Source organism: Salmo trutta, chromosome 27 (genome assembly GCF_901001165.1).
Source record: "Salmo trutta chromosome 27, fSalTru1.1, whole genome shotgun sequence".
In the NCBI taxonomy this organism is placed as follows: Eukaryota; Metazoa; Chordata; class Actinopteri; order Salmoniformes; family Salmonidae; genus Salmo; species Salmo trutta.
Window position 1 is genome coordinate 34,660,764 of NC_042983.1, and position 110,704 is coordinate 34,771,467.

The window sequence follows — 110,704 nt, forward strand, 5'->3', positions numbered from 1 at the left end:
AATATACAAACAAACAAGAAGAACATATGTTACAGATGTAGGATCTTAATGTCACGGTTGTCGTAAGGAGAGGACCAAAACGCAGCGGGATATGTACACTCATCTTCTTTATTAAGGACAAAGAAGGAAAAACCCAAAATGAACACGTATACAAAACACAACGACGACTAACAGGCCGGTAAGGCACAAAGCTATACACAGCACAATCTCCCACAAAAAACCCATGAAAACAAACTCCTAATTATAGGACCTTCAATCAGAAGCAACGATAACCAGCTGCTTACAATTGAAGGTCCAACCCCAATAAACTAAACATAGAAATAGACTAGACAGAACATAGAAATACACTAACATAGAACAGTACCCAAAACCCGGAATAATAAATCAAACACCCAACTACTAACACAACCAGCCCGAACCACATAAAACAAATACCCCCTGCCACGTCCTGACCAAACTACAATAACAAATAACCCCTTTTACTGGTCAGGACGTGACAGTACCCCCCCCCAAAGGTGCAGACCCCGGGTGCACCTCACACAAAAAAAACAAAAATCACCCCAAAACAAGAATAAAAATAAATCCCCTAAACTAAAGGGAGGGAAGGGAGGGTGGCTGCCGTCACCGACGGCTCCTGTGCTACACCCCCCCCCCTCCCCAAACCTCCTACAGTGGAGGTGGCTTAGGCTCAGGCCTTAATCCCCTCCCGGACCAAACCACCCCCACTGCATACCTCTGCCTGAGGCCAATCACTGAAGACCCTGGACTGGACTCTAGGAGCTCTGGACTGTAGGCCGACTCTAGGAGCTCTGGACTGTAGGCCAACTCTAGGAGCTCTGGACTGTAGGCCGACTCTAGGAGCTCTGGACTGTAGGCCGACTCACTCGGTTCCTGACTGTAGGCCGACTCACTCGGTTCCTGACTGTAGCCCGACTCACTCGGTTCCTGACTGTAGGCCGACTCACTCGGTTCCGGACTGTAGGCCGACTCACTCAGTTCCGGACTGTAGGCCGACTCACTCGGTTCCTGACTGTAGGCCGACTCACTCGGTTCCTGACTGTAGGCCGACTCACTCGGTTCCGGACTGTAGGCCGACTCACTCGGTTCCGGACTATACACTGTCGCCGGACACTCTGGACGGGGCACTGTCGCCGGACACTCTGGACGGGGCACTGTCGCCGGACACTCTGGACGGGGCACTGTCGCCGGACACTCTGGACAGGGCACTGTCGTCGGACACTCTGGACGGGGCACTGTCGTCGGACACTCTGGACGGAGTACTGTCGTCGGAAGCTCGGGACTGAGCTGACGCACTGGAAGCCTAGTGCGTGGGGCTGGTAGTGGAGGTACCAGACTGGAGACACGCACTTTAAGGCTAGTGCGAGGAGTGGGAACAGGCTGAATTGGACTGGGCTGACACACTGGAAGCCTAATGCGTGGCGCTGGTAGTGGAGCTACCAGACTGGAGACACGCAATTTAAGGCTAGTGCGAGGAGTGGGAACAGGCTGAATTGGACTGGGCTGACGCACTGGAGGCCTGGTGCGTGGTGCTGGTACTGGATATACCGGGCCGTGGAGGCGCACTGGCGGTCTCGATCGCACCTCCTGCACAACCCGTCCTGGCTGGATGGAACTAGTAGCCCTGCACGAGCGAAGTGCTGGCACAGGGCGAACTGGGCTGTGCAGGGGCCTGATGGTTGCCGTGCGTAGAGCAGGCGTAGGGTAGCCTGGGCCTAGGAGGCGCACTGGTGGCCAGATGCGCTGCGCAGGCATCCTCCTTCCAGGCTGGATGCCCACTCTAGCACGGCACTTGTGAGGGGCTGGGATCACTCGCACCGGACTGTGTGCGCATGGGCGAGATCGTGCGCACTTCCGCATACCTCGGCGCTCTCCACTCCATACGTTCCCCATAATAAGCACGGGGAGCTGGCTTAGGTCTACTGCCTGGCCCAGCCAAACTACCCGTGTGCCCCCCCAAATTTTTTTATTGGGGGTGCCTCTCCGGCTTTCTAGCCAGCCGTGTTCCCCAGTAGCATTCCCGGTCCTCACCAGACTTCCTCCATGGACCCTCTCAGGCCAGAATTTCCTCCCAAGTCCAAAACCCGACAGTCCACCTGTTGCTCCTTTCTCCGCTGCTTGGTCCGTGTTTGGTGGGAGATTCTGTCACGGTTGTCGTAGGGTAGAGTGGACCAAAACGCAGCGGGAATATGTACACTCATCTTCTTTATTAAGGACAAAGAAGGAAAAAACGAACACGTATACAAAACACAACGACGACTAACAGGTCGGTAAGGCACAAAGCTATACACAGCACAATCTCCCACAAAAAACCCATGAAAACAAATTCCTAATTACAGGACCTTCAATCAGAAGCAACAATAACCAGCTGCTTACAATTGAAGGTCCAACCCCAATAAACTAAACATAGAAATAGACTAGACAGAACATAGAAATACACTAACATAGAACAGTGCCCAAAACCCGGAATAATAAATCAAACAGCCAACTACTAACACAACCAGCCCGAACCACATAAAACAAATACCCCCTGCCACGTCCTGGCCAAACTACAATAACAAATAACCCCTTTCACTGGTCAGGACGTGACACTTAATTTGAGCTTTTTTAAACCTGAAAATTCTCAGCAACAGAGTGATCAAATTACGATCCTTCAAATTACGATACTACATCTGTATATGCTAGGGGGTACAACAAATTACAGATTATACAAATGCCTTAAAAGACACACACGTTTTGGCTGTTTTTACAGCTATCTTATTTGGAGAATGTGGAATGATCTTAAAATTCTGCTCGAACTCCTTATAGAAAACAACGAAGATGTTTTTTTTATTGGTGAATTTACATTTCTGAATAAGAAATTTGCCTCTCACATTCTCCTCCTGTGTAGCCAAAATGGAAAAAACTTCATGATGTTCCTGTCTCTGAATTTGTTCTAGTCCTACTTCTGGCAAATGGCGTTATTATTCCTTACGTGATTACCTTGCGGTAGGAGGCCGATCAGTTGCCATACCAGGCAACTCGTCAGGATGCTCTCGATGGTGCAGCTGTGAAAACTTTTGAGGATCTAATAACCCATGCCATATCTTTTCAGTCTCCTGAGGGGGATTAGGTTTTGTTGTGCCCTCTTCATGACTGTCTTGGCGTGCTTGGACCATGTTAGTTTGTTGGTGATGTGGACGCCAAGGAACTTGAAGCTCTCAACCTGCTCCACTTCAGCCCCGTTGATGAGAATGGGGGCTGACCCCTCCCTGCGCGCGCATCACGTCTAGAACGACCCCTCCCTGCGTGCATGACACGCCTTGTGCTCGGCCCTCCTTTTCCTGTGGTCCACAATCATCATTGCATTCTAAGCGATTAGAGGGCAGATAAGAGTGTGAACAACAGGCACAACTAATGTTTACAGACATCCAAATCAGATTTTATTTGTCACATGCGCCAAATACAATAGGGGTAGACCTTACCGTGAAATGCTTACTTACAACCCCTTAATCAACAATGCAGTTCAAGAAATAGAGTTAAGAAAATATTTCTCAGTAAACTAAAGTAAAAATCAAATACAAAGTAAATCAAATCAAATCCATCTTTGTTAGTCACGTGCGCCGAATACAACCTTACAGTGAAGTGCTTACTTACAAGCCTCTAACCAAAAGAGCGTTACAGGGAAGACATCCTCCTCCCTCATGTGGTACCCTTCCTGCAGGCTCATCCTAACATGACCCTCCAGCATGACAATGTCACCAGTCATACTGCTCGTTCTGTGCGGGATTTTCTGCAAGACAGGAATGTTAGGGTTCTGCCATTGCCAACGAAGAGCCCGGATCTCAATCCCATTCAGCACGTCTGGGACCTGTTGGATCTGTGAGGGCCATTCCTCCCAGAAATGTCCGGGAACTTGCAAGTGACTTGGTGGAAGAGTGGGGTAACATCTCACAGCAAGAACTAGCAAATCTGGTGCAGTCCATGAGGAGGAGATGCACTGTAGTACTTAATGCAGCTGGTGGCCACACCAGATACAGATTTTTACTTTTGTACCTGATTTTCGCCAGGAATAATGGGACACATGTCATCCAAAAAGTTAGACTTCTGACTCATCTGTCCACATAACATTCTTCAAAGATTCTTGATGATCATCCAGGTGTTTCCAGGTGCTTCCAGGTGCTTCCAGGTGCTTCCAGGTGCTTCCAGGTGCTTTTTGGAAAACTTGAATGAACGTTTTGTTTCAGTGATTAAACCAATGTTCTCATTATATTTCACAATAAACGTACCTTTTGAAACAATGGTTGTGTGGTGAGGGATGTTTACAATCCAAATTAATGCACAATGACAGGTTTTGAATGAAAGACTGGCTGTGTTACAAGTATGACCAGTTTGGAGTTTTGTACTAAGAGTTGTGAAAATGTACCACATACTTAGGAAAATAGTACCAACGCGATAAAAAACTGTAATTGAAGTTTAAATGATTGCATGTTGATGGAATAGTGTTTTACTCTTTAGACACTGAAACACGACAGGATCTTAGGTGAGTTTAGACAAAAAACAATTTTATCTTGATCTTACAGGCAGCAGACAGTCATGAGAGTAGCATACATGGGAAGGAGTGTGTGTGTGTGTGTGTGTGTGTGTGTGTGTGTGTGTGTGTGTGTGTGTGTGTGTGTGTGTGTGTGTGTGTGTGTGTGTGTGTGTGTGTGTGTGTGTGTGTGTGTGTGTGTGTGTGTGTGTGTGTGTGTGTATATAGAATGAAAACAAGATACAGGACAAGACAAGACATGAAACTTCATCCCTCACATCATGTGAATTTGATATTTTAAGAGCAACACTTAGTCATGTGGTATTGTTATTGTATTTTAAGTAGAAGGGAGACTTTTCCAACCACACCTACACACTAGCTCACTCACACGCACAGACTGACCTTTTCATACCTGCTTCTGCTCAGACATGTGGCATTTTATGATTCATACCACTACTCTGACCTGTTGGCAGGCCAAAACCTCAACCCCTAATGCAGGGGGATTATGCTTAAGTTTTCCCAGTACTTTTCCTTATCCAACAAATTCCTCTATCAATTCAATAGAAAAGTGTGTACTAACTACACAATATCAGATCTTCTACAGATGTAGGATCTTAATAATAATTTCCACTCTAAAATGTCAGACTTCATTTGCTGAAACAAAACATTTATCAACCCCTACAAAAACCTCAGAACACGCCCCCGTTCACATCGACAGGGCTGTAGTGGAGCGGGTCGAGCCTTTCACGTTCCTTGGTGTCCACATCACCAACAAACTATCATGGTCCAAACACACCAATACAGTTGTGAAGAGGGCACGACAACATATTTTCCCCCTCAGGAGACTGAAAAGATTTGGCAATCAGAACAGGTGCACCATTGAGAGCATCCTGACCGGTTGCATCACCGCCTGGTATGGCAACTGCTCGGCATCCAACCGTAAGGCACTACAGAGGGTAGTGCGTACGGCCCAGTACAGTACTGGGGCCAAGCTTCCTGCCATTTCAGGACCTATATACTAGGCGGTGTCAGAGGATGTCCCAAAGAATTGTCAAAGACTCCAGTCACCCAAGTCATAGCTCTCTCTGCTACCGCACGGCAAGCGGTACCGGAGTACCAAGTATAGGTCCAAAAGGCTCCTTAACAGTTTCTACCCCCAAGCCATAAGACTGCTGAACAATTAATCAAATTGCCACCCGGTCTATTTATATAGACTGCTGCTAGTCACTTTACCCCTATGTACAAATTACGTCGACTAACCAGTACCAACGCACATTGACTCGGTACCAGTACTCTATGTATATAGCCTCATTATTGTTATTTTATTGCGTTACTTTTTATTTTATTTTTACTTTCGTTTATTCAGAAAATATTTTCTCAACAATTTTTTGAACTGCATTGTTGCTTTAGGGCTTGTAAGTAAGCATTTCACGGTAATGACACTGAAACATGATCGGATGTCAGGTATAGTTTAGACAAAAAACAACAATCTTATCTTGATCCGAAAGGCAACAGACAGTCGTGTGTGACAGTCCGACGTGGGAAAGGAGTGTGTGATGGGTGTGTGAGAGTGAGTGATTGCACAGTTGCCAGGACAATGGCTTTGACATGAAATGTTACAGTAAATAATTGAGACATTGGGTAGGATGAGTTATTTTGACTACATGGCCATAACCATGAATTACACCTTTATAAGCATTTCGTAAACGTGTTATAACAGGTCCAAACTTTAAAAGGCTGATATAAAGCCTGAACTAGCTCCATTTCCCCCATTGGCCGGTATAGGCAGGTGACGTACCTTTTTCTTCTTCTTCTTCTTCTCTCTGAGGTCAATGGAACATGAAGATCAACACAGGGTTGAATCCTAAAGGTAAATTTGAGGACTCTTTTTTAACTCATTAAACAGCCCTCTTCCACATCACAATTAGGGTTAAGTTGGTCATACCGGTCGATAATGCACTCATAAAGGGTCTAATTATGAATTCTATGCTGTCAAATTTAAGTCCAACCTCAGCAGAAAAAGAAACATCCCTTTTTCAGGACCCTGTCTTTCAAAGATAATTCGTAAAAATTCAAATACCTTCACAGATCTTCATTGTAAAGGGTTTAAACACTGTTTCCCATGCTTGTTCAATGAACAATAAACAATTAATGAACATGTGGAAAGGTCGTTAAGACGAAAACAGCTTACAGACTGTAGGCAATTAAGGTCACAGCTTTGAAAACTTAGGACACTGAAGAGGATTTCTACTGACTCTGAGAAACACCAAAAGAAAGATGCCCAGGGTCCCTGCTCATCTGTGTGAACGTGCCTTAGGCATGCTGCAAGGAGGCATGAGGACTGCAGATGTGGTCCGGGCAATAAACTGCAATGTCCGTACTGTGAGACACCTAAGACAGCGCTAAAGGGAGACAGGACGGACAGTTGATCGTCCTTGTAGTGGCAGACCATGTGTAACAACACCTGCACAGGATTGGTACATCCGAACATCACACCTGCGGGACAGGCACAGGATGGCAACAACAACTGTCCGAGTTACACCAGGAACGCACAATCCCTCCATCAGTGCTCAGACTGTTCGCAATAGGCTGAGAGAGGCTGGACTGAGCACTTGTAAGCCAGTTGTAAGGCAGGTCCTCACCAGACATTATTGGCAACAAACCCACCAGACACTATGGGCACAAACCCATCGTCGCTGGACCAGACAGGACTGGCAAAAAGTGTTCTTCACAGACGAGTCGCAGTTTTGTCTCACCAGGGGTGATGGTCGGATTCGCATTTATCGTCGAAGGATTGAGGGTTACACCAAGGCCTGTACTCTGGAGCGGGATCGATTTGAAGGTGGAGGGTCCGTCATGGTCTGGGGCGGTGTGTCACAGCATCATCGGACTGAGCTTGTTGTCATTACAGGCAATCTCAACACTGTGCGTTACAGGGAAGACATCCTCCTCCCTCATGTGGTACCCTTCCTGCAAGCTCATCCTGACATGACCCTCCAGCATGACAATGCCACCAGCCATACTGCTCGTTCTGTGCGTGATTTTCTGCAAGACAGGAATGTCAGTGTTCTGCCATTGCCAATGAAGGGCCCGGATCTCAATCCCATTGAGCACGTCAGGGACCTGTTGGATCGGAGGGTAAGGGAACTTGCAAGTGACTTGGTGGAAGAGTGGGGTAACATCTCACAGCAAGAACTGGCAAATCTGGTGCAGACCATGAGGAGGAGATGCACTGCAATACTTAATGCAGCTGGTGGCCACACCAGATACTGATTTTTACTATTCATTTTGACCCCCCTTTGTTCAGGGACACATTATTCCTTGTCTGTTTGTCACATTTCTGTGCAACTTGTTCAGTTTATGTCTCAGTTTTTGAATCTTGTTATGTTCATACAAATATTTACACATGTTAAGTTGCTGAACATAAACGCAGTTGACAGTGAGAGGACATTTCTTTTTTTGCTGAGTTCATAATCATCATTTTAAAAACGTGGTTTGGCCTTTAGGTATTTTCAATGTCACTGGTATGGCAGAAGCACACTTTGGAGAACAACCATAATGATGACACCAGGATTTCATTGTAATGATGTATCCATTAAGATACCTAAATATGAGCTCTTGCATAGCATGACATGAATGCACTATAGACATGCTATGGATATAGTTAATCAACCTTTAAAAATAATGTGGTTAGGATCTGTTATAAAATGTTTATGAAATGCTTATAGATGTGAAATGAATGCGATATGTAGTTAAAGTAAATCATTACCGGACAGGGTATAGGAGAGGTTTTAGAACAATGTATTCTCAGGTGAGTGAGCTTTTGTCTTGTATTTTTTCTGCTATAATATCATGTCAATGAAGCCAGATTCAAGAACATTTAAAAATAAAGGCTTTTCCCACACTCTTTGGCTTTTTTCCTGTTTCAATTTTTATTAGTTGTATGTACGCGAGCGATACGCATGGTATACATTGTCCAACGAAAGACTTATTTGCAGGTTCCTTCCCGACAATGCAACAACAATAACATAAAGTAAACGTCAGTAGAATCAAATAAACATTTTAGCATAAGTTCAATACAGGAAGGCTCAATTTATAGTCCAATATTTACACGTGTATTGGGGAAAGGGGGGTTGGGTGCAGGTGTATATGTGTAGCTGTATAATACGAGTCTGGTAGCAGCAGTTGTGATGTGTGCTAAAGTTAAGACAATCAGAGCGGGTGATCAGTCCAGTTCAGGTGTTCAACAGTCTGATGGCCTGTAGATAGAAATTGTCTCTGAGCCTGTTGGTATCATACCTCATTCTCCGATACTCTCTGCCAACGGTAAGAGAGAGGCAGCTCGTGGCTGGGGTGTGTGGGGACCTTGATGATGCTGTGTGATGCACTGGACCACTGGAGGTCATTGCGGTCACTGGAGGTCTTTGCGGTCACTGGAGGGCCTTGTGGTCACTGGAGGTCTTTGCGGTCACTGGAGGGCCTTGTGGTCACTGGAGGTCTTTGCGGTCACTGGAGGTCTTTGCGGTCACTGGAGGTCCTTGCGGTCACTGAAAGGGACTTGTGGTCACTGGAGGGCCTTGCGGCTTGTGTACTCAGTAAAAGTGTTATACAATTCTGACATCTGGCCAGGTGGAAATTGATCAGACTACCTCCTTTGCTGGCACAACCTGGCTTAAGGGAAATACTTGGCTGTTCTGTCCCAGCATGTACAGTGAACCTACTTCCTGTTCAATTAAACCTCTGACTTTAACAACAAACCTTAAACAAGAAGGCACAAGTTGGTCTCCTCCCTATAATTTATATTTTCTAGATGACCAAAACAGGTTTCATGTGATGGACGAGTTTCCATTATAACCAAGTGAATCCTGCTGAATCCAGAGGAACCACAGTAGACTGAAAACAACTTTGAATTATCATGTAGACTTGATTATGTTTTTTGGATCATTGTCTTGCTGCATGACCCAGCTGTGCTTTAGCTTCAGCTCACTGACGGATGGCCTGACATTCTCCTATAGAATTCTCTGACACTGAGCAGAAATTATGGTTCCTTCTATTACAGAGCAGAAATCATGGTTCCTTCTATTAAGGCAAGTCGTACAGGTCCTGAAGCAGCAAAGCATCCCCAAATCATCACACTATCACCACCATGCTTGACCTTTGGTATAAGGTTATCACTGTGGAATAGAGTGTTTGGTTTTCGCCAGGCATAATGAGACACATGTCATCCAAAAAGTTAGACTTCTGACTCATCTGTCCACATAACATTCTTCAAAGATTCTTGATGATCACCCAGGTGCTTCCAGGTGCTTCCAGGTGTTTCCAGGTGCTTTTTGGAAAACTTGAGTGAACTTTTTGTTTCAGTGATTAAACCAATGTTCTCATTATATTGCACAATAAACATACATTTTTAATCAATGGTTGTGTGGTGAGGGATGTTTACAATCCAAATTAATGCACAATGACAGGTTTTGAATGAAAGACTGACTGTGTTACAAGTATGACCAGTTTGGAGTTTTGTACTAAGAGTTGTGAAAATGTACCACATACTTAGGAAAATAGTACCAACGCGATAAAAAAAACTGTAATTGAAGTTTAAATGATTGCATGTTGATAGAATAGTGTTTTACTCTTTAGACACTGAAACACGACAGGATCTTAGGTGAGTTTAGACAAAAAACAATTTTATCTTGATCTTACAGGCAGCAGACAGTCGTGAGAGTAGCATACATGGGAAGGAGTGTGTGTGTGTGTGTGTGTGTGTGTGTGTGTGTGTGTGTGTGTGTGTGTGTGTGTGTGTGTGTGTGTGTGTGTGTGTGTGTGTGTGTGTGTGTGTGTGTGTGTGTGTGTGTGTGTGTGTGTGTGTGTGTGTATGTGTGTATAGAATGAAAACAAGATACAGGACAAGACAAGACATGAAACTTCATCCCTCACATCATGTGAATTTGATATTTTAAGAGCAACACTTCATACCACTACTCTGACCTGTTGGCAGGTCAAAACCTCAACCCCTAATGCAGGGGGATTATGCTTAAGTTTTCCCAGTACTTTTCCTTATCCAACAAATTCCTCTATCAATTCAATAGAAAAGTGTATACTAACTACACAATATCAGTTCTTCTACAGATGTAGGATCTTAATAATAATTTCCACTCTAAAATGTCAGACTTCATTTGCTGAAACAAAACATTTATCAACCCCTACAAAAATCTCAGAACACGCCCCCGTTCACATCGACAGGGCTGTAGTGGAGCGGGTCGAGCCTTTCACGTACCTTGGTGTCCACATCACCAACAAACTATTATTGTCCAAACACACCAATACAGTTGTGAAGAGGGCACGACAACATCTTTTCCCCCTCAGGAGACTGAAAAGATTTGGCAATCAGAGCGGGTGCACCATTGAGAGCACCATGGAGAGCATCCTGACCGGTTGCATCACAGCCTGTTATGGCAACTGCTCGGCATCCGACCACTCTCAACCTGTTCCACTACAGTCCAGTCAATGACAATGGAGGCGTGCTCGGTCCTCCTTTTCCTGTGGTCCACAATCATCTTCTTTGTCTTGATCACGTTGAGGGAGATGTTGTTGTACTGGCACCGCACTGCCAGGTCTCTGAGCTCCTCCTTATAGGCTCTCATCATTGTCAGTGATCAGGCCTACTACTGTTGTGTCATCTGCAAACTTAATGATGGTGTTGGAGTTGTGCCTAGCCATGCAGTCATGAGTGAACAGGGAGTACAGGAAGGGACTGAGCACGCACCCCTGAGGGGCCCCGTGTTGAGGATCAGTGTGGTGGATGTGTTGTTCCCTACCCTTACCACCTGGGGGCGGTCCGTCAGGAAGTCCAGGATTCAGTTGCAGAGGGAGGTGTTTAGGCCCAGGGTCCTTAGCTTAGTGATGAGTTTTGAGGGCACTATGGTGTTGAATGCTGAGCTGTAGACAATGAATAGCATTTTCACGTAGGTGTTCCTTTTGTCCAGGTGGGAAAGGGCAGTGTGGAATGCAATAGAGATTGCATCATCTGTGGATCTGCTTGCTCTTGAGGTAGGTATCAATGAATAGCTTATTGATCGTGCAGCCCTACGTACAGCCGCACGTACAGTACGTCATGTCATCACACGTCATCAGAGTGCGCTGCTGAACATTGTATGCTGAAAAACACTCGCTTTATTATTTTTGATTGAAACAAAACTGATATTCATTAAATGTGAATACAGAACTTGTTTTTCTGTAGATTACGCAACGCGGTTAGCTTTTAACAGCAAGCACCGCTATTTCTTGTCCTGGACTCCTGCTTAACAAACAGGTCTAAGCCTGCTTGTCAGAGATGCTAAGCTGCTAGCCACTCTGCTAACGAAGTTGGTACCAGATGAGTTTTGCAACGGAGCACTCTTTTTCTGGAGAAGTAAATGAACGGTTCCAGCGCTGTAGGAGCGGTATCTATTACGCACTGTTTCGGGACAACTTGGAGTTACAATGAGGCTATTGTTTACTTGCCGGAGATTATAGGCTTGAGGTGGCTTCATTGATCATGCAGGAGTGGAATGCTTACATTTTGGACGGCGTTCGCGCTTGTTGAATGCATCTCCACCTTGTTCTTTGTCGTTATCCGACTGGCCGGTGTTGCCCGGAGCTCCCCCATCTGATAGCAGAGTTGAAGGAGCACAGCAAGAGGAGAAAGACAGTCAACAATGATCGCATGTTACGAGCCGTGGAAGCCGATGACTTCCCGCAAAGCAGTCTACACTCCCAACGAGGGGCCCGGAGAGGATACAAACAATGAATAGTTTTGCAATCCTGGAGCCTGATCTTCCTGCACCTTCGTCGCTGGGGGTGCCTGTGTCTGCGGCCGCAGTGCCTACAACTACGAATTCGAAGTTGACGTCGACAACCTTCCGTCTCTGTTCTGGATCGAGCGGGGCTTCTCAAATCAAATCAAATCAAATGTATTTATATAGCCCTTCTTACATCAGCTGATATCTCAAAGTGCTGTACAGAAACCCAGCCTAAAACCCCAAACAGCAAGCAATGCAGGTGTAGAAGCACAGTGGCTAGGAAAAACTCCCTAGAAAGGCCAAAACCTAGGAAGAAACCTAGAGAGGAACCAGGCTATGAGGGGTGGCCAGTCCTCTTCTGGCTGTGCCGGGTGGAGATTATAACAGAACATGGCCTAGATGTTCAAATGTTCATAAATGACCAGCATTGTCAAATAATAATAATCATAGTAGTTGTCGAGGGTGCAACAAGTCAGTAACACAAGAACACACTTCTCCATCTGTCGGAGGCCTGCCACAGGTGCCGGAGCAACGGCTCAAGTTATCCTGCCTCTCGCCCGTCCATAAAGGGTTCTTCTAATCCTGAGAAGCGTGGGAGTGGGCGAATGTCCTCGGCCTTCTCGCCAGCCTTGATTCTGGGCAGCTCCATGGTAAGAACTGTGACCATTCCTGATGCAAAAACAATGTCTTATCCCGGAGCTCGAGTAAATGACATTACTAAGCTGCTCCTGAGTGTACTACGCTTGGACATGGAAATTGATTCTATCGTAGTCCATGTGGGTTTTAATGACATTATGAAGGGCAGTTCTGAAAAGTTACAACCAGATTTTAAAGAGTTGATTGACTCTCTGCTGAACACTAACAAAATACCCATCATATCTGGCCCTCTGCCATCTCTGAATCGCGACACTGAATGCTTTAGCAGGATTATTTCTCTTCACAACTGGTTACGTGATTATTGCAGCTCAATGGGTGTAACTTTAGTTGACAATTTCGATACCTTTTGGAAACAAAACAAGGAGGTTGGGATCCACCCAAATCATTTAAGATCCTGGATCCTTTCACAGCATTATAAGGCTTCGTTGAGACAATGACTTATCAATGACTCAAGCCCAGGTCAGCTAATTCCTACCATTGTGTGACAGAGTTGTCATGATGCTTCAGAAATTGTACATTACACCAGGGGCGTCAGTAGACACATTATAAGTTACCTAATTTATGTCCCTTTAACTGCCCTGAATGCCTCTACTGATCCTACAGCTATTGTATGCAGTAAACATGTGCCTATGAACCAGATTTATACTGTTAGCACTAAACCGGTGTGCCCTAGGAGGAAGTACACTGTGAGCAGCTCATCGTGCACTAACATAAATAACATGAGCACATCTACTGCTGCTAAGCTTCCCAGTAAAGCAATGAAAGCAAGTAAGCATCCCAGAAGAAAAGTGCTCAAAATAGCCCACATTAATATATGTAGCTTAAGAAACAAGGTTATGGAACCAATAATTTGCTAGTAAGAGATGACATTCATATTCTGACTATCTCTGAAACTCACTTAGATAATACCTTTGATGATACAGTGGTAGCAATACAAGGTCATAACATTTATAGAAAATATAGAAATGCCAATGGTGGAGGTGTTGCTGTTTATATTCAGAAGTACATTCCTGTAAAGATTAGAGAGGAACTCATGTGTCACAATCTTCACCTTCATCTGAAGATATCTCGAAATCACTGTCAGACCAATACGCAGCGGGTTTCGTGCTCCACATCATTTTATTTAGACATGATGTACACGGAAAAACACGACAGATGACAGTTTCACAGGCTGAACAGACAGCAATGCAAAAGATAACTACCCACAAATGACAAACCAAACACACACCTACTTATAGGACTCCCAATCAGAGGCAACTAGAAACACCTGCCTCCAATTGAGAGTCCAGCACCCAAACCTACACATAGAAAAACTAACCTAGAACATACTAATTCAGAAACATACACCCAAAACCCAGGAACACATAAATAACACACACCTCTAAACCAAACACAAAACAAACATACCTCTGCCACGCCCTGACCAAATATAATACAAATAATACCTAAATACTGGTCAGGATGTGACATCATGTCAAATACTGTTGAAGTAATATGACTACAGGTTCATCTGCCTCACCTAAAGCCCATTCTGGTGGGAAGCTGCTGTAGACCACCAAGCGCTAACAGTCAGTACCTGGATAATATGTGTGAAATGCTTGATAATGTATGTGATATCAATAGAGAGGTATATTTTATGGTTGATTTAAATATTGACTGGCTTTCATCAAGCTGCCCACTCAAGAAAAAAAAGCTGTTTTGTTAGATTTCAGTGCGGCCTTTGACATTATCAATCATAGTCTGCTGCTGGCAAAACTTATGTGTTATGGCTTTACACGGCCTGCTACAGTATATTGTGGATAAAGAGTTACCTGTCTAACAGAACACTGAGGGTGTTCTTTAATGGAAGCCTCTCCAACATAATCCAGGTAGAATCAGGAATTCCCCAAGGCAGCTGTCTAGGCCCATGACTTTTTTCAATCTTTATTATTATTACTTTTATAAATTTTTTCCCCCTTTTTTCTCCCCAATTTCATGGTATCCAATCCACAACCCAACCAAGCCGGACTGCTTTTTGACACAATGCCCACTTAACCCGGATGCCAGTCGCACCAATGTGTCGGAGGAAACACCGTACACCTGGCGACCGTGTCAGCGTGCACTGCGCCAGTTAGTTTCAGAGTGGCTGGCAAGGAATATATTAGTCCTAAATATTTCGAGGATTAAAAGCATTGTATTTGGGACAAATCATTCACTAAACCCTAAACCTCAACTAAATATTGTAATAAATAATGTGGAAATTGAGCAAGTTGAGGTGACTAAACTTCTTGGAGTTACCCTGGATCGTAATCTGTCATAGTCAAAACATATTGATACAACAGTAGCGAAGATGGGGAGAAGTATGTCCATGATAAATTCTGCTCTACCTTCTTGACAGCACTGTTTTGTCGCACCTGGACTACTGTTCAGTCGTGTGGTCAAGTGCCACAAAAAAGGACTTAGGAAAATTGCAATTGGTTCAGAACAGAATGTAACAAAAGGTGGGAAAAGTCAAGGGGTCTGAATATTTTCCGAAGGCACTGTATAACTACGATAGCACATGTACGCGGCATATCACAAGGTGGTAAAGCTAGCAAGCATTTTCCTCTCATAGAGACCGGTAGTAATGGCGTCTTTTTGTAGGCACTAAATCCACCATGGGTCATTGGCCAAAGCCTATGGGTAAATTAATGGGACTGTGTTAAACATTAATGGGGAAATCATGGGGTTTTGAGAGAAACTGTGAAAGTAAGGTCTGAGGTTAACACAGGCTTAGGAGATCTTATACATTTTGTTCTATGAGATAATCTTCATCAGATAACATCACTTTGGGAATTTTGAAGCATTTATGTAATCAAAAGAAGCACAAAAAGTCTTAATAATTTATAAAGGTCATGTTAACTGACTGATATTATCTCATAGAATAAAATGTATAACATCTCCTCAGCCTATGTTAACCTCAGACCTTATTTTCGCAGTTTATCTCAAAACCCCATTCTTTCCCCATTAATTTCCACCATAGGAATGGCTCATTTCCGTTTGGCTCAAAGGTAACTAATTTCCGTTTTTTAGGACTACGAGCTGGTGACATCACTTCTGGGTGACAGCCCAGCATTTTTCTTGCTTATTATTAGCTATTTTTTACCTCTCACCTCTTATTTTATTTTGGTTTTATTGCACAAAACACCAACATACATACAGGAAGTACACAAACTAACAAACAAATAAGAAGAACATATAGTACAGATGTAGGATCTTAATTTGAGCCAGTTTGCTAAAGCAGGAAAATAATCTTGCAACAACAGGAAATGTGAGTTAACTTTATCGGGGTAGGGGGCAGTATTTTGACGTCCTTATGAAGAAGGTGCCCAGAGTAAACTGCCTGCTACTCAGTCCCAGAAGCTAAGATATGCATATTATTAGTAGATTTGGATAGAAAACACTCTGAAGTTTCTAAAACTGTTTGAATGATGTCTGTGAGTATAACAGAACTCATATGGCAGGCAAAAACCTGAGAAAAAATCCAACCAGGAAGTGTGGAAATCTGAGGTTTGTAGTTTTTCAAGTGATTCCCTATCCAATATACAGTGTCTGTGGGGTCATTTTGCACTTCCTTAGGCTTCCACTAGATGTCAACAGTCTTTAGAACGTTGTTACATGCTTCTACTGTGAATGGGGAGAGAATAAGAGCCATTGGAATCAGATGACTGAGAAAATGACATGAGCTCAGTGGCGTGCGCTCACATGAGAGTTAGCAGTGTTCCTTTTCTTTTTTGAAGACAAAGGAATCATCCGGTTGGAATATTATGGAAGATTTATAATAAAAAACATCCTAAGATTGATTCTATACATCGTTTGACATGTTTCTACGAACTGTAATATAACTTTTTTGACTTTTCATCTGAACTCACTGCGCGAGCACAGTGGATTTGGATTACTCGACTGAACGTGTGAACAAAATGGAGGTATTTGGACATAAAGGATGGACTTTATCGAAACAAATGAACATTTATTGTGGAACTGGGATTCCTGGGAGTGCATTCTGATGAAGATCATCAAAGGTAAGTGAATATTTATAATGCTATTACTGAGTTTTGTTGACTCCACAAAATGGCGGGTTTGGTTTTGTGACTGAGCGCCGTACTCAGATCATTGCAAAATGTGCTTTCGCTGTAAAGCTTTTTTGAAATCTGACACAGCGGTTGCATTAAGGAGAAGTGTATCTATAATTCTTTGAATAACAGTTGAATATTTTATCAACGTTTATGATGAGTATTTCTGTAAATTGATGTGCTCATTCACCGGAAGTTTTGGGAGGCAAAACATTTCTGAACATTACACGCTAATTTAAAATGCGGTTTTTGGATATAAATATGAACTTTATCGAGCAAAACATACATGTATTGTGTAACATGAAGTCCTATGAGTGCCATCTGATGAAGATCATCAAAGGTTAGTGATTCATTTTAGCTGTATTTCTGGTTTTTGTGACGCCTCTCCTTGCTTGGAAAATGGCTGTGTGGTTTTTCTTGTCTAGGCGCTGTCCTAACATAATCTAATGTTATGCTTTCACCGTAAAGCCTTTTTGAAATCGGACAATGTGGTTGGATTAACGAGAAGTGAATCTTTAAAATGGGATATAATAGTTGTATGTTTGAGAAATTTGAATTATGAGATTCTTGTTGTTTTGAATTTGGCGCCCTGCTATTTCACTGGCTGTTGAATAGTGTGTCCTAGAGGTTTTAAGGGGATTATAATTAATCAACATTTTTGTAGGGGTTGGTAACATTTTTGGTTCTTGCAATCAAGTATGACATTTTAAAGTGGAAATTACACAAACTTTAGAAGCCTTTTTTAAAACTGAAAACTCTCAGAAACAGAGTGACCAAATTAAGATCCTACATCTGTATATACCTAGGGGGTACAACAAATGTCAAAATAATCAAATGCCTTAAAAGACACACAAGTCTTGACTGTTTTTCAGCTTTCTTATTTGAATAATGTACAATGATCTTAATATACTGCTCGAACTTCTTATATAAAACATGGAAGAGTGTTTCTTTTTGTGAATTTACAGTTCTGAATATGCATTATGCCTCTCACATTCTCCTCCTGTGTAACCAAAATGGAAAAAATGTCATGATGTTTCTGTCTCTTAATTTGTCCTAGTCCTACTTCCGGCAGATGGGGCTAATATTCCTTACGTGATTTACCATTGGTGTCCTGCATTTATCTGCACAGCCGAAAACACACTTGTGTCCCATGGCGACCGGTTCGTACATAAAACATCCTCAATTCAGGCTGCAAAGGCATCAATTTCCTCCTTAACTAGCTTTAATGGTGTCCCTCCAGGGAAAAAAACAGGAAAAATATGCATGCTGTCTTAATAAAACACAATTTTCCACTATAGGAGTGTATAGCCAGTTGGGCTGACTGTGATTTGATTTGATTTGATTTATAGCCAGTTGGGCTGACTGTGTCAACACCTACAACATCAGGAAGAACAATGCCCAACAATCCTGTTGGTAAAGGTTTGTAGTGTGCAAATGTACAATGTACATTTTTAAATAGTGGCATAGCTACCATTGTTAATATATGTTTTAAGAATTTAATGACGATTTTGAAACATTTATTGTCCGACATTGCCAGGGACTTAGCTAGCTGCTAGCCTATGTCAGCTACTGTTTTTTTAGCTAGGTTTTTAAGCCCATATATTTTGTTGTAATGTTTGAGTCACTGAAATATCACATTAATACACATTAGACGTGGGAAAATGTATAGAATTGCAAGAAAATTTGCTTTAAAACTGCACAATTTTCTCTGCACCACATGACAAAACGTGTAGAATTGCAGGAAATAAGCTTTAAACCTGCAAAATAGTATGTCCTCCAACAAGAGGGGTGAGAACAGTTTGTGTCATGAACACTGCTTGTACCCATAGAAATAGACGTGACGCATGCGCAGGGAGGGGTCGTTCTAGACAAGTATGCTCATACTATCTATTGGCTTATTTGGCAATCTGGAGTGCAGGTAATTGTTTTAGAAGCGTTATGAAATGGGCTAGTTTGTTATCCCCTATCTCCAGGGACGAGAACCTTATAATGATGACATAGCACGTCATGTTTCATTTCTAGGAAGGATTATCCCTTTAAACAAATATGATCTATTATATTTACATTTTGGACAAGATTGCAGAGTAACCGCTCTAACAATGGAATTACATGTCCTCAATGATTGAAGGCAGGCGAGATCATGTGGGACCACTCTAGCCAATGAGAGGGCAGATAAGCGTGTGAACAACATGCACAACTAATGTTACCCGACATGTCTTTAGTATTAACCGGCCTTAAGTCATTTTTCTCAAAGTTGCCGGAATGCCACGTGCATCCACTTACATCAGTACATTTGTAACAGCCTAAACATTACGAAACTTCTATTAAATCAAATAAGCCATATTTAAATTGACACTCTCTCATAGACCTCCATTCAAAAAGTGCTTATCTAATGCAGACAAATTTTGGGGCGGAGTAAATCCTCTCATTTCGCCGCGTCCTCTCTGCTTTAAATAGATATTGCTATGTTTCGGAAATGGGGAATTGAATTTGAATGCTTTGAATATGAATCTTTGTTAAATCTGTTGAAGACAGTCAACTAAAAAATGTCAATAGTATTATTCTTCAGTGATGTCCTCAGCAATTGTGTGTCACATTGTAACGCCCTGGCCATAGAGAGGGGTTTTTGTTCTTAATTTTGGTTAGGCCAGGGTGTTACATTGGGTGGGCGTTCTATGTTCTTTTTTCTAGGTTGGTTTGTTTCGTTGATTTTGGCCGTGTGGCTTCCAATCAGGCACAGCTGTAGTTTGTTGTTGCTGATTGGGAGTCACACATAAGTAGCCTGTTTTTCCTTTGGGTTTTTGTGTGTGATTGTTTCTGTCTAGTGTTTTCTGTTTAGAGTTTTTCCTGACAGGACTGTTTGGCTGTCGTTTTTGTTTATTTTTGTAAAGTGTTCTCTTTTCATTAAATACCAAAGATGAATACACATCCTCCGCTGCACCTTGGTCTCATTACGACGACAGCCGTTACACACATCTAGAACATGTAAATAAAATGTTAATATTTCCTTTAACATTCCATGTTGTGTCCATATTTTTCTGATAAGTGAGGCATGTCCATGGATGGATAAATAGAAATGACAGAACATTGACTGCATACATTTTAATCATTTAGCAGACGCTCTTATACAGAGCAGTTAGAGTTAAGTGCCTTGCTCAAGGGCACATCAACAGATTTTTCAACTAGTCGGTTCAGGGATTCAAACCAGCAACCTTTCAGTTACTGGCCCAACACTCTTAACCAATAGGCTTCCTGCTAGTGTTATAGCTCAGAGTGGCAAACTGCAGTTGATTACCATGAAGTGCTTAGCTATTAATGCTTTGTGAAAGGGAAAATAGATTAGACTTTACTTTGACTGCATAGAACTCATGAATAGACCTTTCATGTGTGCGTTATAGACCAGTATGACAAACGTAATTGAGATGTGCAGTAGAACTGTTAGAGTTACAAAAGAGTTAAGATATGACCCTCAACTACACGATTCCATCCATAAAATGTACCCTGACGATCCAACCCTGTGGGTATCTTGATGCACCATTGACCTCAGAGAGACGAAGAAGGTAAGTCAAGGGCTTATATCAACATTTAAAAAATGTGGTTTGGCCTTTAGGTACACTACCGTTCAAAAGTTTGGGGTCACTTAGAAATGTCCTTGTTTTTGAAAGAAAAGCACACTCTTTTGTCCATTAAATAACATAAAGTTGATCAGAAATACAGTGTAGACATTGTTAATGTTGTAAATAACTTTTGTAGCTGGAAACGGCCAATTTTTTATGGAATATCTATATAGGCGAACAGAGGCCCATTATCAGCCAAAAATCACTCCTGTGTTCCAATGGCACGTTGTGTTAGCTAATCCAAGTTTATAATTTTAAAAGGCTAATTGATCTTTAGAAAACCCTTTTGCAATTATGTTAGCACAGCTGAAAACGTTTGTTCTGCTTAAAGAAGCAATAACACTGGCCTTCTTTAGAAAGGTTGAGTGTCTGGAGCATCAGTATTTGTGGGTTCGATTACAGCGCCTTGCAAAGATATTCACCCCCTTGGCGTTTTTCCTATTTTGTTGCATTACAACCTGAAAAATGTGGATTTCATGTAATGGACATACACAAAATAGTCCAAATTGGTGAAGTGAAATAAAAAAAATACTTGTTTCAAAAAATTCACAAAAATAAAAAACGGAAAAGTGGTGTGTGCATATGTATTCATATGTATACACACATTGAGCTTGCAAGACAATAATACAGCTAGATAGCTATGCTGGCTAGTAACATTGGCATATCAAACATGAACGTTTAGCTACCCCTCTCATTCGAATATACAAGTAGAGTTTCAGTGTTTTAAAGTTACTTTAGAACAAACTAGGCTTCATTTTATCAATATCATGAAGTCATTATAATGGGGTAAACGCTAAATTGCAACTGAAAACATTGATTGATACTCTGGTGAGTGGTTTCCACTAACTTCTATACCCACAAAGTCAGATTCTACACCTACAAAGTCAGATTCTACAGCCACAAAGTGAAAATTGGAAGAATTTCTATTTTTTTAGCTTTTTTGTCTTCATTTAAGGTTAGGGTTAGGCATAAGTAATTAGTATAGTAATTAATGTAGTGTTTTTTTGTGTGTGTTTTTGTGGATTGTAGTATACTGTATTATTAACTGTAGTGTTTTGGCAGACATTAGTAAACTGTGCTATTTACTGTAGTGTTTTGGCGGACATTACTGTAGTATTTACTATAGTGTTTGAGATCGGGGGTCCTAAGCTACTGCTTATGTCGCTTATGCCTGGAGCTGGCACTGCCTTTAAATAGGTAAGGAGACTTGGGGCTTGTAGAGATAGCTCAGGGCTTCCAGACCTTTTCTACACCTCTTCTCAGTGTCTGTCTAGTCTAGGGTGAGGTTTGTGGCAAGGGATAAGGAGGGGGTTCGGGGGGGGGGGGTGTTGGAGTTCTCTTTTTGTCTTCTGCAACTTGATTTTAATCAAACTTTATTGGATAATTAAATGTAAAGAAGAAAAATAAAGAAGAAAACATGTAAAAGAGAAGGGAGGGGTTCGGGAGGGGGTACAAACCCGGTTTAGGGTAAGGTTTAGGGGGTAGGGTTAGGAATAGGATACAGACCCGGTTTAGGGTAACGGTTTGGGTTGGGGGAGGGATTTAATATCTTTATTAGAAATCGAAAATATGGCCTCCCGAGTGACGCAGCGGTCTAAGGCACTGCTGCGGTCTAAGGCAATGCTAGAGGCATTGCTATAGATCCGGGTTCAATCGTGGGCTGTATCACATCTGGCTGTGAGTCCCATACCGAGGTGCACAATTGGCCCAGCGTCGTCCGGGTTAGTGGAGGGTTTGGCCGGGGGTGCTTTATTTGGCTCAACGCGCTCTAGTGATTCCTTGTGGCAGGCCGGGCGCCTGCAGGCTGACCTCGGTCGTCAGGTGAACGGTGTTTCCTCCGACACATTGGTCCGGCTGGCGTCCGGATTAAGCGGGCGGGTGTTAAGAAGCGCCATTTGGTGGGTCATGTTTCGGAGGACACATGACTCAACCATCGCCTCCCGAGCCCGTTGGGGAGTTGCAACGATGAGACAAGACTGAAAATGGGGAGAAAAAGAGGGTAAAATACCAAAAAATAAATAAAATAAATAAATAGGAGATGCTCTTCAGGATGCTGGGAGGGTGTGGTGCTCTGTGATTGTGAGTAGTTGGTTGAGTGGTTGTGGATGTTGTTGATCTTGATTGTGTTTGTGTTTCCATTGTTCAACAGGATTACACACAGGTCTTCTCCAGAGCAGCAACACAACGGGTACACTGCGGTTCGGATCTCAGGTCAGTATTCGGGTAAGTATTGGTGTAGGTATTCCTGTTTAAGGCTTTTCTGACTAAGTATGCATGTTTTAATATATATATATATATATATATATATATATATATATATATATATATTTATATACGTATATATTTTTATAATAATAGATCACTGCAGGTAGGTATGCATGTTTTAATATATATATATATATGTATATATTTTTATAATAATAGATCACTGCAGGTAGGTATGCATGTTTTAATATATATATATATATGTATATATTTTTATAATAATATATCACTGCAGGTAGCTATGCATGTTTTAATATATATATATATGTATATATTTGTATATTAATAGATCACTGCAGGTAGGTATGCATGTTTTAAATGAATATGATTGAGAATCCACTCTGGGTCGGTATGCACGTATTAGAAGTTCCCTCCAGGTACGAACACTCTTAGAAAAAGAAGAGATTCGAAAGGGTTCTTCAGCTGTCCCCATAGGATAACCCTTTTTGGTTCTTGGTAGAACCCTCTCTATGGAAAGGGTTCTACATGGAAACCAAAAGGGTTCTACCTGGAATCAAAAGGGTTCTACTTGGAACCAAAATGGGTCCTTCAAAGGGATCTCCTATGGGGACAACCAAAGAACCCTTTTAGGTTTTAGCACCTTTTTTTGTGTATGCATTTTCAGTGTAGAGCGTTCTTTAAAGCTGGCAGCCTCTGTGCTCCTCCATAAGGGGGTTCAAATAAAATACCAGTGGGAGTAAAAGCAGCTGTTTAAAAGTGGTTAAAAGTTATGACATGTAATAACACAGTAATAACATGATAACGTGTTAGAAGTCATGAAACTTGTTAGATCCACTTAAAATGTTATGGATAAAATACCAGTTGTAGCAACAGCATTTTAAAAATGGATACAAGTTATGACACAATAATAGCGTGATATTACTGCACTGTTGGAGCTAGGAACACAAGCATTTTGCTACACCCGAGATAACATCTGCTAAATGTGTATGTGACCAATTAGATTTACAAATTAGATTTTAAAAAAATGGATCTGATGTTTTGATGATTAATGATTTGATGATTAAAACTCACGAAAAGATACCTTAATATTTTAAAAGGGCGGCGAGGGTGGTGCTTGCTAAAACTCTGGGAGGGTTTTGTTGTTCCTCTTGAATCATCAATTTCAAAGTTTTAGCCAACCCAAGGACAAACTTCCACCCTAGAACAGCCATACTCTCCTCTGTGGTTATTAGCCATGACAGCCAATGTGAGTATCTTATTTGTGTCTTTAGGGAGCCTAGGTTTCTCTCTCATGGGTGGCACAAATTGGGATATGGGGAGGGAAATGGGAAGGGTATATGCAAATTACTACGTAGTGTACTGAAATAGGCAGGGAGAGTGAGCTCATCCATGGTGGTCGGCGAACCCGCAACCTTCTGGCCCTTAGCCCTGCTTGGCATGGACTGTACCACAAAACCATGCTGAAGGGGCAAAGTTGATATCCACATTTATAAACACAGTATCGCTACAGTTATAGTTATTTGTGGTGGTTAATTTTTGTTGTTGAGTTAATTCAATGAGGGGGGAGGGCGTGGCCATTTTTTTTACAGTACAAGGGTGGGTGTGCATGAGTGTGTGTGTGCGTTCACGTGCATGTGTGGAGAAGGAGAAGAGAACAGGACAAGACATGAAACCTCATAACATGAACCATATTTAAACCATAACATAACTTTATTATAATGATAGTACAAAAAATATTCCTGACCCAACTAACAATATACCAAAGGCCTTTAGGGCACAGGCATTAGAACCCTAGCAAAGTGTTACTGACACAAGGCACATATGGCAGTGGTTTATTGACAGGTTTAAATACTGCAAATATTTACAAGCAAAAAGTGTTGGCAATCAAACCCAATGAACTCAATGAATCAAATCAATGAATCTCAAATGTTTTCATATGGTGAGAAACCCAAGAGGTTTGGCTGATTAAGGAAAGGAGAACAGTGATTTTCATCACTCCAATGAGAGGTCAGAAGGCTGTGTTGCCATGAAACAATCAAAGTATACTGCTTGAACGCTTCACAGCTAGCTAGTTGTTAACTCTCTGAACAATAAGATATACAGAACGGATTGTTTTCTGGTTGTAGTCTTGTTACCTTGCCAGATAGACAGTATACAGTCTGTATTACATGTAATGACATAACAAGCATTCATCAAAAGTTGTTACCACACTACTTATCCCATAGAGAGGTGTTCTCTTTCGTCTGACCAGGATAACATCTGGTTAAATTCAACCTACGTTCACTGTTTGAAGGTATTCGTTCAATTTCCGTAACAAGAAAAAGCAGGCATTTCCTTGTGAGAGGAATGTTGACATTGACATTTTAGAAATTCCAATACTCTGGTCGTGGCACATCAGAGGAGGCTGGTGGGAGGAGCTATAGACGAACGGGCTGATTGTAATGGCTGGAATGGAATTAATGGAAGGGAGTCAACTACATGTAGTTTTCATATGCTTGATGTCTTAGATATCGTTCCATGAATTCCATTCCAGACATTACAATGAGCCCGTCCTCCTATAGGTCCTCCCACCAGCCTCCTCTGAGACACATACAATCAGTATAAAACATAGAAAACATTTCAAACAGTAGCCCTAAAGATATTAGGATATAAACTTCCATTGCTTCTAAACGTTTAGAATTAATATAATTCTGTTTGAGTCATGACATTCACCCTTTTTACTTAAGGACACGATTAAACTGCAATGTAAGACAAAGGAAGCCTAGAGCTAGATATACCGTAATTTCCTAACTTTTTTCCCACGCTTTGAACCTCGCGGCTTAAACAATGATGCGGCTAATATATGGATTTTTTCCGCTTCCAAAAAAACACATTCTGTGACGTGCTCAGTTTTTTGGAGGCATGAAGCTTTCATTAGACCAATGAAATTGCCGAATGGGTTAAGGTCAAACAACTTTTTTGTTTACTGTTTAGATTAAATCGAGCGCTCTCAAACTTCCCATCATTCTGATTACGGTAGTCATTTTGTCACCCTCATCATGGCAAAGACACAGAGAAATGCATATGATGCAGCTTTCAAGTTGAAGGCGATTGATCTGGCTGTTGGAAAAGGAAATAGAGCTGCTGCACGGGAGCTTGGTCTTAATGAGTCGATGATAAGACGTTGGAAACAGCAGCGTCTTATAAAGCTTACTGATAATTTTTAATTTTTTGTTACAAGCCGTGTTTCGTTAAAGCCTATTTATTTTTGTTACAAGCCGTGTTTCGTTAAAGCCTGTGTAAAGTTCATTTGTTTCAATGTACCAGTAGGCACCTGCGGCTTATAGACATGTACGGCTTATTTATGGTCAAAATAAAAACAATTTTAAAGTTCAGTGGGTGCGGCTTATATTCAGGTGCGCTCAATAGTCCGGAAATTACGGTACTGTAGCGATGCTAATGCTATGGAAAAGACTGCGGTCCATTGTGCATGTGTGTGCTGTATTTGTCTCCTTACAGACACACAGCTGTCAGAGTCAAGGATCATGAGGGACCCACCGGCCCTCCAGGAGACCATACCCCCCACTGGGACTGGCTTTAGGGGTACAGGATGCTTGTAGTGGTGGTGGTGGTAGTAGTAGTGGTGGTGGTGGTGGTGGTGGTGATGGTGGTAGTAGTAGTAGTAGTGGTGGTAGTAGTAGTGGTGGTGGTGGTGATGGTGGTAGTAGTAGTAGTGGTGGTGGTGATGGTGGTAGTGGTGGTGGTGGTGATGGTGGTAGTAGTAGTAGTGGTGGTGGTGGTGGTGGTGGTGGTGATGGTGATGGTAGTAGTGGTGGTGGTGGTGGTGGTGATGGTGGTAGTAGTGGTGGTGATGGTAGTAGTGGTGGTGATGGTAGTAGTGGTGATGATGGTAGTAGAGGTGATGGTGGTGGTTATGGTGTTGGTGGTGGTTGTGGTGATGGTGGTAGTAGTGGTGGTGGTAGTGGTGGTAGTGGTGGGGAGTGAAGGCTGCTGGAGAGTGGTAGGTTAAGAGACTCATACCATCTCTTCCTTTAGGGCATCCTTTTTGGTGATATTAGTGAGTCTAACTCTGACTTCCTCTTTCTCCTCTTCCTCCCTCCTCTTCCTGTCCCGAGCCTCTCCCTCTTGATGGTAGCCCACCATCAGCTGGTAGACTATCACCCCGAAGGTGGAGCCTATAAACGGGGCAAAGATGGGCACCAGGAACCAGCACTTACCGGCACTGTGAGGACCAGAGAGAGAGAGAGAGAGAGAGAGAGAGAGAGAGAGAGAAGCAAAGACATGGAGTACACAAGAGAGCGGAAAAAGATATATTCTTAATCTTGGCATCCTCTGCTTTTATCTGTTTGATCCATCATTAACATCTCCCATTTTGTCTCATCTGCATATCAATAACGCACAAATCCCGAACCAGGACATTCAACAGAGGGGTAGACGTATAGTGCTAGGATACATAAGAAGAGGTGTGAAGACAAGCAGAGAGATGAGGAGGCAACTAGAATAATGCAGAAATGTGTAGAGGATTGTGGGAGGACTCACGTGAAGACCTCGGTGCCCCAGCCTGCCAGGGAGGTGAAGAGACGAGGCCCCAGGTCCCTGGCAGGATTGACGGCGTAGCCAGAGTTGAAGCCCATGGACAGGCCAATGACCAGCACCACGAAGCCCACCGTGAAGGCCTCCAGGCCCTGGGGGATGGGGTTGTTATAGGGGTCCACGATGGCCAGGATACACACGACCAACGCTGCCGTGCCAATCACCTGAGATAGAGACACTTCCATTAACATGAAGAATTCCCAATATACTGGTAGTTCTATTCCCTGACCTAATTAGTTTCGGGGTTGTATGCAGAAGGAAGATGCTAACCTGGTCAAAGAAGCCATTGAGCAGGTTGAGATGTTCTCCAGGGTAGGTGGCGAAGATGCCAGCGGTGGCGTTGGGCCCGGTAACAATGAGCTTTCCAGCATAGCCCCACAGAGCGTCTGAGAGGAGATTGCACACAGACAAACATCATGAGATAACATCAACTGTAACAAGGTGTTACACTATACACATGTCCGAGGACTCACCAAAGTACAGACCAAAGATGATCCCAGAGCCCAGGAAAGCGCCCAGTGTCTGGAAGGCAAAGTACACTGGGAACTTTCTCCAGCGTTCTCTCCCAAGCAGGCAGAGGGCGAAGGTCACCGCCGGGTTTAGATGGCCTCCTGGGAATAACACACGTTGAGAGATTGTTAACATTAAAGCAGGACGGCTTCTTTCCAAAAGGACGTACCTTTCCAACACTGCAACACAGTCATTTATCAGGCAGAAGAACACATGACTATTATAGTTTGAGCCTTAGGACAACTCATGGGAACAAATCTGCTCAAGGAGAACCTTTACACCTAATCACATGATGTGCGTACCTGATACCTGGCCACAGACCAGGATCCCTAGGGTGGCAGCGAAGCCAAAAGCAAAGTTCACGGTGAGGAACATGCCATGAGATCCTCCACTAAGCACCAGCTGAGCCACCGCACCACAACCAAACATCTGTCAAGAGAGGGGAGAGACAAAAAGTATAACATGAGTACCAACAAAAATTGAGCGCCAACATCGTCTGCAAAAAGAGGACTGTAATGAGTGCATATGAGGAGCACTAGGTGTGTAATTCCAGAGCACAGCCAAACATACACCTTGCAATGTTAACACACTGCAATAGTCACTCAAGCTTTGTGCATCAAAAGGCTTTGTAAGTACAAATTATATATACTGAACAAAAATATAAACTCAACATGTAAAGTGTTTTTTCTGAAATAAAGGATCCTATGCGCAAAAAGATAATTTCTCTCAAATTTGGAGAACAAATTTGTTTACATCCCTGTTAGTGAGCATTTCTCCTTTGCCAAGATAATCCATCCACCTGTCAGGTATGGCATATCAAGAAGCTGATTAAACAGCATGATCATTACACAGGTGCACCTTGTGCTGGAGACAATAAAAGGCCACTCTAAAATGTGCAATTTTGTGACACAACACAACGCCATAGATATCTCAAGTTTTGAGAGAGTGTGGAATTGGCATGCTGACTGCAGGAATGTCCAACAGAGCTGTTGCAAGGGAATTGAATGTTAATTTCTCTACCATAAGCCACCACCAAAGTTATTGTAGGGAATTTGGCAGTAGGTCCAACCGGCCTCACAACCGCAGACCACATGTAACCACGCCAACCAAGGACCTCCACATCCAGCTTCTTCACCTGTGGGATCGTCTGAGGAGGGGGAGGGGGGTGTGGAGGAGTATTTTTGTCGGTAATAAAGTCCTTTTGGGGAGAAAAACTCATTCTGATTGGCTGGGCATGGCTCCCCACTGGGTGGACCTAGCTCCCAAATGGGTGGGTCTATCCCCTTCCAGGCCAATCCATGGCTGCGTCCCTGCCCAGTCATGTGAAATCCATAGATTAGGGACTAATGAATTTATTTAAATTTACTGATTTCCTTCTATGAACTGTAACTCAGTAAAAATGTAGCATTTATATATTTTTCAGTGTACAAACGGATATCCTAGATTTGTCATCCCTGAAGGTCAGCAGGGGTGTGCAAGTGAAACTGGACACCTTAAAGATTGAAATGGGATCCAGTCGCAAGGCCCCCTGGAGTGGATGCATCCCACTCAGACCACAGGGCACATAAGTTAAGGTTAGTTGCGAGGAACCATAGTTCTCGATAAAGGTCTTGGCGCCTAGCATAGGTTCAACATCACTGAGCCCAGTCTAAACTCCTGATGAGACCAGAGGGCCTCATGCTTCCAACTCGTTGGAAAAATACTTCAGGGGTACCATCTTTGGACATGTAGTCAAATGTCAGCGGCATCTGATAACATGTCAGTACGGCGCCAAAGAGTCGACTGAATTAGCCGAATCAAATTACTCCGAAAGGTTATTCTCGGAATCATTTGAAGTTTCATGACACAGTGAGCAATGACTTAAAAGACATCATCTAACAGAATGAATCACCTAAATCACAGCTGTCTAAATGGCTTGTTGGTGATAGCGACAGCATGTCATGACAGCATTACGCCATGACATTACATGACTACATTACGCAATCACTCACCAGAATGTCAGGCAGTTTATGCTGTGTCCTCATACAGCAACATTATGTTTAGCGATAGACCTGGTCACCCAGATATCCCTTTTAGCCAATAGCACTGGAGGGAGGGAGGTAGGGTGGTAGAGTCACATAGACAGGAAACCTCAGATAGCTTTAGATGCCGTCAGTCTTTTCAAACATCACTATAGATGAAAAATGTTTATTGGACAAAAGGACAGGTGAAGTGTGAAGAAGTCACCATACTCTTTCCATCACAGAGCCACTCCTACATAGCCACAGGAAATAGGGGTGCTGCAGGACAACCTGAAAAATCCCCCCCCCCCAAAAAAAAAATATTTTTTTAAGTGGGCCTTTACTGGTATTAGGGGACTAATATAGACCTCTGTAGCGCAGGCAACAAAAAAAATCTGCATCACTGACTTGCCAAAAAAGGTAGTTGTAAAATTAGGAACAGTATCTAGCAGGATTCAGTAATTGAAATTGTGAGAGTTGTTGCCGTCCCTTTCTCTGAGATTGTCATTCTAATGGAATCCAGCAAGAGCAAAACCCTGTCCTAAACAATTACATCCAAAGGTGCAAAGTCATGGACAAAGACACTAAACATCTGCATCAAATTAAATATTTTTCTTGATAAAATAACATGGAAAACAACCACTTTTCGTGCAGTATTAATTGACCATCCTTACAAACCACTTAATGTAAATTTACATTAAAGTATTTTACATAGGCTGGTCATCTAGGTTTGTACCTGTAGACTTTCCATCACCATGAAGAAAAACAATGCACAATACAGTAATTGAGTACATTGAGACATCAAGTGGTTTGTGATGATGTGGCTCGGTTGGTAGAGCATGGTGCTTGCAATGCTAGGGTTGTGGGTTTGATTCCCAAGGGGCGAGCCGTATGAAAATGCATGCGATCACTACTGTAAGTTGCTGTGGATAAGAGTGTCTGCTAAAACGGAAAAAGAATGAATAGACCATTTCAGTTTTCACATAGAAATAAGTTGCATTTGCAAAGTATTTCAAGAAACTGGAAAACATATATCAAGCAAGTATTTTTATATTCCACAAATATTATCAGATTAACTGTTTTGTACAGATAATTGTCAGATTCAAGTTACAAATGTTTTATTTTATTTTTTAAATCACAAATGTAGTGCACTGGGCCTTTACTAGTCCTGCATTAGAGGACTGACAGAGGACCGTAACACTGAGCCTTTACTAGTCCTGTATTAGAGGACTGACAGAGGACCGTAACACTGAGCCTTTACTAGTCCTGTATTAGAGGACTGACAGAGGACCGTAACACTGGGCTTTACTAGTCCTGTATTAGAGGACTGACATAGAGGACTGCAACACTGGGCTTTACTAGTCCTGTATTAGAGGACCAATATAGTCGTCCTCAGCACATTTATTATGCACATTTCTTCCCCAAACTACTTCCCGCGGTTATGCACTCCTATGAACATTGTTTGAAGATAGTGATTTGGGGGTGGTCAGTCGTGGTTTTGTGTGGCAGTATGTGGTCTCCCGCCTCTTGGATTTAAGCAAAGCAGAGCACACAGACTGTTTCATAAATGGAGCTGAAATATAATGAGAACAACTATTGCTGTTTTCCCCCCTAATTCCTGGGTTTATGTAAGGACTGTATTGTTTCCTGGGTGGTGCACATGCACACCACTGCTGGGGCCTGAAGGACGTGTTCTGTATGTCCAACCACCTGTCACACACAGGGGATCCTGTAAGAGCTCAGGAAAGACCTGTCTGCTGATAGAGTTACTGTCACCCGCTGACCTTCAGAGACAAAGAGTGCCTGTTGGCTCCCCACTGACCCCCTGGAAATGGAACTGGTCCCCTTCACTCCAGAGACATCATATTCATTCAGAGGCTTCTAATTGACGACTTCAGTTTAGTTTCACTATATTCCTATTCCTTCAGTGTAAACTGGAGTCAGGTATATAATTGTAAAGAATGCAGAGATCTGTTCTCCATATATAGGGGTGAAGCTGTGCGCATGCCAAATCTAATGCGCACACATGCACACACACACACAGAAAACCACACATACACTGAAAAACACATACACACACACACACACCACACACACACACACACACACACACACACACACACACACACACTGAAAACCACATATACACACACACACACACACACACACACACACACACACACACACACACACACACACACACACACACACACATACACACACACATACATACACACTGAAACACACACACACACACTGAAAACCACATTTACACACACACACACACACACACACACACACACACACACACACACACACACATATACACACACTGAAACACACACACATACACACTGAAACACACACACACACTGAAACACACACACACACTGAAACACACACACACACACACACACATACATACACACTGAAACACACACACACACACACACATACACTGAAAATCACACTGAGAATCAGTCATTAGAACGCCTACCTGTTCACTCATTACATTACTTAGTCATTAGCACAACTTGAAGACAGACGACGTCTACCTGTGTCCTGGAGAGCATTTGGCGTGTTCACGTTTCACCCATTGTGTTGTCGCTGTCACTCCCAATACTTCCTCCCATAACATACATTAACATTAAGCATTGAAGAAAAACTTTGTTTAAAACATTTGTGAAAGAGTCTGCAGCCGGGAGTAAGACTGAATGATCCCTCCATCAACTCTCTGAGCCAAATAGTGGAAGTTAACTGCCTAGAGACCCGCAGGTTGTATACTCGCTAAACTGTCCAGTAGGTGCTTAGTGGCCATTGACTGCTAGAGCCAGATAACAATACAAATAGCAGGTGTTGTTTCATTTGTCTTGTTTCTTTATTTAACATGGTCAATGGCCAAGGGTCTGGGTTCCTTTATATGAATGACTGAGGGAAGATTCATCTGTCAGTTTTATTAAAGCCGAGTGATGTGGAGGGATGAGTCCTTCTAGGAAAAGGCCACTCTAAGAGGGCAACAATCAACAGCGGTCAAAAGTGCAAGCAAGAAGCAATCATCCCTAATATTCTTTTTAAAAACAAGTTGTTACAATATCATAGTTTTGTGCTAAATTGAAGCTCTCAAATGTTCTACTGCTTGAGATCCTGCACCTCCTATAAAATATTAGCTCAACAGTATTGTGGAGTTCATGCATCGGAATATAAACAGTACCGGCACCAAAAAATTACTACCGACACATATTTCAGTCCAAGTCAAGCACTGCTTAGTCTCCTCAGGGACATACATCTTACACACAACGTACACTATGTTGAATTCTAGACTACCAATATCTCTGTGTTCAATATCAACAAGTCTTGTGCCATGTCACCATGATGAAGAATGGAACAAAGGAACAAATATGGCAGACACAACATGTGTCAAGTACACAGAGATTTACAAACACACATTTACAAACACACGTGTGTGTGAATGTGTGTTTATGGATATGATTCAAAAACACACACACACACACACACACACACACACACACACACACACCAAACTGAAATATGACAGCAGAAGGGCATGAGGTTGCCGGGGGAGCTTAGGATCCTGGATCGTTATGCTGGGTAAGTATCATGTGTCCATGTTCTTGCCAACAAGAGCAAGCATATTTTTGTACAGACTCAAGGAGTGTGATTTACAGCTGCCTATATGAGTCTCACATTCCCGACCCCTGTCACTTTGAAGTCAAGTGCAAAGGCTAGCACAACCTGTAAACCCATGCTGAACTTATCCACCAGTATCCATCGCTCTCACATCTTGGCACTACAACAATGATCCATACTCAAGTTATTGTTCATTCAGAATTAATACAGACAAGAGGAGCCAAGAAAATGTAACCTGCAATGTCATATTTCAAGGAGATACAGGTATGAATATGCTCAAACTAATATTTATTGTTGCAAAGAATCATGAAAGTAAAACATGCAGTCTACTCTTCCAAAGAAAGCTTGAGTGAGGATAACCTGACTATAGATGTGGAAAATGACTGAGGATAACCTGACTATAGATGTGGAAAATGAGTGAGGATAGCCTGACTATAGATGTGGAAAATGAGTGAGGATAGCCTGACTATAGATGTGGAAAATGATTGAGAATAACCTGACTATAGATGTGGAAAATGTTTGAGGATAGCCTGACTATAGATGTGGAAAATGAGTGAGGATAGGCTGACTATAGATGTGGAAAATGATTGAGAATAACCTGACTATAGATGTGGAAAATGAGTGAGGATAGCCTGACTATAGATGTGGAAAATGAGTGAGGATAGCCTGACTATAGATGTGGAAAATGATTGAGAATAACCTGACTATAGATGTGGAAAATGTTTGAGAATAACCTGACTATAGATGTGGAAAATGATTGAGAATAACCTGACTATAGATGTGGAAAATGATTGAGAATAACCTGACTATAGATGTGGAAAATGTTTGAGAATAACCTGACTATAGATGTGGAAAATGATTGAGAATAACCTGACTATAGATGTGGAAAATGAGTGAGGATAGCCTGACTATAGATGTGGAAAATGAGTGAGGATAGCCTGACTATAGATGTGGAAAATGATTGAGGATAACCTGACTATAGATGTGGAAAATGATTGAGGATAACCTGACTATAGATGTGGAAAATGAGTGAGGATAGCCTGACTATAGATGTGGAAAATGTTTGAGAATAACCTGACCATACATATCATGAATGAGAATGTGAGTAAGGTGGGGACAGATAGAGGGTCTCTTACCACCAGGATGAGGGTACCCAGACACTCTGCCAGAGCCTGGCGCAGCAGCAGGTTACGGATCTGGAAGTTCCGTGCCAGCTTGTCCAACCATATCTTCTGTTTTCCCATGGTTCAGTGATGCTCGGCAAGATAGGTCCTCCTGAGTGTGTGTGATGGCTGATGCCCTGGCCTCCTGTACTGTGTCTGGTGACAGTAGGTAGGTAGGGCCTCTTGAGTGTGTGTGATGGATGAGGCCCTGGCCTCCTTCTCTTATAGGACCTGGACTTCCTGTGGCTCCTGCCAAAGACAGCCTCCTCGAACACTCCCTTCTCTCTCCCTCCCACAATCTCTCTCCCTCCCTCCCTCCCTCCCTCAGTCTCTCTCCCTTGTAACTCCCAAACACTCTCTCTCTCCGTCTGCCTCTTCTGATTCGCACTCTCTCTCTTCTCCTTTCCGCCTGTCCATTTTCTCTGTTGTTCCTGCTTTGTCTGGTCTGAATAGAGGTGCGATTCACTCAAAACCAGTTATAGGGATAGACCTTACACATGCTTTATGAGCTTGCCATACTATCATCTGGTAATACATCAACAGATCTCAGAACTGTCTGACAGCCCTTTGCTTGACATGTGTCAGCCTGCCTCAGGGCCCTGCATGGTGTCTGTAATGAAACTGGCAGTTTGTTGAGTGCACTCAGATCTACCTGACAGAACGTGAAAACCACTATACTGAAAATGTTTAAAGTATTTTAGTTATTTGTGGGAAGAAAGGGACGGCCATAGTTTACTGTATGTGAGTGTTAGGTTGAGTATCTCTACTCATGCTAGTGTGATATATGTTTTGAATTGACGTAGGCTACTTGTACTCTGTGATTTGTGCTTTGCTACTTCACAATGTACTGTGTACGGCTTCCTATTGTGTTGGAATATCAAATGCAATGTTGGATACAGCAGATAACAGAAAAATATCAAGGTACATCATATTTGTTCAAGAACTGATTGCATCTATAATATACTGTATAATCTATACTTTCACAGTTAAGTTGAATGCAATGTACTCTAGTACCTCAACGGGGGGGTCACACTGCTTCTTGGTGTGAGAAGCATACATTTTGAGCAGTTATAGAGATATAATGACAGGCACCTCTATTCAGAGCAGACAAAGCAGGAACAGTACATGGTGATGACGTTTCAGGCAGAACAAAGAAACAGGATGAACTAAAAGGAGAAGAGAGAGTGTGAGAATCAGAAGACATCACTTCAGAAGAGGAAGAGCTAATTTCCTGCAATTCTAAACATATTTCCAGGTGGCAGAAAGAAAATTGTGGTTTTATAGCTAATCTTATGCAATTCTACACATTTTGTAATGAGGCTGAGACAGTTTTTTTCAACCATTCATTTATTTCCCATAGGGGATTGTAGAAACACTTAAAGGGCTGTGTTTTGTGTAGGCTTTCCCTGGCGTGATGTTTTGATAACCATGTAAATCTCTCTCGGAAAAGGTGATTTTTATCAATATATTCGGCTCTATTTACTCTCAGATTCAAAAATGCTTATTAGCAACAAAGTAGACATCATGGAAATCTACAAATCCCTGCAAGCTCCTGCACGTCATCTCTGACACCTTTGCTAACAGGTACTGTGTCAATTTAAAACTTGCACAAGACCGCTCAGAGAATTGTCAATTTAAAGAAATGTAGCCAAATTATTCATTACGACATTTAGCTAACATTAGATCGTTAATCCAGAGATTACTGTTCTTAACTGACTTGCCTAGCTAAATAAAGGTTAAACATGTTTTTTTTTAATTGTTCAAGTTTATTTGCCACTAGTCTGTGAATCTGTGCAGGACATATTGAAAATGAGGGTTTAAGTCACAGAAATCTGTATCAATGTAATTCATGAAGGCACACTTAAATATCAATTATTTAAAAATCTACATATTCATATTGAGTTATATAACTTGATTTGAAGTAGCTCACTTTATCTCTGAATCATTGAATAAAGTAATACATTTTTTTTTTAAGCATTTGGTTGTAATGGTGCAAGATTTTATATCAAGGGTGGCAACCATCCTCCAGGAGAGCTACTGGGTGTGCAGGCTTTTGTTCCAGCCCTGGTCTAACCACATTGTAGCCTAAACATCAGCTGCTCAACAGGTCCTTGATAAGCAGACTTGGGTGTTTCAGGGTTGGATCAAAAGCCAAGCCTGAATACCCAGGAGGTCTCCAGATGGAGGGTTGACCACATGTTGATAACATGTGACTAACAGTGCAGTTCTACTTTGTGGGGTTAGGTTTCGATACACCCACTTGTGTTGATCCTCCCACTTGTTTCGCAACGTCCACTATCAGACACACTCCATACATGCAGTTACCTCTAACTCAAGAGAAAAGCATTGCGGTGGTGGTGGACATAATGGTCTCCATTGTGTTTATGTAGTTTGTGTTTATCTTGTTGTGACACGTCAAGTGTCATTCAGACTTTTTGAAAGACAAATATTACTTAACACTAAAACCAGAGAGGAAGAGGCCAAGCGAAATAATTTACTCCTCCTAAAATCTGTCAGCGTGAGATAAGCCCATTTTGAGTATTGGTGTCTATGACATTGTTGAATTACGTGAGGCTTATTTGATTTAATAGAAGTCTCATCATGTTTAGGCTGTTACAAATGTACTGATATAAGTGGATACACGTGGCATTCTGGCAACTTTGAGAAAATCAACTTTGTGCTGTTGCGCACACGCGTATCTGCCCTCTCATTGGCTAGAATGGTCCCACCTGATCTCACCTGCCAGAAAATCCCGTCCAATAATTAGATAGCTAACAACATTGGACAAACAGCTGTTTGTCCATAGACTGGTTAGCAGACATCACAAAAACAATGTACACTTCCATGGGGTAGAAGTCAGCATGTTGTTGTGATTCTGGATGGCCAGATTGCTAACAAGACTGACAAAAAACTGCCATGTGGGGAATCTTAAGTGGCTCGTTTGTTCTTCATACCATGTCTTGTTTTAGGTGATTTAATGTTAATACTAATATAGATAAAATTTGATAGCTAGCTAACCAACAACTGTATCGATGTACAGTATTTGAGAGACAACAAGTGCTCATTGTGCAAATTTATTTATGCTTTCAATAAACATTGGAGACTAAATAGTTTACATGTTGTCACCAATCTAAGCCAACCCTGTCTGTTTTTCCCCATAGTTGCACACGTGTCCGTTTTGTTGCTAAAAAAACAACCCATCTATTGTGTCATGATTATATGGGAGATGGACACAATGGGGCTTGATTAGGGATAACATATTGCCTCTCCTTGGAATTTCCTCAGTATGTAAACATCTTTTGTGTACATTCATGTTGTGTATATATATTTTTTTTACCCCTTTTTTCTCCCCAATTTCATGGTATCCAATTGGTAGTAGTTACAGTCTTGTCTCATCGCTGCAACTACCATACGGACTCGGGAGAATCTCGAACCCAGAATCTCTGGTGGCATAGCTATCACTGCGATGCAGTGCCTTAGACCACAGCGCCACCCGGGAGGCCCATGTTGTGTATATTCATGTTGATTGTTGCTTTTTAATGTCTTTGTGTACAGTGTGATGACCAAATTAATTTCCCCCTGTGGGATAATAAAGTTGACAGCTGAATTTAGCAGGAATCCCAATCACAGGGAAGTCTGCCGCCATAGAAAGTATGAGGGTGGGATGGATTTCAGAGATATGGCCGCCAACACCAATTGCACAAAATTGAGTGGTATTCCTGAGCATGACAGACTACCCAGCAAACCTAAAATTGGTTCTGTGAAGTTCCCAGAACATTCGTTAGGTCGCGGCATATGTTCTCAAACCACAATGTAGAGTTTGGGTTTCGTCAGGCATAATGGGACCCATGTCATTCAAAAAGATGACTGAAGTTTGCCAAAAAGCACCTGGATGATCATCAAGAGTCTTGGAAGAATGTTCTATGGACAGATTATTCAAAATGATAACTTTTTGGACAACATGGGTCCCATTATGCCTGGTGAAAACCAAACACTGCCTTCCACAGTATGAACCTCATACCAACGGACCTGGACGACTTGCCTTAATAGAAGGAACCATGAATTCAGCTCTGTATCAGATAACTCTACAGGAGAATGTCAGGCCATCCATCTGTGAGCTAAAGCTGATGCACAGCTGGGTCATGAAGCAAGACAATGATCCAAAACGCACAATCAAGTCAACGTGAAAATGGCTAATAAGCAACAAATGTGAAGTTTTGGAATGGAGTGATTGCAGCTAAAAGGTGGCACAACCAGTTATTGAGAGTGGGGGCAATTACGTTTTCACACAAGGGCATTGAATGTTGCATTACTTTGTTTATGTAATAAGTACAGTATGTAATTGTTGTGCTATTTGTTCACTCCGGCTCCCTTTATCTAATATCAGGTTTTGGTGGAACATTCAGTATCAAAAATGTGCGAAAGTAGAGAACATTTTAAAAGGGGCAAATACTTTTTCACGGCACTGTAGGTTACATAGATAATTTCCACAATTTCCAAATATGTCAGTTTTTCTGACGTTCATAGCGTATTTGTTTTGTGTCCCGTATCTGTGTCCCTAAACTGGGAAGGTTGTTGCTAGCGTGCGCTATTGTGACTAGAATGACGTATTATACAACAGCCAACTTTACGGGACATAGACATAGTCTTATATGGGCAGAAAGCTTACATTCTTGTTCAGCTAACTGTCATGTCCAATTAACAGTTGCAATTACATTGAAAAAATACCATGTTTGAAGAGAGTGCACAACAACAAAAACATTTTATCACGGCAACTGGTTTGAATGTACTTACATTCAGTAATCTTGCTCTGATATGTCATCCTGAGTGTCCCAGAGATAAAATGTAGCATAGTTTTGTTTGATAAAATCAATTCCTATGTTCAAATGTAGGAACTGGGGTCTACACTTTGACCCCACTGCTGTCTTTGGCTCCACACCCACCCCGCCATCTAGATGTATGAAAGTTAGTGTATAAGCTAATGATCCATCATGTATGAAATTCCTGGGAGTGTGTAAACTTAAATTTTATTACCATAGCATTTTAAATGAAATAAAATTGTATTTGTCAAATTGTATTTGACCTTAGAGTGAAATGCTACTTACAAGAAAAATAAGTTTTGAGTAAAAAATAAGTAAAAATAAAAAATTATTAAAGAGATGCAGTAAAATAACAGTAGCGGTAGCGGTACAGAGTCAATGTGTGGGGGCACCGGTTAGTCAAGGTAATTGAGGTAATATGTACATGTAGGTAGAGTTAAAGTGACTGTGCATAGATAACAAACTTGAGTCAATTGACCAATTCAGCACATTTTGGGCAAACTCCTGGCAGACTTGATACAAAAGGTTGCAAGATTGAATCCCTGAGCTGACAAGATCAAAATCTGTTGTTCTGCCCCTGAACAAGGCAGTTAACCCACTGCTCCCAGGCCATCATTGAAAATAAGTATTTGTTCTTAACTACCTTGCCTAGTAAAATAAAGCAAAAAAATGTAATATCAGCTTGCAAACAATGTAAAAAAAAAATATATATATATATCACTGAGTTAATAAAGCTGCATACAAACACGGTATCTTTGTTTTTTCTTAAGGAACCTCCAAAATGCAGGTGCTTCAGCCTAGGTAGATGCTTTCTGTGGTGGTGGGGCAAGCCGGACGAAAATACGGAGCATTTCGCCGTGACTGGCTCAGTGTTCTGTCACTCATGGGGATGCCACATCACCGCCAAGTGTAAAGGTAGACATCGAAAATTCAAGCCCTTTGAGTGCTGCCATAGAGTTACATTAGAAGTGCCCTTCCAAGAAGGCTCAAGGTCATTGGCAACAGATAAAATTGCATCAAATCACAGTATATGTAAAGTAGCTTTGATTGGACTGATCATGTCAACATCATACTTTCAAAATCTTAGCTAGCAGTTATCATCATGAATCAGGTCGACAATCTACTGGCAAATCCTTTTTAATCCTTGTCATATGAAGAGAAATTATAGGTAAAACGAGAATACTGTGCTCATCGGCCATTGCACATAAACATTACACAACAAGTTGGAAATTGCAAATTCCACAATGAGTCGTTTGGAAGGAATCAGTGACTGTGGCTAACTGCAAGCATTGCACCTGGGAAGTCGGGAATAAATGAGTTCCGACAGGTTTGATGCTGCCACCCCCCGTGCTTCACGGTTGGGATGGTGTTCTTCGGCTTGCAAGCCTCAACCTTTTTCCTCCCAACATAACAATGGTCATTATGGCCGAACAGTTCTATTTTTGTTTCATCAGACCAGAGGACATTTCTCCAAAAAGTATGATCTTTGTCCCCATGTGCAGTTGCAAACCGTAGTATGGCTGTTTCATGGCGGTTTTTGAGCAGTGGCTTCTTCCTTGCTGAGTGGCCTTTCAGGTTATGTCGATATAGGACTCGTTTTACTGTGGATATAGATACTTTTGTACCCGTTTCCTCCAGTATCTTGACAAGGTCCTTTGCTGTTGTTCTGGGATTGATTTGCACTTTTCACACCAAAGTACGTTCATCTCTAGGAGACAGAACGAGCCTCCTTCCTGAGTGGTAAGACAGCTGCGTGGTGGTGGTGTTCATACTTGCGTACTATTGTTTTTACAGATGAACGTGTTACATTCAGGCATTTGGAAATTGCTCCCAAGGATGAACCAGACTTTTTTTTTTTTTCCTGAGCTCTTGGCTGATTTCTTATGATTTTCCCATGATGTCATCAATGAGGCACTGAGTTTGAAGGTAGGCCTTGAAATAGGTACAGGTACACCTCCAATTGACTCAAATGATGTCAATTAGCCTATTAGAAGCTTCTAAAGCCATGACATCATTTTCTGGAATTTTCCAAGCTGTTTAAAGGCAGTCAACTTAGTGTATGTAAACTTCTGACCAACTGGAATTGTGATACAGTGAAATATAAGTGAAATCATTTGTCTGTAAACAATTGTTGGAAAAAATACTTGTCATGCACAAAGTAGATGTCCTAACCGACTTGCCAAAACTATAGTTTGTTAACAAGACATTTGTGGAGAGGTTGAAAAACTAGTTTTAATGACTTCAACTTCCGACTCCGACTTCAACTGTAGGTCCAGAAAGATACATCTGTTGTTTTGCTATTGTTTTACTCTGCCTGCAAACACACTGGATGTTTCAGAATCCATGGAAGAGCTTGAATGATTCATTGACGAAAGGTACTGAAGAGCTCAAAGAAATGTGTCACTCGTTTCAAGCACTGTTAAGGACAACAAACCCATTCAACTAAACAAACCAAATCCAAGTTGGCCAAGCCGTATCAACAATGGCATCAAACCATCCCCAAACAAGCTGGTGCGCGTGGAGAGTGGTTTACGGATATTGACTTGTTGAAATCTATCAATGAAAGGCTTGCCAACCTTGATATCTTGGATATAATATAAGAGGACATCAGTTGATTATGTGCCAATCTAGAATTAAGCCAATGTCAGATTGATGATCTAAGGAAAGAGAACACAGTGTTGAAAGGTACTGCAGACTCTATTCCTGGCAAGGTGGAGTTGATGCAAATGGAGAACAAACAACTTAAACAAACCATGGTTGATGTACAGTGTCAATCAATGCGGGACAAACTCATCTTTCGCTCTTGCTGCTGGCGAGTCTTTGATCCACCTCTACGCAGACGACACCATTCTGTATATTTCTGGCCCTTCTTTGGACACTGTGTTAACAACCCTCCAGACGAGCTTCAATGCCATACAACTCTCCTTCCGTGGCCTCCAACTGCTCTTAAATACAAGTAAAACTAAATGCATGCTCTTCAACCGATCGCTGCCTGCACCTGCCCGCCCGTCCAGCATCACTACTCTGGACGGTTCAGACACCTAGGTATTTGACAACTACAAATACCTAGGTGTCTGGTTAGACTGTAAGCTCTCCTTCCAGACTCACATCAAACAATCTCCAATCCAAAGTTAAATCTAGAATTGGCTTCCTATTTCGCAACAAAGCATCCTTCACTCATGCTGACAAACATACCCTCGTAAAACTGACCATCCTCCCGATCCTCGACTTCGGCGACTTCGGTCATTTACAAAATAGCCTCCAATACCCTACTCAATAAACTGGATGCAGTCTATCATAGTGCCATTAGTTTTGACACCAAAGCCCCATATACTACCCACCACTGCGACCTGTACGCTCTCGTTGGCTGACCCTCGCTTCATACTCGTCGCCAAACCCACTGGCTCCAGGTCATCTACAAGACCCTGCTAGGTAAAGTCCTCCCTTATCGTCGCTCACTTGTCACCATAGCAGCACCCACCTGTAGCACGCGCTCCAGCAGGTATATCTCTCTGGTCACCCCCAAAGCCAATTCCTCCTTCGGCCTCCTCTCCTTCCAGTTCTCTGCTGCCAATTACTGGAACGAACTACAAAAATCTCTGAAACTGGAAACACTTATCTCCCTCACTAGCTTTAAGCACCAGCTGTCAGAGCAGCTCAGAGATCCCTGCACCTGTACATAGCCCATCTATAATTTAGCCCAAACAACTACCTCGTCCCTTACTGTATTTATTTATTTTGCTCCTTCGCACCCCATTATCTCCATTTCTACTTTACACTTTCTTCCACTACAAATCTACCATTCCAGTGTTTACTTGCTATATTGTATTTACTTTGCCACCATGGCCTTTATCTCCCTTATCTCACCTCATTTGCTTACATTGTATATAGACTTATTTTTCTACTGTATTATTGACTGTATGTTTGTTTTACTCCATGTGTAACTCTGTGCTGTTGTATGTGTCGAACTGCTTTGCTTTATCTTGGCCAGGTCGCAATTGTAAATGAGAACTTGTTCTCAACTTGCCTACCTGGTTAAATAAAGGTGAAATAATTTTTTTTTTTAAATACATATTTTCAGGGATACCGGAGAATGACAACAGCAGAAGCCGTGAGGACACTTTCCGTGACTTTATGTCAACTGAAACTGCCCACAGATGTGCGTAAATGTCACTTTGTCCAGTCCATAGAATGGGTAAGGCCTCTGGGAATAGTCCATGGGCTATTATTGCATGTTTGGCGAAGAGCAGGGGCAGAGAACTCAAACATTGATTTTGGAATGAATGATCACTTCCCCACAGAGATCAACGAAAGGAGAAAAAAAACTATCCCATTATGAAAGAAAAGCGTTGCCTGAACCAATGTGTCTCCTTGGTGATGGATAAACTTTACATCAACGGGCAACTGTATCGGGACTCTAGAGTAACTCCCTGGCTATTTTAGTCCAATGTTCAAATCGGAATTTGTGTTGTTATAGTTGAAGTTGTCATGATACACTACGAATACATGCTCTATTGATCTCCACTTGACAAGGAAAGGGTTGCATATAGCTCAGGTTCATGTATGTAGCCTTCCTAACAAAATACATGGTTTTTAACTTGGTCAACATAAATATTCATATTTTAGCTTTGACCAAAACGCATTTGGATGCATCTGTAAATTACGGGAAAATTAACATTCATGGATAGTCTACATCGAAGGGACAGGAATAGGAATGGTTGGGGTGTAGCTCTGTACATTCAGAATCATATACCTTTTTAAGAGGAGGAATGACAATGTATGTCAAGTAGAGGCACAATGGGCTCGAGTACATCTGCCTCACCAGGCAGCCATATTGGTGGGATGTGTGTACAGACCTCCTAGCTCTAAGGTGTCCTATCTGGATGACTTAACCACTGGGTTTGACAAGGCCACAGATAGTAACAGATGTATTAAACTTGGGTGATTTTAATATAAATTGGAATTCAAATATAACTAAATTAATGAGATATGCCGAGAGCTGTGGTTAGAAAAAAAATGGTTAATGATAGAACTAGATCATCAACTAAGTTAGGTCACCGTTCAGACACGTGCATTGAACTGAACTGATCTCCTGCAGTGTACCATTGCAATACTTAAAAACCAGATCAATGCCAGTGGGCTGGACAGACCATAATCACGAACACCAAGGTTCCAAAGAAACCCCCAAGGATTGTGGTCAAGAGAAATGTTTACACATTTAAACATGAGCTATTTCAAAATGATTTGGCTGCTGTACCCTGGGAGCTGATTTATCTAGAGGTTGATTTAAATCACACTATAGAATGTTTTAAAATGATTAAAAAAAAGAGAAAAAAGCTATGGAACACAGTTCAGGGCTTACTTGGTACATCTATTTCATCCTACCCATCTAGTGTGGAGGTTGAAGGGAGATCAATAAAACCAGCTGATATTGCCAATCATTTTGCAGATTTTTTTACAAAGAAAATTGATTTACTGCGTGATAATGTAATCACCCATTCTTCCAAACAAGCTATTGTCCAATGGATTGATGATCATATTATGAGCAACAACAAAATAAATGCTCTTTTAGTCTACAAATAGTGTCAGTTGAGGTGTTAAACCTGTTGAAGTCACTACCCAATGGTAAATCTACAGGTTATGATCTTATGGACAATTTTTCACTTCGCTATGCTGCCCCCCAGATTGCGACTCCACTGAAATACATATTTATTTGGTCACTGGAAAAGGGGACAATCCCAAATGTATGGAAGCTAAACTGTGTCCAATCCCAAAAGACAGCAAAGAACCCATTACTCCTGCCAGTAGTGGACCAATTAGTCTACCCCCTTCACTCAGTAAGATATTGGAGGGTATTGTGAGTAGACAAATATGGGAGTACATGGAAAAGAATGATCTGATCACAGCCAATCAGCCTTCTTACAGCAAAAACCATTCCACTACCACTGCATTGGTTGACATGACTGACCACAGGCTCAATGCTATGGATAATGGCAGATTGTGGTGGTACTCTTTTTAGATTTTAGTTTGGTATTTGATTCAGTGGATCATGAAATAATTGACAAAATTATTGCATTATGGGTTTGAGGCGGCAGCATTGCATTGGGTACAGTTATATCTAACTGACAGGAAACAGTCCACCTATTTCAATTGGTAGTTTTCTACCCCTCATGCTTTAACCAGTGGAATACCGCAGGTATGGCAGCTGCCTTGGGCCACTTCTTTACTTAATATATACTGTAATGGGAATTAATGTTTGTGCTTTTCTTATAACTAATTTCTGTCTTCAATTATTGTGCTGTTCTAATAAACAATCTGTGTTCATGCAAGTGGCTGACTGTACAAATCCTCACTCACTATCAGTAGCTGCAATTTGGCAGTACGCCCAGACCGCGTTTTGAGAACGAACGAACGATCCGTTTCAAGGTCTCAGCTTAGAAAGAAAGAAGCCTGGTGAGATATTGGTCTGGAACCTCTCCAGCGTGCTGACAATAAACAAGGATTCATGTAAGATTCACTTTGAGTGTCCCTGTGTAAGAATTTCCACGACAAAACCAACGGCCTTCTTTTTGCCTTATCTGAAACTCAAGCTACTATATCTACAGATGAAACAAGTTATACAGCAAGACAATCGGTTCAACAGGTACAGCAAGCTCTACAAATAGATGTAGTGGGTTTGCCGGAACAACCTTGTTTTGAACACTTAGAAAACCAAAGTTACGTTGGTCTGTTCCACCAGGAAAAGGCCAACACAACATGGGATACAATTAAGTATGGGGGGAGTACAAATTGAGGAAGTGGCAGAAACCAAACTACTAGGAGTGCAGCTAGACAACTGCTTATCATAGTCGTCTCAAATAACTCATCTATGTAAAAAAAAAAAATATTAAAACAGCATGCATGATCAGGATAGCTAAATATTTACAAGGAAAGATTAAGCAAACAACTCATGCATTAAATTGGGAGTCAGGTGAACTACTGTTCTGTGGTCTGAGGAAATGCGTCTGCAGGCTGCAGATTGAACAGAACAAAGCAGCAAGGAATGGTTTAAGGTGGAGATATGGTTCTTCTGTTGTAGTCATGCACAATGCTCTTGTTTGGTCATCAATCAACAAGATAATAATAAAAAAAAAACATGCTTATTTTATTTCACAATGTACACCATTTAAAGAGGCCTAACTCCATTCACAACAGTATTCAGTTGGTAAGAGACAGACATTCAGTAAATACTAGGAATAGATGGTGAACAATCTATGTGTTATCCAGACAGAAAAGAGAAATAGGCAAAATAACATTTCAAATTAGAGCAATAAAGAAATGGACAAATGTATCTGAGCAAACCAGAAAGCTTTCAATATATAAATTCAAACAATACTTTAGGACCATTAAAATATAATATATTGGAAGGTTGTGCAGGAATGTGGTAGATGAAGGAATCAATCTATAATTCCAGACTGTTAGAGTATTTATCTGGTCAATATGTCAGTGTATTATGTCTGTAATAGTGTGTTAAATGTGAAAATGTGATCGTATTATAAATTGTATTTTAATGTTTAATGACGCCAAACGGAGGACTAAAAGAGATCCTAATAAAATCAAATCATCTGCAGCAGAGGTAACTCTGGGTCTTCCTTTCCTGTGGCGGTCCTCATGAGAGCCAGTTTCATCATAGCACTCGATAGTTTTAGCGACTGCACTTGAAGAAACTTTCTTGAAATTTTCTGAATTCACTGACCTGGACTGTTGTTTCCTTTTGTTTATTTGAGCTGTTCTTGCCATAATATGGACTTGGTCTTTTACCAAATAGGGCTATCGTCTGTATACCACCCCTACCTTGACACAACAGATTAGCTCAAACGCATTAATTCCACAAATTAACTTTAAACATGGCACACCTGTTAATTGAAATGCATTCCAGGTGACTACCTCATGAAGCTGTTTGAGAGAATGCCAAGAGTGTGCAAAGCTGTTTTCAAGGCAAAGGGTGGCTACTTTGAAGAAACTCTAAATAAAATATATTTTGATTTGTTTAACACTTTTTTGGTAACTACATGATTCCATGTGTGTATTTCACATTTTGATATCTTCACTATTACTCTACAATGTAGAAAACAATGTAGAAATAAATGTAAATCCTGGAATGAGTATGTTTGTCCAAACTTTGGACTGGTACGGTATACTGAGACTGTTTAGGGACAAAAATAAGTGGTTAAATACATGAAAGAAAAAAAATTGTGTTTCCTGATATTTCTTAAATCTCTCAGATATAAGACAGACACTTCTGAACAAACTTCCTTTAGATTTTTTGGGGGAAGACTATCTGTTGTTCCATGTAGTGAGACTGTTACTCAATGCATTTGTATGGGCTAATAGCAGTAAGGCCAAATTACATTTTTCATAAAATTTAGTAAAAAAAAATGTTTTATACTTCAAGGGGTCTTAAAATCCAAACAGCAAAATGATCCTTGGACTTTCTTAAAACAATTTCATATAGATTAGTAGACCCCCACCGCATACACATTTCACAGTTGTGAAAGAACATGTAAGCGATCAAATTTGATTCTGTGATTATGAAACCAGTGAGAACTTACTTCTACGGTATTCGTTACACCCAAACGGCCACAGTAATGACACTTCATGATACGTCTCCAGGTTTCTTCTAGGAGCAGGGGAGGATGTAGCCTAGTCTGTCATGCTCAGGCATGCCTGCCTGTACTCTAAGAAGCAACTTATGCTTGATCTGAAAATGTGGCCGGAGTTGCCTGGATGGTGTGATGCATTTGCCGCCATAGGGGTCATTGAAGAACAGAGCCAGGTCTCCAAATGCATCCTGGGAAAGATGGGCAGACACAGGTTTAAAACAGATGGCTATTAACCCAAGAAACAAAATGACAAGAACTACAGTGGTTTGCGAAAGTATTCACCCCATGGCATTTTTCCTATTTTGTTGCCTTACAACCTGCAATTAAAATGGATTTTGGGGGGATTTGTATCATTTGATTGACACATGCCTACCACTTTGAAGATGTGAAATATTTTTTTATCTTGAAACAAACAATAAATAAGACAAAAAAAAACAGAACTTGAGTGTGCATAACTATTCACCCCCCCAAAGTCAATACTTTTGCCAATTTTTCAAGGCAAAACTGCTCCAGCTCCTTCAAGTTGGATGGGTTCCACTGGTGTACAGCAATCTTTAAGTCATGCCATAGATTCTCAATTGGATTGAGGTCTGGGATTTGACTAGGCCATTCCAAGACATTCAAATGTTTCCCCTTAAATGACTCGAGTGTTGCTTTAGCAGTATGCTTAGTGTCATTGTCCTGCTGGAAGGTGAACCTCCGTCCCAGTCTCAAATCTCTGAAAGACTGAAACAGGTTTCCCTCAAGAATTTCTCTGTATTTAGCGCCATCCATCATTCCTTCAATTCTGACCGGTTTCTCAGTCCGTACTGATGAAAAACATCCCCACAGCATGCTGCCACCACCATGCTTCACTGTGATGAGGTGTTGGGTTTGCACCAGACATAGCATTTTCTTTGATGGCCAAAAAGCTCAATTTTAGTCTCATCTGACCAGAGTACATTCTTCCATATGTTTGGGGAGTCTCCCACATGCCTTTTGGCAAACACCAAACATGTTTGCTTATTTTTTTCTTTAAGCAATGGCTTTTTTCTGGCCATTCTTCCGTAAAGCCCAGCTCTGTGTAGTGTACGGCTTAAAGTAGTCCTATGGACAGATACACATCTCCGCTGTGGAGCTTTGCAGCTCTTCAGGGTTATCTTTGTTGCCTCTGATTAATGCCCTCCGTGAGTTTTGGTGGGCGGCCCTCTCTTGGCAGGTAATTGGTTGCACCAGATCTGATTTAGGAGCTTCAAAGCATTTGGGGGTGAATACATACACAAGCACCACTTCCCTGTTTTTTTTTTATTCTTTGAAACAAGTAATTTTTTTCATTTCAACAATTTGGATTATTTTGTGTATGTCCATTACATGAAATCCAAATAAAAATCTATTTAAATTACAGGCTGTAATGAAACAAAATAGGAAAAACAAAAAGGGGGATAAATACTTTTGCAAGGCACAGGCAATAGCCCTGGCTGCACGAGGCCACGAGAAATAAATTGCAAACTGCAGGTCAGGAAAAACTCAGACATTGTCTTTTTGCTTCTATAGAATATTGCATATTCTTTCGCAACTGTAAAATAGGTAAGAGGTTCATAAAAAGACGCAAACATTTGTGTTATTTATCCTTTATTTCCACTCACTATGATGTGTAACTAAGGTAAAGCAAGCAAGGCATTCAATTTTGCTTGTTTTGGAATAATTATATTTTTAACTCTTACCCATTACACAGTTGTGAAAGAATATGCTCTTTGGAATTTACCGCCGAGGCGATATTGGCAGCTCTGTGATTATGAAACCAGTGAGAACTTACTTCTACGCTATTTCAAATGGAAATCGTTACACCCAAACGGCCAGAGTAATGACACTTCATGTTACTTATGCATCTCCAGGTTTCTTCCCAGGAGCAGGGGAGGGTGTAGCCTAGTCCGTCAAGCTCAGGCATGCCTGCCTGTACTCTAAGAGACAACTTATGCTTGATACGAAAATGTGGCCCGAGGTGCTTGAACGGTGTGAGCATTTGCGGAGCTGCCGTAGGCACAGAGAGGCCAAATTGAGCTCCATACCGCACTCCCGTGGAGCCTCTCAAACGTTTTGTAACAACTCATAGGTTTCCATAATGCTCTGCATTGACATGACTAGTTGGCAGTAGGTGAGGGCAGGAGGTCCTGTATGAGCACAAACTCACTTCCTTCACAACAGCTCTGCAAAGCACAAGTATGAATGACCTGACCTCTGCAAAGGCCATATCAGCATAAATGCTGCATGGCTAATGCAGATGCGGATTGACCATGCAGAGCCTTTAAGTTCATGTTCTACTTTCATAGATAGGGTGAAGTGCCCCCTGTTGGTCAGGAACCATCATCTCAACGAGACTGCTTTTACACTATGGGGAATACCGTAAGGACAGTTCACTGCTACCGCATCACGCTGTCAGTATTTACCCTCCCAGATGAAACAGTAACACAGACGAGTTTGAGAATACAAGTTTTTAATAAGACTGGGTAAAGCACCAGCGAAAACAATGACATGGTTAGTTTCTTACAACATTTCTCCTACCCAATATATCTCCATGACTTGTTTTGATCACAGAATTAGATATATATAAAATTAAATGTGTTCAAGCTGTACTCAGGGGTAAACATAACATAGTAAAAGTAAATTCACTCACTCAATTTAGTATGATGCTGCATTTCCTATGGTATTATTGATTTGTTGATGTCCATCATCCATTTCATGTTACGAATTACGATTTGTACAATATGTTACGAATTTGCAATACGTATGATATGTGACCAATTCCAATTGGTTACGGCTAACGTTAGCTATATTGCTAGGTGGCTAATGTTAGCAAGGTCAGGAGTTAGCTTAAAGGGTTAAGGTTAGCTAACATGCTAAGCAGTTGCAAAGTTAGCTAAAATGCTAAAGTTGTCTGTGATGAGATTTGAACATGCAACCTTTGCACTAAGAAAGTTGCTGGCTATGGGGAATTCATTTAAAATCGAACTTGATTGTTCAAGTTAAAGTATCATGGTACATGTGTGTGTGTGACCTCAGTCTACACTACACCACCCATCTCTCCATCCTTGGCTCCACCGACTTCACCAGGCCCTGGCCCATGACCCTGAAATCCTCCAGGACGGCCTCCACGTTGGGGACAGTGTGAGCCTCCTCCCCACTCACCTCCACACGACGAGCCACCATCTGGGAGGTCTGTTCCAGAGGGACACACACGAGGGGATACACAAAGAAATGAATAAGCAAATAGAGAGGGAAAGAAAGATATGTTCTGTGACTTCCGGTCTTTACCTTGAACGGCAGTGGACTGAAGGCTTTGGGTTTCCATAGCACCGCGATCACAGTGCCGCCATAGGGGTCATAGAAGAACAGAGCCAGGTCTCCAAATGCATCCTGAGAAAGATAAGCAGACAGGTTTAAAATGGAAGGCCTTTAACCCACCCGAGTCAAGAACCAAAATGTCAAGAACTACATTGTCTAAAACCTACACCCACAAGGTAATAGACCAGGCTGCACAAAGCCACTAGAAATAAATGGCAAACTGCATGTCAGGAAAAACCTAGACATTGTCTTTTTGCTTCTATAGAAAACCAGCAAGCCAGAGCCCATTGAGCACCACACCGGTACTTACCCTGAGCTCTGCCAGGTAGTGGGTGACGGGGTTGAAGTCGATGACGGGTAGGGCCCCTCCAGTGTTGGCCACTCTGCCAGCCAGGATGCCCCTGCTGAAGGTGGCATGAGGAGGGTCCACTGCCTGGCTCAGTAAGGGCACCTGCTTGGGGCTCAGGTGGATCAGGACATCATAGGGATCCAATGGAGGCCGCATGACCACCTGTGTGTGTGTGTGTGTGTGTGTGTGTGTGTGTGTGTGTGTGTGTGTGTGTGTGTGTGTGTGTGTGTGTACACAAACACAGAGAGAAGGAATGGTAATGATGGAATGGTATATTACAGTAGGTTTGACAATGCAATAATTTTGGGGAAATGAAGAAAAACATGATACAATTATGCATGCCAGTGGTAGTTTAAGAACGTGTGTGTGACTGACCCTGACGTCCTGTATCTGGCTGGAGTCCATCAGCTGAGGTTCCAGGATCTTCAGGCTCTCTGCAGCCACCATCACCACACGCTGCAACATCTGAGCACAGAGACAAACCCCTCAACAACCCACACCTGATACTGGCCAGCATAGTGAGAGTGATCCTACCAAACCCTTGTTGGTTGTCCGTAAAGAGATGTTTGAAACTCCTCATTCAGAACTATCCTCACCTGTGGTTTAAACAGCTGTAGGGTCAATACTGTGAATGAGTCAGCTGAGGACAGTGAGTTCTATCGAATCGCTAGGTTTACTCTGTCTAAACACTAGACATGGGCATCTTGGTGAGAACGTCGGCCTGTAAAAACATGTGCACTGAGCTCCATTATAAGCTGTTCATTCAAAAAGTGCTCAGCCTCTCGATGAATCATTTGATTACGCAAGTGAAAAGTGCAGTGTCCTTGGACATATTCAAATCATTCTACCAGCTACCCCGCAGCCTTCGTACGTTCAGTTGGAACACTGCAGCCGTTCAAAACGAAGTGCACCTTTGCCATCAAAGTGAAGGTGACAGATGCCGCAAACGCACACGTTTTCCTCAGGCACATGAAATGTTAGTTGGTCTGCACATCATGCATTAGGCCTATTGAATTCAAAGTTATTTGACAGACAAAACCATGGCAGGTCTAGAGAGCAGCTAGTTGGCGCATTGGAATCCAGTGGGTTAGGTGGAACAGGAAAGCAACATGAGAAGGATGGGAAGCTGCATCGCCTCCCCATGTTCCTGTGTGCTGCCGTATTTCACAGCACACTCTGTCAAACAGCGGACATGAAAACAAAACCTTCAACTCATTTCCTTCCGGAAGTGGACAGCAATAAAAAAAACTGGTGAGCATTACATGAACTTCTTGATCATGTTGAAGCCATATCCATTGAATTCGTCTAGATAGAACACCATGAATGAAAAAGGAAGCAGTCAAGTAAAATGGTATTTTTGCCATTTTGAATTCATGTAATATAATTATTGTTTTGGTGTCATAACATGACAAACTGAATGTGTATGGCATTACAGATGAGTGATTCGGTCCGTATCAAGGAAAGAAAGTCAGCGGCCGATGGTGAGAGATACGAGGCTAGTCATTTCAACTTTATTTGGATTTCTTTATGAAGCAGTAATAGTAATATTGATAACAGTATGAGTGCATCTTTCAACACTGTGACGTAGAAGAGCAGTACGCTTTGAGGAAGTGTCCAAGGTTCGGGAAACTGTGTGACTGCCGACTAACAAGAACGTGCAATTCATTTCTACTCCGCTGTTTATGATGGCACCTCTATCATTATATTCTGTTAGTGTCAAGTTTTTACTCTGAGAATTAGAACCTATGAAAGCTTAAACCAAGTTTATTCTTCCCATAGGGGTCAATACGGCTGCATTAGACATCACACACCAGCACTGATATTTAACCTCCTACACTGAACAGCCAATGCATCTCTGCTGCTAGACAGAACTTTAGTGATATCTGCTCTTCCTCACTTCATCTGACCTCTACCCCAAAGTGCTCACTCCTCCCCAACTCAAGGCTGTCATGGTGATTGGTACCAGACTGTGTCTCTTCTCCTCCCAGAGGATCCCTCCCATAGGATCCCTGATGGATAACAATAACATATTCTGCCATACTGTAAATGTTATACATTACCCTCTCCGTCAGTGACGTAAGTATATTTCATATTCTCAGAAGCCAACAATTGACTAGGCTGTTTAATATACAGAGACTGACAAGAACATGGCCTGTCCTAGACAGCGTGAGAGTCAATTGAAAAGTTTGAAATCTTTGTTGTTGTTTTTTTAACTCCGTCTCTGTGTATGCCTCTTCTGTTACTATGCTGTGTACAATGTGCTGCACAAATAAAATATTGGATGTGACATACTGGTGAATGTACTGCATGTGTGTGTTCTGACCTGCACAGTGGGAGCCTGCTTGGTCCAAATGGTGTGTGTTCTGACCTGCACAGTGGGAGCCTGCTTGGTCCAAATGGTGTGTGTTCTGACCTGCACAGTGGGAGCCTGCTTGGTCCAAATGGTGTGTGTTCTGACCTGCACAGTGGGAGCCTGCTTGGTCCAAATGGAGACTTTCTTGTCGTTGGGTGTGGCCATGAACATAACAGGCAGAGACTCTCTGGAGGCTATGAAGTCATTCTTGATCTCAGTGTAGTCAGCAGCTATGGGAGGAGAGAGGGAAAGAGGGGGGTAGGAGAGAGGGAAAGAGGGGGGTAGGAGAGAGGGAAAGCGGGGGGTAGGAGAGAGGGAAAGCGGGGGGTAGGAGAGAGGGAAAGCGGGGGGTAGGAGAGAGGGAAAGAGGGGGGTAGGAGAGAGGGAAAGAGGGGGGTAGGAGAGAGGGAAAGAGGGGGGTAGGAGAGAGGGAAAGAGGGGGGTAGGAGAGAGGGAAGGAGGGGGGTAGGAGAGAGGGAAAGAGGGGGGTAGGAGAGAGGGAAAGAGGGGGGGAGGAGAGAGGGAAAGAGGGGGGTAGGAGAGAGGGAAAGAGGGGGGTAGGAGAGAGGGAAAGAGGGGGGTAGGAGAGAGGGAAAGAGGGGGGTAGGAGAGAGGGAAAGAGGGGGGTAGGAGAGAGGGAAAGAGGGGGGTAGGAGAGAGGGAAAGAGGGGGGGTAGGAGAGAGGGAAAGAGGGGTAGGAGAGAGGGAAAGAGAGGGGTAGGAGAGAGGGAAAGAGAGGGGTAGGAGAGAGGGAAAGAGAGGGGTAGGAGAGAGGGAAAGAGAGGGGTAGGAGAGAGCGTGGACAAGACAGAGGGAAGGAGAAAGACAGGGGTAGAATGAGGGAGAACAGGACAGAGTGAAGGAGAGAGATGTTATGGGGTCTTTATTTACTGCTGCATGAGTATGATAAGATGAACATTGTTGTGTAAGATACAATATAATCCACATAGTGTGTGTGTGTGTGTGTGTGTGCTCACCGGTGAGCTGGCTGTTGAGGTTGACAACCAGGGGGTTATTTCTCCAATCGAAGGAGGAGAGTAGGTGGAGAAAGCGAAGGAAACCTACCTGAGGAGACCTGAGAGTGGAGAGAGAAAGTGAGAGAGAGACAGGAAGAGAGAGAGGAGAGAGAAAGTGAGAGAGAGACAGGAAGAGAGCGAGAGAGGAGAGACAGGAAGAGAGAAAGTGAGAGAGAGACAGGAAGAGAGAGAGGAGAGAGAAAGTGAGAGAGAGACAGGAAGAGAGCGAGAGAGGAGAGACAGGAAGAGAGACAGAGGAGAGAGAAAGTGAGAGAGACAGGAAGAGAGAGAGGAGAGAGAAAGTGAGAGAGAGACAGGAAGAGAGAGAGGAGAGAGAAAGTGAGAGAGAGACAGGAAGAGAGCGAGAGAGGAGAGACAGGAAGAGAGAAAGTGAGAGAGCGAGAGATGAGAGACAGGAAGAGAGACAGAGGAGAGAGCGAGCACAAGAAACAGAGATGGATAAACCACTTCTCCAAGGACAAACAGCAAAAACATATGACCAATTACAAAATGTTAGAATATGCTATTAAAGGTCCTATTCGCATGGGACTAGTATTACTAGAGAACGTTGGTTATGTATTTATTACCCCAGAATGTCCGTTATTCCAGAGGACGATTCGGCCAAGATTAGTTTTTTTCCAAACTGTCCCTGTAAGTGTCTTTTTTTAAATAAAAAAGCCTGGATGTTTTTTTGTTTTTTTCAAGGCGTGAAGATATTTCAACAAGTCCAGGCAGAAACAGGCTACAATGATACATCGAGCTTGGTTCGAAGTTTCTGAACCAAACCATCTTTTAGGTCTTGTGTTGATATAATATTTGAATTAAGGAAGAGTAATCATTAGGATACTTCAGCGATCCGCAGTAGAAGCCAAACTAAATGCCTGCCAGCCTTCAGATGGGAGCTGAACAGTAAACTTGAACTTGATATGAATTTTTAGGCTATGAATGAGACCGTGAACTTGTCATTTCCAAACGTTTAGCTCAGTATGCTGCTTGTGATATCATTTTTTTATTTTTTATGTTGCAACAAAAACAAATCTACAAATCTGTCATTATGGGGTATTGTGTGTAGAACAATTGTTTTTCATTTAATCCATTTCAGAATAAGGCTGTAACTGAACGAAAGGTGGAAAAAGTCAAGGGGTCACTGGCCTACACACAATACCCTATAATGTCAAAGTGAAATTGTGTAGACATTTTTACAAATTAATAAAAAATTTAAAGCTGAAATGTTGACTCAATAAGTATTAAACCCCTTTGTTATGGCAAGCCTAAATAAGTTCTGGAGTAAAAATGTTTAACAAGTCACAAGTTTAATGGACTGCGTGCAATAAGTGTTTAACATGGTTTTTAAAATGAGTACCTCATCTTTGTACCCCACACATACAGATAAATGTAAAATCCCTCAGTCGAGCAGTGAATTTCAAACAGATTCAACCACAAAGACCAGAGGTTTTCCAATACCTCACAAAGAAGGGCACCTATTGGTAGATGGGTAAAATAAAAACACTGACATTGAATATCCCTTTGAGCATGGTAAAGTTATTAATTACACTTTGGATGGTGCATTAATACACCCAGTCACTACAAAGACACTGGCGGAAAACCGTTCAGGGATTTCACCAGGAGGCCAACGGTGACTAAAACAGTTAGAGTTTAATGGCTGTGATAGGAGAAAACCGAGGATGGATCAACAACACTTTAGGTACTCCACAATACTATCCTAAATAACAGAGTGAAAAGAAGGAAGCCTGTACAGAATACAAATATTCTTAAACATGCACCCTGTTTGCAATAAGGCACTTAAGTAAAACTGCAAAAAATGTGGGAAAGAAATTAACGTCATGTCCTGAATACAAAGCGTTATGTTTGGGGCAAATCCAACAACACATCACTGAGTACCAATTCATATTTTCAAGCATGGTGGCGGCTGCATCATGTTATGGGTATGCTTGTCATCGGCAAGGACTAGGGAGTTTTTTTTAGGATAAACAGAAACGGAATAGAGCTAAGCACAGGCAAAATTCTAGAGAAAGACCTGGTTCAGTCTGCTTTCCAACAGAGACAAATTCACCTTCCAGCAGGACAATAACCTAAAACAAAGAGCCAGTGGCTTCTTCCTTGCTGAGTGGTCTTTCAGGTTTATGTTGATATAGGACTCGTTTTACTGTGGATATAGATACTTTCGTACACGTTTCCTCCAGCATCTTCACAAGGTCCTTTGCTGTTGTTCTAGGATTGATTTGCACATTTCACACCAAAGTACATTCATCTCTAGTAGACAGAATGCGTCTCCTTCCTGAGCGGTATGACGGCTGTGTGGTCCCATGGTGCTTATACTTACGTACTATTGTTTGTACAGATGAACGTGGTACCTTCAGGCATTCGGAAATTGCTCCCAAGGATGAACCAGACTTGTGAAGGTCTACAATTTGTTTTCTGAGGTCTTGGCTGATTTCTTTTGATTTTCCCATGATGTCAAGCAGAGGCACTGAGTTTGAAGGTAAGCCTCGAAATGCATCTACAGGTGCACCTCCAATTGACTCAAATTATGTAAATTAGCCTATCAGAAGCCATGACATCTTTTCCTGGAATTTTCCAAGCTATTAAAAGGTACAGTCAACTTAGTGTATGTAAACTTCTGACCCACTGGAATTGTGATACAGTTAATAAGTGAAATAATCTGTCTGTAAACAATGGTTGGTAAAATGACTTGTGTCATGTACAAAGTAGATGTCCTAACCGACTTGCCAAAACTATAGTTTGTTAACAAGAAATTTGTGGAATGGTTGAAAAAAAAAAGAGTTTAACTCCAACCTAAGTGTATGTAAACTTCCAACATCAACTTTATCTACAGTACTAAATCCATGTGTGTGTGTGTGTGTGTGTGTGTGTGTGTGTATGTATGTATGTATGTATGTATGTATGTATGTATGTATGTATGTATGTATATATATATATATATATATATATATATGTTATTGTGTGTGTGTATGTATCTATGCCTGTTTGTGTTGCCTCACAGTCCCCGCTGTTCCATAAGGTGTTTTTTTTTTTAATCTAAAATTGTACTGCTTGCGTCAGTTACTTGATGTGGAATAGAGTTCCATGTAGTCATGGCTCTATGTAGTACTGTGTGTGACTGTGTGCCTCCCATAGTCTGTTCTGGAAGAGACCTCGTGGCATGTCTTATGGGGTATGCATGGGTGTCCGAACTGTGTGCCAGTAGTTCAGACAGACCGCTCGGTGCATTCAACATGTCAATACCTCTCATAAATACAAGTAGTGATGAAGTCACTAAAATCTCTCCTCCACTTTGAGCCAGGAGAGATTCACATGCATATTATTAATATTAGCTCTCTGTGTACATCCAAGGGCGAGACGTGCTGCCCTGTTCCGAGCCAAGTCCCTCTTTGTGGCACCTGACCAAACTACTGAACAATAGTCCAGGTGTGACAAAACCAGGGCCTGTAGGACCTGCCTTGTTGATAGTGTTGTTAAGAAGGCAGAGTAACACTTTATTATGGACAGACTTCTCCCCATCTTAGCTACTGTTGTATCAATATATTTTGACCATAACCGTTTACAATCCAGGGTTCTTCCAAGCAGTTTAGTCACCTCAAGATTTAGTTGAGGTTTAGGGTTTAGTGAGTGTCTTGTTCCAAACACAATGCTTTTAATTCTAGAAATATTTAGGACGAACTTATTCCTTGCCACCCACTCTGAAACTAACTGCAGCTCTTTGTTGAGTGTTGCAGTCATTTCAGTCGCTGTAGAAGCTGATGTGTATAGTGTTGAGTCATCCGCATACATAGACACACTGGCTTTACTCAAATTTTAAAAAGCTACCCTGGGGAACTCCTGTACTGTAACGTCATTAATGCATTTATTTTGAAGAAATATTTATTTAATGTACAAGTGAATAGGTTGGTTTACTTTTAAGTTTTGACCAATAAGGTAGCTTGTTAAGCTGTGGCCAATGGGAGAGTTGACCTGGTTAACAGGAGGAGGCCTGAGGGAGAGACATTGAAAAAAGGAAGGAGAGACATTATCGGTGTTGGTGAAGAAAACCGATAAAAGAAGACGATAAAAGAAGACGATAAAAGAAGACGATAAAAGAAGACGATAAAAGTAGAACAAAACTCAAATCTACCGGGTTTTGAAGGGAAATACAGATTTTATTTTATAAGAGAGTTATTATTTTGTTAACAAAGACTTCGTAGAGACCGAAGCTACCGTCTCATTGTGGAGGTATTTTGTGGAGGTATTTGACAGCCTAGAAGTTAGCCTAGCATCGTGCAAATTAGGGAGCCAAATAAACAGCGCTCTCACCGACGCGATTTGGTAGGCTACACTGACTGACAAGACCAGAGTCACTGACTTCAGCGTCAGTGTCTTGGCAGGCTCAGGATAGGAAACTTGTCCCGATAACATGGACATAGGGGCGGCAGCGTAGCCTAGTGGTTAGAGCGTTGGACTGGTAACCGAAATGTTGCAAGATCGAATCCCCGAGCTGACAAGGTACTAATCTGTCGTTCTGCCCCTGAACAAGGCAGTTAACCCACTGTTCCTAGGCCGTCATTGAAAATAAGAATTTGTTCTTAACGGACTTGCCTAGTTAAATAAAGGTAAAATAAAAAAATACAGTAGAACCACGCTGCATTATTTATGAACGGCAAAGGGATATAGAAGATCCAACACCTTCAATAAACTAGTCAACACTTGCTGTTCAGTTGTCAATCAAAGCACAGTAAGTGGCCTATGCGCCACAACTCCGCGTAGCTGGATATAGGAAAGATGTGAAAGAAAATGACTGTGGCAGACAACAATCATCTGGCTAAGTGGATTTCGACTCATCGTTACCACTTACATTACACGTGCAAATTCACGAGCATCGTGCTCTCCCTTCTCCTTGGAAACAAATTTGACAGCAACCAACCACAGAGCACACAAATTGTACCAGGAGGCAGGACAGACAGACCGCGGTTTCCCATCATCGCTCGCTTTTTGACTGTCAGGCGCCGATCCTATCAATAGATCACTAGAAGATGCATATCAAATTAAAACTTCTAAATGAAAAGTAACCTAGTTAATATGAAGTAGAAAAAGTAGGCGGCTGAAAATGAATCTGTAACCGGATGATTAGCTGACGACTGGAAAACACAAATGAAAAACACAGTATGATCTGGCAAAGAAATACTGAAATCGGTTATAAAAACCATAGCCCTTTATGGTTGTGAGGTCTGGGGTCCGCTCACCAAGCAAGAATTCACAAATTCTGCTAAAATATCCTCCGTGTACAAAAACACCAAATAATGCATGCAGAGCAGAATTAGGCCGATACCTGCTAATTATCAAAATCCAGAAAAGAGACGTTAAATTCTACAACCACCTAAAAGGAAGCTATTCCCAAACCATCCATAACAAAGCTATCACCAACAGAGAGATGAACCTGGAGAAGAGTCCCCTGAGCAAGCTGGTCCTGGGGCTCTGTTCACAAACACAAACAGAGCCCCAGGACAGCAACATAATTAGACCCAACCAACTCATGAGAAAACAAAAGATAATTACTTGACACATTGAAAATAATTAAACGATTTGGCCCTAAACCGAGAGTACACAGTGGCAGAATACCTGACCACTGTGACTGACCCAAAATTAAAGGAAAGCTTTGACTATGTAAAGACTCAGTGAGCATAGCCTTGCTATTGAGAGAGGCCGCCATAGACAGACCTGACTCTCAAGAGAAGACAGGCTATGTGCCCACTGCCTACAAAATTGAGCTGCACTTCCTGACAAAATGTATGACCATATTAGAGACACATACATCCCTCAGATTACACAGACGAACAAAGAATTTGAGAGAAAGAGATTGCGGTACAGGAAGGTGACAATAGAACGAGTGAGAGAAATTAGAGGGATTGATACTACAAGTAGGTAACTAGTTACCCTGGAGGAGTGAAGGGGGCCGGCTGCAGGAAGAGGGACGCCACCAGCAGGTCAGCAGTGTCCTCTGTGATGTCATCGCTAAAGAGCTGCGCTCCCAGCCAGCGCTTGGCCAGGCGACACACCGCCCCGAAGCATGGGTGGAGCTGCTGGAGCCTTGAACACACAACCACAGAGACATTTGGATATGTATGTCTGTTTGAGAGAGAACGTGTAAAGCTATAGTGTTAGCTGACAGAGAGAGAGAGCTCCAGTGTAAAGCTGGTGCCTGACCCGTGCAGAGTGCTGGTGAGTAGCGGCCGCTGCATGGTGGCCATCTCCAGGGCCTGAGCCTCCGCGTTGTCCCTGACGATGAGCAGCCCCTCTGGACTAACACTCTCCCTCAGGACCTGAGGCTCCCGGTGGTACGCTACCTGGATCCTGAACACCAAGCCATCCTGCACACACACACAGTTAGTCAAGATGTCTGATAACAGTGCTTCCCTATACCAGTCAAATTAAAATCAAATCTATTTTATAAAGCCCAATTGTGACAACTGCAGATGTCATTAACAATCACTACCATCCTAACCCCCCAACCACACAGAGAGAGAGAGAGCGAGCGAGAGCAGGGCCCATACCTTCCACACATCCAGGTGTGTGGGACTGGGCTGGCAGGTGTAGTGGTGGTGTTGGGTTAACAGTTCTCCCAGGCTGATGTGGAAGGCTGCTTTAATGTGGCGGATGGCCACTCTGTCATGAGGCCACTTCCCACTGCCCTCCATGTGGCAAATCACTACAACAGAAGGCAAGCGAGAAGGGTTCATAGCAGAAAACACACAAAAATATAGCATACCTTCTCTGCATCCACAACAAAACACTTTATTAGGTCTGTACAGTACCCACTAGGCTTGGGCAGTATGCCGTATAGATCATAAACCGGGATATTTGACGGTACCATTGGTCTGATTTTTCAGTTAGTTTGTACTCTAAATCACATCAATGTGAGTGAGGTGAGGGGATCAAATTACACCTCTCTTGACAGAGTGGAAAGGGTCATAGAGCCTACTAACTTTTGGGGTCACGTGACCTCTTCTACCTTTAGTAAGATAAGAGGAAGAGTGAAAATGGCAGATCTGGTGTCGGGAAAAAATGCCACTGTCCCCTTTTGGATACATTTCGGCTTTAGAACCAACGAGAAAGGGAAACCCAAGGATTTAACAGAGGTCATTTGCTAGATTTGACCAAAGGCAATAACAGCAAAAGGCAATACATAAAATCTGCCCTCCTACCTCAGGGCACACCAGGCTCTGAACTACGCACGCCTCGGGACCACAAGCGCTGGGGCCAACCCCATCTCGATCACAGCTGACAATTATTACGTCTTTTTTGAAAACTATCCAAATACAAAAAGCAAAGCACCCGGTGGAAGAGGTGCACCGACGCTTTTACCAAAATACATAGCGAAATAAATGGTTTCCTTCCACACGGTGGAAAGGAAGACTTTAAGGACATGATTAACACAGACTCCCAGTAGACTACGAGCTGCCTGGGAAGAAATACTCTTCAAACCTCAGAGTCCGACAAGAGGTATATACAATTAGATGCTAAACAATTCATTGTTGTCATTTAAGTATTTTGATGATGTTCAAGCCAGTTGGATATGCTATTGTTACTGTCCTATTTTGATATGGCAGCTACTGGCCATTTCGAAAGGCTACTTGTATCTTGTTGTTGCTCAATTATGCGCAATATTCTATGCTGAACAAATCTTGTTGGAATTTACAGTGAGCTACAAAAGTATTGGGCCAGTGACAATTACACACTACCGTTCAAAAGTTTGGGGTCACTTAGAAATGTCTTTGTTTTTAAAAGAAAAGCACATTTAACATCAAATTGGTCAGAAATACAGTGTAGACATTGAGAAACAGACGCCTCACAAGTCCTCAACTGGCAGCTTCATTAAATAGTACCCGCAAAACACCAGTCTCAACGTCAACAGTGAAGAGGCGACTCTTGGATGTTGGCCTTCTAGGCAGAGTTGCAAAGAAAAAGCCATCTCTCAGACTGGCCAATAAAAAAAGAAAAGACTAAGATTGGCAAAAGAACACAGACACTGGACAGAGGAACTCTGCCTAGAAGACCAGCATCCTGGAGTCGCCTCTTCACTGTTGACGTTGAGACTGTTGTTTTGCGGGTACTACTTAATGAAGCTGCCAGTTGAGAGGCATCTGTTTCTCAAACTAGACACTAATGTACTGGTCTTCTTGTGCACCGGGGCCTCCCACTCCTCTATCCATTCTGGTTAGAGCCAGTGTGCTCTGTTCTGTGAATAGAGTAGTACACAGTATTGTAAGAGATCTTCCATTTCTTGGCAATTTCTATCATGGAATAGCCTTCATTTCTCAGAACAAGAATAGACTGACGAGTTTCAGAAGAAAGCTCCTTGTTTCTGGCCATTTTGAGCCTGTAATCGAACCCCCAAATGCTGATGCTCCAGATACTCAACTAGTTTAAAGGCCAGTTTTATTGCTTCTTTAATTAGCACAACAGTTTTCAGCTGTGCTAACAATTGCAAAAGGGTTTTCTAATGATCAATTAGCCTTTTAAAATGATAAACTTGGATTAGCTAACACAGCGTGCCATTGGAACACCGTAGTGATGGTTGCTGATAGTCGGCCTCTGTACGTCTATGTGGATTATCCATAAAACATCTGCTGTTTCCAGCTACAATAGTCATTTACAACATTAACAATGTCTACACTGTATTTCTGATCAATTTTATGTTATTCTAAAAATGGACAAAAAAAAATAGCTTTTCTTTCAAAAACAAGAACATTTCTAAGTGACCCCAAACTTTTGAACTGAAGTGTTTATTATTTTGTCTCTGTACTCCAGCACTTTGGATTTTAAATGATACAATGACTATGAGGTTAAAGTGCAGACCGAGGGTATTTTCATCCATATCATTTAGAAATTACAGCACTTTTTGTACATAGTCTCTCCCCCCCATTTTAAGGGATCAAAAGTGTTGGGCCAAATTCACTTGTGTATTGTAGTAGTCAAAAGTTAACTATTTGGTCCCATATTAATAGCACAATGTCTACATCAAGCTTTTGACTACAAATTTGTTTGTTTTGGTTGTGTTCCAGATAAATTTGTGCCCAATAGAAATGGTAAATAAATGGGTCATTTTGGAGTCACTTATTGTAAATGAAAATAGAATGTTTCTAAACACTTCTACAGTAATGTGGATGCTACCATGATTAGAGATAGTCCTCAATGAATTGTGAATAGTACACTGGAGTGCAGAGCCAAAGTAAAGCGCTGGAGTACGGAGCCAAAACAAAAACGTGTCAGTGTCTCAATTCTTTTGGACTCACTGTGTTGTTCTTATAAACTGGATGGTTTGAGCCCTGAATGCCAATACTACGGGTATGACAAAACAATTATTTTTACTGCTCTAATTACGTTGGTAACCTGTTTATTCTAGCAATAAGGCACCTCAGGGGTTTGTGGTATATTGCCAATATACCAAGGCGAAGGGCTGCATTTATCATCTTATTGCACTGGGAAGTTGCTTGTTTGTATTTTAAGGAACGCAATGCTATGCTCTTCGTTCATTTGTTGGCACGAGTTAACGCCCCGAGTCCCATGACATCATATAGTTTTAGTGCTTCCAAAATTAACGTTTTATAAGGAGGCTGAGATTGTTTTACTGACTGCTTACTGTGTTCATTATTGAAGAATGTTGAGCATTAACCTGCATATTGAGTTGGATTATAAGCCTAAATGGTAGGCTACAAGCAACAGGCATGGATGTGGTTGATGGGAAAGCAAACCATAATGGAAGAATTAGTATTCAATCTAAATTGCAAATACAATGCCGCCTCACTGTGGCGAGATTGTTGTCGCACATTGTGTTGAAGAGAATGTATGAACCCTAATTTCCTTAACTAGGCCTAGAAAAGTTCAATCCCGCCACATTTTTGGCACGTACATGAAGGCAGGCAGCATTGTAAGCGCAACACATGAACGCAAGGCACTGATGAACACACGCACCCCCCCACACACACACGCACCCCCCCATACACACACGCACGCACGCACCCCCCCCCATACACACGTACCCCCCCCCCCCATACACACGTACCCCCCCCATACACACGTACCCCCCCCCCATACACACGCGCGCACCCCCCCCATACACACACGCGCACCCCCCCATACACACACGCGCACCCCCCCCATACACACACACACGCGCACCCCCCCATACACACACGCGCACCCCCCATACACACACGCGCACCCCCCCATACACACACGCGCACCCCCCATACACACACGCGCACCCCCCCCATACACACACGCGCACCCCCCCATACACACACGCGCACCCCCCCATACACACACGCGCACCCCCCCATACACACACGCGCACCCCCCCATACACATGTTCACATGTACACACGCGCACCCCCCCATACACACGCACCCCCCCATACACATGTACACATGTACACACGCGCACCCCCCATACACACGCACCCCCCCATACACACGCACCCCCCATACACACACGCACCCCCCCATACACACACGCACCCCCCCCATACACACACACACGCACCCCCCATACACACACACACGCACCCCCCATACACACACACACGCACCCCCCATACACACACACACGCACACGCACCCCCCATACACACACACACGCACACGCACCCCCCATACACACACACACGCACACGCACCCCCCATACACACACACACACACACGCACCCCCCATACACACACACGCACCCCCCATACACACACACGCACCCTGGTGGGGCAGAAAATAAATGGTGTGCGGTACCTTTGACAGGGGTGATGTACACAGGGCAAGGTTTGACCTCATGGGGTACCAGTGACCGGGACAACTTCTCTCTGTCAAAGAATGAGTAGTCCAGCTTCAGGGGCACTGGGGGGAACACCTGTGTGGTGGAGGAAGCACAAATCAAACATTGAAATTATGAACCAGCTCCAACTCGCTAATTAACGTCTGCTGCATGGAGCTGGAGTGGATTAGGAACCAAATGGAAACAAACAGGCCTTAACTTCACTAGGGTAGGGGGCAGTATTTTCATGGCCGGATGAAAAACGTACCCAAATTAAACGGCCTACTACTCGGGCCCAGGAACTGGAATATGCATATTATTAGTAGATTTGGATAGAAAACACTCTGAAGTTTCTAAAACTGTTTGAATGATGTCTGTGAGTATAACAGAACTCATATGGCAGCCAAAAAACTGAGAAAAATCTAAGCAGAAAGTGAGAATTCTGGTGCTTGTAGTCCTTTCAAGTCTTGCCAATCGAACACACAGTGACTAAGGATTCATTTTGCACTTCCTAAGGCTTCCACTAGATGTCAACAGTCTTTAGAACCTTGTTTGAGGTGTCTACGATGAACAGAGACCCGACTGGAAGGCTGGGAAGTTGGTAACCCAAGGAATGACATCACTTCATTGGTGCGCATTCATGAGAGTGTTAGCTCTGTTCAAAAACCTTTTTCAAGACACAGGAACCGTCCGGTTGAAATATTACTGAATCTTCACGTTCTATAGGCCCTAAAGATTGATGTTTTACAACGTTTGACATGTTTGAACAAACGTAAATACAATTTGTTTTTACTTTTCGTCGTGACATTTCCCTCGCGCGCCCTACATTTGGAGTACCTTACTGAACGCGCAAACATGGAGTTATTTGGACATAAATTATGGATTTTATCGAACAAAACAACATTTGTTGAGTACCTAGGATTCCTGGAAGTGCCTTCTGATGAAGATCATCAAAGGTAAGTGAATATTTCTAATACTATTTATTAATTTAGTTGACTCCAACATGGCGGCTATCTGTATCGCCTAGTGTTTCTTTCTGAGCTCAGTACTCAGATTATTGCAAAGTGTGATTTCCCAGTAAAGTTATTTTGAAATCTGGCAATGCAGTTGCATTCAGGAGATGTTAATCTATAATTCTTTGAATGACAGTTTAATATTTTATCAATGTTTTTGACGAGTATTTTTGTAGATTGTGGTGCTGATTCACCGGGAGTATTGGAGGCAAAATATTTTCTGAATGTCACGCGGCAATGTAAAATGCTTTTTTTTTATATATAAATATGAACTTTATCGAACAAAAAAATGCATGTATTGTATAACAATGTCCTAGGAGTGTCATCTGATGAAGATCGTCAAAGGTTAGTGCTTCATTTAGCTGTGTTTTGTGTATTTGTGATGCATGCTAGTTGCTTAGAAAATGGCTGTGTGGTTATTGTGTCGATGTACTCTCCTAACAATCTAATGTTTTGCTTTCGCTGTAAAGCCTTTTGGAAATCGGACAACGTGGTTCGATTCAGGAGAAGTGCAGCTATAAAATGGTGTAAAATAGTCCTGTTTGAGAACTTTGAATTATGACATTTTGTGGTTTTAAATCTGGCGCTCTGATTTTTCACTGGCTGTTGAATAGGGTGGGACGATTTCGTTGCACCAATGAATACACCCCTGTTGAGATGTGTCAATGGGGAGGGTCTAGGTAGAGTACAGTAGCTAGGGGGGTTACCTGGGTGTAGCGGAGGGCTGGGTGGGCCCCCTGCACTGAGGTGATGGACAGGGGAAGCCCCTCCAGCCTCCACAGCTTCCTGCTTAGATCATCATATGACTGAACCACCTTCAGACTCTCCTCCTCACCCGTACTGCACACCTGGCGAACACACACACACACAAGCACACACACACACACAGCTTTAACAGGTTTCAAATGTCAAAGTTTGTATGGAGGGGGTTGTCAACCCACACAGTAAGATGCACTACTAGAGAAAACTCAGAACTACCTCGCGTCCCACTTTGATGACATCATCCAGCATCCCTCCAATGTATCTGACACAGGATTCTGGTATATCTGCATGACTGAGGAGAAGAGAAAGGAGCCTCTCTTAAACCTGCTTCTAACAGAACTTCCCATACAACCAACACAACATCATACAAGGAAAAGATGGTGGAGAGTTGTCAAAGAGGCTGTGTGTGGATGCAGGCATTTTGATGAACAGCTCAGCCTACTCCTTCCTTCCAGTCTAGGAGAGGGTTTATTTATTTCACCTTTATTTAACCAGGTAGGCCAGCGGAGAACAAGTTCTCATTTACAACTGCGACCTGGCCAAGATAAAGCAAAGCAGTGCGACAAAAACAACAGAGTTACACATGGGATAAACAAACGTACAGTCAATAACACAATTGAAAAATCTATATACAGTGTGTGCAAATGTAGTAAGATTAAGGAGGTAAGGCAATAAATAGGCCATAGTGGCGAAATCAGTGTTTAACTGCTAAATTGTAATGAAACACTGGAGTGATAGATGTGCAAGTAGAGATACTGGGGTGCAAAGGCGCAAAACAATAAATATGGGGATGAGGTAGTTGGGTAGGCTATTTACAGATGGGCTGTGTACAGGTGCAATGATCGATAAGCTGCACTGACAACTGATGCTTAAAGTTAGTGAGGGAGATGTAAATCTCCAGCTTCAGTGATTCTTGCAATTCATTCCAGTCATTGGCAGCAGATAACTGGAAGGAAAGGCGGCCAAAGCAGGTGTTTGCTTTGGGGATGACCAGTGAAATATACCTGCTGGAGCGCGTGCTACCGGTGGGTGCTGCTATGGTGACCAGTGAGCTGAGACAAGGCGTCGCTTTACCTAGCAAAGACTTATAGATGACCTGGAGCCAGTGGATTTGGCGACGAATATGAAGCAAAGACCAGCCAACGAGAGCATACAGGTCGCAGTGGTGGGTAGTATATGGGGCTTTGGTGACAAAACCGCCTTTCCTTCCAATTCTCTGCTGCCAATGACTGGAACGAATTGCAAGTTGGAGACATCTCTCCCACACTAACTTTAAGCATCAGCTATCTGAGCAGCTTACTGATTGCTGCAGCTGTACAGCACATCTGTAAAAAGCCCATCCAATCTACCTACCTCATCCCCATATTGTTTTTATTTACTTTTTTGCACACCAGTATTTCTACTTGCACATCATCATCTGCACATCACTCACTCCAGTGTTAATTTGCTAAGTTGTAATTACTTCGCTACTATGGCCTATTTATTGCCTTACCTCCTCACGCCATTTGCACACACTGTATATAGACTTTTTCTATTGTGTTATTGACTGTACATTTGTTTATTCCATGTGTAATTCTGTGTTGTTGTTTGTGTCGCACTGCTTTGCTTTATCTTGGCCAGGTCGCAGTTGTAAATGAGAACTTGTTCTCAACTGGCCTACCTGGTTAAATAAAGGTGAAATATATATATTTTTTTAATTAAACCCACTGATACAGGGTCAGATCTTTATCAATCCACCAAACGGTTACCGTTAGGATTGGAGGTAGGATGATCTGATTCTAGATCTGTGCTTAGGAGTGGTGAGGTACGTACAGCTGCAGCAGGTGTGTGATGAGCTGGCGTGGGACCAGTCTCTTCTGACAGGTGGTCTCTCCTTCCCACACCACAGCCTCCGTGATGTCACCGTCCTGGAACCGACGCAGCTCAGAGCGAGACCCCCACAGCTGCCTGAACTCCTCAGCCTGCATAAACACACAGCAGTGAGAATGACACATTTGAAAACATGGTATTGATTGTTAACACAGAAACACAAAGAGAGAAAGAGACACAGACCTTGGGACTATCGGCTGGGGGTCCTCTCTCCAGTACAGAGGCCGCCTGCTCTGGGTTGAGCAGCAGGCCAAAGGACAGGGGTGGCTGGGCGTTGTACTTCGGAGCATCACTCCCCACCGGCCACTGCCATAACAAAAACATACACTGTTACACACACACACACCAACCAGACTACCATTAGGAATGTTATCAAGTAAACAGTTCTCTCTAAACGTACTGGACCAGTCCGTTACAGTCAACAGACCTGAATTACACACACAACCTGTCTCAACCACACACACACACAGACATTTTACAAAGTGAAACACAGGAACACAAACCATCCAGTACTATTTAACATATGGAAATCAAGGAAAGCAGGAGAATACTCACCTCAGGGTCAGGGGTCAGTGAGTGGGTGAGGAGGCGGACTCTTTGGCCCAGTCCTCGTTGCAGGAGGGAAAGGATAAAGGGGAGCGCGGTGAGGACGTAGTTTCCACTGTGGTCCATGAGTTCACTGAGGAGGTTGAGTTTCTTACAGCAGGACTGCAGCTTGACCAGCTCACACAGCCTGATGACAGAGACACACAGGAGAAGAGAAGAAACAGAATGGGAGGGGGGGGGGGGGTCAAAGTTAATACAAGAGGAGACAACAATAAATGCGTGTGTGCTAGTGTGTGTCCAAACCAGGCCTTACTGGAAGACATGGTCACTGGTCCTGATCATGGGTTTGGGGGTCATGAGTAGGGCATGGAATCCATCCACGGTGGGGTCGTCCCAAAACTGCAGCGACAGAGAAGCCTCATGCTGCACCTGAGAGACAAACAAGGTACAGTCAACCAATCAGAGGGCGTGTTACTGCCATCCAGCCAATCTCAAGGCACCTTGCCACAGGGCACTCACCTGTTTGTAGGTGCAGGCTGTCATGTCAGCACACATGTTAAGGTGTCCAGAGGGATCAACAAAAACAACCTGGAAAGCAGTGTGGAACTCAGCGAGAGAGGGCTGAGGGAGGGAACGAAAGAAAACAAGGGGGAGAAGGAAAACATGTGATTATGATCCATAATGGAGAAAATAGAAAAGCACTCCTTCCACCACTAAAGAAAAATTCCCCCCAAAAAACTAGCTTCTTGTATTTGTTTCATTAGTCCATTGTTGATATTGTCCCAAAACGTTTTGCGTGTCAGAGTTTAAGAGATACAATTCAAAATACAGAAATACAGCCAGTATGACGCATTTTGCACCATATGATGATCATACCAGGTGTATTTCGAAAGTTATACAACTTGAAAACTTGATTTCTGACATGAAAAACATTTTGGGACTATATCAACAAAGGACTAATGGGAAAAAAATGGCAAAAGAAAGTTTTTGGGTGGCATTTTCCTTTAAAGTCATTTGGACTAGTCCTGCCTCACCGCTGTTGAATCTGGGCCTTTGGCTAGGGTAATTCCATTCTCTGTCAGGTCGTTGAAAGCTGAGATTGAGAAGAAAGCGATCACAATGAGACCGGCTCTAAACAGAGTAGTGATGAGATCAACACCAAACACTTCGCAATAGCACCAGGTATGGTATTTATGGTACATGCAATGCTACTCCAACAGTAGGAGTAGACAGACAGGTAGGAGATGAGACCTCATGCATCTTACCTAGGAAATGCAGGCTGTTGCGGAGCAGCTGGTAGGCTGTCATGGTGTTGCTGACTCTGTGGCAGGAGAGGAGATAGGCCAGCAGCATGGAGCCCAGGAATCCACTGAAACACCCAACGCCCTGGGGGAAGAGAGAGAGTAGTTTAAGGGATGGGTTCATTCAGCCTGGTAAAACTCTTGATAGAGAGGGAGCGGGTGGTGGTGCAGGGGCCCATACCTGGTCTAGCTCCCTCTGTCTGAGCCACACTTTGAGCAGGGCCACTCCCTCTGCAAAGGCAGCACACTGGGAGCTCACAGCGGTCAGGAACTGCAGGTGGGCCCTGGGGAGCATGTCCCCAAGAACAGAGCTGTTGTAGTGGGGAGTGGGCGGCTCACTCGTCACTGCCCAAAAATACAGACAGAAAAGGAATGGATGAGAACGTAGACTTAAGTCTGATTTAAAGGTGAAGAATCTCTCCAATGAACAGCTGTAATTCAGGTTAGTGTACCATCTCCCCCAACAAGGAACACTCATCCCGTTTAACAATCGGTTTCCGTTAGCATCCTAAATCAGAAGAGACCTGTATTTTAGGAAACAATATATCGAAGCTGCTTGGTTTGAGTTGAGGCCCTCACCTGGCTGAGAGCTCCCCAGGCCAGTATACCAATCGGTGCGGATGTTGTTCCTCTGGGGGTGGAAGCGGCTGGGCTTGAAGAAGCCCGGTGGAGGGCAGGCGTGGAGTCGCAAGGTGAAGCTGGAGGAGTCTTTGCCTGGAAAAGGGGCCATTTAATTTAATCATTGACACACACAAAACAATACATTGTGAATAGGTACTGAATAGGTACATGAACAGGTACTGAATAGGTACTGAACAGGTACATGAACAGGTACTGAATAGGTACATGAACAGGTACTGAATAGGTACTGAACAGGTACATGAACAGGTACTTGCCGACAACCATATGGGTTGCATGCTAAATCCAACCAAGCTAGGCTTTGAGTTAAGGAAAACTGTGAAAAAAGGTTTAAGCTCTACAAGACTTGGCCTTAGAATGAACCAACCGTTCAATCAATCAAATGTATTCATAAAGCCCTTTTTACATCAGCCGATGTCACAAAGCGCTATACAGAAACCCAGACAGAACCCCAAACAGCAAGCAATGCAGAAGCACTGTTGCTGTCCCGCCCTTCTGTGACAGATGCTAGGTACCTGGAGGGGAGAGCAACAGGATAGGACGGAGGCGGTTGCCATGGAGACACGAGTACCGCATGGCCCCGATGGCGGGAGAGGCGGCAAGATGTTGTGCCAGTCCTGCCAGGTAAATCGCCCTCTTCCGTGGGTACCTCTGGTTTAGGGCATCTTTAGGGTGCAGGACATCCTGAAGATAATACATGAATAGACGTATGTTGTTATTTCTGTTGTCCGACCAAATGTTGACTCTTATTGTTCAGAGTGAACAGTGTGGCGTTACGTACAGCAGGAATAGCGACTGCCAGATCAACTGAAATGCCTGGTTTGGTGCAGGTGCCCAGTGGGTAGCTGCCTATGATGGTAACAGATATGGGCGGTGCCATGTGAAACTTGCCCTTGGCTGCCTTTGGCACCAAGACAAAGGGGACCTTCACCCCTCCTGACAACCATGACAAGTCACTTAGCTGGGGAAAGAGCAAGAGAGAGATCAATGGCATTGAAAAACATTTTGGAGATCATTGAGTTTCGACCAAATACAACAAGTTCCCATTATTTCTAATCCCCTGGAACCACAGTATCACTGACATACCTCCATTTCAGAAGTCTGTGGTACAGTCTGGAGCTGCTCAGTGACACTCTGGACAAAAGAGTCAATCAGCTTCTTCCTGCGCTCACTCAGGGAAACCTCCTTCAGCAGCTCCTCCATCTGTTGGCATTGGCAGGGAGACAGAGGGAGATTAACAAATGTATATGCATGCATGGGACCATTGAGACTGCTGTCATGTTGCTAAGTGGCCGTGTGGTTCCCCCCTCATGAGAAATACTGGAATGTAGGCGTGTGTGTACACACACACACACACACACACACACACACACACACACACAATGTCAATGTTGTTTCAAACGATTGATTTGTGAATTAACCACCGACCTCCACCCATACCTAACCCCCGTCTCACCTGCATCTTGAGCAGGCTGCAGTGGAACAGGCTCTCGGCCTCCTTGAGCTGGTTTAGTTCATCTGCGGTGGGAGGTTTGTAGAGGTCGCCGCGCGACAGCTTCACGGGACGGAGGAACCCGTCCTGGACCACCTCGGGCTTACCCCTTTTTGCCCTGGTCGGGCCCTCATCTTCCTCGTCGTGCTTAGACTCTGATTGCTCCATCTTTGAAACGTGAGAAACATGTGTAACGTTAACACACATATCAGAATATGTTGTAGTGCGAGATCTAGCTAGTAAGCTAACTAGCATCAAGTTGGCTGCATGGTGGATATAAAAGGCATGGGCTAGCTATAGTTGGCTAGATAAATTGGACTACCTACAGAAACTCGTCATAACTGTAATTCCGACAACCTTTCAAATACTATAGCTCGCTAACTACTAACGTTATATGTAGTACTAAGCAAATAGATATAGTCTCCGCTAGCTAATGTTACCGTTACGTTAGCTACACATGAAGTGTTACAGTACACATGTAATGTGCGATGCTAACGTTAGCTGGCAGCTAGTTACTAGTACTAGTCGTCATTGCCTCATGCTAAAATGAAAAAGTACACACTATATAATGTAAGTTACCTGCTCCTCGGCTGTTGCTTTCATCTTTTATTTATTCACTGGTTGTTCAATGGGCACTCGTTTTAATTCCATGCATATGACAACTTTCAGTTGTCGGCACAATTCTCACGTGTGGACAGGATCAATCAGACCCTAGCGCATTACGACACACAACTGTGTGTTACGATTGGCTCATTTCCGTGTAACTCCGCCCATCGAACTCAAGATGCGTTGCATGAGCATATACGGAAGGATGCGGAGGAAGAGAGGCTCGACTGGGTGGACAACCTTTCTCCCTCCAGTAGGTGGCGTTTTTCTTTCTCCGTTGTTTCGCCAACCAAGCAGGGAGTTTTTGTATGGAGGTCGATGAGGGTCAAATTTGTTCTACAAAAAATGTATGGCGTATTTGCTACGTGAGGTTTATTTAATCGAAAAGAAGTTTCGTAATGCTTAAGTTATGAGTGTACTGATATAAGTAGGACAAATGACATCCCTGCAACTTTGAGAGAAAAAAAAACACTATATTGGAGTTGTCTCGAGATCAAATTGTATTTGTCACATGCGCTGAGTAGATCTTACAGTGAAATGCTTACTTACAAGCCCTTAACCAACAATGCAGTTTTAAGAAAAATACCTACAAGAATAAGAAATAAAAGTAACATAATTAAAGAGCAGCAGTAAAATAACAATAGCGAGGCTATATACAGGGGGTACCGGTACAGAGTCTTATGGCTTGGGGTAGAAGCTGTTTAGAAGCCTCTTGGACCTAGACTTGGCGCAACGGTACCGCTTGCCGTGTGGTAGCAGAGAGAACAGTCTATGACAAGGGTGGCTGGAGTCTTTGACAATTTTTAGGGCTGTCCTCAGACACCGCCTGGTATAGAGGTCCTGGATGGCAGGAAGCTTGGCCCCGGTGATGTACTGGGCCGTACGCACTACCCTCTGTAGTGCCTCGCGGTCAGAGGCCGAGCAGTTGCCATACCAGGCAGTGATGCAACCCGTCAGGATGCTCTCGATGGTGCAGCTGTAGAACCTTTTGAAGATCAGATGGCGATGTATATTCATGTCATGAGGCTAGTAGCATAGCATCTCTCTCCATTGAACACAGGAATTTGACGTCAATAACCCTCATCGAATATTCAAAAAGGGATTACAATATTAAGATGTATCCAATCCAAAGAAAGGATAGGCGGGAGCTAGACAGCCCGCCTTGCCTGTGTGGACAACAACTCCCATTGTTAGGGCGGAGAAACGTATCTTGTCAGTATATCCATAACTTTGGTTGATGCGACCCAGTATTTACAGGAGCTTTAGTGCTGGGCTGGAACAAAAGCCAACAACTCTCCAGGACCAGAAGTGAATATAATACAGAACAATAAAAACTCTACCAAACATACAATCTATTTATTTTGTTTCATTCTCACATACACCCGGATAGGTGCAGTGAAATGTATTGTTTTACAGGGTCATCCATAGTAGTATAGCGCCATTGGAGCACTGACATAAGTAAAGTGTCTTGCTTAAGGGCACATCGACAGATTTGTCACCTCGGGTATTCAAACCAGAGACCTTTCGGTTCCTAGCCCAACACTACTGTACCTGCCGCCCACAATCTTACCAGAGTAAATAAAGAAACAAGTGAATTATAATTACACTTTAACTATGGGGGTGCGTTTTCTCACATTTTGACCAGAATTATCATTTCAGTTTGCAGCACTGTTGTGGATTGTGCAGTTATTGGTAGTCATGACATCTTTATTTTGGTGCCTTTCTAATACAGCAGGCCAGTTAAAACACTGATAATTTGAGCTTTTCAGAAGAGAACCCAGATGTCATGAGCCACTCATCGATGGCTTTCTCATTGTTCTCCACATCCTCTTGCCAGTCCAGATGCCAACGCAGGTTTGCAATGACTTGGGTATAATTGGCACCAAGACTCTTTCGCCATGCAGCAAACTGTTGCTTATTGTAGAGACGGATTGCCTGAGAGACTTGAGGGTAGTCTACTGCGCTGCGCAGCAGCTTGTCCAGGTGACGACACACATCAGGGAATTTGGACGCCACATTGTGAAGCTCCTCTTTGTCCACCGTTAGGTCTGTCAGGGGAGAGAGATGTTAAAAGTGTTAAAAGAGGAAAGGCTGGTTGCAGAGATTTGATCTACGTAGACCCTGCAGCTGAGGGAGGGCTGCAGCTGAGGAAACATTTTGACAAAGGTTTTAGTGGGGAATGACATCTACATTTAAAAATGTATATATTTAACCTAAATAATAACTTTCGGTATTATTTAGATGTCAACTGACTTGCCTAGTTAAATAAAGGTTAAATATTTAAATGTATATATTTAACCTTTATTTAACTAGGCAAGTCAGTTGACATCTAAATAATACAGAAAGTTATGTGGCTATGCTTAAAAATCACATACTAAGTACACACAGTAGTGGTACTGTCCCAAATCATATTTATCCACTAAATAAAATGATTAGATATTGGACCATGTGTAATTTACATTCTGATGAGGGATAAAAACAAACCCTAAACCCTCTTTCCTCCAGTAGTAATCTTTCAGTGCGGGGGGGGACTCACCGAATAGCTGCGGGGGGACACTCAGACCATCTGCGTAGGTAATGTACTTCCACCGGCCCTCCCTCAACATATAGGTGGAGGCGTTGGCATTGCAACCGTGGTATTCACTCAATACCCAGTCTGGGCGAGGCCGTGTGGGCCGGGCAGCTGACTGAGACAGCAAAGGTAGGAGTGAATGACCACTAAGGCCACCTGGCACTGCTACACCTGCCATCTCTGCAAACATGTATGTGGAATGGAATCAGTTTACTGACCAGGATGTGTAACAACCCTTTGAATCCCTCCATCATCCAGCCCTGTGCTTCTGACCCTCAGATACTCCTGTACTTACCCAGCACAGTGGGATAGATGTCCACCAAGGACACTGGCTGACTCAGCCGCAGGCCAGACTTCACCCCAGGCCCCATAATGAGCAGGGGGACATGGGAGCTGCCCTCAAACATGGACATCTTGTAGAACTGTCGGTGCTCCATGGCCAGGTCGCCGTGGTCTGACGTGAAGAGCAGCACTGTGGTGTCCAGCAAGTCTGTGTCCCGCAGAGCTGAGATCACCTGGCCTAGAAGGACCACAGAGAGTAGCGCAGCCACAGAATGGTTAGTACTCTCCGGGATCCTTCGGACATCCCTAACCTGAAGCCTTACCTAACTTTAACTATTTAAAAAATGTCAACATCAAATGGAGTAGGGACATCCCAAGGATCCCAGATAGCACGGACCGCCACAGAATGAGTGTCTGTTGGGATTACATTCAAGGGGTAGTAGAAGTGTGTAATGTAAGGGACTATTTATTCAACTTCCAAACTACATTTGAACACAAGGTTTTTTGCAAGAATGTTGTAGACCTAATAAATGTATGAAAACTGATTGAGTTGCACAAGGTTGCAGAACATCCTATGGTTGGTGGCTGCCTGGCTGGCACGTGGCTAGATGTTTTACTACCACCAGCAATACATCTGCAATAAACCAGTATAACACCAGTAGCTGCTCAACTGTCCATTGCTGAACACCACATTCTGCAACACTGTAAAACATTGTACGGATGTTCACATTTGGCCAACCACGAAATTCCATACACAAACAATTAAGTCACCACTAACCCAGCATGGCATCTGTTTCGGCACACATAGCGTAGTAGAAGGCCCGTATCTTTCTGACCTCCTGCTCTGTGAAGTTCCCACTGCAGTTCTTGGTGAAGGTGGAGTAGTAGTCCACAGGGTGCATGTCGGACAACGGCAGCCATTTTGGAACAGAGATTAATTCAGGCATCACCTGTGTGTGGACAGCAGCTCCTTATTACACATGCTGCGAAATGGAACACAAGCGCAGACTGCAGATGCGAATCAATCAATCAACATGGTTTGACAATCTAGAGTAAAGTCGAATGCTTCTGAAGATGTAGCAACATTTGGTTAGCACAGTTAAAACAAAGCTAGACTGCTAACATGACACATGACACATGACTGCTTTAAAATTGTAAATAGGAACTAGTAGTAATACTTATGGAATGGCCTGAAGAGAACGTGCCTTTTCGAGCCAGTAAGGAGAGGTGCGGAAGGTGGACCCCCCAGCGTTGGGCCCCAAGGAGTCTGTGACGTAAGGGTGTGGCAGGTTCAGGCCCAGGTAGAGGGCGAAAGGCTGGGCGAGAGCTGCAGCTTTGTGGCGGATCCACTGGGTGGCAACGCCCGTGGTTCTCCAGTCCTTGGTCATGACTCTCGTTGTGGACGCGTCCCCAACCAGGTCTGTCACCGGCCGGCCCTCTTGCCGCAGAAGGAAAGGCACATCTCGCGTCCATGCCTCCACACGATTACTGGAGTGGAAATAAACATTATAAAAATGTGACATCACCAAACGAGACACGAGGAAAAAACATAGGCCTAAATAAAGACATGAGTCACAAATCAAGGGACAGTTCACATTTGGGGAAAATGAGAAGGAATAGAACATTTCCATGCACAAGCCTATCTATCTACACATAAAGTCTCTGCATCTCTTAGCATTACAAGACTGGCTACTTTAAGTGAGCTCACTGTTTCCTGTAAAATGATGCCGTCAGTTCTGTTATAAATTCATTTTTTATTTTACCTTTATTTAACCAGGTAGGCCAGTTGAGAACAAGTTCTCATTTACAACTGCTACCTGACCAAGATAAAGCAAAGCAGTGCGACAAAAACAACACAGAGTTAGACATGGGATAAACAAACGTACAGTCAATAACACAATAGAAAAATCTAAGTACAGTGTGTGCAAATGTAGTAAGATTAGGGAGGTAAGGCAATAAATAGGCCATAGTGGCGAAATAACTACAACTTAGCGTTAACACTGGAGTGATAGATGTGCAGATGATGATGTGCAAGTAGAGATACTGGGGTGCAAAAGAGCAAAAAAATAAATAACAATATGGGGATGAGGTAGTTGGGGGGCTATTTACAGATGGGCTGTGTACAGGTACAGTGATCGGTAAGCTGCTTGGACAACTGATGCTTAAAGTTAGTGAGGGAGATGTAAATCTCCAGCTTCAGTGATTCTTGCAATTCATTCCAGTCATTGGCAGCAGAGAACTGGAAGGAAAGGCGGCCAAAGCAGGTGTTTGCTTTGGGGATGACCAGTGAAATATACCTCTGGAGCGCGTGCTACCGGTGGGTGTTGCTATGGTGACCAGTGAGCTGAGATAAGGCGGGGCTTTACCTAGCAAAGACTTATAGATGACCTGGAGCCAGTGGGATTGGCGACGAATATGTAGCAAGGGCCAGCCAACGAGAGCATACAGGTCACAGTGGTGGGTAGTGTTTGGGGCTTTGGTGACAAAACGGATGGCACTGTCATAGACTACATCCAATTTACTGAGTAGAGTGTTGGAGGCTATTTTGTAAACGACATCGCCGAAGTCAAGGATCGGTAGGATGGTCAGTTTTACGAGGGTATAATTGGCATTCATGACTCACTGCAGTGCCTACCCACCTGACAGAGTGACTTCCTGAAGTGTAGTCCAGCTTCCCAACACTCAAGGTGTTATAGCCATTCTGTTGGAGCATGTCCATCCACGTTGTGGCGTTGGGGTCCAGGCACTTATAATTATTCCAGGATTCAGTTAAATGGGCAAAGCGACCACTCCACATAGCTGAGAAAAATAATCAACATACAACAGACCATGAAATGTTTCAATCCATGGACCTATGGTGGCCATTGGATTGAAATACAGTTGTAGTATTGTTTGAGTTTGAATAACATTTGAGCTGGTTACATTCTATTCCTTTGTACTGAACAGGTCTGTTACTCAAACTATTGGAATCGGAGTCATCCACCAGCATTATGCAATTCAACTTCTTGTTATGTTGTGAATGGATAGTAACATAGCCCACATTATTGACCAATGATCTGCTGTTGCCTTGAGGTCTTCCATACAAATGCACACCAACATCTTACCTGCTCTTGAGGGGCAACAGATTGGAGAATTGGTGTAGGCATTGAGGAAGACAGTGCCTAGCTCCCGGAGATAGTTTAAGTATGGTAACTGGACCACCCTACTCCCAGGGTCAAAGGTCAGCCGCCCATCCTTCAGCAAGAGGGAAATAAAGAGTTTGAATACCTTTAAAAAAAACATCCTTCCTAATTCTCTCTCTCTTCTTTGAGGTAGTAACAGAGCATCTACTATGTCTCTATTAGTAATAACTGATCCATGACTGATTAGATAACTGAAAGCATCCCACCCTCCAACCTTATCAGAGCAATGATAAATTAACTAGGGATATTACAACTCCACGGGACAGTTGAGCTAACGTAGGCTAATGCGATTAGCATGAGGTTGTAAGTAACAAAAACATTTCCCAGGACATGGACATATCTGATATTGGCAGAAAGCTTAAATTCGTGTTAAAACTCACTGGTGGAAACAACTTATCACTCGTGAGCAAAGTAAAATTTAAATCTAATCCACACAATCTCATGAGAATGTTGTGTAAAACGAATCAAAAACATTTACAAAATGTCAAAGTGGCAGTACTTACAAATGCATCGGACATCACCATCACAATGTTAGGTCTGAAGTTTGTGGTACGATTTTGGCACATATACTTTCCCAAACTCATGGACATTGTAAGGAGAACTAACCATGGTCCATACATCGCGTACATCAATATAAAAATGATAATTCTTACGACATTAACTGCCGCTGATTAACTTGGTGTCACGAAAGGCATTTATTCAGGGAAGTGACTGTGTCGTCCAGTCACAAGACTTATCTACTCATCAGCCTGACTGCAACAAAATACATTTTCTCGTTTGTTGTTGTTGTTCCGCATTAGTCACGTGGTGTCGCCGTTGCAGTACTAGGTTTCTAGCAGCAGAGGGCGCACACGAAGATAAACTTCATTTGCAAAAAATACTGTCAATTTATGGCAATCCGAGCAATACAATGTATATACGACACCATGCCATCTTGTTAAATTTACTCATAGCGTTGAAAGAAAATTGCCTTTCTGCCTCAGTCTGAAAGCCCACATATGGCCTACTGCTCCACCATGGAGCATCAAATATCTGATTAGTTGGGAAAAGTGAAGTTAACTCAAATGTCTACTTTCATTGTATGTAGAAATCACTGGAAAATTACACATTTTAAAATAAATATACTTTTTTTAACGTTATTTAATCTCAACAATTTGTATATTTCTTTAATTCTTAAAGTTATTGTCATGAAATGGATCCCATTATTTTGTCTTCAGTAATTGACCTTCCCAAAGTTCTTGAGTTATGGCCCAGTTGGTGTCAAATCAGTGTGTTGACCTGAGGGTCTGGTCTGGCCGTCAGCTGCTCCAGGGAAAACAGTGGCACAGGCAGATTGTTCCGTATGGGCCTCAGCTCTGCACTGTGCTCTGACTGGGCTGAGCATCCTTTGAGGGGGCTGAAACGGGTCCCCTGGGGGCCTTTGAGAGTGACCCCAGGGGCCAGCTCCATGCTATCCAGCAACAGGGTGCCAGAGAAGGGTACAATCCCCTCACTGTTGCCCCCATGCGGAATACTCCTCCTTTTAATGGTCAGACAGACTGCCCCAGTCAGGGCATTTCTCCTCTGGGCAATGGATGGGCCTTTGTAGTTGGTCAAGGGTTTCATTGCCTTTGTCTGTGTGGTGTGTTGTTTCTCAAGATTCTGCCCTGCTGCCAGTGGACCTCCGGTTCTCAATGGATGGCGCTTTGAGGGACTGGCATCCAGCACTTCATATCGGGGCCAGACACGATGGCGTGGAAGACGTGCAAGATCCAGTCTCGGCATGGCTGGGAAGCCTCCACGCTGAGGACGGAGCTTACCACTTTGGACAGAGATGTTTGGGCATGTCTCTACATACTCTTCTTCCTCTGTCAATGAGTTGTTTAGAGAATGCCTTGGAGACTGCAGGTAGTCCTCTGTAGGAGTGGTGGGTGATGAGTGATGCTGCCTCCAGGTCCCTCCCTCAGTTATGGGTGGGGGGGCAGGGGATAGTTTGAAACCCCTAAAACCTGGTGGCTCTCTGGCTTTTCTGTCTTCTGTGGAATGCTTGGGAGAGGAACTAAGCTGGCTCACTGTGTGAGTCTTGTGATTGGCCCTATGACCTGTCCGTCCAGCCACCTCACCAACCGGAGTGGACCTCTGGAGGAAAACACCAGAGATGTGTTAGATTACATTATTATGATTAAATGATTAGCTTTACAGTATTAGCTTTACACCGGCCACTCACCGGTAAGCAAGCAACTAGCTTCAAACAATATACTTATTTGACTATTTCTACTTCCTTTACTAATACATATTTACTGCTAGATATATCCTTGACATTTTGGGTTATTTCCAGGTAGACATGTTAGAGTGAAACACAATGCAGCTTGATGGAGTATTGTTCAGAGCTACCTGTAGGGGAGAAGGGTATTTTGTTGGCTTGGCTTGCAGAACCAGCACACAGCCTTGTGCCCAGGAGTCTGTAGTTGACGGCAGGGGCTCTGAATCTTCTTCCCAGGAGGGGGCACTGTCTGGTCCTTCCCCCTCATCCTGGACCAGGAACTGCCACTCCAGAATCTGCACCAAAGAATCTTGGGCCCAAGACGTTGTGAATAACTCTGGCTAGGGAGGAGACGTTTCATTGTCAGTCCCGCAAAGAATTAGCAGCATTATTGGTGAGAGGATAGTAAAGTGAAATTGGTCACCAGCCAGATTGAAACAGTGCATTTGAGCCTCTGAGCAAAGGAAGTGTGCACAATTATTAGGTAACTATTAGTGTGCACAATTATTAGGCAACTAAATTACAAAAATAATTTCTCAACTCACTTGTTTATTCTACATTTTTAGAGTAAGTGTAACAGATAAGTAACACAAAATGACAATTATATAACATTTTTGGCCTTTCAAAAATATTCAGTGACCAATATAGCCACCCTTATTTTCAATAACTGCCATGAGCCTTCCATCCATGGAGTCTGTCAATTTCTTCATCTGTTCACGACCAATTTTCGCTGAAGCAGCAACCACAGCCTCCCAAATGCTGTTCAAAAAGGTGTATTGTCTTCCATCACTGTAAATCTCACGTTTGAGAAGGCCCCACAAGTTCTCAATAGGATTTAAGTCAGGTGAGGAAGGGGGCCAGGTCATTATTCAGGCATCTTTGAGGCCCTTGCTGGCTAGCCAAGCAGTGGAGTACTTGGATGCATGTGATGGAGCATTGTCCTGCATAAAGATCATGGCCTTCTAGAATGCTGAGGACTTCTTCCTGTACCACTGTTTGATGAAAGAATCTTCCAGAAACTGGCTGTAGGTTTGGGAGTTGAGTTTCAATCCATCTTCAACCCGAAAAGGTCCAACTACCTCATCCTCAATGATAGCAGCCCATACCAGTACCCCTCCTTCACCTTGCTGGCACCTGACTCAAAGTGTTGCCCTGTGTCCATTACTGATCCAGCCACGGGCCCATCCATTTGGTCCATCAAGAGTCACTTTCATTTCATCTGTCCATAAAACCAGATTTTTCTATGTCTTCAGGTATTTCTTTGCCCAATCTTGACGCTTCAACTTGTGAATCTTCAGTCTTCTTGACCATGTCTCTGAGCACTTGACAACTTGTACTTCTGAACACTCCAGGTAGGTTGCAGTTCTGGAATACGGTGGCACTGGAGGATAATGGGTTCCTGGTAGTTTGACGTTTAATTCTTCTCAAGTCTTTTCCAGTTAATTTGCGCCTTTTCTTCCCCATGCGTTTTTTGCGCCCCAGTTGACTATTCTCAACAAAACGTTTGAATGTCCAGTGGTCCCACCTCAATAGTTTAGCTATTTAAAGAGTGTCGCATCCATCTGAAAGGCATTTTACATTTTTGGTTTTTCAGTGTCAGTTATTAAATTTCTTTTTTGGCCCATTTTACCTGAGGTAATGAGGCTGCCTAATAATTATGCACACCTTGATATAAGGTGTTATTCACTTTCGCCACACCCTCCCTCATTACACAAATACATATCACCTGAAAATGATTAAATCCAATAAGCATTCAAGTTTATATGGTTTGGAGTTCGAAAATGTGAATAGAAACAATGATAAGATCAGAATACTCACTTGCCTAATAATTGTGCATGCAGTGTATATAGTGCATTCGGAGAGTATTCAGGCCCCTTGACATTTTCCACACATTGTTACATTACAGCCCATTTTAAAATGGATTGTGTTTTTCCCTCATTAAACCACACACAATACCCCATAATGACAAAGCAAAAACAGGTTTTTAGAAATAAAAAAAACCCTGGAAATATCACACTTACATAAGTATTCGAACCCTTTACTCAGTACTTTGTTGAAGCACCTTTAACAGCGATTACAGCCTCGAGTCTCCTTGGGTATGATGCTACAAGCTTGGCACACTTTTATTTGGAGAGTTTCTCCCATTCTTCTCTACAGATCCTCTCAAGCTCTGTCAGGTTGGATGGGAGCATCGCTGCACAGCTATTTTTAGGTCGCTCCAGAGATGTTCGATCAGGTTCAAGTCCGGACTCTGGCTGGTCCACTCAGGGACATTCAGAGACTTGTCTCAAAGCCACACCTGCGTTGTCTTGGCTGTGTGCTTAGGGTCATTGTCCTGTTGAAAGGTGAACCTTCGCACCAGTCTGAGTTCCTGAGTGCTCTGGAGCAGGTTTTCATCAAGGATCTCTCTCTGTACATCTCCCAGTCCCTGCCGCTAAAAAACATCCCCACAGCATGATGCTGCCACCACCATGCTTCACCATAGGGATGGTTGGTGCCAGGTTTCTTCCAGACGTGACGCTTGGTATTCAGGCCAAAGAGTTCAATCTTGGTTTCAGCAGACCAGAGAATCTTGTTTCTCATGGTCTGAGAGTCCTTTTGGTGTCTTTTGGCAAAATCCAAGTGGGATGCTATGTGCCTTTTACCGAGGAGTGGCTTCCGTCTGGCCACTACCATAAAAGCCTGATTGGTGGAGTGCTGCTGAGATGGTTGTTCTTCTGGAAGGTTATTCCATCTTCACAGAGGAACTCTGGGGCTCGGTCAGAGTGACCATCGGGTTCTTGGTCACCTCCCTGACCAAGGCCCTTCTCCTCTGATTGCTCAGTTTGGCCGGCCGGCCAGCTCTAGGAAGAGTCTTGGTGGTTCAAAACTTCTTCCATTTAAGAATGATGGAGGCCACTGTGTTCTTGGGGACCTTCAATGCTGCAGACATATGTTGGTACCCTTCCCCACATCTGTGCCTCGACACAATCCTGTCTCTGAGCTCAGCAGACAATTCCTTCGACCTCATGGCTTGGTTTTTGCTCTGACATGCACTGTCAACTGTGGGACCTTAAATAGACAGTTGTGTGCCTTTCCAAATCATGTCCAAACAATTTAATTTACCACAGGTAGACTCCAATCAAGTTGTAGAAACATCTCAATGGAAACAGGATGCACCTGAGCTCAATTTCGAGTCACATAGCAAAGGGTCTGAATACTTATCTAAATAAGGTATTTCTGTTTTAATAAATTTGTAAACATTCCTAAAAACCTGTTTTTGCTTTGTCATTATGGGGTATGGTGTGTAGATTGATGAACATTTATTTTTATTTAATCAATTTTATAATAAGGCTGTAACATAACATAATGTGGACAAATGGAAGGTGTCTGAATAGTTTCCGAATGCACTGTATACTGCCCACATTAAACTGATAAGCTGCATAAACTGAAGGATTCTTCATTGGCTACAGTACATTTATTCATATTTGTTTGAAACCAAATCAGAATGTCATCTCTGCACAGTGAATGTATCAGACTATTGTCTGACACAGGTAGTGTCCAACTGTGAACGTAAGGCCTCACCTGTTTCTGGAGGTACACAGTGTAACACTTCTCCATGATATGGTTCATGAATTCATGCAGGACCTCCACCACCACCTCCTCTCCTTCCTCCTGCACTAGCATGGACACCCAGTTAGACTCTGTCAGGCGGCCCGGGACAATGTCCACCACATCTGGACTCTGGGAAGGAGGAGGAGGGGGTGCAGGAGCAGAGTTGGTGCGCCCCTTCTCAGCACGGGATTTTGATGCAGCGCGGGACATCTTTGCCGGGAGCCTGAGTTAACAGATAAGCCACAAAAAGAGGAATTAGGACTGTACTAAACTCAGCAAAAAAAGAAAAGTCCTCTCACTGTCAACTGCGTTTATTTTCAGCAAACTTAACATGTGTAAATATTTGTATGAACATAACAATATTCAACAACTGAGACATAAACTGAACAAGTTCCACAGACATGTGACTAACAGAAATTGAATAATGTGTCCCTGAACAAAGGGGAGTGAAAATCAAAAGTAACAGTCAGTATCTGATGTGGCCACCAGCTGCACTAAGTACTGCAGTGCATCTCCTCCTCATGGACTGCACCAGATTTGTCAGTTCTTGCTGTGAGATGTTACCCCACTATTCCACCAAGGCACCTGACATTTCTGGGGGGAATGGCCCTAGCCCTCACCCTCCGATCCAACAGGTCCCAGACGTGCTCAATGGGATTGAGATCCGGGCTCTTCGCTGGCCATGGCAGAACACTGACATTCCTGTCTTGCAGGAAATCACGCACAGAACGAGCAGTATGGCTGGTGGCATTGTCATGCTGGAGGGTCATGTCAGGATGAGCCTGCAGGAAGGGTACCACATGAGGGAGGAGGTCTTCCCTGTAACGCACAGCGTTGAGATTGCCTGAAATGACAACAAGCTCAGTCCGATGATGCTGTGACACACCGCCTCAGACCATGATGGACCCTCCACCTCCAAATCGATCCCGCTCCAGAGTACAGGCCTCGGTGTAATGCTCATTCCTTCGACGATAAACGCGAATCCAACCATCACTCCTGGTGAGACAAAACCGAGACACGTCAGTGAAGAGCACTTTTTGCCAGTCCTGTCTGGTCCAGCGATGGTGGGTTTGTGCCCATAGGCGACGTTGTTGCTGGTGATGTCTGGTGAGGACCTTCCTTACAACATGAATACAAGCCCTCAGTCCAGCTTCTCTCAGCCTATTGCGGAGAGTCTGAGCACTGGAGGGAGGGATTGTGCGTTCCTGGTGTAACTCGGGCAGTTGTTGTTGCCATCCTGTACCTGTCCCGCAGGTGTGATGTTCGGATGTACCGATCCTGTGCAGGTGTTGTTACACATGGTCTGCCACTGCAAGAACGATCAGCTGTCCGTCCTGTCTCCCTGTAGCACTGTCTTAGGCGTCTCACAGTACGGACATTGCAATTTATTGCCTTGGCCACATCTGCAGTCCTCATGCCTCCTTGCAGCATGCCTAAGGCACGTTCACACAGATGAGCAGGGACCCTTGGGCATCTTTCTTTTGGTGTTTTTCAGAGTCAGTAGAAAGGCCTCTTTAGTGTCCTAAGTTTTCATAAACTGTGACGTTAATTGCCTATCGTCTGTAAGCTGTTAGTGTCTTAACAACCGTTCCACAGGTGCATGTTCATTAATTGTTTATGGTTCATTGAACAAGCATGGGAAACAGTGTTTAAAACCTTTACAATGAAGATCTGTGAAGTTATTTAGATTTGTATGAATTATCTTTGAAAGACAGGGTCCTGAAAAAGGGACGTTTCTTATTTTGCTGAGGTTAGATTACAATTGCGTGAGTGAAAAAAAGATGTAGGATACTATTAAATGTGCAGCCATTCAAAGCAATAACTTTTAGTTATAGTTCTGTTTCAGAATCTTGTCCTTTTCTACTCTCACTCCCTTCAAAAGTACTAGATTAATTTGTACATTTATGTTTTATGGATGGAGTTACAATATGCCTTCTTGGTGGGTTTTTTACTTGGGAGAGTTGTCACTTTCTTGAAACACACCAGACTGTCTGCTGAGGGCAACAACAACACAGCCCTCACCACCGTGTATTGGACAAGAAGTGAACAATCTTTGAAGCTGCCTGCGGTGATTGAACAACCTAGCCAAGTGAAGCAATGCATCAACAAACATAACAAGGTTGCTTGCTAATCTAGATAACAATACTTAGGTACCTTAAACAAAGAGCAGGTTGAAAATCTTTCTCTTCGATCTGATGGGAGAAGAACAAGAAGACTTCTCTCGTAGCCCAACCCAAAAAGACAGGATTGCTTGGCAACTGAAAACGCCACTACTTTTTTTGTGTACACAGAACGTATGACGTTTCACGCAAAGGTGGAGCTGTCACTATGGCTGCAAAGGACGCGCAATGGTAATCTCCTCCTTGCTAAATTAAATGCAATCTATTTAGGACTTGTTGATGAATGAATAACGTAACAAAGAATATTACTAACTGTATTTATCTAGCGAATAGCAGAATATGTAATAGAAGCTAATGTTAGTTCACAATACGGTATTCTGTTCGACAATACTTGCCTCCAAGCTTAGGCTTACTAGCAGTAGCTAGCCAACGTTAGCTTGCTAGCGTAAGAAAGATGAATAGACTTAAAGGCAACTTTAGCTGACTATTTGTATGTTTGCTGAATTGCATTGAGCTAACTAACTTAGAACCTAATTTGATGTAACGTATCCGTTAGTTAACTTAGCCGGCAATGGCCAGACTGATAACTAGATGGCTTCTAACGTCTTCCAATTCATAGGAGAGCATGGCAAGCTGATTAGCTATACAGCTAGCTTGATTCAAGTGCCCAGTGTGGCATGGTCAAAAATCATTTGGATGACTAACGTTAGCTGGCTAGTAGATCAGCATGTTCACTGAACTTGCTCATAGTGAGAATGCTGATCTTCACGTTGGGAAACATTATGTAGCTGCCATTGTGTTCTTGTGTATGACATATTTTACGCTACCTCTTTTCCCACATCTCACCCAACTCAGAGACACAGCGACATACTGACACACACTGCAATACTAACCAGCTTTATTTCTCATTGTTCCCCAGAATTGTCATCATTAAGTACACTATTTGCACCCTCCCTATTTACCCAATTGAATTGATAAGATTGAAAGATGTACCACAAAGAGAAGAGCATTCAGATGAAAAGCAGTGCGTCTGCGCTATACAACAACCTGAGCGTGCTGCGCATAGCCCCGCGGAGCCTGACCTATTTCACAGTGGTACACGCCAACATGGTCAATATGGTCAGTGCTTCTTGGGACGGACTCAACTACTCCCACCGCCAGCTGCAGTCCAAAGAGGCCAACGTAGCTACCAGCTCCTCCCTCATCATGCAGGTAGAGTGTTATTAGCGCTGACCAAGAGGGTGTCGGTGGATCATGAATGATATGGGCCTACTTCCTTCTTTAATAATGTCCATGGTAGATAGACATGAGTTGGTACAGTATTTGATCTTTTGTTGAAGGGGAAACTTGCTGTCTCTCCTTTCAGGCAGCCTGGTGTGTCCTCCCATCTCGTGACATCCTGGTGCTCACCTCTCAGAAAGGCATCCAGGTGAGTGGTGTGTGTGTGTGTGTGTGTGTGTGTGTGAGTGTGTGAGTGTGTGAGTGAGTGAGTGAGTGCGTCACAGGAGGTTGGTGTTACCTAAATTTGGGAGGATGGCTGGAGTGGAATGGTATCAAACACATGGTTTCTATGTGTTTGATGCCATTCCTCCCCTCAGCAGCCTCCTGTGACATGTGTGTGGCCTTATACAATGGTGTCCGCCTGTTGGTCAGGTCTTGACAGATGTGTCTGTGTTCCAGATGTATGAGTCGGATGGCTCCATAATGGTATACTGGCATGCACTGGACACGCCTGAGACCCAAACAGGTAACTTTCGCCCCATATACAAATACTGAGTCTCCTCTAACCCTTACCAGTGCACACAAACCCAAGAGAGACTCTTCCTTTGGATATGAATGAGCTGCTCCTTTATCTCTACCCAGTAACAGCTACAGATGCTCTGCTTCAAGAGTCCTTTTCTCTCTCTCTGCTGTGTGATTGTCCGGTGGCCATCTTTACCATGGATGGGTGTCTTTGTCATGGATGGGTGTCTTTGTCATGGATGGGTGTCTTTACCATGGAGGGCGTCTTTACCATGGAGGGTGTCTTTACTACGGATGGGTGTCTTTACCATGGAGGGTGTCTTTACCATGGAGGGTGTCTTTACCATGGATGGGTGTCTTTGTCATGGATGGGTGTCTTTGTCATGGATGGGTGTCTTTGTCATGGATGGGTGTCTTTGTCATGGATGGGGGTCTTTGTCATGGATGGGTGTCTTTGTCATGGATGGGGGTCTTTGCCATGGAGGGGTGTCTTTGTCATGGATGGGTGTCTTTGTCATGGATGGGTGTCTTTGTCATGGATGGGTGTCTTTGCCATGGAGGGGTGTCTTTGCCATGGATGGGTGTCTTTGTCATGGAAGGGTGTCTTTGCCATGGAAGGGTGTCTTTGCCATGGATGGGTGTCTTTGCCATGGATGGGTGTCTTTGTCATGGAGGGGTGTCTTTGCCATGGAGGGGGGTCTTTGCCATGGAGGGGTGTCTTTGCCATGGAGGGGTGTCTTTGCCATGGAGGGGGGTCTTTGCCATGGAGGGGGGTCTTTGCCATGGATGGGTGTCTTTGCCATGGAGGGGTGTCTGCCATGGAGGGGTGTCTTTGCCATGGAGGGGTGTCTGCCATGGAGGGGTGTCTTTGCCATGGAGAGGAGTTTGGTGTACTGTAGGTTGAGTGTGTGAGCTCAGAGGACCATGCTGATGATATATCCTGATCTGTACCCACAGCTCAGGCAGTGTTTGCTCGAGGGATTGCAGCAGTGCGGGAAAAATACATCTGTGTGGGTAAGTACAGAATGAGCACGGCAAGCTAGGCCTCTCCCTCTCTCTCCTGCAATCACTTCACACCTGACAGGATGTTGACAAAAACCCAGCCAATTTCATCTCTCTCTCTCTCTCTCTCTCTCTCTCTCTCTCTCTCTCTGCAGGCATCTCGTCTGGCTCTATGCTGGTGTTTGACGTCCCCATTAAAGGCAGTAACATCACCCTCTCGGAGGTGCTGGAGGAGCACAAGGAGTCCATCACGGATTTGGCCTCAGAATGTTCCGGTAGCCTGGTACTATGCACACACACCATGTGTATGTGTCTGTTGTTAATCTAGGAAAAGCATTATCCATCTGGGGCCAAGTGTTATGTTCGATAATAACCGTAACCATGTAGAACCGACAGACAGATGAAGGTGTAGTTGTCTGTCAATATGCATCAATCACAGCTTTAGATATTGACCCTGTCGTTGATGCTCTCCCTCCCCCAGGAGTGCATAGCAGACATGGTGAGTGCTGACGACTCTGGCAATCTCTGTGTGTGGAAGTCAGGAGAGGACTTCCAGCTGCTCAACAAGATCCCTGGTTTCGAGTGAGTGAGTTACTGACAGTAGGATCTTTTAACCACATTTGAACTTCCTTCTTCAGATAGGGCCGTAGAGGCCTTGTAGTTATGAGTTCCTCTTGACAATGGCCTGGCATCTGTGGAAATGCTACCACTAACCTCAATGCCTCTGCCCTCTTCTTGTACCAGTATGAGCTGCTCCTCAGTGAAGCTGTGGAAGGGAACCGTGGTGGCAGGCTATGGCACAGGGCAGATCCGTCTCTACGAGGCCGTGACAGGGATCGTCCACGCAGAGGTCAACGCCCACGCACGCTGGATCTACTCCTTGGACATCGCTCCCTTCTCTGGCCTGGTGAGGTCAACACCAGATGCTGTCAGGATGGGGCAGTGGGAGGGATTGGCAATTTCCATATGACTATCTATCTCCAGACAAAGGACTGTGTTTATCGGCAGTTGTATGCAAGCTGATTTTAAAGCAAGCTGATTTTAAAGCAAGCTACTACAGATCTATGTAGAAAGGCGAAACATCTTAATGTAAGGGAGTGAATTCTGATGCTAATGAATCATTTTCCCTGTCTGTTTGTCTGTCTGTCTGTGTGTGTGTTTGTGCTCCAAGCTTCTGTCTGCTGCTGAGGACTCTCTGGTTAGAGTGTGGCATCTGACCATGACCCCAGAGACTAACAGTGTGGAGGTAACCTCTCAAACCATACCAGGGAGGGGCCTCACTACACCACGCACACACGGACGGACAGACATTGACTGCCTCCCTCCCTCTCTCTCCCTCCAGATCGTGCACATGTATAACGAGTGTGTGACAGACACCCAGATCTGCGGGGCTAAGTTCTGCGACGGGGACGGCTACGCCTTCGCTGTGACGGGCTATGACCTGAGTGAGATCATCCGCTACACACAGGTCTAACTGCAGTAGCACGCACCATGGGAGATGTGTGAGAGTGTGTGTGTGAGGTTGACATGTGAACGGAGTGTGTCAGCTAAGCAGTATCCCTGTTGGGGAGTGTGTGACAAAAGAGAAGTCTACAGCAGGAAACGTCTGCCTGATAGACCATGCAGCATCTAATTCCACCAGATCAATGGTCTACAGAGAGACGGAAAGCCTATGAAGGTTAACTCAGAAGCAAACTAGGGCTGTGACCCATCTACTACGACCTAACTAGAGGACATGATACAGTATGTATGTCTACAGCGTCTCTCCCATGGATATTGACTTTGGTCCAGAGGTCAGATAGAAGAATGTTGTCTCTATCAAGTAGTTTCCTACATATCATGACTGCACTTTGTAGTCAACAATGAGCGAAAGAAAAAGTGAGGCATCTTACGATATATGAGGAGAAAGATGATTTGTAGTGCAATGTGACCTTGTATATTTTGACTGATCACATACTGGCTTATGCTGACACATTTCCTCTGTGTTGAGTATTGGTGTGTGTGTGTGTGCGTGCGTGCGAGTAATGGTCCAGTAACGGACCATGAAACTACAGATGAGTGTGTATAAATCTGTTTTCCAGATTTAAAATAAAGGGAGTAGGCTATACTCTGAACACGTAGGGTTGCTGATAGCAGCACAATGCCTCAGGTGTCTCAGTATAGTATTGTTGCAGGTGTTTACAATGTGTATGGTAATGTAGGTCGTTCAGCATTCAGTTTGGAAATGTAACATTCCTTTGACTTAGTAAGTCTTGAATATTATTATTGTACAGCATCACTGTATAAATGTACTGTAACTATGAATCAACTTGACAATAAATATTTATTGTAGATAACTGTCTTTATCCTCTTTAATTTGTTTGTGCTTTGTGTTTCTTAATTGTAGTGTGCTTGCAGCGAACTGCGCTTGTAGCAAATTGTCGCGAACGGCGGGGCAGGGAAGAGAACCTGGGTTGCTGGCACAATGGCAAACACTCTACTCATCGTGCCAATAGGGTTAACCCACTTGGTGGGAATTCTTTTATTCATTACAATTTTTTTATTATGCCTTTTTCTCCCCAATTTTGTGGTATCCAATTGGTAGTCTCAGTCTTGTCCCGTTGCTGCAACTCCCGTACGGACTCGGGAGAGGCGAAGGTCGAGAGCCGTGCGTCCAGCCAAGCTGCACTACTTCTTGACAATGCCCGCTTAACCCGGAAACCAGCCGCACCAATGTGTCGGAGGAAACACTGTAAACCTGGCGACCGTGTCAGCGAGCATGCGCCGGCCCGCAACAGGAGTCGCTAGAGTGTGATTGGACAAGACATCCCTGCCAACGTGATGGGACAAGGACTTCCCGGCTCTCCCCTAACACGGACGACCTTGGGCCAACTGTGCGCCCCCCCATGGGTCTCCCGGTCGCGGCCGGCTGCGACAGAGCCTGGACTCTAACCAGGATCTCTAGTGTCTATAGATTGTACTTTTTGGAGAAATGTCCTCTGGTCTGATGAAACAAAAATAGAACTGTTTGGCCATACTGACCATTGTTATGTTTGGAGGAAAAAATGGGAGGTTTGAAAGCCGAAGAACACCATCCCAACCGTGAAGCATGAGGGTGGCAGCATCATGTTGTGGGGGTGCTTTGCTGCAGGAGGGACTGGTACACTTCACAAAATAGATGGCATCATGAGGTAGGAAAATTATGTGGATATATTGAAGCAACATCTCAAGACATCAGTCAGGAAGTTAAAGCTTGGTCGCAAATGGGTCTTCCAAATGGACAATGACCCCAAGCATACTTCCAAAGTTGTGGCAAAATGGCTTAAGGACAACAAAGTCAAGGTATTGGAGTGGCCATCACAAAGCCCTGACCTCAATCCCATAAAAAATTTGTGGGCAGAACTGAAAAAGTGTGCTAGCAAGGAGGCCTACAAACCTGACTCAGTTGCACCAGCTCTGTCAGGAGGAATGGGCCAAAATTCACCCAGCTTGTGGAAGGCTACCCGAAACGTTTGACCCAATTACATTTTTTTAAAGGCAATGCTAGCAAACACTAATTGATTGTATGTAAACTTCTGACCCACTGGGAATGTGATGAAAGAAATAAAAGCTGAAATAAATCATTCAACTATTATTCTGACATTTCATATTCTTAAAATAAAGTGGTGATCCTAACTGACCTAAGACAGGGAATTTTTACTGGGACTTAATGTCAGGAATTGTGGAAAAACTGAGTTTAAATGTATTTGTAAGGTGTATGTAAACTTCCCACTTCAACTGTATGTGTGGATTTTCAAACTAACATGTTAAAGGTACAATCTGTGATATTTCCTCGTACCTCACCTTTATAACAAAGATTCACTTTCTTTCAGCAGGTGAACACACACACACACACACACGCACACACACACACACACACACACACACCCTTATTTCACTACCATAAATACACATTCCTTCAGAAATATCTTCAGGAAATTCAGTTTCTAGTTTTGTGACATTTGCCTTCAATAGAACAGCTGAGAGTAGAAACTGCAAAGTTGTGATCTATTTCAGAGCACCACAGACTCTTCTGGCCAGTCTAACCACAGACTCATCTGGCCAGTCTAACCACAGACTCTTCTGGCCAGTCTGACCACAGACTCCTCTGGCCAGTCTAACCACAGACTCTTCTGGGCAGTCTAACCACAGACTAAACTGGCCAGTCTAACCACAGACTCCTCTGGGCAGTCTAACCACAGACTCCTCTGGCCAGTCTAACCACAGACTCCTCTGGCCAGTCTAACCACAGACTCCTCTGGCCAGTCTAACCACAGACTCCTCTGGGCAGTCTAACCACAGACTCCTCTGGGCAGTCTAACCACAGACTCCTCTGGCCAGTCTAACCACAGACCCCTCTGGCCAGTCTAACCACAGACTCTTCTGGCCAGTCTAACCACAGACTCTTCTGGCCAGTCTAACCACAGACTCTTCTGGCCAGTCTAACCACAGACTCCTCTGGCCAGTCTAACCACAGACTCTTCTGGCCAGTCTAACCACAGACTCCTCTGGCCAGTCTAACCACAGACTCTTCTGGCCAGTCAACCCACAGACTCCTCTGGCCAGTATTTGATTAAACGTTGTTCACGTTTTATATGGTGGATTGCAGTTCACCAATATGCCAGTAGATGGTGTTCTGCATCAGTGTTCTCGGCCAACATCGTGGGAATTAGTTGGTTCCTTTTTTGTGTAATGGAGAAAAAACCTTAAGCACTTTCAGGGGCTTAGAGTTCACTTAACGTTGCTCATTCTCTCACCAAGTGTGCTCAGGGTGCTGTAGAGAGGTTTGGGAGGACATTCTTCTTTCAAACTAACATCAAATATGTCTAAAGGAAAAAAATGTATTTTTTCAAGTAACCTTTGAAAATATTTTTTTGCAATCTGAGAAGTGGTGTTGTGGAGACAACTTAGATCTATTGATTGTTCCTAATTAACCCACTCATTAACATCGGTATATGTAAGGAACCATGTGGTGTAAATTCCTATAGTCTGTGGTTAGACTGGCCAGAGGAGTCTGTGGTTAGACTGGCCAGAGGAGTCTGTGATTAGACTGGCCAGAGGAGTCTGTGGCCAGAGGAGTCTGTGGTTAGACTGGCCAGAGGAGTCTGTGGTTAGACTGGCCAGAGGAGTCTGTGGTTAGACTGGCCAGAGGAGTCTGTGGTTAGACTGGCCAGAGGAGTCTGGGGTTAGACTGGCCAGAGGAGTCTGTGGTTAGATTGGTCAGAGGAGTCTGTGGTTAGACTGGCCAGAGGAGTCTGTGGTTAGACTGGCCAGAGGAGTCTGTGGTTAGACTGGCCAGAGGAGTCTGTGGTTAGACTGGCCAGAGGAGTCTGTGGATAGACTGGCCAGAGGAGTCTGTGGATAGACTGGCCAGAGGAGTCTGTGGTTAGATCCCCAATCACACGGGTGCTATTATTATTATTATTATATTACTACTATTATTATTACACAACTCTACTGGAGGAGTGAGGGGAGGGAGGGGGGAAGGGGGAGAAAGGGGGAAATTGAGAGACGCAACAGAGGTTATGGGGACAGGTTGCATGAGTGAAAGAGACGGAGAGAGAGAGAAGGTGGGGGGGGGTAATTTAGAGCATATAAAAACTCCCACTGCAGTATGAGAAGTAGGAATAGAGAGGGTATGAGAAATAGGAATAGAGCGAGGGTATGGGGAATAGGAATAGTGTCACGTCCTGACCAGTAAAGGGGTTATTTGTAATTAGAGTTTGGTCAGGACGTGGCAGGGGGTATTTGTTTTATATGGTTTTGAGTGTGTGTTTAGGTAGAGGGGCGTTTGATTTATGTTTCCGGGGTTTTTGGTTTAGTTCTATGTTGTATAGTTCTATGTCTGTTTCTAGGGTGTTTATTTCTATGTTTAGTAATTGGGATTGGGGCCTTCAATTGGAGGCAGCTGGTTATCGTTGCCTCTGATTGAAGGTCCTATAATTAGGAGTATGTTTGTTTTTGGGAATTGTGGGAGGTTGTTTTGCACTGCTAGGGTTAGCCTGCAAACTGTTATGTTGTCGTCCGTTTTCGTGAAGTGTTCGTGGTTATTTAAAATAAACGTCAAAATGAGCACTCAACCCGCTGCGCCTTGGTCCAATTCATACGACGGCCGTTACAAATACAGAGGGTATGGGGAACTGGGATAGAGGGTATGGGGAATAGGAATAGAGAGGGTATGGGGAATTGGGATAGAGGGTATGGGGAATAGGAATAGAGAGGGTATGGGGAATTGGGATAGAGAGGGTATGGGGAATAGGAATAGAGAGGGTATGGGGAATAGGAATAGAGAGGGTATGGGGAATTGGGATAGAGGGTATGGGGAATTGGGATAGAGGGTATGGGGAATAGGAATAGAGAGGGTATGGGGAATTGGGATAGAGGGTATGGGGAATAGGAATAGAGAGGGTATGGGGAATTGGGATAGAGAGAGGGTATTGAGAATAGGGATAGAGAGAGGGTATGGGGAATAGGAGTAGAGAGAGGGTATGGGGATTATGAATAGAGAGAGGGTATGGGGAATATGAATAGAAAGATGGTGTGGGGAATAGGAATAGAGAGACGTATGGGGAATAGAGATAGAGAGAGGGTATTGGGATTAGGAATAGAGAGTGGGTATAGGAAATATGAATAGAGAGAGGGTATTGGGATTAGGAATAGAGAGTGGGTATAGGAAATATGAATAGAGAGAGGGTATGGCTGATAGGAATAGAGAGTGTATGGGGAATTGGGATAGAGAGAGGGTATGGGGAATAGGAATATAGAGAGGGTATGAGAAATAGGATTAGAGAGACGGTATGGAGAATAGGAATAGACAGGGTATGGGGAATAGGAATATAGCGAGGGTATGTGGATTTGGGATAGAGAGAGGGTATGGAGAATATGAATAGAAATATGGTGTGGGGAATAGGAATAGAGAGACGTATGGGGAATAGGAATAGATAGGGTATGGGGAATAGAGATAGAGAGAGGGTATTGGGGATAAAGAATGGAGAGAGGGTATTAGAAATAGGAATAGCGTGACAGTGTGGGGAATAGGAATAGAAAGGGTATGTGGAATAGGTTTTGAGAGATTGTACGGGGAATAGGAATAGAGCTAGTGTATGAGAAATAGGAATAGAGCGGGTATGGGGAAATAGGAATAGAGAGAGGGTATGGGGAATAGGAATAGAGAGAGGGTATGGGGAATAGGAATAGGGAGAGGTATGAGAAATAGGAATAGAGTGTATGGGGAATAGGAATAGAGAGAGTGTATGGGGAATAGGAATAGAGAGAGGGTATGGGGAATAGAAATAGAGAGGGTTTGGGGAATAGGAATAGAGAGAGTGTATGGGGAATAGGAATAGAGAGAGGGTATGGGGAATAGAAATAGAGAGGGTTTGGGGAATAGGAATAGAGAAAGGGTATGGGAATTAGGAATAGGGAGATGGTATGGGGAATAGGAATAGACCGTGGGTATGGGGAATAGGTATAGAGTGAGGGTATGCAGAATAGGAATAGAGCGAGGGTATGGGGAATAGGAATAGAGCTATGGTATGGGGAATACTAATAGAGCTAGGGTATGGGGAGTAGGAATAGAGCTAGGGTATGGGGAATACTAATAGAGCGAGGGTATGGGGAATAGGAATAGAGCTAGGGTATGGGGAATACTAATAGAGCGAGGGTATGGGGGTAGGAATAGAGCTAGGGTATAGGGAATAGGAATAGAGCGAGGGTATGGGGGTAGGAATAGAGCTAGGGTATGGGGAATACTAATAGAGCGAGGGTATGGGGTAGGAATAGAGCGAGGGTATGGGGAATACTAATAGAGCGAGGGTATGGGGAGTAGGAATAGAGCTAGGGTATGGGGAATACTAATAGAGCGAGGGTATGGGGAGTAGGAATAGAGCTAGGGTATGGGGAATACTAATAGAGCGAGGGTATGGGGTAGGAATAGAGCGAGGGTATGGGGAATACTAATAGAGCGAGGGTATGGGGAGTAGGAATAGAGCCAGGGTATGGGGAATACTAATAGAGCGAGGGTATGGGGGTAGGAATAGAGCTAGGGTATGGGGAATACTAATAGAGCGAGGGTATGGGGGTAGGAATAGAGCTAGGGTATGGGGAATACTAATAGAGCGAGGGTATGGGGTAGGAATAGAGCTAGGGTATGGGGGTAGGAATAGAGCTAGGGTATGGGGAATATGAATAGAGCGAGGGTATGGGGGTAGGAATAGAGCTAGGGTATGGGGAATAGGAATAGAGCTAGGGTATGGGGGTAGGAATAGAGCTAGGGTATGGGGAATAGGAATAGAGCGAGGGTATGGGGGTAGGAATAGAGCGAGGGTAGGGGAATAGGAATAGAGCGAGGGTAGGGGAATAGGAATAGAGAGGTTGTGAGAGAGAGGGGATATAAGGTCACTATGTTTTTAGAGGGATGTGAAGCAACAGAAAGCATCGGGCCACAGTGACATGCTCAGCAGGATAAGGTCGATAGTGCTCTGTACTATTCTGGCCCCAGACATACTGTAGCCCCAGGCCCCCATATACTGAGTACTGCAATCCACTTCAGCACAATACAATATACGAGTCAATACAGTGCACTTATGGGTTTCACCGCTAAGCTCACAATGTGTGTGTAGATTGCATCATCTATCCTTAATCATGGTTTGCAATGTTTTGGTTGACAGAAATGGGACAAAATATGAGCTATGTACAGACTGACATTTCATTAAGTTTGTGTGTTTGTGCGTAGTAGAGGTGGGATTGAAGTAATGACTAAATTCACTATACCCAGTAGACACACAGACATATTTTATTAATGAGTGACAAAAATAGCAAAATATCTCCAGTGCTATATGTAAAAAATATATGAATCAGTCATTCACCCTTTGCGCATTATCACAGAACCTGCAAACACCTTGGAACGGTATGTGGGTGTCACCTTTATTATCTAATCAAAAGGACAATAAAACAAGGGTGTTTGGAGTCCACCCTTGTTTTGCAGAGGTATCGACCGAGCCCTATGATACAACGACAACACAAACATTCACTGGGTGTGAAATGTGGATGGTACAGCAGGTACAATCCCTGCCCATCTCCTCCAGCCCACTGGCAGCTGCCTGGGCCACTACAGCAAAGCCTGTTGAGAAAGAGGCCCACTAAGGGGATGAAGAGTCTAAAGCTCCTCCAAGCTGGACGGCAGAGAAACACACATGAGGAAATGAGGAAACAGACAGACGCCACACTGTATAAATAGACAGAGAGAGAGAGAGAGAGAGAGAGAGAGAGAGAGAGAGAGAGAGAGAGAGAGAGAGAGAGAGAAATGAGAGAGAGAGAAGCTGTTTGGGGAGTTTGGGCATAAATGAGAAAAATGTTTTCCATTTGCTCGCTGGTGATGATTCATTAGGTGGTTATTTTCATTATGTAGGTGTGTTTACTCCAGAGATTGGAGCGTCTAAGTGGGGGATCCTGTCTTTCAGAAACTGGGTCTGCTTCTGTTGTGTCTCTGACTGAGTCATTCCTCAGAATGAGATGAGTGGCAGACAGAAAGGGAAAGGGAGAGAAAACAGTCCTCTGATGTGAAATAAATCTCTTCAAGGCTCTTTGGGGGGAGAGATTCTTAATGTTGTCAGTCCTCTTTTCAAGACTTCGCACTCAACCAATCAGAGGGATGTTTTGGATTGTTCAACCCCCCATTGAAATAAACCAGAAGTTCAAAATAATATTGATGTTGGCGAGCCAGTAAACAGGCGATGACGTGCAGAAATGTGCACTTCAAGGACCCGTGGGTAATAGCATTGTATTAAGAGACTGAACTGAGAGGACTGTTTCAGCACAACATGATGCAAACTTTATGGGGATTCACTCAGGTGGATGGTTGACTCAGGTCTGAATTCATCGCTGTACCGTGATGGGACACACCCAAAGTGAGCCTAGGCTTCTCATTAAGGGGAAATGCCCTCTCCCACAGATCTGACTCACCAGACGGCTCCTGAACTAGAACCCACAGGACAGGGCAAGAGAAGACGGCTCCTGAACTAGAACCCACAGGACAGGCCAAGAGAAGACGGCTCCTGAACTAGAACCCACAGGACAGGGCAAGAGAAGACGGCTCCTGAACTAGAACCCACAGGACAGGGCAAGAGAAGACGGCTCCTGAACTAGAACCCACAGGACAGGCCAAGAGAAGACGGCTCCTGAACTAGAACCCACAGGACAGGACAAGAGAAGACGGCTCCTGAACTAGAACCCACAGGACAGGGCAAGAGAAGACGGCTCCTGAACTAGAACCCACAGGACAGGCCAAGAGAAGACGGCTCCTGAACTAGAACCCACAGGACAGGGCAAGAGAAGACGGCTCCTGAACTAGAACCCACAGGACAGGGCAAGAGAAGACGGCTCCTGAACTAGAACCCACAGGACAGGGCAAGAGAAGACGGCTCCTGAACTAGAACCCACAGGACAGGGCAAGAGAAGACGGCTCCTGAACTAGAACCCACAGGACAGGGCAAGAGAAGACGGCTCTTGAACTAGAACCCACAGGACAGGGCAAGAGAAGACGGCTCCTGAACTAGAACCCACAGGACAGGCCAAGAGAAGACGGCTCCTGAACTAGAACCCACAGGACAGGGCAAGAGAAGACGGCTCCTGAACTAGAACCCACAGGACAGGGCAAGAGAAGACGGCTCCTGAACTAGAACCCACAGGACAGGGCAAGAGAAGACGGCTCCTGAACTAGAACCCACAGGACAGGGCAAGAGAAGACGGCTCCTGAACTAGAACCCACAGGACAGGGCAAGAGAGGACGGCTCCTGAACTAGAACCCACAGGACAGGGCAAGAGAAGACGGCTCCTGAACTAGAACCCACAGGACAGGGCAAGAGAAGACGGCTCCTGAACTAGAACCCACAGGACAGGGCAAGAGAAGACGGCTCCTGAACTAGAACCCACAGGACAGGGCAAGAGAAGACGGCTCCTGAACTAGAACCCACAGGACTTGTCTCGAATCATCCAAAAGTATCTAAAATGTGATTGTCTAACTCAATTAAGTTACTTATAGATGATTTGGACATGAAGTGCAAAAAAATGCTAATATAGGTACAATTGACTTGCATTGGATTTGTGCCACAGATGCTAAAAAGTTAGCATTTGAAACAGTGGCCAAGTAAACAAAACCAAAGCATGGACTGCTGTCATACATGTCCATAGACTGCTTACAGGGAACCAATACATTGTTTTGTAACTTGGGTGAACTATCCCTAACCAAAGTCTGAGAGCCCTTGATCGATTACGGGAAATATGGTGAAAACCTATCCTGTTACCACACCTATCAACAGTCAAGAGGGAATGGAGAGAAGACGAGGAAGATTAACAGGGAATAAAGTCAAAGATGACCACTGTCCCTTTAAAGTTAACCTTTTAAAGTCAACATTAAGTACCAACCCTGAAAACAACTTAGAATTTCATGCCTGTCCACATTAACTACGCACAAGCTTGACACCAGACTGCAAACCACAACACACACCTCATTGGGCAAAAACTGGTTGAATCAACGTTGTTTCCACGTCATTTCAACCCCAAAAAATCTACGTGATGGCGTTGAATCAACATTGAAAACTGATTGGATTTGATAAAAGTCATCAGCGTCAGGGCATTTCGTCTTCCTTTTCACCTAACTTTTAACCTAAACTCAATGACATGGTGATTCATTATTTTTGTTTCCACGTTGAATTCACGTTAGTTGACAACTCAACCAAATGTAAATGAAAACTAGACGTTGAACTGATGTCTGTTCCCAGTGGGACACACACTTAGTGTTGATAGGATGGGATTGGAATTATATGGGTGGAGGTCACAGTGCCATTGACTCTTCCCTTGACGTCACAGACAGTCCACATTAGCGTACCGGCGCCCCCCATACGGACCCCCTACTGATGTAAATTAGCAGACATGGGGAGGCATCAGTGCTTAAGTACATTAGAGCAAAATCAACATGATCAGCCATCTGCGCTGGGATGGCATGGTTGCCTAGTGCCGTGTCCTGTTTGGATAGTCTGACGTGGGTGTACTGAGGATAGTGTGTGTGTGTGTGTGTGTGTGTGTGTGTGTGTGTGTGTGTGTGTGTGTGTGTGTGTGTGTGTGTGTGTGTGTGTGTGTGTGTGTGTGTGTGTGTGTGTGTGTGTGTGTGTGTGTGTGTGTACGTGCGTGCATGCGTTTGAGTGCGTGTGCGCACACAGATGGCAGCACTCATGATGATGGATTCATTTTCCAGACTAAGGCTCCAGAGTACTGTGCTGGTGTGTGTGTGTGTGTGTGTGTGTGTGTGTGTGTGTGTGTGTGTGTGTGTGTGTGTGTGTGTGTGTGTGTGTGTGTGTGTGTGTGTGTGTGTGTGTGTGTGTTGTGTGTGTGTGTGTGTGTGTGTGAGTGCGTGCGTGCGTGTGTGCGTGCCTGCCTGCGTGTGTGCGTGTGTGTGTATGTGTGTATGTGCCTGTGTGTTTGTCCTTCCTATAAGGGTTTCAGAAAGGTCTCCTCATTCCCTGGTACGATCAAGTGTGCTGTGTGAACCATCGAGTCCCAAAATAGTTTGACTCTGAACCGCAGCAACAACCTCTACTACAGTATATCATGGGATCCATCACCATTGTATTCTATCAAAGAGCCCATTAGAAGGGTTCATATGAGATGAGACCTGAGCCTCTTCAAAGCTGTGGCTGCAATTACACTACATGTTCACCTCAATACAGAGGGCTGGGTTCAAACAAATCCAAAAGACTCTCAGTACAGAGGGCTGGGTTCAAACAAATCCAAACGGCTCTCATTAAAGAGGGCTGGGTTAAGACAAATCCAAAAGACTCTCAGTACAGAGGGCTGGGTTAAAACAAATCCAAAATACTCCCAGTACAGAGGGCTGGGTTCAAACAAATCTAAAAGGCTCTCAGTACAGAGGGCTGGGTTAAAACAGGGTGTGTGTATGAGTGATCAGCTAGGGCAGGGATGAGGTCCATACAGTACACCAGGACACCATGCTGGCAGGGATGAGGTCCATACAGTACACCAGGGCACCATGTTGGCAGGGATGAGGTCCATACAGTACACCAGGACACCATGCTGGCAGGGATGAGGTCCATACAGTACACCAGGGCACCATGTTGGCAGGGATGAGGTCCATACAGTACACCAGGACACCATGCTGGCAGGGATGAGGTCCATACAGTACACCAGGGCCCTGTGGCATGGTGGCCAGCGTTAGTACGGTAAAACCCAGGTCCCAGGATTAACACATTAACACGTTAGTTGGTGAGCCACATAGAGCCATTCTATGTCATGGAAGAGGAATTAAATCAAATTCAATGTCCATAAAAGTCCCACTTCATTTATTGACCAGAGATACTCACATCAATCATATTTGGGTTAACAAAACAACATTTCAGGTCCGGAGGGCCGCAATGAAAATGTGTTATATTTCCTCGGCGTCAAAATCGATCCATTGTTTTTGGAATTGTCGATGCTCCCTGACTGTCTAGTGATTGTTAGCGAGCTGGACAGTCAAGAAACTGTGTAAATGTATTGTAGGTCCATTATCATTTATACACAGTTTCCATTTGGTTTTAGTCATTTTAAAGTATATTGAGTTAGTTTCCCCCCCCAAAAATGCTTTACCCCCCAAAATATAGATATTGTTATTGATATTACTCAAATCACTGTATGTTTGACACCCCTGGTCTACTCTATAAAGTGAAGAGCAATGTCTTTCTATCAGGTTATGGAATGACTCCTAAACTCTTAGAATAAAAGCTACTATGTAGAAGCTAAAATGGCTCTTTGGCTGTCCCCATAGGAGAACCCTTTGACAAACTGTTTTTGGTTCCAGGTAGAACCCTTTTGGGTTTCATGTAAAACCCTTTCAACATAGGACTCTACATGGAACCCAAAAGGGTTCTACCTGGAACCAAAAAGGGTTGTCCTATGGGGACACCCGAAGAACCTTTTTGGAACCCTTTTTTCTAAGAGTTTATATCAAATTCTTATACAGGTTACCAGGCATGATTCACTGGGGCTTTAACCTAATATTCCCAGAGACGCTGAACTCAAATGGCTAATATTTATTGAGATAAGAACAGAGCAAACTGCAGAACATTTTATCCAAATGCATTAACTGTAGGGAGCCAGAATTGATCCTGCAGAACTGGTTTCACTTACTAGCCTGGCAGGTCGGATGATTCAAACACAGTCTAAAAATAAATCATGTCCTATTTAATGATGGGCTAAACCCTGGTATACTTTCCAAGGTAGGACATTTAGGACAACAGTACATTTGCTGCTTCCCAATGGAATTTATCATGAACTAGAAAGAATAAATGAATATCCTCTTTACAATAGCAATATGGACAAGAGGCAGGCCAAAGATCCTGGATGGCTGAGGATGTATGCTCACCAGTCATTTCAAGTTCACATGCTAAAGTATTTTATGAACTCAATAATACTTTATTTCCACTGCACAGATGAGTCACTGTCTGTTTGGCTTGTTTGAGGCTCCGATGCATATTACCATTGGTCCATGTGATTCAGCAGCACACAAGTCAGCCAGCATGGAGCCCAGGCCCCAGGTGTTCCATAAGAACTCATTACACTAGGCAGAGCAGAGCTGGGCCAGTGAGAGGCCCTGCTGCACCCCCTTTAGATCAACCAGTTTCATGTCTCAACCAGCTGCACTGTCACTCACACCGCAGATGTGTACACAAACACATATACGTGCACAGACACACACACACACTACACACCACAGTCTCTGAGAGGCATAAACCGTAAGCTCTGACCCATACCACGGACTCTCATTCAGTTCAGGTCAAGTCAACGGTCATTCACTGGGTGTGCTAAACAAAAGATCCTCTAAAAGTGAGACAGACTTCAGCAATGGACAGTGTGAACACCAAACTGTCTGTCCTGCAGACATCCAACGCAGACACATCTGGCTCCGTCTGGTGTGTTACTCCTTTCCCCCAGTAGGACTTTGACCAACTTTCAGACCAGAGTTAGGCAACCCACCGACCCACCACAATCACCCCGCTGGGACTGCACACTGCACTCTACAGACTGCTCCAGCTGATTCAACACATGAGCTCATCTTCACTGTCCTGATTTCAAAATGTTGGAGGGAGGAAATGAATTATGTTCTGACTGAAAATTCTGAATCAACAGCCTGGCTGGCTGGAGTGAGTGAAGGTGGACTCAATGGCAGCCCTCTCGGACTCACTTAAGTACTGTAAGATCAATCTAGTGAGCAGCAACAACAACAAAACATCGATGTGCTCACTTCCACGCTTTGTCTTATCTGACGTACAGCAGATCCAAAGCCAGTATCTTGTTAAGTTGTATTGCACTTTTTACAAATGCACAAAGTCCTCAACATACTCCCTACCCACTAAACCCTCAAAAGAACTAACCAGGGTGAGGGTGGAGAGGAAACCTTGGTCCACAGAAACATTGAGAGGAACCAGATTACGGGGTCATCCCATTCTCGGCTGCCTGCCTGCCGCCCTATCTGCTTGCATGCTTATCTACCTTCCTGCCTGTCTTCCTTCCTGTCTGTCTGCCTGTCTGAGTACACTAATTATATGACTGATCAAACACTGAGGGGTAAATGGATCCAGAACACAAACACCTAAATCTGGTAATTTAGCCCTGTATTTAGCTCTCCCTGTGATATACTCTGACCACAAGGAGAGCTGCTGGACATCCCTAAAAGGCCAGAGCCTCAAACACACAAAGATGTCCATTAGCTGTATCACTCATACTCTGTGTGGTTGTTGAAGGAGGGAGGGAAGGGAAAGAGAGAGACGTGGCAGTCAGATGGCAAGGAGTGCACATGGCCTCTAGTGTGCGCACGCATGCACGCACACACACGTTGCTCCACCTCCCTGTTGGGACTTGTACAATGCCCAGATCCATCTCTGTGAACTCATACATACACACACGTAAGTATTGTCCGGTGTGCTCCATTCCGTTTTACAGAAAGTACATCATACCAATGCAGCTATGAACCCAGAAACACACAGTGACAGACACTCTGAGTAGATAGTTTGGAGAGGGGAGAGAGAGAGGAGAAAGAAAACATGAAGAGTGGAGAGAAGAGAGGGGAGAGGAGAGAGGGGAGAAAGAGGAGAAAGAGAAGAAGTAGAGAAAGAGAAGAGGGAGAGAAGAGAGAGAGAAAGAGAAGGGAGAGAGAAGAGTGGGAGAGAAAGAGGAGAGGAACAGAAGAGAGGGAGGAGAAAGAGGAGAAGCAGAGGAGAGAGGGGGAGAGAAAGAGGAGAGGAACAGAAGAGAGGGAGGAGAAAGAGAAGAGGCAGAGAAAGAGAAGTGAGAGAGAAGAGAGGGAGAAAAAGAGAAAGGGGAGAGAAGAGAGAAGAGGGAGAAAGAAAAGAGAGTCAAATTAAAATAGGAATCTTCAGTCAGCTCGTGTAACGATGTCAGGGTAGTGGCAGCTGCACTAGTCCTTGTATCCATGGCGACCCCAAAGTGCCGTCAGAGTGGTGACGCTACTGGGATCGCTGTGCTGAACTGAGCTGCATTGAGGCGCACGTGCCTAAACCTGGCTCCACTCAGCGTGGCTATTCATAGCACTCAGCATCGAGGCAGGACTATGGCGGAGGTGTGGCTGTGGGCAGGTGTATGGAGGGACAAGGCATGGAGCTGCTGTTTTTCTCGCTCTGATCCTGCTCCAGACTCTGGGGGGTGACACCTGGTCTCCCTACTGCCCTACAGAGATGGACCGTATGTCTAGACAATCACTACACAGAGCTTATGAGCTTTCCTCCGGGCTGCATTCAGGATCACACTGATCATGTAGATTGGAGAAGCAACAACAACCTCCATTAGTAATAGGACTGTTAGTCTTAAAGGAGTCGTGGATTCAGTCCTGATTCTTCCTGTCCTGTTGAGCTGAGATTTCAATACGTCATTAGTTGCATATCACTGTATGTATTGTCAAAACCATAGCAATACTTTACCTAAACCCGTGTCATAGGGTGTTAGTGGAATGCAAGATGGCAGGAGCATTAGGGAACTGTCATCCCCCCACCGTATCCATGTAATCTCCTAACGCCTAGCTGTGAGTCAGTTTTACTGTAGTGACTCAAGGCCTGGCTCTCTCTCACACACTGGCCTACTAACTTATCCATCTCCAATCAATAGCTGACAGGCAGAATGATCTAATTCAGCTGAACAGTGAATAACGGCACCCAGTCTCCATAGCACACAGTGCTGGCTGGCTGGCTGGCTGGCTGGCTACTGCCCGATGTGCTAGGGTACCAACGGCCAGAGGGGTGGACCGAGTGAGCACCTCCCTTTGTGAGCGATTGTTCAAGCTCAATTGGCACTTCTGTAACGTTGCTTTGTCGGAAGGATCAGCGGGGAGAATGAGCCAGGCTCTGAGGTGCAGAGAGAGCCCTATTGTTGCCTGGGTCAGTGTGAGGGACACAGAGTTGCTGAGTGAAATCGATCTGGGTGGGATTAGGACCACTCTTTCATGAGTGTGTGGCACGGGCCAGGCCAGCTTTGTTGAATTCAGCCAACGCAGGCCTTTCCCACCCCTCGGATCAGCAGTTCCCCCCCACAGGACAGGGAGACAGTGGGGTGGGCTTTTTGGAGACCACCTTTGTGCTCCTATTGTGCCCAGGCACATCAATGGTGCTGGGCATAACCCTGGGCAATGGGAAAGTGCTGGAGAGGACACTTTAGGATAAAGCTTCCATGCACCTGGTGTGGCATGAAGGAGAGAGGTAACAAAGAAGATGATTAGCTTTGATGATCATAAAGTTGGCTCAAAAAGACAAACGTTCACATGACCCACGTTGCACCATCATGCCAATGTTCATCACAGCAAAAAAGATTGTCTCCGCCCAATACATTTGGAAGGAATAGGCGCGACTCTCGCTCACAATAAAAACATGATTCTTGATTGATCTGATTACAGCTAAAATCAGCTGTCAATGGCCTTCATCAGAAACATGTTTCCAATACATTCACTTTTTCCAGATACAGGTCAATGATTTATCCCAATGATGCCATGGCCACAGCTACATGACATACCTGCCAGAGTGTTATAATAACCATAGTACCAAGGACCTATGGCTTGGCTTGTAGTGTGTTGTTTGGGGCCCTCAATGCACAACAGCTGAGATGTGAGCAAGCCTGGACATGTTTCTCGTCCTCACATCGAGAATGCCTCAGCAAATGGGTGAGTGAACTGGAGAGGCAGAGACCAAAAGGTTCAAAACATGGTCCTGTGTGTTCCTGCCAGTAAATCATTGTCCTATCCTGGCAAAGGTCTTGGTAACACTTTAGTAATCCTACTTTAGTAATCCTACTTTAGTAATCCTACTTTAGTAAACCTACTTTAGTAATCCTACTTTAGTAATCCTACTTTAGTAATCCTTGTCAGCAGGTAGCCTGGCGAGTATGAGCGTTGGGCCAGTAAACGAAAGGTTGCTGGATCGAATCCCCGAGCTGAGAAGGTAGAAATCTGTAGTTCTGCCCCTGAACAAGGCAGTTAACCCACTGTTCCCCTGGTGCTGAAGACGTGGATGCCGATTATGGAAACCCCCCACACTTCTGATTCTGAGCAGTTGGGTTAAATACAGAAGACACATTTCAGTTGAAGGTGATCAGTTGTACAACTGACTAGTTATCCCCCTTTCCCTGGACATAGGGTGTCATAGCAGAAATTGATAGTGGTTCAAATGATTTGCTGTCATTGCATATCACAAAATGTGTTTTACTGTGATATTACAATGTAAAGTTTATTTGGGGGCAGATACTTCAAGTCAAGTGTCACCAAAACCTAAGAGAGAGAGAGCATTTACCTCTGATGGCACTCCTAATTAGCTTCTAGACACAGGACGTGTCTGGGAAAGTCTGGGAGTGTGTGCATCCAAGCTGTCCAACACTGAATAGAGGTACAGGTCCACCTAGGGAGTAATCACTAGGAACCAAACAGAAGCAAACACACCAAAACAGAGAGGGACCTACCTGAATTTATCCAATAAGAAACTCCTGTTCTTGTTTTTCCGTTGAAAAACGTTTTGCTATGGTGTGCTCTAATGAATACATCCCTAAACTGTCTAGTAGACACACCTGATGCACAACAGACCATGTGCAACAAAGTGACTACACAGACCTATATCAACTCCTCTGCACAGCACCTGTAGACAGGTCCCTGTGGCTGTCTGCCACCATTCTATTCAAAACCTGATGGTATTTTTACCTTGACATTTCCATCCAATTAATGTCATGTCTAAGTGTAACCATAACAACAGGGGGCTTTGCGTTGGTTTGAAATAAACAGGCACACACAAAGACTACACAGAGATACACACACACACACACGCACACGCACACGCACACACACACACACACACACACACACCAATGCGCACACACACACACACACACACACACACAAACACACACACACACATACACACACACACACACACACACACACACATACACACACACACACACACACACCAATGCGCACACACACACACACACACACACACAAACACACACACACACACACACACACCAGAGGTGTTGTTCATTATCACTATAA

At 43.7% G+C, this 110,704-nt stretch overlaps 5 protein-coding genes across 7 annotated transcripts; 1 reads left to right on the forward strand and 4 right to left on the reverse strand.

The window, feature by feature from the left end:
• Positions 1–26,823: 26,823 nt before the first annotated feature.
• Positions 26,824–35,025, reverse strand: aqp3a (aquaporin 3a). The gene is made up of 6 exons (XM_029717855.1): positions 34,782–35,025; positions 28,300–28,426; positions 27,961–28,098; positions 27,758–27,873; positions 27,434–27,651; positions 26,824–27,116 (listed from the first exon to the last, which is right to left on the reverse strand). The coding sequence occupies exons 1-6, from the start codon at positions 34,887–34,889 to the stop codon at positions 26,909–26,911; spliced, it is 915 nt and encodes a 304-aa protein (XP_029573715.1). The 5' UTR covers positions 34,890–35,025; the 3' UTR covers positions 26,824–26,908.
• Positions 35,026–48,055: 13,030 nt separating this feature from the next.
• Positions 48,056–74,609, reverse strand: LOC115164931 (nucleolar protein 6). 3 transcript variants are annotated; one of them, XM_029717856.1, is made up of 26 exons: positions 74,329–74,604; positions 73,714–73,917; positions 73,344–73,460; positions 73,039–73,218; positions 72,773–72,941; positions 72,198–72,332; positions 71,800–71,963; positions 71,583–71,703; positions 71,352–71,410; positions 70,837–70,938; positions 70,631–70,746; positions 70,327–70,504; positions 69,955–70,077; positions 69,715–69,863; positions 68,119–68,194; positions 67,848–67,988; positions 66,106–66,223; positions 61,876–62,030; positions 61,529–61,692; positions 61,259–61,411; positions 55,271–55,368; positions 54,399–54,523; positions 52,316–52,405; positions 51,902–52,102; positions 51,562–51,663; positions 50,727–51,465 (listed from the first exon to the last, which is right to left on the reverse strand). In XM_029717856.1, the coding sequence occupies exons 1-26, from the start codon at positions 74,350–74,352 to the stop codon at positions 51,316–51,318; spliced, it is 3,414 nt and encodes a 1,137-aa protein (XP_029573716.1). In that variant the 5' UTR covers positions 74,353–74,604; the 3' UTR covers positions 50,727–51,315. The 3 variants fall into 3 exon arrangements, with proteins under 3 accessions (XP_029573717.1, XP_029573716.1, XP_029573718.1); XM_029717857.1 differs by lacking the exons at positions 50,727–51,465; positions 51,562–51,663 and adding an exon at positions 48,056–48,458 and having other exon boundaries at positions 74,329–74,609; XM_029717858.1 differs by lacking the exons at positions 50,727–51,465; positions 51,562–51,663; positions 51,902–52,102; positions 52,316–52,405 and adding an exon at positions 54,145–54,263 and having other exon boundaries at positions 54,354–54,523; positions 74,329–74,608.
• Positions 74,610–75,690: 1,081 nt separating this feature from the next.
• On the reverse strand, positions 75,691–81,176 carry arsk (arylsulfatase family, member K). Its single transcript, XM_029717859.1, has 8 exons — positions 80,895–81,176; positions 80,314–80,443; positions 79,849–80,008; positions 78,415–78,697; positions 77,988–78,159; positions 77,223–77,447; positions 76,892–77,107; positions 75,691–76,403 (listed from the first exon to the last, which is right to left on the reverse strand). Exons 1-8 carry the CDS (start codon positions 81,018–81,020, stop codon positions 76,096–76,098), a joined length of 1,620 nt encoding a protein of 539 aa, XP_029573719.1. The 5' UTR covers positions 81,021–81,176; the 3' UTR covers positions 75,691–76,095.
• Positions 81,068–88,486, reverse strand: LOC115164934 (uncharacterized). The gene is made up of 4 exons (XM_029717860.1): positions 88,382–88,486; positions 86,198–86,450; positions 82,765–82,974; positions 81,068–82,509 (listed from the first exon to the last, which is right to left on the reverse strand). Exons 2-4 carry the CDS (start codon positions 86,435–86,437, stop codon positions 81,652–81,654), a joined length of 1,308 nt encoding a protein of 435 aa, XP_029573720.1. The 5' UTR covers positions 86,438–86,450; positions 88,382–88,486; the 3' UTR covers positions 81,068–81,651.
• A 34-nt stretch (positions 88,487–88,520) lies between these two features.
• On the forward strand, positions 88,521–93,428 carry wdr54 (WD repeat domain 54). The gene is made up of 10 exons (XM_029717861.1): positions 88,521–88,578; positions 89,267–89,559; positions 89,714–89,776; positions 90,028–90,094; positions 91,048–91,104; positions 91,248–91,375; positions 91,574–91,674; positions 91,837–91,999; positions 92,264–92,338; positions 92,435–93,428. Exons 2-10 carry the CDS (start codon positions 89,335–89,337, stop codon positions 92,564–92,566), a joined length of 1,011 nt encoding a protein of 336 aa, XP_029573721.1. The 5' UTR covers positions 88,521–88,578; positions 89,267–89,334; the 3' UTR covers positions 92,567–93,428.
• The last annotated feature ends 17,276 nt before the right edge of the window (positions 93,429–110,704 follow it).

What these genes read in the sequence shown, in the direction of transcription:
- LOC115164931 (XM_029717856.1), bottom strand. Translation starts at nt 74,352, where the DNA reads ATGAAAGCAACAGCCGAGGAGCAG. An exon ending in GCCCCCTTCACTCCTCCAGG is followed by an intron (nt 55,369 to 61,258) that starts GTAACTAGTTAC and finishes CTCCACTCTCAG; the next exon opens with GTCTCCTCAGGTAGGTTTCC. An exon ending in AGCAGGCTCCCACTGTGCAG is followed by an intron (nt 52,406 to 54,398) that starts GTCAGAACACAC and finishes CTCTGTGCTCAG; the next exon opens with ATGTTGCAGCGTGTGGTGAT.
- aqp3a (XM_029717855.1), bottom strand. Translation starts at nt 34,889, where the DNA reads ATGGGAAAACAGAAGATATGGTTGGACAAGCTGGCACGGAACTTCCAG. An exon ending in GGTCTGTGGCCAGGTATCAG is followed by an intron (nt 28,099 to 28,299) that starts GTACGCACATCA and finishes TGTTATTCCCAG; the next exon opens with GAGGCCATCTAAACCCGGCG. An exon ending in TCAATGGCTTCTTTGACCAG is followed by an intron (nt 27,652 to 27,757) that starts GTTAGCATCTTC and finishes TCTCTATCTCAG; the next exon opens with GTGATTGGCACGGCAGCGTT.
- LOC115164934 (XM_029717860.1), bottom strand. Translation starts at nt 86,437, where the DNA reads ATGTCCCGCGCTGCATCAAAATCCCGTGCTGAGAAGGGGCGCACCAAC. An exon ending in CTGTGTACCTCCAGAAACAG is followed by an intron (nt 82,975 to 86,197) that starts GTGAGGCCTTAC and finishes TCTCCTCCCTAG; the next exon opens with CCAGAGTTATTCACAACGTC. An exon ending in AATACCCTTCTCCCCTACAG is followed by an intron (nt 82,510 to 82,764) that starts GTAGCTCTGAAC and finishes GTTTTCCTCCAG; the next exon opens with AGGTCCACTCCGGTTGGTGA.
- arsk (XM_029717859.1), bottom strand. Translation starts at nt 81,020, where the DNA reads ATGTACGCGATGTATGGACCATGGTTAGTTCTCCTTACAATGTCCATG. An exon ending in CGAAACAGATGCCATGCTGG is followed by an intron (nt 77,448 to 77,987) that starts GTTAGTGGTGAC and finishes TGGTCCTTCTAG; the next exon opens with GCCAGGTGATCTCAGCTCTG. An exon ending in CATCTATCCCACTGTGCTGG is followed by an intron (nt 77,108 to 77,222) that starts GTAAGTACAGGA and finishes ACATGTTTGCAG; the next exon opens with AGATGGCAGGTGTAGCAGTG.
- wdr54 (XM_029717861.1), top strand. Translation starts at nt 89,335, where the DNA reads ATGTACCACAAAGAGAAGAGCATTCAGATGAAAAGCAGTGCGTCTGCG. An exon ending in GCTCCTCCCTCATCATGCAG is followed by an intron (nt 89,560 to 89,713) that starts GTAGAGTGTTAT and finishes CTCTCCTTTCAG; the next exon opens with GCAGCCTGGTGTGTCCTCCC. An exon ending in GGAAAAATACATCTGTGTGG is followed by an intron (nt 91,105 to 91,247) that starts GTAAGTACAGAA and finishes CTCTCTCTGCAG; the next exon opens with GCATCTCGTCTGGCTCTATG.